Source organism: Aricia agestis, chromosome 17 (genome assembly GCF_905147365.1).
Source record: "Aricia agestis chromosome 17, ilAriAges1.1, whole genome shotgun sequence".
Lineage (NCBI taxonomy): Eukaryota > Metazoa > Arthropoda > Insecta > Lepidoptera > Lycaenidae > Aricia > Aricia agestis.
This window is the reverse complement of record NC_056422.1, coordinates 2,331,279-2,475,457: the sequence shown is the minus strand read 5'-3', so window position 1 is coordinate 2,475,457 and position 144,179 is coordinate 2,331,279. Positions and strand designations below refer to the sequence as shown.

Here is a 144,179-nt window from a genome sequence, read left to right as displayed (position 1 = left end):
AAATTTCAAGTGTCTATATCATCTATACTAATATAAATGCGAAGGTATCTCTGTCTGTCTCGCTTTCACGTCAAAACTACCGAACCGATTGTAATGAAATTTTGTATACAGATAGTCTAAAGCGATTGTGAGGGGGTGTTTACGCGTAAATTTGTTAGAATTATGTTAGTCCCAAAAATGCATAACAGATGGCGCTAAGAGACGCCTACATCGCGATATCGCTTACTCAAACGTTTTTCTATAAGAGGTGGTACCATATAGAATACAGTTCTTCGATTCTTTCGATTGATATACACGTTTTTAAATAACTCACTACTCAGTACTTTTTCTATGCAGTGACGTAACCCTAAACCTACCAATGATAAATAGTTTATGGGTAAAGCTAAAGTTGTGAAATGGAGGGCTAAATAAGCTTTAAAATTTGGCATACATAAAGTTTAATAAAAAAAATTAAATACACAGCTATTTTCGGGTATTTTGATTTAATATTATATATATTATATATAATTTAAGAGCTTTTAAAACCCTGGTACCCCACCAGGGTTTTAAAAGCTTTTAAATTTGACGCCAATTTTGTTGACACCGCGCGCTAACACTCCACGCGGATGAAGGCGCGGGCAACAGCTAGTTATGTATATAAAACAAATAATAATTGCATCATCTTATAAATTTCTTATGTGTGAAAAGCTATTATTCTTAGCCTATGCGAAAACCGCAATATAAAAAACTATTTTAGGTGTAATTTTTGACACTCCTCATATTGCACCTCACGTATAGGCACTCCCATTGTGCTTCTACCATTGGGTAAAGAAGGCAGTACTTAGTTAATTTTCGAAAAATTATTATTGGTAATAATAATATTATCAAATCAAATCATTTATTTCGAGCATCAAAGGTCCATAAAACAGATACCTAGTCAAACATACATATTAATTATATAATAAATACCTTAAAACTAACATATATATTTTTTATATATACTTAAAAAACTAACGTTTTGCCGGCGACGTGACTCGCTTGGTTCCGGAGTCTCCTCCGGAACCTCCGATAGACTACATCTATCGGCCAAGAACTCTGGCGCCTCGAAAGTCGACAGAAGATTCGTCGGTACTCTCACCAGCTAAAGTTAACCTTGTGGCGAGACTGCAGACGCTCGACCCTCAGAGTGTCCTCTTCTTCTGGATGTAGTCCACGACGTCCTCGACCTCCTTGGACCAGTGCAGGCGGGATATGTACAGGGGCGTCGCAGGGACCTCGCTCCGCAGACGCAGCTCAGGTACATATGGTGCGGTGCCGCGATGGTTGCGGGCGGCGGGCTTCTTCCTCCTCTCCACTAGTATGATACATTACACACTGTGATAATATTCACTCCTAAAGTACCAGCGATTGGTTTACCCTATACAAGAATTTATACAGAAACAAATTCAATATCTACCGATTTAGCAATAAAATAAAACCAAACCAATTTCAGCACTAAGCCAAATAAACTGTATTATAACTCTTTAACCGCTCATATACAACTTCAAGTAGAAACACAACAAGTGATAACAAACATCCAAACAACCAAAGGTAAAACGCTCCTCCCAACTGGACCAGCGTAATTTCACAGCCCTCAGTACAACTGTAGCTATTAGCGAGAATATTCTTGTTCGTAATCTTGGCTTTGTCCACCACGGTGATACCAATAGCTTCGTTGTACAGCTTGTCGCATATTCCAGCTTCGAATAACCTCGATACAATGTCCTGAAACTTCTGATCACGAAATGATCATGAAGAAAGAGCGAAATCTTTCTTCATGATCATTTCGTGCCATACCGTTAGCACGCTCTCCTGGAGGCCTAGGACTCTAGCCTCATCGTTAACAGCGGTCTCGGCTTGAAATGGCAACAGATAAGCACTTAGAATAAGCGTAGCACCAGAATTTGCAAGAATAGTGTTCTCACAATGCCTAAAATCTTTGCAATCGCCAGATGTGTTGGCGAACTCCTCGTAGTTTTTATCTTTAACGAAATACTTGGTGGATATCTGCAAGTAAGGCTTCTTATCAGATACCTTCAGCTCCTCCACAGTATTGTACGTTTGCGGTGGACCTTGTATAGTTAGGTAGGAATATATTTGGGCACCTATGTACGCCGATAGATGCAAGCTCATCACGAGATAAGCGATGTTCAGTATCTTCTGTTTCAAGCTCTTTGGATCCTGCAATGAAGTAGTCCCGAGCAGAGCGCCCCAGCCACTCACAATGGTTTCCACGAAAGATACACTGTTCTCGTCATATTTCCTCACGAGAGTCCAAATGACGGAGTAGATGAGATAAACTAGAAAGAAGTAGTAGACGTCTGTGACCTTGTGTCCCAAAGATTGCCAGGAGCGAATGGCACGGTCCACCGTATAGGCCCAAATAACAGATTGAGTGCTATATAACCCAGAATAAGCAACTACGTCCCCGTAAATGTGATAGGGACCCCCTGCACAGGCATCAAGTGTTTTATTGAAGAGATAATTTAAAAACTCAAAATGTAAATAAGGATTTTCTTCCTCTCTAAAAATATAAAATAAATTCAATGTGGCGTTGAAGTCTTGCGCTATTATTTTTAACATTTCTATATCAGAACCGTTGCCTTCCGTGATTCTGTCTAAATCCTTCATCTTCTCTTTATTAGGAATCATAGAATATGGAAACAGGGTGGCCATCCCAACGTTGAAAGGGCAAAGTTTATAATTCTTAGGTATTTTGGAGGGAAATACTGCTGCCATATTTTTCTTTTCCAATTCGCCGTTCCTGCAGGAATTGATTTGACGTAGCGGCGATTCTTTCAGGCCACATGTATCTGCTTTAATACTTGGAACACAACTTAAGAATTTGTGCTCTCCTTTCACATAATCTGCCAAAATGAACGTGACATCATAAGTTTGTATATCGAATGGTATATTTTGTAGACGTCCCATGCTTACAGTACTTTCAATAACAATAAGGTACTTTATCGAGTAATCCAATGCTAAATCCACTTTTTCTATAAACTCTATATTTTCAAAAAATCCAACCACCAGTTTGCTGCTTTCAAGAATTTCGACAGTACCGTTTATGCTATTCAAATCGTTTAATACAATAACAGGTATATTGTATTCAGAAAAGTAATTTAAAGTAGACTCCAATTGTGTTTGATCATTACCCAAAATTACAGAAGTATCATTTTCTTCTACTGGTTGGTAATAAAATAATACTGTGGGTTTGTTGTAAAGACATTTTTGGGAGATCTCAAACAAACATTTCGATATGGTATCCTTGTTTTTCTTTGGATTGTAGAATGGATCACAATATATGTAGGTTGCTGCACAGACCACCAACAGTACGATGTACATGTTGTTTTTGACCACAATATTATGAAAAGCGATGAAAATATACCCATTATTTTCTGAGAAATGGAATAGACTATAGAGTTTAAAACTTGTAGATCCGTAGAGTAAATAATTAAAAGTACTGGTTAACACTGATTTATTGATAGAACTTAGATAGACTCTCAAAGTGGGCAGTTGGCAAAATAAGTTTGTGAACTCCTGCTGTAGAGCATTTCAGGCCTATTTTTTTGCAGCCACACATGCTTCTACAGTTTCATTTGCATCTGCAGAAAATATATTTCATGAGATCTGGGGGGGTCGTGGAATCTTTTTCTCGAAAGATTATCCACAAGATTGGTTTGAGGTATTTTATTTTGTAAAATGTATTGAACCCCCCTAACATATACAAAAATAAAATTGCGTCCTCTAATAAATGCAATATTGAATATTACCGAATATTGCATTTATTAGAGGACGCAATTTTAATTATATTTCATAATCTTAAATTGTAATATTTCAATGGACTACCTCCCCTTTTGTAATCTGTCACTAGATAGACAGTTATTGCGAACATAGTTCATAAAACTTGTGAATTGTGACACTCATGAAGTCATGACTCATGACTCACGCCTGCCGCCCGCGCGCCCCAAGACAAGTAGACAACACCATTCAAGTGCCACAAGATAATTCCATACTAATATTGTGGTAATATAAATATGCGAAAGTGTTTGTCTGTCTATCTAAAAGTATCCTATGTACCGGGATTCAAAGTATCTCCATACCAAATGCAAAAATCGGTTCAGCGATTTGGGCGTAAAGAGGCAGGCAGAAATGAGACAGACATACTTTCGCATTAAATATTATTCAATTCTATTGTTTTCCACGTGTGTGGCAAATTAAGGGAAAATAATTATAAGGGTTTGGAGTTACACTGAAAGCCTTTTAGAATATAATATTATAATTGATATCCGGTAATGTACCGGTAAAGGTTGCTACTTATTAAGAAATTTTAACGCATTTTGCTTTCTTTATCGGTACTCTACAGCTCATTATCTCGTCATCATCACCGTCTCCTACTATCCATTTGTCTTTGTCATATCCAAGAAGTTGATTCCTAGGCAGATAGCGGATGTAATTTGGTCGGTGGTTGTGGCTCTAACATTGGATTGAGATTAAGCCGGTGCTCGATATTTTAAGATTTCATGTACCATTATTATTGTAAGATCCATATCCATAGTAGTTAATACAATATATTGTAAGTGCGAAACTGCAGTGTCTGTCTGTTTGTCTGTTACCTCATCATGGTCAAACGGCTGATTAACGTATTGATTTTTAATCGAATCGTTGAGAAATATTTTAAGATGCTAACTGCCTTTCTATCTACATCAATGAGCTTCGTTTGGGAACGCAGCCCAAACGAAGCTCATTGATGTAGGCAGAAAGGCAGCTAGCCTAAAGTGGAGCTGGGCAGTGCACGTCTCCCGTATGCATGCACCCGGACAGGTGGGCGCGTTTAATTTCGGAGTGGCTACCGACTGGTCAGCGTAATAGAGACCGACCCACAAAAAGGTGGCGCGATGAATTGGATGCGTTCGACAAAGAGTGGCCAGTAACATCACAAGATCGCTAATTATGGAATAAAAGAGGGGAGGCCTTTGCCCAGCAGTGGGACAAAGTGGGCCAATAATAATAATAATAATGTATAGTATAAAAGTATTAAATAAATTTTCGGTGTTATATTGTATATACATAATATTGTGTTTAGAACCATAATGTATAAAGTCTTTGTTTTATACATAATATGTCGTAGGCAGATTGTATAATCCGCCGTATTACGTTACGGCTAGCTGTTTTGAAAAACTGGGGCCGTATCACGAATCTGTTTTGAGACTCAAACAAAACTTTATTGACTGTTTTATATTTATATATATATATATATATATATATATATATATATATATATATATATATATATATATATATATATATATATATATATATATATATATATATAAGGGGGCAAATGAGCAAACGGATCACTTGATGGAAAGCAACTTCCGTCGCCCATGGACACTCGCAGCATCAGAAGAGCTGCAGGTGCGTTGCCGGCCTTTTAAGAGGGAATAGGGTAATATAGGGGGGGTAAGGATGGGAAGGGAATGGAATAGGGGAGGGTAAGGAAGGGAATAGGGTAGGGGATTGGGCCTCCAGTAAACTCACTCACTCAGCGAAACACAGCGCAAGCGCTGTTTCACGCCGGTTTTCTGTGAGAACGTGGTATTTCTCCGGTCGAGCCGGCCCATTCGTGCTGAAGCATGGCTCTCTTACGTTTCAATATCGAGAATCATAGAAATTATTTAATTGCACCTGAAAGTTGTTCTTCAATTTATTGTTTTCTTTGTTTTATTCACTCAAAACTTCGCTATTTAACAACACACTTTTGGTATCCAACGCCATTGTAGTTGTTATGTCATAGGCAGCGCCAAGAGTATTTAATTATTAAGAATCGGAACTAAAAACTATCAAAGAGGCGACTTATCTTTCGCTTTATTACATTACGAGCTTTTGCCCGCGGTTTCGCTCGCATTAAGAAGTATTATATACAAACTTTCATCCCCTTTTTTAACCCCTTGGGGTTGGAATTTATCAAAATCCTTTCTTAGCGGATGCCTTCGTCATAACATCTACCTGCATGCAAAATTTCAGCCCGATCCGTCCAATGGTTTGGGCTGTGCGTTGATAGATCACCATGTCAGTCAGTCACATTGAGTTTTATATAATACGAGCTTTTGCCCGCGGCTTCGCTAGCGTTAAGAAGTATTATTATGTACAAACTTTCATCCCCTATTTGAACCCCTTGGGGTTGGAATTTATCAAAATCCTTTCTTAGCGGATGCCTACTCACAGCTCAAACGGTTATTAAGATATTAACGTCCGAAAATCTATTTTTTATCAGTGACTGACCGATAGATCTAACTAACCCAGTTCCAGATGACCTAGGTGGCCGAAATTTGGAATCCAGCTTGGTAATTGTGTGTAAGCGTAGGAAAAAAAACGTGCGAGTCAGACAGAGCGAAACTAGGCAAAAAATTGTGTTTTTTGTGTGGAGACCCTTAAATAATTAAATATTTATTTTATTTTACTTTTATTATAAACTAGATGTCCCGCGCGGCTTCGCCCGCGTAAATTAGAAATTTTACAGAATCCGTAGGTACATTTTCCCATAAAAAATATTTCCCCCCGTTTTTTCCACATTTTCCTGAGTTTCTTCTGTCGTATTAGTCTTAGAGTAATAATATAATATAACCTTCTCGATAAATGATGAGTCTTACTCGATAAATGATCTATCTAACATTGAGATAAGTTTTTAAATCGGACCTGTAGTTTCTGAGATTGACGCGTTCAAGCAAACATACTCTTCAGGTTTATAATATTAGGTAGATATAGATTTTTTTTAATTATCGCTTGACAAACTCGAGTCTCGATCTAAAAGACTATGATATGGTAGTGATGATGATGATGATGATGATGAAGAATGTAATTTGCATAGTAGCATATGCTTTCTGTTCTTAAAACAACGCCGAAACTCCCAAACTTGTATCTATAAAGAATCAGGAATTCTCTCAGCACCTTCCGAACCACAGTATACCAGGTATATCTCGGTGCAAAATCTTACTTGTTGGTAGCATATGCTTAGAATACTTCTCACGAAACCGAAGTCACCATATGTTTCCCTATAAGTTTTGAGGAGTTCCCTCGATTACTTATGGATCCTTCATCAGATCATCACTTTTCTGAATATAATACCAAATTGGGATGATACCCTATATACCAAAAGAAAAATTTTGAAAATCGGTTAACCAACGGCGGAGTAATCGTTGAATATAAGAAAACGAACATAACACCTCCCCCATTTTGAAAGTCGGTTAAAATTGTAGCCTATGTGTTATTTATTTAATATTTTAATCAGCACATGAATTGAATAACAAAATTTTTTTCAAATTAATCGTAGCACCATCTGTCAGGACAAACTAAAATTGAAATAGAATAATATTGAATGCGATGATAGCGCCGTCCGCCGGATCTAATGTAAAACATTCCAAAATCAACAACTCCTTATAAATAAGAAATTAATTGAAAAAACATTTTCCAGTAGACCAAACTGTAAATCTAAACCATTCTCGAATCTCCACGAACACACAAAAAATTTCATCAAAATTGGCCAAGATAAGATAAATCCGTTCAGCCGTTCTCGAGTTTTAGCGAGACTAACGAACAGCAATTGATTTTTATATATATAGATTTATCTTTCGATTTCTATATAGTCTTATTAAAAAAATAATCGGACAGAGTAACAACTTAAGTTAGCTAAAATAAAAAAATAATCGGACAGAGTAACAACTGAAGTTAGCTAAAATTGTGTTTATTTATGTACTATGTATTTTGAGACTATGCAATTTTGTCGCGTTCGCGATTCACTTTCACTTTTGTTGAGTTTCAGAACGCGATATTAGGTCCTCCAACGCGCACGCGAATTTGAACTTTATGCAGCGGTAATAAATTACAAATTGACTCTCCATTTTATTTAGAAAACGTTTGTATGGGAAATAGAAAAATGCTGTTTTGAGGATTTTCCCGGCAATTATTCGAATTTTTCTCACCTTTTAAACCTTCCCTAGACCTCCACGAATAATTCAAGACCAAGATAAGATAAATCCGTTCAGCCGTTCTCGAGTTTTAGCGAGACTAACGAACAGCAATTGATTTTTATATATATATAGATTATGAAAGTAAAAATATACCTAATTAAAGTTTTTGTGAATATTTCAAGTGCCTACCTACCGGCTGCCATTATTGATTTTGAGCAAAAATGGCAAAAGAAATCACGTGTATTGTGTGGGTAATGGGAGCTCTCCATAAATATTTATTTGTCTTCGTGAAGTGAAGAAAATTTATGAAATGAATAGGTTTATGAAGTGTGTCTGTCTGTCTGTGACCTCTCCACGCCCAAATTAATTGTACCGATTGTTCTTAAAGGTATGGAGATATAATTTGAGTCCCGGGAATAGACATAGATTTGTAAAACAATTCTATATCTATTCGCGGTCCCTGTATATCCCTATCTGTCCGTCTGTCCGTCCGTCCGTCCGTCTGCCCGTATGTCCGTCTGTCTGTCCGTCTGTCCGTCTTTTTATTTATTTATTTAATATTTATTATTACGGTTAACAACAGCATATGCATTTAAAAAATTACAGTTGCTAGTGTAGTACTAGAGTCTTCAATACCCGATGCACACACCTTTGTAGGCAACACAACATTTATTAGTATAGTGTTAACAACAACATGTCTTGTGTTATACGGTATTAATCCAATGCCTCCTGATGGTAGCTGCAATTTCCATTCGCTTGGATTTTCTTTGTTTCCCCACTTCCTGAGAAGTTTAAGATAGACTATCCACAACTTATCTGACAGATGAAGTATCTTCCAGATAAAGTGCGGACAGCATTTCCGACACTTGTCGGGCAATAGGGAAACAGCCCCTTCCTTAAGCTTGCGATTGAATATACTTAGTCGAATATGTATGTTTGAACTGGGAAGGTTAAGGTGTCTACCCTGCTCGGAAAGTTTTCTTTACAAAAAGTTATGATATCCCACCAAAAACATAAATGTAAAAATGGAGAGCCAAGTTCCATACAAACATTATTCTTGTCTATGGATTTCGCCGTAAAAAGGATGGAGATCAAAGTGAGTGCCAAGTTCTATGGAAAATTGAAATATGTATGTATAGGAACCAAGTAACATTATGAACAAATAATAGAGTCTATTTATTTGCTTTATTGAATAATTATAACAATTGATGTTAGTTAAGTTCGAAACAATTATTGGTAAATAATAATATTCACTCCTCGAGTATCAACGATTGGTTTACCCTTTACAAGAATTTATACAGAAACAGATTCAATATCTACCGATTAAAACGTAGTAATAAAATAAAACCAAACCAATTTCAGCACTAAGGGTGGGTTGCACCAACTTACTCTAAATATAATTGTAACTTTAACTACAACGCAAAATGTCAAATCTTTGGTTAAAGCCAATAGGCGCGATAACCATAACCGAATTTCTTTTCGTGAAAATTGACTATGGCTCACAGTGTTGTTATAACGTATATACGTGGGAGAGCCATGCTTCGGCACGAATGGGCCGGCTCGACCGGATAAATACCACGTTCTCACAGAAAACCGGCGTGAAACAGCGCTTGCGCTGTGTTTCGCCGAGTGAGTGAGTTTACCGGAGGCCCAATCCCCTACCCTATTCCCTTTCCTACCCTCCCCTATTCCCTTCCCTTCCCTACTCTCTCCTATTACCCTATTCCCTCCTAAAAGGCCGGCAACGCACATGCAGCTCTTCTGATGCTGCGAGTGTCCATGGGCGACGGAAGTTGCTTTCCATCAGGTGACCCGTTTGCTCGTTTGCCCCCTTATTACATAAAAAAAAAAAATAACACATATTTTATTCCCGACGATTTTTACGGATAATTCATTTTTTATACTTCCAACCCCAATAACTGTAGCTTTAACAAAAAAATAAACGCATCACACATCTGTCAAACTCTGTGGTCAAAGTTAAGGTTAAAGTTAGCCTTAACTATAACCATTACTTTGACCATAAATGTAACAATAACCACGCCTCTGGTGCAACCCACTCTAAGCCAAATAAACGGTATTACATTTCTTTAACCACTCATATACAACTTCAACTAGAAACACAACAAGTGATAACAAACATCCAAACAACCAAAGGTAAAACGCTCCTCCCATCTGGACCAGCGTAATTTCACAGCCCCCAGTACAACTGTAGCTATTAGCGAGAATATTCTTGTTCGTAATCTTGGCTTTGTCCACCACGGTGATACCAATAGCTTCGTTGTACAGCTTGTCGCATATTCCAGCTTCGAATAACCTCGATACAATGTCCTGAAACTTCTCCAGAGCGAAATCTTTCCTCATGATCATTTCGTGCCATACCGTTAGCACGCTCTCCTGGAGGCCTAGGACTCTAGCCTCGTCGTTAATAGCGGTCTCGGCTTGAAATGGCAACAGATAAGCACTTAGAAGAAGCGTAGCACCAGTATTTGCCAGAATAGTGTTCTCACAATGCCTAAAATCTTTGCAATCGCCAGATGTGTTGGCGAACTCCTCGTAGTTTTTATCTTTAACGAAATACTTGGTGAATTTCTGCAAGTAAGGCTTTTTACCGGATACCTTCAGTTCTTCCACAGTTTTGTACGTTTGCGGTGGACCTAGTATAGTTAGGTAGGAATATATTTGGGCGCCTATGTACGCTGATAGATGCAAGCTCATCACGAGATAAGCGATGTTCAGTATCTTCTGTTTCAAGCTCTTTGGATCTTGCAATGACGTAGTCCCGAGCAGAGCGCCCCAGCCACTCACAATGGTTTCCACGAAAGATACACTGTTCTTATCATATTTTCTCACGAGCGTCCAAATGACGGAGTAGATCAGATAAACTATGAAGAAGTAGTAGACGTCTGTGACCTTGTGTCCGAAAGATTGCCAGGAGTGAATGGCACGGTCCACCGTATAGACCCAAATAACAGATTGAATGCCATATAACCCAGAATAAGCAACTACGTCCCCATAAATGTGATACAGACCCCCTGCACAGGCATCAAGTGTTTTATTTAAGAGATAATTCAAAAACTCAAAATGTAAATAAGGATTTTTTTCATCTCTAAAAATATAAAATAAATTTAGTGTTGCATTGAAGTCTTTCGCTATTATTTTTACCATTTCTATATCAGAACCGTTGCCTTCCGTGATTCGGTCTAAATCCTTCATCTTCTCTTTATTAGGAATCATAGAATATGGAAACAGGGTGGCCATCCCAACGTTGAAAGGGCAAAGTTTATAATTCTTAGGTATTTTGGAGGGAAATACTGCTGCCATATTTTTCTTTTCCAATTCGCCGTTCCTGCAGGAATTGATTTGACGTAGCGGCGATTCTTTCAGGCCACATGTATCTTCTTTAATACTTGGAATACAACTTAAGAATTTGTGCTCTCCTTTCACATAATCTGCCAAAATGAACGTGACATCATAAGTTTGTATATCGAATGGTATATTTTGTAGACGTCTCATGCTTACAGTACTTTCAATAACAATAAGGTACTTTATCGAGTAATCCAATGCTAAATCCACTTTTTCTATAAACTCTATATTTTCAAAAAATCCAACCACCAGTTTGCTGCTTTCAAGAACGTCGACAGTACCGTTTATGCTATTCAAATCGTTTAAAACAATAACAGGTATATTGTTATCAGAAAAAGAATTCAAAGTAGACTCCAATTGTGTTTGATCATTACTCAAAATTACAGAAGTGTCATTTTCTTCTACTGGTCGATAATAAAATAATACTGTGGGTTTGTTGTAAAGACATTTTTGGGAGATTTCAAACAAACATTTCGATATGGTATCCTTATTTTCCTTTGGATTGTAGAATGGATCAGAATATACGTATGTTGCTGCAAAAACAACGATCAGTACGATGTACATGTTGTTTTTGACCACAATTTTATGAATAGCGATGATAATAATTTGCTGTAAACGGGCTGAGCGATGGTATAGACTATAGAGTTTAAAACTTGTAGATCCGTAAAGTAAATAATTAAAACTGCTAGTCACCTATGTAGGACATTTGATAGATTTTTTAAACTAATATCTTTGTTCGCATATTCACAATATTACAAACATAAATGTTATACTCTTCATATGAACCCGTTTAGAATAAGTTCCCTCCATAATTTGCAGTGAATATAAAAACGATCTGGCATGGCTATTATGCGTCGAACCAATAAAGTTTGAAAGCGCTCACGATATTATTTTATTTTTTAATCGCATACCGTGGCACTCCGACCGATTAGATTTTATCGTTTAACATGAAACCGATTGCTACTGCTCCGATTTGAAGGGACAATTAGTTTGAATAGGGGTTAGGTTATGAGTTATGATATTTTCAACTCTTTACATAATACTAGCTATTTGGCCGAGCTTTGTTCGGTATTCGATTAAACACGAATAAAATGACATTTTCTAAAAATTATTCCTAGCTATTTATCGCCCTCGAAACCCCTATATACTAAATTTCATGAAAATCTTTGCAGCTGATTTCGAGATTCCAATTAGATATATATGTTACGCTCAAAGACCGAAATCGCCCAATGAGCGAAAAAATAGCTCACAACGCGTTGTGGTCACAGTGAAACAGCTCCACAACGCGTAGTGAGCTTTTTTTTCGCTCATTGAGCGATTTCGGTCTTTGAGCGTAACATATATATACAAGAATTGCTCGTTTAAAGATATAAGATACTAGTCCAGCTATTCTCAAAGTGAGCAATTCCGCATTCCGTGGAGCCCTGCGGTTCAAAATGGTCGCTTTGGAGAATCATTCAAACTTTTTATCGCAAAATGGTCACTCTGCTTGCAATTCTTGTCTAGTAATTCGTACTAATTTGAGATTCGTCAGTTTGACAGTTTTGACAATTCATTTGCTGAATTCATTGAGAGGAATTGCTAAATGTGACCAATGTGACCATTGTGCCCCGCTGGGGCAAAGTTATTGTAGGGAGTTCCGCGAGCGATACTGAATTAAAACAGCAAGAATTAAAGAGCAAATAAAGATATTGAATTAAATTGATACATAAATATTAAAATAGTTTTTACAAACATCATCAGACGAGACATTATTTTACGTCAAATGCCACTTCTGTCTTCTTAAAAGGGTTTCGCCACCAAAAAGTTTGAGAGCCGCTAGTCCTATTTTTAACCGACTTCCAAAAAACGAGGAGGTTATATATTCGGCTGTGGATATTTTTTTTATTTTTTTGTGTGTTCGACCACTATTCCGCCGTTTGTGAACCGATTTTCAAAATTTTTATTTTGTTATATTAGGTTTCACTCCGATTTGGTCCCATTTTCACAAAAGTGGTGATCTGATGATAGGATCCATGAGTAATCGAGGGAACTCCTCAAAATTTATATCGAAACATATGGTGATTTTGGTTTTATGAGAAGCATCCTAAGCATATGCTACCGAAACGCAAGATTTTGCATCAAGGTATACTATGGTTCCGAAGTTACTAATAGAACTCCGGATTCCTTATAGATACAAGTTTGGGGGTTTAGGCGTTGTTTTAAGAACTGAAAGCATGTGCTACTATGCAAATTACATTCATCTGTACTTTGCATAGTAGCATATTTACTCAATCTTCATAATTTTGAAGTCGGTGCCAGTTCCAAAAGTTTCAAATATTCTGTCAGAGAACTAAAGATTCAGCTATCTGGTACCGACTTCAAAATGATGAAGATTGAGTACAGAAATAGTTGAGGTTTAGCCGAATTCGGAAAAAGGCACTATTAGATAGGAAAAATTATTTAATACTTTTTAGTTCATATTATAAGGATGTTATTATTGTTTTTACCTTGGAAGTCAGTTTTAATTTTTTGTTAAAAATAATAATTGTAATATGGGACGTGTGACTTTTCCAATATCACAACTATTACTGCGGGCTGCCCTCTTGCAAATTGTCACTAGATTGACAGTTATTGCAAACATACTTATGACAGTCACGCCCGCGAGCCCCATGACAATATCATTCAAGTGCCAAAATATCTATGTCAGTCTATCCATAGTAATATCATAAACTTTGACGAAATTTGGTATGGAGATAGATTGAGTGCCAGGAAAGGATATAGGATATTTTTTATCCTGGAAAAATGTACAGTTTCCACGCGATAAACGAGTTTTGGAGCATCGGAGTTGCCGGCGTCATCTAGCATTGAATATTTTGAATATTTTACTTAAATCAAAGTAACTTTTTATAATTAAGCTTCAAAAGTTATGGAAAAGAGATGAAAACATTTTTATTTAAAACTATAATATGACGCCCGAAACTCCGTGGCGCCAAAAATCTTTTGTCGCGCGGCAACCGTGCATAAATATCCTGTGTAGGGATTGCAATCCGGAAAACCGGGTCCGGTAGTTAATCCATCCCCCTTACAGTATCTTATTTTTTTTACAATTGGTTTAATTTTTAGCTCTGTTCTTTCGTTCTTCACATGATTCTTATAACTATTACATTTCAATTTTGGTGAGTGATTAAATAATGCCTACAATAAAATTAATAAAATCCATTAATGTCAATCAATAAATGTCAAGAGTGGTAAAACAACGGCACAAGTACAAAAGAACCTAACTAATAACACATAAAGTACTACAGTTTCGCTTATTAACCACCCCCACGATTGTCTTGCAAAAAGCCAGGACCCTTTCTTTGCCCCCCAGGATGAATGCAAAATTTTCACCCGTTATCGATATGTCCAATTTCTGTTGAATATCATATCGATTGCTGGCAAAAATTGAGCACTCTAGCAACAGGTGAGGAACCGTCTCCTCGACTCCCGGCTGACATAGACACGATGGATCCACATTCAACTTGAATCTGTTCAAGTAGAAGGTGAATCCACCGTGGCCGGTCAGAATCTGTGTGGTGTAGTGTGTGATGTCTGTTTTCTTTACTATTTTGTATGCAGCATCAGCACTTGGGAAAAAGAGCTTCGTGACTCCAGCCGTCCCGCCCACTTCATATTTTCTGTCCCATTACTCAATCGTATCCACTCTTGAGATACGTTTAACGAATGAAACAGGACACAGATCGTAGTCAAGCTTTCTTTTCAATCCCAGGGTGGCCTCCTTGGCTAATTTCTAAATTGGTCATCCCTCTCATACCCTCTCAACCCTGCGTGCACCTTAATCTAAAACAGGAAAACCTCCCGCCTCTGCGATGCAGCTTTTCGGAGGGCCGCCCTTGTTTGCACTGCCAGAGGATGAGGGGAACTAAGGCTGTCCCTGGAGAGCCGATCTGGAATCGCTAAGGATACCGACCTTAGCCATTACTTACTGCTCTTTGGAGCGCTAGAAGTTCGGCAAAGCAAAAATATAATGATTTCCGCTACTTAATATCAATCCGGCCGGATCCGACCGGACCCGGCCGGATTGATGGGAATCCGGTCAAATCCGGTCCGGATTGAAAATGACACCGGATTGCAATCCCTAATTCTGTGCCCTTTCCCGGGACTCAAAGTATCTCCATACCAAATTTCAGCAAAACCGGTTTAGCGGTTTGGGCGTAAAGGGGTAACAGCAGGACCCGATCTAGCCATTTAGCCGCTTCAGGCAAAGATCATTTTCGCCGCCCTTTACATATACAGGAAACATATTTGTTGGAGGAAAATGGGAGGAACATTTAAGTAAAATACTCAAATATGTCCACGAGCAAACTTAAGGTAGGTTAGCTCGTAAAATTCTCAAACTTAAGTGGTGGATGGCTAGGTTGGAAGATAGGAATAAGTTAATTTCGCCGCCCCTCATTTTTGCCGCTCTGGGCAAATGCCCGGCTCGCCCCCATTAGATCGGGCCCTGGGTAACAGACAGGCAGGAACACAGACATACACACTTTCGCATTAATAATATTATTCAACTCTATTGTTTTCTACGTCTGTGGAAAATTAAGGGAAAATAGTTATTAAGATTTGGAGTTACACTAAAAGCCTTTTAGAACACATAATTGATATCCGGTAATGTCCGGTACATTAAGGTACTTATTAAGAAATTTTAAACGCATTTTGCTTTCTTTATCAAGTCGATAATGTACAGCGCAGTATCTCATCATCATCGCTTTCCACTATGAATGAATGAAAATCCTTTATTGCACCATAGAACCATGACATACAGAACTTAGAATTCTATTGAGTAAAAAGTACAAAAGGCTATCTATCTATTTCTATTACTATCTACTATCCATTTCTGTTTGTGAAGAATTATTTTTAACCGACTTCCAAAAACGAGGAGGTTATACGTTCGGATGTGGATATGTTTTATTTTTATTTTTATGTATGTTCAACGATTACTCCGCCGTTTGCTAACTGATTTTCAAAATTTTTGTTTTGTTGTATAGGGTATTACTCCAATTTGGTACCATGTTCAGAAAAGTGGTGACCTGATGATGGGATCCATGAGTAATCGAGGGAACTCTTCAAAATTCAAATGGAAATATATGATTTTTTTGGTTTCATATGAAGTATTCCAGGCATATGTTACCAAAAAGTAAGATTTTGCACCAGGATATAGCATGGTTCGAAGGTGATGAACAGAACTCCTTACTCCTTATAGATACATGTTTGGGGGTTTCGGCGTTGTCTTAAGAACTGAAAGCATATACTACTATGCAAATTTCATTAATCCTCATCATTATCACTACCATTCCACCATACATCCATGAGTAATCGAGGGAACTCCTCAAAATTTATATGGAAACATATAGTGATTTAAATTTTTTAAGAAGTACCCTAAGCATATGCTACCAAAAAGCAAGATTTTGCAATAAGATATACCATGGTTCCGAAGGTGCTAAGAGAACTCCGGATTCCTTATAAATACAAGTTTGGGGGTTTCGGAGTTGGTTTAAGAACTGAAAGCATATGCTACTATGCATGATATATTCATCATCATCATTGTCAATACCACCAATCACTACACCATGAATTATCTAATTATAATAACCCTTATTATTGGTACTTTTAATCGTCTTTAAGAACGAAACCCGAATTTGTCGAACGATTTACAAAATTATAATGTTATTTCAATGTAAATGATTCGATCTTGGTATTTAGGTTACCAAGTTAGCAATTTGATCATAAGATCTATGAGGTATGTTATTTTCCTTAAAATTTATAAGGACGATTATAGTTATATTTGAGCATAATATTATATTATGTTGAGCTGATGAGTTTCCATGAGTGTAATGATAGAAATAAATTCACTGAACAGTACTTTAGAGCCTTTAAAGACAGGCGTATGAACATTAATTTTATCATTGCTTGATTAAGAGCGAGCTGGCGGATCCAGTCACTAAGCATAACACATTAGTGTGTACAAAAAACCAGCTTATTAAATATGACTAAAAAGAGTGAAATTATTATTTTTCACAAAAAATTAAAACCGACTTCCAGGGTAAAAACAATAATAATTTATAATGAACAAAAAAGTGTTAAATAATTATTACTCTTTAATGTGCCTTATGCATAACTCTCCTAAACCTCAACTATTTCTATGTACACAATCTTCATTATTTTGAAGACGGTACCAGCTAAGAATGCTGAGTTCTATGACAAAATATTTTTAATACACATTTAAGACTGGTACCGACTTCAAAATAATGAAGATTGTGTACATAGAAATAGTTGAGGTTTAGGAGAGTTATGCATAAGGCACATTAAAGAGCAAGAATTATTTAACACTTTTTTGTTCATTATAAATTATTATTGTTTTTACCCTGGAAGTCGGTTTTAATTTTTTGTGAAAAATAATTAATATAGAAACTTGAGGGAGCTTTCTTAAGAAAATACACCAGGGGCTAGAGAAATAAAATAAAAGTACGTGTAATATCTATAGCTGTCTCCCTTACCTCAAGCCTATACCGCAGAACGCGAGAGACAACTGCAGAAAATCAACGATTCATTGTCCCCTGATTCCTTCTCCAAAACTTAACCGATTTACTTAAGTACTTTTTTCATTAAAGATTAAAGAAAGGCTTGAGCTGTGTTCCTATTTTTTTTTATATATAATCTAGCCAGATCTGTTTTCTGGATGTTTGAACACAGCGGAAAATATGGCCATTTTTTGAGTCATCGAACGTTCATATCTTATTTACTAATTAAATTATGAAAAAAAGAAAACATAGGGACATTGTATTAGTGGCATTATATTCAGGAAAAAAATTATAACTCTACTAGCATTTTCCAGGGAGGAAACAGGGGACAACGTTTGTATGGAAAAAAGGGCGGTGTGGACTCCTCTTAATAATCTCTATTTGTAACCGACTTCAAAATTACATACATACGAATCTAATTTGTGGCCCCTTTTTTGATGTCGGTTAAAAATGAGGTTATCAATTCGACCCCGTATGTATGTACCAGAACTGCCCAGATTTCGTATATAATTATTTTAGTCTATCTGTCTTCACCCTGGCAACCCTAACTACAGACTATAGTTATTGTTGCCAGGTGCCCGCATAAAGCCTGACACAGATAGTCAGGCTTTTTGATTGCGTATCCGGCCAAAATTAAGAGGAATCTAGCTTTTGTAGAGCTTTGAATCAATAATTTTAAATTAATAACATACAATTTTACATTTTATTAGGTTTTACACCTAATAAAATGTAAAATTGTATGTGTATAAATAAAACAGAAAATACTGTATTCCTACAGACCTAAGAGTTCAGATTCTAAGTTTTCGATAGCAGGTCTTTTTTGTACGAATGTCCGGCCAAGCTGAATGCTCTGTCCGGCTTTTCGGTTTAGCGATCTGGCAACCCTATCTGTAGTTCTGTCTTCTGAACAAATGTGCCAAAAAAGACGTGTATGTATGTTTTTATGTTTGTGTTCGCATATCTCCGGGACTGTGAGCCCGATTCAAGTAATTCTTTTTTTGTTGTACGAAGTCAGAAAATCAGTAGTTTTTGAGATAAGGAATTTTAAAATTCAATTACGTACAATTTTGAAGTCGTTTTTATCTTTGAAAATACTATTATTGCCTCTATTTCTTTCTAATTAAGTCCTAATCAATACTATAAGACGTTATTTTTGCCATCGTCTAGCTCTAGCCCAAGGGTGGCCAACCTTTTCGACACTTGGGCTGAAATTCGGAAGTAGAATTTTACCCCAGGCCGCACTACCAAATTTTATGTATACTCGTAGTGGAATGAAAGTAACCTATTAGAACTTAGAGCTTTTATTTTAAAAGTAAAAGAAAAGAAGTGTTTGTTTCCTTTTTATAGTAGGTATGTTAAGGTAATTTTAGTATTAACTTTTTTTACTTTAAAAAAATGTGCTCGGCTCCGCGGGCCACGAGGTAACAGACGGCGGGTCGCATGTGGCCCGCGGGCCGCGTGTTGGCCACCCTTGCTCTAGCCTGTAATATTATGTCTAGCCTGGAGATGTGGGCGGAGCACTTAGATTTCAGTTCTTTATAGCTTTAAAACTGCAGACACGCCCTTAGCAGCGATGCTTTCATTGTTTTAATGTTAAAATTCGAAAGCAATGTATAGAATTCGACAAAGAATAAGAAAAACAAAGTCCTACGTAATTATTATGATCTAATCTACGAATAATAAAAACTATTTATTATTCGTAGGATCTAATTTAGGCAAAATAAGAGTAAAACCACCGGTGTTATGTTCGGAACTGCAAACATTAACGTATTGATTTTTACTCGAATAGTAGAGAAATATTTTGAGATGTGTTATTCTAATCATTCTTTTATAGCAGCCGAGTATTAAAAATACAGTTACAAACCATTAGCTCCGGTAGAAACTCTAAAATCGAGAAAATTCCTGCATCGCGCTATCGAAGTTTTTTCGTGCGGCGAGTATATATAGAGCCCGCCCGGAACGTTGAATCGGGAGTCCGTTTCTACACAGGATAGTAGTCGTAGCGGGGTACTACCCTGATCCCCGCCGCTCGAATCGCACATCGCTATTGGCTTCTGGGGCCGGCCATAAGCGAGCGCTCGAGAACAATTCGCCGTCTCCGAACGGAAATCCCTAATCAATATTCAGACGTAAGGTCTACTGGTAAAGGCAGGATTCAGTCCTCATTGAGGGCTCCTCAACCCTACTGCTGTAGAAAATTCGACTCTCATTTTTGCATCGACACCTTTTTAGTACTGATTCTAAAATATTGTTTAAGTTTGTTTTAAGAATAAAAAGAAATGACAATTACTTAGTTGATTATAATTATTTTTTCGATGTAGAGTTTACTGAGTCCTTTAATGTGAATATTTTAATATACGTTTATAAAGTTAAGTTAGCTTCTCCAGGACTACCACAAGCTGAATTTTAAAAAAGAGAACAGCACTAATTCTTTTATGTACCAGCGCCTTAATATTAAGTAAAAATAGAGAAACCATAAAACCATAATAAAATTATTCTGGATGTGTTTATGAGAGAACTTTTGAAATTACCACGATGAAAATGTAGAGTTCTGAAAGTAATTACTTACTTACTTAAAATTAAGTTGCAATAAAATAATTAAGTTTTGAATTGATTTTAAGTAATAAAAATCAATAAATGCCAAAAATCACAGAAGGAAATTTGGAATTTCCATTTTTTATCAAACATTTTAAAAAAACAGCACTAATATTTTATGTACTAGCGCCTTAAAATTGAGCAAAAATAGAGAAAACATATTAGAATATATTACTCAAAATGTGATTATAGAAACTAGAGAGATAATAATATTATTCTAGATGTGTTTATGAGAGGACTTACGAAATTACCAGGATGAAAATGTAGAGTTCTAACCAACACTTCTCTACGTAGCTCGGTGGGTAAGATGCTCGGTCGCTGTCTCTACATGATGCGCGTTCAAGTCTCAGTATTTTTTTTACCTTTTTATATTATATTTTTATATTTTATACAATTATTTTTACATTGCTTTGCTTTATTAAATATTCTATTTTAAAATTTAAAATTTAATGCATGTCTTTAAACTTGCACTTTAATTTATAAAACTGGAAGCTATAAAATACCGGTTGATAAGTTTTTTTAGGTAAACAATATTTATTTAATAAGCTTTGCAGTTATTACACATGACAATATTTTATACCCCTTCCCCTCTCCTCATCGTATTTATTGTATCGCTGGTTCGTAAATATTTTTGTTAAGAGCTCACCTGACTCTAAAAATCAAACATCGTCCTTCTCTCTTCACACTCACGCCCGTCTGTCATATGCCAGATGAAAAAGGACGGCGCGAAATCATCGCCGAGTTAGTTTTACTTGAATAAAAGACGAACTATAATGAATAATCATTATAGTTCGCTCAAAACAAAACACTTTTTTCATAGGAAAGAAGTGTTTTGAGCAAATTTAGGTTTTATCAATACCTTTTAAGATATTAAAAAATATTAAAGAAAAGACAGCAAACTTCGAAGATCCAAGCAAAAATGTGTCTAAAACAAGGTTTTTTGTAAAAAAGAAACTTTCGAGCATTTTTTGAGTAATCGTGTTTTCGTCTTGAGCATTTAATATTTATAAACTGAAGTTACTTGTGTCAAAAAATCAGTTTTCTAGGCCTTATAGATTTTGAGATCTAGGTTAATGTATGTAGTCAAGTTAGGGTCATATGGGCTCTTAAAAATTCGATATTAGATGAGCCAACTCACGCTTGACACTTGATTTTTTATTTTTGTTAAGGCCCTTCCCCAGCGGAGATTCCGTATTTTACCGTATTTAGAGCCTTATAAACTTATAATTTGAAAGCTACAAAGTTATAATAAAAATACAGCAATAATCTTCAGAAGGTACATCAACATTCCTTTCCCCGCTTTAAATTTTCTATTTTTGTTTATTATACTCATGATATTAGTTTCCAACTTATTAAAATTGAAGCATATTTGCAGCACCTCCCTAGTATTTACAAATTACGTTTATTTGAAAGTTGAAACACACGACAATCAGCCCCGGATCTAGGGGGGGCAAGCCGGGGTCTGTGCCCCGGGCGGCAAATTCAGGGGGCGGCCAAATTCATACTTCACGGACCAATGGACAACTCATCATTGACCACGTAATAAAATATATAATAGCACAAGTACAGCAACTTCATGGCCATATCAACTTGACCGATACCCTGAGCGCGGACTGCGGAGTGAGACGTGCTGCACGAACATTTATTATTCGCGAGGCGCGTAGGCATAGTTCAAAATACGCGTCCGGCTTTTGCACCCTACCCTGTTAATTATATTATATATGCTACATAATATTGGTAGCTGAAATTTACTGTTATAATATTATGTTAAAATATGTAATAAGATCTTTTAAAATAAGACGTAGTTACTTAAGGCACGTTGCATGTTAATTAGAATAAGATTTAAAGAAAATGTTTTTGAAATAATAATTAGACAATATTTCCACGCCAATGAGGCAGAAATTTGGATACCATACATAAATATTAAGAACCATTGTTAAACAAATTTCCTGGAAATAAATACTATTCTATTCTATTCTATTCTAAAAATTATATGGATGATAAAGGTGAAAATAAACATACGTAGGTAGGGGGGCGGCGGCATGGGCGTATATAAGGGGGGAGTCCTGGGGGTCCGGACCCCCCACTTTACTATCCATCTTACTTGTCCAATCGACAATATAATATTATTGTCATCGATTGTCATCGGCGAGGTACATATTGTTTTTTTTTTTCTATTTACAATATAATAAAAAATATTATACTGTGGAGCGTGTCCGTAGGCAGGTAGGTATTTAGACTGCTGCAGAACCCTTCATGGCCGCTCTTGGTCGCACTTATCAAAGCTATATATACGCCCGTGGGGGGTGGCATTTTTCAGTTTTTGCCCCGCCTGAAAAAAATTGAAGATCCGACGCTGACGACAATAGATAGACAATTAACAATTTCATTAACTACACATTCCGTTTTAAATTTTTTTAGATCAATTTTGAACTAAGATAAGTAAAAAAATAGGATTTTTGTGCGATCTCGGTAACGCGTCAAATGTATGGTCAAGGTCGTTTGCTCGGGGGATGGCCTTAATCTACATAACATATAATAATATATTACACATGACCCTTGTGCTAAATTTCATAACGCTAGGAGTTAGCTCAGTAGCTACCATAGACTAATGGTATGGTAAAATTAAATCGTTCGTTTAAATCTACGTTTAAATAGTGGACGTCATGCGCGCAGCCTTTTGCTGGAACTCGGCCTGCGAACTGTCAGAGAAGTAAAGAAACTGAGTTTTTATTATTCGTAGGAATTCGATAAATAATGACAAATAATATGAACATATCACTTGTCGATGCCTTGTTTTAAATCACACAATATAATTTCGACACCGAAAGCATATTAGCCAAGGGTATAAAAAGAAGACAAATATAAATAAAGTTTATTAAACAATTATAAACATTCGAAGGAAAAACATTTTGACTAGAAGTATACACATCGTATAAATAGGGTAAAATCAGTCCTCCTTGTCGGCCCAAATGCTGTCTCCGTTCACTTCGGTGGTGCCTTTGATGAATTTCTGGACGGCCTGGGAGTTGTAGATGTAGACGGAGACCAGGGAACCTGCGCAGGCGCCGAGCCAGTAAACCAGGGCGTGTTCTGACAGAGTGTGGCCGTCGCAACCGGCTTTTAATGACGTGGCCAGCACTGGGTTGAAGTAGCCGCCGGAGTAGTCGAATGCTGAAAGAAGATATGAATGAAAATACATGAATCGAAAGGCAATCGCTTGATGATAGTCGAGCAGAGAAGTGGGTCTATAGACAATGAAACTTTTGAAATGAAATAATCAATATTTATACAATAATACTCCTAAATAAGGGATTGAAGAGTTTGGTGCATGACGCGTGTCCGCATGCATTTTCTGATTGCTTAATTTGAAAACTTTCTTTATCAATTTTTTTTATGAAATAAGATGGCAAACGAGCAAACGGGTCACCTGATGGAAAGCAACTTCCGTCGCCCATGGACACTCGCAGCATCAGAAGAGCTGCGGGTGCGTTGCCGGCCTTTTAAGAGGGAATAGGGTAATAGGAGAGGGTAGGGATGGCAAGGGAAGGGAATAGGGGAGGGTAGGGAAGGAAATAGGATAGGGGATTGGGCCTCCAGTAAACTCACTCACTCGGCGAAACACAGCGCAAGCGCTGTTTCACGCCGGTTTTCTGTGAGAACGTGGTATTTCTCCGGTTGAGCAGGCCCATTCGTGCCGAAGCAGGCTCTCCCACGTATAAATTAAAATATAAAGCAATTGTTTTACAATTGATAAAGAAAGTTTTCAGTCGTACTCCTTTACTATATATAAACCATCCAGACAGTTTGTCCTTATAGTTAAGTGACTAGTGCTTTGTCCCTGTATGGTAGGTACGTTACCATACAGGGACAAAGCACTATCTGACTGTAATGTCTAAATCTGTGGGATGTTTCATTCGCAAAAGGATTTAACCCAAAATACAATAAAATAACTTAACGACAAGGAAGGAATAAAAATAAGTTACTCTCCTACGACAACATACAGGAAACAAATAATAAGATATGGAAGAAATGGAAATGCAATATGATAATGAAAGTACTAAAGATGCCGGACGACTTGCAATAGAATCTAGAATTACTAATATTGAGAGGAACGAGATGAAAATATTAAGTATTGATGGTGGTGCCAAGATTTCTGATACCGATCTACAAATTACTGAAAGAGATGCAACATGAAAAAGTACTATCAGAGATTTCATAGGCAGTTGACGGACCTGCATTGGACCTATATCATTTGGTCGAATTATGTCAATTAAATGTTAATCGTGATCTGTCGGCACTGACCTCCAACAAGTACACTGGACTTATGATACCCACCTGCTTTTTGTACCTATTTGAAGCGGAATCAGCGCCCCCAATGCGGAGAAAGAGAACTAAATCTGACGTAACTTGCAAATGGCCGCTTAGTCGCTATTGGTTGTAGAAACTAGTATTAGTTCCAAGTACTCCCACTACTGCTATCAGCGCCAATATGGCGACTTTCAAACGTCATTTTTACGTCAGATTTAGTTCTCTTCATGCGCATTGGGGGCGCTGATTCCGTTTCGAATAGACACAAAAACCAGCAGTCATTTCAAAGGGTTCATTAATCATAGGTCCAGCGTACTTGTATAATTATGGAGGTCAGTGTCTCTCGGCTAGGTTTGATATACCGCGACCAAATTACGTAGGTCCGCCATCTGCCTACGAATAAAGTATAGAGATGCAACTTATTATTCACTATCCATTCTTCTGTAGTCCATAATCCATTTTAATTTATTTGAAAATTAAAAAAAACGGAGTATACTAATATGCATCATGCATTTAGGTACACATTTTGTAAAATACGCCCGAATCGCGCTTGCCCTTAGTATATTTTGTTTATCATCACTGCACGAGTGCATTTACCCTATTGATTTCTAATATAAGTCTTAAATTTTAAAGTTCTTAAAGGTTAAAAAAGTTATTACAGCTTAAAGTAAATAAACAGATTCACTTTACAAGGGCCCAAAACTTTAGTCCGAAACTGCAAGCCGCAGCCGAGATTACAAGAAGTTTTTAAAACACTTTTTACACATTTATCACTTCTAGCAGAGTAGACAGAATTTCTTCTAGGTACCACTGCGAAGTAAAAATGTTTAAAAGAGCAGTCCCAATATAAAAATATTAAATGGTTGTTCTGTGAAAAACAATATTAGCAGTACGAATCGCTAGATTGACTTAAGGCGGGGATTAATCTCAATCCAAAACGATAACCTTGCACACAACCAAAGACCAAGCGTATACGCATCGCAATAAGATTCATTTTAGCTTAGCATAAAACTGTAGTAATTCGGGCGGATCTTCTCTATTTTTCATGTTTTTTAAATATCTTTGGAAGTAAACATTAAGAATCAAAATTGTTCGGTTAACGACATTTTAATATAGATTTACTAACAATTTATTTAAATAAAATGTATAATTATCCCAGTTAATACTTATATTTCGATGAAATAGATTTTTAACGGAGGTGAGTTTGTAAATTAATTACAGCCAAAGTATTATTTTATTAAAATGTTTATGGTTTAAGGTATTTTAAATATTGTGCTTTATATCTCATATTTTTTAACACTTCGTTATTATATTGGAACTAGGTAAACCGGGAGTCACGGAATAACAAATTGGGGTTTATCCTCGCCTTAAAGTAAAGTATTAAAATTAAAATAATCGATGTTGAATTAAAATCGTCAGAAAATGTGATAAGGATTGTGAAAATTTCCATAGCAGCGCGATTCGGTCGCAAGGTACCTTTTCCTAGGGGGATTTTGCACATGAAGAACACACTGTAGAGCGGAGAATCGTCTTTAAAGTGATACGTGTAAAATGTGTCCTTGTACAGGACCCCTGCAAAAGCGAATCCGTTTTTAATGCTAAAGCTCAAAACGTCAATTATTTTCTTAATCGATTGATCAAAACGGCAAAAATATTTTTCAAGAATTAGTAAAAGCCATCAATCAAAACTAGTAAGGCTAAAATCACACTCAAAATCTTTTACCGATGACTCAAGCAGATAGTGAGCAAAAGTTGACTTTAAGTCCATGAATTTTTTGACAAGGCCTTCAGTTCTTACCGGCAACAACAAGGGAAGTTCCGATGAAGGCGTCTATGGCAGTGGAAAATCGTGGGTTGAGGTCGCCCAGGGTTTTGGAGGCGAGGCGGCAGAGACACGTCGCCACACCCTCTACTATCGCTCCGTATAGTACAGGCACCTGGAAGTCAAGTTAGAACAATCAAAAAATATTTAAAATTAATTTGAAAGAGTCCTACTTGTTAATCTACTACCGGCTAAGGAAGTAACCGAGAGAAGATTTTACACGGAGCGACCTTATAGTAAAAAAGTGAAAAAAAAATATCTATTGAAAAGAAATATATAAAATGCAGTGGCGTAGCTACCGCCGTATATGCTCTTTATATTATATATCTGTATTATCTATGGTATATGCCGTATCAATTATACGAGGCCCCCAGGCCACGGGGGGCCCCAACGTGTGCAAAATTATTAATAACTCGCCATTTCTTAAAGTTAAAAAAGGCAACCATACCTTAGGGCCCCCTAATATTTTTTATACGGAGCCCCGCCAAGGTACGCTACGCTTCTGATAAAAGGGTAAATTCATTGACTTTAAGGCCCTCTCATAATATCACACTTGCACTAATTTAATTACGAATGTAAAAGTTTGTAAGTCTGTTGTTACGTCTTCAGGCAAAAATTACTAAACAGATTTTTGTCCTTTGGCATTGTAGTAGTTTAGGCCCCGAGCTAACACATAGGCTACTTTTTATTCCGAAATAATTTAGTTTTTACTATGGGATAACTTCACAGACTAAGGCTAATAATAATTTTTTATTATTAATTAGGCTAGTAAGTGATTAATCATGACGTGGGAGAGCCATGCTTCGGCACGAATGGGCCGGCTCGACCGCAGAAATACCACGGGCTCACAGAAAACCAGCGCGAAACAGCGCTTGCGCTGTGTTTCGCCGGGTGATTAAGTTTACGGGAGGCCCAATCCCCTACCCTTTTCCCTTCCCTACCCTCTCCTATTTCCTTCCCTACCCTCTCCTGTTCCCTTCCCTACCTTATTCCCTCTTAAAAGGCCGGCAACCCACCTGCAGCTCTTCTGATGCTGCGAGTGTCCATGGGCGACGGAAGTTGCTTTCCTATTTCATTTAAAAAAATGTTTCTTGTCTGACTCTAGTGCTCGCATCTAGTGGAATGGACACTTGTCTGGACAGGACGGTGATCTGGCACCCTTGCTGATCGAAGGCCATTTATTGTCCATTCGATCTTTGTTTAGGTGCTGGCTAATTAAGCCTGAATTTTAACTTAGCATCAATAATGAACATGGTACCTTTCTACTTTGTAAGACTTAATATTCTTAAAAACAAAAACATTACATTACTTAAATACAAAGTTTTGAAATTAAAGAAAATATTACAATAGTATTTAGACATTTAACATTTAAAGAGAATGATGAAAAATATTTTGTCCAGCGACCATGTATATTATTAATTACTTACACGTGCGCGTATAAGATTTAGACCTTAAACATTTAAATATGTCCACTCAATATGACCTGGGACTTTAAAGATTTTGTCCAGCGAGCATGTATATCGTATATTTTACTTACACGTGCGCGTATAAGATTTACGCGCGAGTAAATACACGCTTTGGAGTCAACAACTGTCAAGGTCCTTAGCTTCGTTTCCGCCGAGATATAATTCGCTTCATCTTGTGCTTTATCTGCATCTCTATACTTTTGCTATATAATTACGCTTCAGCAATACCGTGACTTCTCACTAGACCAGGCAGACAATGATAATTTGGGTCGAATTACTCCCGAAATCCAAAATTCGAGCCACCACAGTGCCCTAAATAAGAATCCCCGAATACATCGAGGTGTAATACCGAGTGCAGTGCAGCCCCCAATCAGCATATGGGACCATCCATAAATATATATAATAATAAATATATATCACATGATTTTCATTTAATTTAGACCGCTCCCCGCCTTATCATAGATGGTCACATTAGGGTGACGTCATAAATTTGCAATTTCACGTCTAAAAGTTTAAAGCACCTCAATATTTAAAATGTATAAAATTAAAAACCTGATGTTACAAAACTTAGGGCCCCTTCCCCCTCCTTGTCACACCATGTCACACTTCGTCGACCCCTTCCCTACCTTTTAGGTGTGACACACTTAATGGGCTAGTAATAATAATTATATTAGCAACCTACCTGTAAATCCGCCTGACAGTCCTCATAAGCTCTGTTCTTATGCGTGTCAGCGATCTCGAGCGCCCAGTAGGTCTGCACATACTTGAACACCGCAACGCCCCCCACCAGCTCCGCCCACGTCCGCAGCACGGCCTTCCGCACGTCACCTTTACCTGGAACACGAGGATATCTATTACTACTGTTACCTTATAGTTTTACAATAAAGGTTGTCTGGAAGAAATCGCTTGTAGCGATAAGGCCGCCTTTTGTACTTTTTACTCTTACTAAGTTTTATGTTACGAGTAGTATGTCATGTTTGTTTTGGTGCAATAAAGTGTTTTCATTCATTCATTCATACCTTATTGGCAATATATTATTATTTATTACCTACTACATGACGCCCGCAACTCCGCTGCGCCAAAATTATCTCGCGGGAACCGTACATTTTTACATGATAAAAAGTATCCTATGTCCTTTCCCGGGTTTCAAAGTATTTCCATACCAAATTTTATGAAAATCGGTTAAGCAGTTTGGGCGTAAAGAAGTAACAGACAGACACACTTTCGAATTTAAATATTAGTATAGATATAGAAGTATGAAAGTATGGACGAACCACAGACATCGATCAAAATCTTGATCTTGATCTATGTCTGTGGGATGAACGCTTTACACAACGTCAGTCGTCGGCGGGATTCGAACTCCCGCAGCTTGAGCGCTGACCACGCGCTCAACCACTGAGACACAAAGGTCATAAAAGAAATGATTGTCGAAATAGAACCCTTGAGGTTCTAGCTACTTCAGAGACTCTGTTGCCGCTAAAATTACAGCGCAGGTGGAATTCCTCCTCACTAAAACCTCAGTGATACTTACTGCTTAGAGACTACGCGTGAGGCCTACTGATCTTGCAAGTGGCAGGGGACATAATTATAACTCCTAGGTCTTCAAACCTACCCTCTATAATGTCCTCGAGGTGTGTGTAGGGGCAGGCGGTGGCGTCGCCCCAGTTCAGCGACCACCACACCGTCAGCGCGAACAGGAACACCGCGTATGTCGCCACGCCGAAGTTGTCCGCAACTGGAAACATTGGTTAATTGATTAGTCTTAAGAGACTGGCAGCCCATTTCTTGGGCCTTTTCCCTTATGTCTTTTCTAGGCAACTCAAACAAAGGAAAACGTTTGATGTCTTAGATCGGAGAAGTTTCTTCTCCACTTTCTTTCATAATAAAGCAAGTATTTTCAGGCCATGCCCTTGCCGAATTATGTATGATAATATAAACGATTAAAAAGTATCACTCCGATCTTTGTGTACCAAAACTTTGACAATTTCTTAGGTTCAGGAACATCAAGATAACTTCACTTCAATATCAGAGTAGACAGAATTATATCCTATCTACTATTTAGGGCTGGTTTACACGTATTAAGTTTTAACTTAATTTTAAGTTTTTTATTGCATGTAAACACAAAATTTAGTAGCAAGTAGCAAATCAAAATTTAGTTAAGTACTAAACAAGGAAATTAGAAATTTCACAATTTTCTATTATGTTGGCAGGCGGGGCTTGTCACTTGACACATTTCGGGCAGGCACTTCAAATTAAGTTAAAATTTAGTTATTACTTATCCACTTAATACGTGTAAACCAGCCATAAGTTTGAACTTAAAACGCCTTAATTCCTATTAGGATCATTGTTAAAACTCACCAATAATCAGCTCGAAGCAGCACCCGCATAGCTCGGCAGCAGCAATAGCCTCCTCCAGCAGTAGCTTGACCAGGGGCTCCTTGACCAGGCTGTTCACCAGCCTGCGGAGACAGTGGGCTAGGATGGATGTGAGGAGGATGAACAGGGTCGATACCAGCAGGGGGGCGAAGGTCTCCTTGTTTATCTGTAACCAGGGAGACAGTTTAAATTAAGAATGTTTCAGCGCCATCTATTGATTAAATTTGGAAGCAAGATGTTATTAGTAGAAATATTTGGTTTGGTGAATTAGGGGTCAGTTCACACCTAAGCAATGATTCTGGAAATGCAAAAGTAAAGTTTTATAAGTGCCTAATTTTTAAACTTTGTACATCGCTTCGGTAGGTTCTCAATAAATTATACTTTTAGGTTGGGTTGCACCAACTAACTTTAACTATAACTGTAACTTTAACTATAACTTTAACTACAATGCAATGTCAAATATTTGGTTAAAGTTAAAAATGTACGCCATCAAGACGCCATATTTAAACATAACCATAGAGCTCGACAAGGTTTTAAATGTACGTCGCGAGGAGCTAACGCTGTCATCATACAATAACGCCATTTTTGACAGTTTTCCTTTACCAGCAGCGCCCCCGCCCTTACGTTAATTTATAACCTTGTTGGACCAGCTGTCATCTGTCAATTTTTCCGGTCAAAGTTAAGGTTAAAGTTAAAGCTAAATTTGGCCTTAAGAGGAGTCTACACCGCCCTTTTTTCCACACAAACGTTGTCCCCTGTTTCCTCCCTGGATAATGCTAGTAGAGTTATAATTTTTTTTCTCAATATCTACGGCCACTAACACAATGTGTTTTCTTTTTTTTTCATAATTTAATTATTAAATAAGATATGAACGTTCAAAAACCCAAAAAAATGGCCAGATTTTCCACTGTGTTCAAATATCCAGGAAACAGATTTGGCTAGATTATACAAAAAAATAAAACATAGGAACACAGCTCAAGCCTTTCTTTAATCTTTAATGAAAAAAGTACTTAATAAGAGGATTCCACACCGCCGTTTTTCCATACAAACGCTGTCCCCTGTTTCCTCCCTGGATAATGCATTTCATAATTTAATTATTAAAAAAGATAAGAACGTCCAAAAACCCAAAAAAATGGCCAGGAAACAAAACTGGCTAGAATATACAAAAAAAATAAAACATAGGAACACAGCTCAAGCCTTGCTTTAATTCTTAATGAAAAAATTACTTAAATCGGTTAAGTTTTGGAGAAGGAACCAGGGGACAACGAATCGTTGATTTTCTGCAGTTGTCTCTATCGCGTTCTGCGGTATAGGCTTGAGGTAAGGAAGACAGCTATAGATATTACACGTACTTTTTTTTCATTTCTCTAGCCCCTGGTGTATCCTCTTAACCATAACCATAACGTTAACCTTAACTTTAACTTTAACCACGCACCCACCCTTAATTTATATTGTCTATTTCAATTGAAACTATTAAACAGAATAAAAATAATTATTATATAAATATAATAATATTTTATAAACATCATATTTTTTTTTTCACGAACACAATATTCGATTAAATTTAAAAACGTTCATTAGAATACTAGGAAAATGTGGAATTCTAGAATTGGCTTCCGAGAAAATGAGCTGAAACTGAAGGCTGAAACGGGGCAATAACAATATTTTAAATTATATTTAATTTCAACGGAGAATTCTTAGTATTCTACACAAGAAAACTTCGGTGAATCTTAGAAACATAATTGTACAGTATTGAAATTAATTTCTTGGAAATTCAATTAGCTGTGGCCTGTGTCTTATTTCTTCATGTACATAAGTAGTTAAACACTGCTTTTAGCGGCAGTTTGTAATACTTAAGAGGGCGACTAACTCAAAAAATCAAACATCGTCCTTCTCTTTTCACACTCACGCCCGTCTTTCATATGCCAGGTGAAAAAGGACGACGCGGATTCATCGCCAAGTTAGTTTTTTCTTAATAACTCGATAAATATACAAAATTTAAAAAATACGAGACGGTCAGTGTCTCAATGATAGAATTTTATACAATGTGTTAAAATATTAACTTAGTTAAATGCACTGTTATGGCAATATATAAAAATTCGTGAAAATTAGATGCATCTTTGTGATTTCTTTCTATCGAGAAAATTTTAAGATATCGTGTTTTTGCTGAAATCAAATTCTTGGAAATATAATGTAGTATATTTCCAAGAAATTTATTTAGAAATATATTTAGAAAATGAAACAATTCGGGGCTTATTTTCAAGTATGAAAATTAATTATAAAATCAACAATTTTGGGTTAGTCGCCACCTTAAAACAGTATACTGCATAACAAACATTTTTAACGCTAAGCATCCATCCTCTCGTTCAAAGGTATTCTGTAAAAAATTTCTTCTTAGTTATTACTAAGAAGAAATTTTTTATGAAATGGCCTTATTAGGCCATCCTTTCTTTTATTTCTTATTAGACATTATTCATATTATTACTTTGTCTTTGTAATTAATTGTGCACAGTAAAGTATATTTTCATTTAATTTCAATTTAAAGCTAGAAATGATCGCAATGGAATTTTAAACGATTGTGATAATTTTTAGTGTGACTTGTTTTTAATCACTATTTGAATAAAATAAGCGAGAGATAAAATATACGTGAGAGAGCCATGTTTCGGCACGAATGGGCCGGCTCGACCGGAGAAATACCACGTTCTCACAGAAAACCGACGTGAAACAGCGCTTGCGCTGTGTTTCGCCGAATGAGTGAGTTTACCGGAGGCCCAATCCCCTACTCTATTCCCTTCCCTTCCCTTCCCTACCATCCCCTATTACCCTATTCCCTCTTAAAAGGCCGGCAACGCACCTGCAGCTCTTCTGATGCTGCGAGTGTCCATGGGCGACGGAAGTTGATTTCCATCAAGTGCCCGTTTGCTCGTTTGCCCCCTTATTTCATAAAAAAGCCATTTTGAATAGAATCAAGTTTCGTAGCTCGTCGTAGACCGTCTACGAGGCCTTTGAGTTTTGTTCTGTCTACGACGAGCTACGCCGTAGCATGTAGCATGAAGCTATTATTTCTGCTTGCATTTATTCGCTGGAACTGTGTATTTTCTGCCAAAAAATATATTTTTTGTCGTTTTCTGAGACTGAAACTGCCGTACTCAGAGTGGAACATTAATTAGTTAAATGTAATTAATTTAAACCGGGGATTTTCAACCTGTGGGTGCGATCCCCTGGGGGGTCGCAATACAACTGCAAGGGGGTCGCCGGAGGTCGATAGAACTATTTCAGTCAAAAAAAACCATAAAGTAGGAGAATTTTAACAAAAGTAAAATTTATTAACATAATATATATGCATGAAAAAAAGCAAAAGTTGGGGTGTCGCGAATTTTTTTTATACTAGGGGGGGTCGCGTCAAGAAAAAGGTTGAAAAACCCTGATTTAAACATTTGACATAGCCCCATACATTATCTGTCAAACTCTTCATTAAATTGAAGATTAATTATATTGAAATGTCTCTGAGTACGGCGGAAAGAATCATAAGTACGTACATACACCCATCCTTACCCATTAAACGGTTTAGGCGTAATGAAATAAAAGACAAAAAGACACTTCACCACAATATTTTTATTTGTAACTTTATATTCTTTAAAGATACTTATACTTATACGTGAGAGAGCCATGCTTCGGCACGAATAGGCCGGCTCGACCGGAGAAATACCACGTTCTCACAGAAAACCGGCGTGAAACAGCGCTTGCGCTGTGTTTCGCCGAGTGAGTGAGTTTACCGGAGGCCCAATCCCCTACCCTATTCCCTTCCCTTCCCTTCCCTACCATCCCCTATTACCCTATTCCCTCTTAAAAGGCCGGCAACGCACCTGCAGCTCTTCTGATGCTGCGAGTGTCCATGGGCGACGGAAGTTTATTTCCATCAGGTGCCCGTTTGCTCGTATGCCCCCTTATTTCATAAAAAAAATACTTTTCATGCAGACATTTATTAATATTATTATTTATTTTGCTGATTGAAAAAGCTCTCTTTTCAATATACATAAAAATCTCAAATACGAGTATTTGTTTTTAATTTCAATACATCAAAAGCAATTAATCAAACTGAAAAATACCGTTCATTAAAAGCATGTATTTTTATTTCCAAAACTATGGGTTAGAGATGGACCAGAGTATTTTCTGCCAGGCCTGCCGCGGGCAACATCTAGTTTATTGTTTGTTGTGTGCCGATGTCGATATGAAACTTACAGCATCCGAGTTGAGAGTGTACAAACCGGATGCACAATATATAATAAAGAGTGAGTATAACATCCACTTTAATATTTTTTAATATCTATGGACGCTTCACACCATAATCAGTCAGTCTGGCCCCGTGCTAAGTACCTGTAGGACTTGTGTTACAGGTACCAGACAACGGAAATATATTTAATACTTTCATACATATATTTAAGATTTTTATTATATTACTTATACACAATAATACACATATTTAATATACATTCATGACCCAGGAACTTTGAAAACTTTTTGTTTCGTCGGCGGATTCGAACCCGCGACCCCCGGCTAGAGCTACCAACGGCCCACCAACTGAGAGTTGTCGTGAGAGTAGAGGTCGTCAAAATATAATATTATAATAATATAAAATTATAATATAATATTATAAATGCGTCAGTGTGTCAGTTACGTTTACGCCCAAACCGCTGAACCGATTTTGCTAAAATTTGGCATTGGGATACTATGAGTCCCGGGAAAGAATATATAATAGTTTTTATCCCGGAAAAGTGTAAGGTTCCCGAGCAATACACGAATTTTGGCGCCACGGAATTGCGGGCATTATTTTTTTTTTAATTTTTTTTATGAAATAAGGGGGCAAACGAGCAAACGGGTCACCTGATGGAAATCAACTTCCGTCGCCACTGGACACTCGCAGCATCAGAAGAGCTGCAAGTGCGTTGCCGGCCTTTTAAGAGGGAATAGGGTAATAGGGGAGGGTAGGGAAGGGAAGGGAAGGGAATAGTTGAGGGTAGGGAAGGGAATAGGGTAGGGGTTAGGGGATTGGGCCTCCGGTAAACTTACTCACTCGGCGAAACACAGCGCAAGCGCTGTTTCACGCCGGTTTTCTGTGAGAACGTGGTATTTATCCGGTCGAGCCGGCCCATTCGTGCCGAAGCATGGCTCTCCCACGTATAAATTTATAAAAAATATCTAGTAAGTACTATGTAAGGTGGACTATCTTCGTAATAAGACCATTCATATTGTGCATCCGGTTTGTACACTCTCAACTCGGATGCTGTAAGTTTCATATCGACATCGGCACACAACAAACAATAAACTAGATGTTGCCCGCGGCAGGCCTGGCAGAAAATACTCTGGTCCATCTCTAACCCATAGTTTTGGAAATAAAAATACATGCTTTTAATGAACGGTATTTTTCAGTTTGATTAATTGCTTTTGATGTATTGAAATTAAAAACAAATACTCGTATTTGAGATTTTTATGTATATTGAAAAGAGAGCTTTTTCAATCAGCAAAATAAATAATAATATTAATAAATGTCTGCATGAAAAGTATTTTTTTTATGAAATAAGGGGGCATACGAGCAAACGGGCACCTGATGGAAATAAACTTCCGTCGCCCATGGACACTCGCAGCATCAGAAGAGCTGCAGGTGCGTTGCCGGCCTTTTAAGAGGGAATAGGGTAATAGGGGATGGTAGGGAAGGGAAGGGAAGGGAATAGGGTAGGGGATTGGGCCTCCGGTAAACTTACTCACTCGGCGAAACACAGCGCAAGCGCTGTTTCACGCCGGTTTTCTGTGAGAACGTGGTATTTATCCGGTCGAGCCGGCCCATTCGTGCCGAAGCATGGCTCTCCCACGTATAAATTTATAAAAAATATCTAGTAAGTACTATGTAAGGTGGACTATCTTCGTAATAAGACCTCTCGAATCTCAAAAAAGCATTTTGGATCACTGTAGAGCTGCTCTCTACAATGGTGTATACCGTGTATGTAAGGGTGAAGCCAAACGAGCATAATTTGTGAGTCGTGAGTCGCAGAATTTCGGCTGGCAGAAATTCTGCTGCGTTCAGTTTCATACAAAAGTCCCGTTTGATTCACACGAGCGTGTACGTGTGAGTCATGATTTGTATGAAAAGATATTTACGCGACCGAAATTCTGCGACTCACAACTAACAAATAACGCTCGTTTGGCTTCACCCGAAAACTTGTCACTGTTTTGCATACATAATATTTAAATACTAGATACATAATACCCTACAAAAAAATACTAACGCATTAACTTTTAAGTTCATATTGTGCTGCTTACTTGAGCATCAAATTCTTATAATCCAAAAACTTGTCTTGAAAATTGTAGGATCTTCTGATATTTAATACGTAACAAACATCGTCACACATTACCTAAGCTGCACTCAATATCTAAGGCAATACATTAGTTTCAAGTACAAAAGTATAAAACGGGGTTGTACTCTGAACTCTCAAAACTGACTCGATTCCGATTCACCAATCACCGAGATCCAAAGTCGATTTTGATTCAACTTCTTTCGTCATCTGACTACAGTGCAAATTCAATTTTAAATCGACATCGCCATAAAGTTTGGTTCACGTCAACACTTTGATTTGGGTTATAAGAGCCAGTCTGGATCATTAGATGTATTGATGTTGAAATAACCCTCCTGGCAGTCGGGTAACAAAACAGCAAAATTGATATCGCATCATCGGATGTACCATCGAGGAAGTTGATTCCTATGCAATTGACAGACCAACGTTATTTGGTCGAATATGTCAATTCAATGTTAATTGTGATCTGGTAGCTGGGTTTGACGTAACGCGACCAAACTACTTAGGTCCCCGATTTGCATAGGAATCAAATTCTCTGATAGTACCAAAATCTATTCAGAATGAGTTGAATCACTTTTCGATTGTGTTTGTGGTAAGGGCCAAGCGTTCGCATTGGAGTAAAAGCAGTGATGTACGGGCGTGTTTTCTGTAATACATCGTAAACAAGTGTCTTTATATCCGCACTTAGGTAGATCGCAAATGGGAGCAAACATTGAAATCTTTCTACCTCTAGAACCCCCATGAAAACATAGAATAACTAAAACATTTTGAATATCATTGAGAGTTTTGTATAGGAACTTGAAACATTACTATTTTGCTTGTGTTTTTAGTTTTTCTCGTGTAGAGAGGTGTTTTTGATCCCTTTTTGAACCCTCTAGGAAGCTAAAAATCCTTTTTAGTGAATGCGTACAACATTGGGTTGAAATTGTTTTGTAACTTGTAAAAAATTTAAAACTACACTTTTACTTTAAATTCTCGTTCTAGTTTTTAATTGAATTTAGAAGAAAATTATTTTAGTAATAATTTTCTTCTGAGTCCGAATAAAAACTAAACCTAAAAAAAAATACATGAAGCTAAATACACAATTGACGAAGAGAGACGTCGAGGTGTATTTGCTTAAGTCTATAGAGCTGTTTCAATGAGTAAATGCTGCTTTGTCGACGCCATTGTAGGCATGACGAAAAATTTCTTTTCTTGTTGGTAAGTCAAGGACCATTCAAAAATAGAAATATCGGTGAAAAAATTACTCTGATAGCTTAAAAACTCTCCAAGATATCACAATTTAAAACTCACATAAAATAGACCTTCCCTAAACGCGCCATACAAAATATCAGCTAACTGTGACGTCACGCCTAGCTAGTTTGTTCTACAGCTATGTTAAATATTGCGTTTATGAAAGTGGTTTCATAAGAAAAAAATTTATAAATTGCATAACTTATTGAATGGTATACAAAAGTTAAGGAATTTTATAAAAAAAATTCGACTTGACTATCCAACTTTGAAGGTTCACAAAAAAAATAGTACATAATTAAGTTATGAAGCTGAAATATTGGGAATACTTATTTTTTAACGCTATGTCTTCATTTTACTCGTATTTAAAAAATCAGCTAATCTTTGTTATCCCTATTGTGCTAGGACTCGGACGTTATCGAAGCAATATCGACGTGGCGACATGTTATTCTCCAACATTCTAAATTTCAGTAAACTTTTGACAAGCCCCTATATTAAGTATTCATACCGGAAAAGTACAATGTTACTTAAGGGCTCCATGAAGTCGTTTTGATATAGGTCGTTTGACTGACACCTGGGTTGGGGTTCCCTCGTTTATTTCTGACTTCTGAGCACAATATTATGGCATTGACAGATTTTTAGGGTACCGTATCCAAAGGGTAAAAACGGGATCCTATTACTAAGAGTTCTATGTCTGTCCGTCTGTCTATCTGTCTGTCTCCAGGCTGTAACTCAAGAACGGTAATAGCTAGAGAGTTAAAATTTTCACAGATTATGTATTTCTGTTGCGGCTATAACTAAAAACAAAATAAATTTAATATTTAATGTTAAATCCCATACAACAAACGTAATTTTTTTTTACATATTTATAATAATGAAAACAGGTAGCCACCTGAAATATTCACAAATTACTCAGTTTTATTTAAACTTTAATATTAAAATCCTCCTACGCCCATACAAAAACACAATTTATGGCCTAATTTTGTACTCAATAATGGTACGAAACCCTTCGTGCGCGAGTCCGACTCGCACTTGGCCGATTATTTGGAGACGAGACAACTATAACGACGACTCATACACCTAAAGTAATATAACTTTGTTTAGTTACACTCTGTATATTATATTATATCTCTTTCACACAATATACATTGTAAAACGAGGGGTACAAGTTACAACATATATCAACATTCATTTAAACCCGGCATATGGTAATAAATTTGCATGCACAGAACCCTTTTTACCAAAATCGCTTGGCACTTCCCATGAAAGTATATGATAGACCGCTACCCCGTAAAAGGGCCGGCAGAACCTTTTTTATGAGCTATGACAGCCATAACCCTTGAGGGCTTTCGATAAGATTAAATCGAAACGGTATAAAAAGTGTAACATCCTGTGACTTCGGATAAAAGAGTAGCTATTGTTGAAAATGTTGGTATATTGGAAAACTATTATATAGAGTGCACATATTTTTAGGGTTTCGTACCCAAAGGGTAAAAACGGGACCCTATTACTGAGACTTCGATGTCTGTCCGTGTGTCTGTCTGTCTCCAGACTGTAACTCAAGAACCGATATAGCTAGACTTTTGAAATTTTCACAGATTTAAATGTATTTCTGGTGCCGCTATAACAACAAATACAAAAAACAAAATATAGCTTTAATATTTAAGGGGGACTGACTCCCATACAACAAACGTTATTTTTTTGGCTCGTAATCCATAATGGCAACTTAGACACTTAAATTTTCACAAAATCCTCAATTTTACGTGTACTTTAATATCTATATAAGTATATTATAAAACTCAAAGGTGACTGACTGACATGGTGATCTATCAACGCACAGTCCAAACCACTGGACCGATCGGGCTGAAATTTGGCATGCAGGTAGATATTATGACGTAGTCATCCGCTAAAAAAGGATTTTGATCAATTTCACCTCCAAGGGGTTAAAATAGGGGATGAAAGTTTGTATACTTCTTAACGCGAGCGAGGCCGCGGGCAAGAGCTCGTTAAATAATAAAATAAATAATTAAGGGAGGCTCCCATACAAAAAACACATTTTTTTCCTTATTTTCGCTCTATAACGGTATGGAACTCTTCGTTCGCGAGTCCGACTCGCACTTGGGTGATTATATTTTATATTTAATAATTTAAAAAATAAAGAAAGAAAAGCCGTCAAACTACCGCTTGCCAACGTTTCTGTAAATATTCTGATATGACGTGTGCAACAAGTCAGATTTTGGTCAGATTATTTACTGTATGTTCTAGTGGCGCCCCTGCTCCGACCTTTGCTTACTCCCTTATCCCTATTATGGTGGCACAATTCAGTACAATATGGCATCTGTTTCAAAAATTCAAGACGTCATGACATGCTGGCCAAGTACACTAGTTTAAATTTCAGAACGCACCTAACATTCAACAGTCCGACATATTGGAATTAAACATTACAAACATGCAAAGCCCAAGAGCATAATAATTTGAACATCCATAAATAAAGTCGATAAACGCCGGGTAAAAATATACTCGTCCGGGAATAGCCAGCTATGTACACATCAATCAGACACTTGCCAACAGCTGATTCGTCTGCTCTACTTTTACATTAACCGATTAGGTGTAATCGTAATTAGTATTTGAAAAAAAAATATATTTATTTATTTTTATTTAAAAAAAAAACTGGGGATTTCAAGTTGCTTTCGATAGTTTTAATAGCAAAAAAGTAGGTAATTCACATATAGAAGCGCATCACAGCGAATATTTTGTTATTGTTAAAAAAAATTATTTCTAACGTTGCTGTCAAAATTATCGAATGCAAGTTGTTTTAATATTAAGGCTGACCTCACACAGCCGGAATGTTACTCTGAATTCATAATCTGAATTCATAATATTATTAATTCAGAAAGACCGGAATACCATACAATATCAGTATACTCCACACACATTTTTTCTGATTATGAATTTCTCAGATCGATCTGTAAGAATGATACTGACGATACCGACGACGCGACGGCAAAGGATGAGCCCTGTATTTGCGTTAGTATTAAAATTTCTTCCATGAAGACGTTTATATGTGCGGGGATTTTTTTTTAATGAAATAAGGGCGCAAACGAGCAAACGGGTCACCTGATGGAAAGCAACTTCCGTCGCCCATGGACACTCGCAGCATCAGAAGAGCTGCATGTGCGTTGCCGGCCTTTTAAGAGGGAATAGGGGAATAGGGTAATAGGGGAGGGTAGGGAAGGGAAGGGATAGGGGAGGGTAGGAAAGGGAATAGGGTAGGGGATTGGGCCTCCGGTAAACTCACTCACTCGGCGTGAAACAAACTGTTTCACGCCGGTTTTCTGTGAGAACGTGGTATTTATCCGGTCGAGCGGGCCCATTCGTGCCGAAGCATGGCTCTGCCACGTATGTTAATCACGAATCACGAGACTACTGATCAATCTGAATTTTTAAGATAATATGTGTGAGGCAAGGAAATTCAGATTGTGAATTTCCGATTATTAATTCAGAGAGACATTCCGGCTGTTTGAGGCCAGCCTATAACTGCTTTGACCTACCATTACTTTCGCAACAAACTATAGGTAAAAAGGCTAGAGAGCTATGTTAATCCATCAATAAGTAAACACTAAACAGCTTCTTATGCCGTAGCCGGGTAAAATTGTTCAATAAGTAATAACCAACATAACAGTAGTAACTAATAAAAGCTTATAATAATTTCCAAATTATTTAAAACAGGTAGGAAAATAAGTGTACTGTATTTATGTTAATTTAGTTAAACGAAGTGTTTTTGACTAGGAGCGAGTTGCAATTCTCATACAAACGTAATAGTTACTTTATTACGCTGTGGTAATACCAAGATCATTTCCCATACGAGAATATTTAAGATATTTAAGTTAATATTCAGCTTAAGATAGTAATTAACTAGGTTCCTGTACAAAGATTCACTGCAAAATATTTACATACCAAAAATATGAACGATAACAATATTTACATACTAAATTGTAATCGTTCATATTTTTTGGTATGTAAATATTTTGCAGTGAATCTTTATACAGGAACCTAGGTAATAACTATCTTAAGCTGAATAATAACTCAAATATCCTAAATATTCTCGTATGGGAAATGATCTTGGTATTACGTTTGTATGAGAATTGCGATGGCACCCGGACTCTTAATCCTTATTCTGAGGTCCAAAGTACCTCTATACCCGAAACGTAATCAGACTTCATGTAATGTTTTGAGCGTGAAGTACCAACAGACAGACAGACACAGTTTTACATAATCTTAGTGAGGATATCTTAGTTAAATGATAGTTTTAAATAGAATTATCTTAATTAACTGTCGTCTGGCGGACAGGAATTTGAAGCAAGTATGCGAAGTCCTTTGTCAGCTTGACTATGCCGGCGGGTACGAATTGAAACACAATTTCTTAACTTTTACTTTAATCTTATAAGAATTCCAAGCGTTCAGTCTTAATACTATCAAATGGGTATAGCTAGTATAATATCCTCTATATAAGTTTACCTTTTAACAGTCTTCATAAAAGGCGGATAATATGTTGCATACATTTTTTTATAATTCACAAAGTTTCTCTATATATTTATTGATCACGACAGAAAACAGAAGCGTGAATCTTAGAATAATATGTACATAAGATACAGAAGTTAGCTATATGCACCTCATCCTATATACGTACATGCGGTAGCAGGTGAATAGCGTTGTATGTATGTTTTTTTACACACTCTTTAATAAAGAAACTGCCCTAATTCGTAAATGATTTGCAATAAGATTCTAGTTCTTCGTCGATTGTGCATGCCATAGAGTCATAGACATAATATCTTATATCTTTAAACGAACAATTCTTGTATATATATAAAATTGGAATCTAGGAATCGGCTCCAACGATTTTCATTAAATTTAGTATATAGGGGGTTTCGGGGGCGATAAATCTAGATAGGAATCATTTTTAGAAAATGTAATTTTATTCGTGTTTTATCGAATACCGAGCAAAGCTCGGTCAAATAGCTAGTATTTATTATTTAAACAGTTTCCCAATCATGTTTGCAATCGTGGTTACCAATCATGGTTCAACATACCTACTTTTGATTTTATCCTACTTTAAGTGTAACAAATTACAAAATTCTATATAAGTACTTAGATTTATCATAATGCTTTCATTCCTTTCATAAAATGGCACGAAATATTATTTACCAACACACAAAATATTATGTGTGTGTGTAAATATCACACAGCACTATACTTACTATTAATCTAAAACCAGACCAAGGTTACCTGGAACACAGAGCTTTCAGTACTCAAATCAAAAACCCTCACGTGCAGGATTGGAAACGCCAAACACGGTGTTCTGGGAAACTCTAAGGAGAGGCTAAATCAATTAGTCCGCTTCACATTGTGCGGAGTTCCATCGCCCGGGGGCCAGCCGCGTGTAGTCTCAGTGATAATATTGACACAAGCTCACCGACAGACTGCCACTTCGTTGGAAACACACGGGACGAAATTCGCGGAATAATAATATACTCCCCCATTAGGGGGCAAACGAGCAAACGGGTCACCTGATGGAAAGCAACTTCCGTTACCCATGGACATCTGCACCAGAAGATCTGCAGGTGCGTTGCCGGCCTTTTAAGAGGGAATAGGGTAATAGGGGAGGGTAGGGATGGGAAGGGAAGGGAATAGGGGCGGGTAGGGAAGGGAATAGGGTAGGGGATTGGGCCTCTGGTAAACTCACTCACTCGGCGAAACACAGCGCAAGCGCTGCTCACGCCGGTTTTCTGTGAGTCCGGTGCGTCCGTCGCCGGTTCCGGAGACGGTGGCCAGTTTCATTTAAATCAGGCTTGTTACGATTTACGCAGGAGTAATTTTATAGTGCCCAAGTGTGTGCGCAGTGCACAAGAGCTCTCTCTATTCCTTTCACTCTCATTACCCAGTGGGACGGACAACCGACACGACTGGCGAGAGATCAAGCGCAGGACCGACTTTTTACATGCCCATCCGACACATGGATCAACTTACTTGTCAGACAATCAGGTGATCAGCTTGCATTGTCCTAACCAAACTTGGAAATAACATATTTCCAACGCGGGGATCGAACCTACGACCTCCGAGTCAAGAGCCGCGCTCTATACCACTAGACCATAGAGGCGTTTCGCGGAACAATAGTCGACAGATTTTTTAATGTTACTAGTTAATGCCCGCAACTCGAACCGTACATTCTTCCGAGATGAAAAGTATCCTAAGGCCTGTCCTGGGACTCGGGACTTTAAATGAGGTAACATACACTTTCAGATTAGTATAGATTATAATATTCAGGATGACTACTTTTTCGTACGGTTAGCGAAACTCTAGAAATAATACGTCTGCCATCGATAAAACAAATTAAGATTATTTTAATAGTTTGAATAATTTTATAATGATTATTAATATTGCAAGAACTTACATGTTGTTTGAGTGTGGCTCATCCTTACTCTCAAAATGACCAAAACATTTCGGAAAATTAACCTGTCATCGTCCATCGTGGCCTAATCTATTTATGTCGCTATTAATTCGCCATTTTAGTAGATTTATAGAAATGTTGTCCACCGCCGCCGCCGTCACCGACAACGACATTATTTTGGGACGATAAAATGCTATTGTATGACAAGGGATTTCATTTTCTACCGACATTGCGAGGACCATGGGCGACGGTAGTTGGTTTCCATCAGGTGACCCGTTTGCTAGTTTGCCCCTTATTTTATATAAAAAAAACATTGGTCTAGCGACCCATGCCGCCGCTGCTTTGTTGTGGTGTAAAGCAAAGTGAAGCCTAGCCATTAGCCAACGACACGATGACCGCAACTCCGTTGCGCCATAATTCGTTTATTACAATTCGTTTAAAATGTATCCTATTTTCTTTCCCGGGACTCAAAGTAATTTCATACCAAATGTCAACAAAATCGGTTAAGCGCACGTTAAGCGGTTTGGGCGTGTAGAGGTAACAGACAGACAGACAGACACACTTTCGTATTGATATTATTCGTAGAGAAGTTTGGAAGTCATATGACATTTTATCGGCCGAAAATAATCTCGTTCTCAGTGTACCGGCGACGGCGACAGTGTACAAGGGACATTGTAATTCAACAAGACAAACGAGAGACAATGACAAACAATGACAAGATAATGTAAAATGCCTATTTGCCCCCGTAATGGCCAATAACGGATAAAAACTACAATAAATATTTACATATGGCTCATAAACATAATTATAGTGGGTGTTGGTACGCGGAAGGTAATGAGATGATCGTACAATTTCGACGTTTTTATTCTGTGATGATTGTTGAGTGCTGATTAATGATCTACAATGTTGGTATATTAATAATAATCACAATCTCAAAGTTGTGTTTTGCTAGGTGCAGTTATAACATCCCGATTATGAAGATGTGAAAATGACAGAAGATGACATGGATTGCCGAAGACTTCCGCTCACTGACCTCCATTAATACAAGTACGTGGTAATACAGGTACTCCATTTATACATGGGAGAGCCATGCTTCGGCATGAATGGGCCGGCTCGACCGGAGAAATACCACGTTCTCACAGAAAACCGGCGTGAAACAGCGCTTGCGCTGTGTTTCGCCGAGTGAGTGAGTTTACCGGAGGCCCAATCCCCTACCCTATTCCCTTCCCTTCCCTTAACTCCCCTATTAGCCTATTCCCTCTTAAAAGGCCGGCAACGCACCTGCAGCTCTTCTGATGCTGCGAGTGTCCATGGGCGACGGAAGTTGCTTTCCATCAGGTGACCCGTTTGCTCGTTTGCCCCCTTTTTTCATTAAAAAAAAGTACGCTGGACTTATGATAACCCTTTGAAATGACAGTGCCTATTTGAAGCGGAATCAGCGTCCCTAATGCGGGGGAAAAGAACTAAATCTGACGTAAAAATGACGTTTGAAAGTCGCCATATTGGCGCTGATAGCAGTAGTGGGAGAACTTGGAACTAATACTAGTGATGACAACCAATAATGATTAAGCGGCTATTTGCAATTTACGTCAGTTCTCTTCCCCCGCATTGAGGGCGCTGATTCCGCTTCAAATAGGCACAAAAAGCAGGTGGGTACCTCAAGTCCAGCGTACTTGTATATTGGAGGTCAGTGCTTCTGCTGGTAGAATGCTTAAATTGCAAATCAAATGAATTGGAAATTATAAGAGACTATAAACTAGATTAATGTAGCCCACAACTTTGTCACGCTCGTGTTGTTACTTGTGATACATATTTATTATGCAGGAACCGTACCCTTTACCACGATAAAAACTATGTCCATTCTTGCGATTGCAATTTGCAGTTGTATCTTAATAGCTATGTCCACACTATGCGCTTCTGTCTTCAATTTGCGTCATCTTCTTTCATTCAACTTTCGTTTTGGCGCATTCAATAATTGAATGCGTCAAAAAACGCAACGCCAACTGTCATTTTTAATAACAAAGCGAAAGTTTTGGATACGGTCAGAGGGCATGCGTCGCGGGCATGCCTCACGTTCACGGGTTCGCTGTTGACTGCGCTATAACGCATGCCCTTGACGAACAGAAAAAGGAACAGTGTGGACATAGCTAATCGTACTCACCTGCTTAAGTGTAGTAAAGAGGTTAAAATTTTGAAACTGACTAACTCAATATAAACTTTTGTATAATTTATAACATTACTACTATAGTAATTACTTATAATATGTGTGTAAATATTTCTTAAGAATATACCCTGATCTTAATAAAAAATATTATGAGCCCCTAAAGGAAAACGCAGTAAAATATAACCCCGTGTGTTTTTCCGTCAGTCGTTTCCGCAGGTCAGCTGCAGGGACCTCAGTATATTCAACATTTTCCACCAAACCATGTATGTATCTCGGTGTAGAGTTTTCGTGGAAAATTCAGGATGTATTTTCAAGTGTATTTTGTTAGACTTTTTGAAGATATACAACGTGTACATTTTTAACTGGATGATGCATGTCCCTATGTTTTCTTTTTTTTTTTATAATTTTATTATTAAAAAAAATAGGAACGTCTAATAACTCAAAATAATGGCCAGATTTTCCTCTGTGTTCAAACACCCAGAAAACAAGACTGGCTACAATATACAAAAAAAATAAAACATAGGAACACAGTTCAAGCCTTGCTTTAATTCTTAATGAAAAAAGTACTTAAATCGGTTCAGTTTTGGAGAAGGAATTAGCGGACAACGAATCGAAGATTTTCTGTTCTTTTATTAGAACTTTTGTCGTATTGTCTCTATCGCGCTCTGCGGTGGGAGACTTGAAATTGGTGAGACAGCAGTACATTTTCAAATACCTATTTTCAATTTCTCTCGCCCCTGGTGTATCCCTTTTAATACAGTTAGCATTTCTCATTAGTATGGAATATGGAATATGGATACATAGCAGTCATCGCTAGTTATATTCTATTGGCCTCTTATACCTGACACGTTCAATCGGCCATTCCTAATCGTCATGTTAAGATCAATATTCATTACACATCAAGTCAGCCACACGGAAAGATATTGTCTACCACGCTAGTCAAATTAGATGACCTTAAAATTAAGGATTTGTCATGCTTTGTTTGAAAATATCAAAGGTACGCCATTTTTACGGTATTTTTGAAGGCGAAAACCCGTAAGCATTTAATATTATTATGCTGTGTTTTAAAATAAAAGTACGGCATTTTTACGGTATTTTTTGAGGCGAAAACCCGCAAGTGTAAAAGAAAAAGATGTTTGCCCCTTCGCCTTTTTCTAAGGTCGTCCCAGTCGAAAATTTAATATAAAACAATAAAGTCGGAAAAATTGACTTCACATTCATACTAATTAATATTATATAAGTATTCGAAAGTGTGTCTGTCTATTACCTCTTCACACCCAAACCACTGAACAGATTTTGCTGAAATTTGGTATAAAGATACTTTGAGTTCCGGGGAAGGACATAGAATATTTTTTATCCCGGAAAAGAGTACGGTTCCTGCACGATAAGTTAATTTTGGCACAACGGAGTTCGGGGCGTCATCTAGTATTATTCATATCTATTTTGATATTACCTCTCTAAACAGTATTTCATTACTCTGAGGATATAGGATATCCTCTATCCTATATCCTGAACATGAATGCTAATGTACTTTAGATCTTATAATTATGCGGCTAAGGTGCACATTTCACTGTATCTATACTGTAATTCTCATAATTTAACCTGCAATTATCCTAACCTAATCACGATAATTATTAATTAACGTTAGTTACGCGTTCACAGGTAACCTCCCTTTTGACGTCGGTTAAAAGGACATCTTATGCGCGGTGCCCCTTTTTATGTTGGTCAATGATGTTCGGGCCACACTAACGAGAAACGCCGTTAATTATCGCGTTAATTCTAAAACATGTTATAGCATTATCGCCTTTAAATGCCACTAATTAAAGGCGATAATGCTATAACATGTTTTAGAATTAACGCGATAATTAACGGCGTTTCTCGTTAGTGTGGCCCGAACATAAGAGACAAATAAGAATAAGCAGACAGCTTTTTTTGATTTTTGCAGCAGAAAAACTGATTTTCACATTGTAAAAATATTTATTTACCTACTGAATGATGCCCAAATGTTCACAATAAATAAAATAAAAACCTTTTTTTTTAATGAAATTAGGGGGCAAACGAGCAAACGGGTCACCTGATGGAAAGCAACTTCCGTCGCCCATGGACACTCGCAGCATCAGAAGAGCTGCAGGTGCGTTGCCGACCTTTTAAGAGGCAATAGGGTAATAGGGGAGAGTAGGGATGGGAAGGGAATAGGGAGGGTAGGGAAGGGAATAGGGTAGGGGATTGGGCCCCCGGTAAACTCACTCACTCGGCGAAACACAGCGCAAGCGCTGTTTCACGCCGGTTTTCTGTGAGAACGTGGTATTTCTCCGGTCGAGCCGGCCCATTCGTGCCGAAGCATGGCTCTCCCACGTAAACCTAGATGGGTGTTGCTATTTCTAAATGAATGTAAAATAAACTTTTGTAATTATCTGCAGAACCAATATCTTAAAATAATAATATGTTCTCTACAAAAGTTAAACGGAATAGAGAAAATAGCTAAATAAGAAAAACATTTATACTTACACAGTATTATAAGTAGATCATAAATTAATAAACGTACAGACTTTTTTTTTTTTTTTTTTTAAGGAAATGCATTACGCATCCCCGGCCCTCTCGGGGGAAAGGGCAGGGGTAATAAACGTACAGACTAGTGATTTTTTTAATCTTTATTATTTACATAAAAATGTTTAGTTTTGGATATCTACGTAATTTTGTCGAGAATCGAGATGTATACCCAGCCCAGTGGGCAGTGAATATAGGTACGGAACGTCACGTCTAACATTGGGAATTGGGATATAATATAACCCGACCAAAATGTCGTGAGTCCTCAATCTGTTTATATTGTAGGATGCTGTAGGATAAGACGGTTCGGTGTGCATCCGTTGTCTGATTGCCATAACAATAATAATAGCTACTTGTACTAATTATGTATTCTGTCTTAGCATGGGATTAGACGACGTGATGTGCACAGTCTACTTATGCTATTGTGTATTATCGTAATATAGAATTTGTATTATCATTTTTCTGGAGGTTTTCTCATCATTGACCTTGGCAACGAATCGTTCGTGACAATAACGTGACTCGTCCTACGCCGACGTTCCTACTATTATAAATAAGATTTTTTATAACATTATGGCTCTGAACTCATTGAGTTGGATTTTATAAATATTTTCATAAACAAACGTTCCATTGCAGTGGACAGTTGCCAGGTCATAATAAGCTCCAGTCGTCTATGTACACAACAAAAGTTCTAAGGATATTTACTTTTTAATGGAAAATATTGTTAATTATGTATTTTTAATTATAGTTTATTCCGCTATTTTTAACCTTAAAATCCATATTAATATTATAAATGCGAAAGTGTGTCTGTCTGTCTGTCTGTCTGTTACCTCTTCACGCCTAAACGGCTGAACCGATTGGGCTGAAATTTGGTACAGAGATAATTTGAGTCCCGGGAAAGGATATAGGATACTTTTTATCCCGAAAAAATGTACGATTCCCGCGCGATAAACTAATTTTGGCGCAATGGAGTTGCGGGCGTTATCTAGTACAATATAATGCCGTTAAAACATTTGTTGGGTTGTAAGGCAGTAAAATAAAGAAAAAACGTCCCAATGGGACGAGATTGCGGCAGAGTAGACAGAATGATAGAGTATGCCGACTTAGAACTGATGTTGAAATTTTTAAATTTGACGTATTATGACGAAAATCGTCGCTAGGGTTGTTAAATTGTTACCTACGAATTTAAAACTATGACGTGTTCCTCTTTGGTCGTATTGTTGTTTGTGTTTTGGCACATGCGATTAAAATTGACAGAATCCAATTTTGAAATCTTTATTGTAAATATTTAAAAATTAATTATATCAGCCAGCGCGAGGCACAATCCGTTCATAATCCTAGTGAAACCCGACGAATTTGACAGATATTGAAACCTGTTCGTTTCTTTGCAGTCGAACTACTGGTAGTTATGTCTATTGTGATTGCGGTTATCGAATAAACGAACTACTCTTCCAAATATGCATAATTGACACAATTTAACAATTAATGCAGAAACTCTTTGCGAATTGTGATATCATATTTTCCAAGTAATTTATAAAATGCAAGTGATAATTTTAATACGATAAGATATTATTTAGTATCTAAATTTACGAACACAAGAAAGGTAGAAAGAGAAAGGTAATCCGTAATCGAAACTAAGATTGTAGAGTGCACTTTTAGTGAAGATGGCGCTAGCGCAGATTCGCTAGTAATACACGAACGATTTGCGAAAATATTAAATCAGTGGTTAAGAAAAGCATATAACATATTGCTTACAATAATATCACATAATATATTATATAAACTAGTGACCGACCGAACTTTCGGTTTCGGCCAGTTTCGGCCAAAAAATCTAGTTTCGGCCTTAGTTTCGGTTTCGGCCAAAATATAGCGGAATCTTTCGGCCCCGCCGAAACTCATGCGTCATTCGGTAAACATCGCAGTTAACTCGTGCTTGCTTGCCAGCGAGGCCCCGGTTCAGTTCGCCACCATCTATTTAATCGTGATTTGAGATTATGTTTTCTAGATTAGTCCCAAATCAAAAATTAGTACTTCGTTTTATTTTTATTAAATTGTCTAAACTTAATGTTATCGAAATTATATTATTGAATTTTATTTCTACGACAAACGCAGGTTAATTTAATATACATAACTATTGGCAAATTACGTGCTATTTTAACAATGTTTCCCAAACAAACGATTTAGTAATTATTTTTTTATTTAAATATTTAAAATTAACCTTTAGGTATGGACACGCAATCTTTTAGACCGTTCCTACCCTGCTAGAATCTTCCCGCCCAACTTCCCAGTAAGCTTCACTCTTGCGGCCCTCAGTATATTTTTCAGATTTAGTGGCAAAACGCCTTCTGGAGCAAAAAAATTGTGACGCCAACTGCAAGTTTGCTTAGTAATTTCGTTTTGAACTTCGACCGCGGTCGTGCCTATGTTTCCCATAAAAATAATATACTGCAATTGATTGTGTTTTCAGTAGTACGTCGTTAATGTCTAAGGGAGGATTTCACCAATTACTTACAACTTCGTTTTATAAAACTTAGTTCTCATAAAACGCGTTCCTACGGGGATGTAAATCTCGTTTTGTTTCAAATGGATTTCATAATCTTCTTTCACATTTTTTTTGTTTATTTTACATGGTTTTATCATTTTGGATTCTAGTTACGTTAAGTTATCGACAACAAAGCAAGAAACGATACATAAGCTACCCAAATGCATCTATCAAAACTTTTATTTTCGTTTATGATTTTTGATTCGCCATGTCACTACACTGATAGCACTTCAACGGCTTTTATGAAGTTTAACCGTACAACATTAGACGTACTGAAGATAGAACTCGGATTTGCTGTGAACGTTGTTGGTGAAATGCAATTCGGTACTATAAACGCGTTTAAATACGTTTAGAACCGATTTAGTGTACACTAAGCACGTTTTATTACTTAGGTGAAATTGCTTAACAAAATAGAAAGAAAACGATAAACAAGTAACCGAAACACATCTGTGAAAACTGTCACCTTAACAAGTTTTTCGTACTTATATGTTTTTTGATCTGTCATGACACTACACTAACAGGACTTAAATGTGTTTAATAAAACTCGAATATTGAGCGTTCAGAAGATAAAAATCAGATTTGCTGTGAACGAGTTTAGGTCATGTTGGTGAAATGCAATTGGGTGTTACAAACGTGTTTATACGTTTGTAACACACAATTATTGCATTGCTTACACCGGTTTAGTGTACACTAATCCCGGTATTTGCGGGACTAAACCATCACAATCCCGCTGGATCCCGGTATTTGCGGGATCCCGCAGGGTGGACTTAAACTTTTAAAATAAATCGTTATAATGAATTTACTTGATAGAACTCCGTTTATTTTTAGAAACATAAATAAAACAAACATTGTCGGACACTTTTTTTTACAAGGGTTTATTAATACTTCAGACTTTAGATATAAAAATATTAAATAATAAATAACTAAACTTTTCTTGAAAATGGCTACGTAAAACAAATGTTAAAAAAAAACTAAAAAAAAATTTTAACCAACTTATAATGAAAGTATGTTAAAAATGTTAAGGTATTAATTGTGTCGTCTGCCAAACAGCTCCTGATATTACATACACAAGGCATACACAAGGTAACCAGCAGCTGAAAAGTTTGCTCAGCTTCCACGCTGGTTGGTACAATGTCATTTAAAGTGAATCATAGGTGAATTGATGGTAAATTGCTTAGTAGGCTGCATGTAGCCAGTTCCCGCGCGCAGCGTTACACATATTGATTACGGTTTTTTGTAATCCCGCCAGTCCCGCGGGATCCCGCTAAATTTTCGACCGGGATTAGTCCCGCAAAATGCATGCGGGATCCCGGTATTTCGGGATCCCGGTATCCCGGTATTGCATTCCCTAGTGTACGCGTTCAATGTCTTTGGTGAAATCGCACGTACTTGGAATCGTATAAAAATGGAATATGGCTTAAAAAAATCAAGGAAACATAATATTCGAATCCAAGATTAGATAATAATATTCATTTTAAGAAATGTCGCAAAAAAGTAAAAAAAATCAATATGGTACTTTTTCTTAAGTTTAAAAAGTTGTAATTTATGTTAAAGATCAATAAATTTCAGTACATAATCGTAATTTTAAATGTTTTACCAAGTTTCGGTTTCGGTTTCGGCTGAAAAACCAGTTTCGGTCGGACACTAATATAAACAAAACACGTTTAAGCAAATTAAGAATAACTAAAAAACCTTAACACTCAGCAACATAAGTACATTGACTACAACTAATTACTAAAATTATCACTGATAAAATTACCCAATTGAAAAATGAAGCACATACAAACAGTTTAGTTATAAATTTAACAGCACATTTGCTCTAGCTGCGTTCTAAATCGCGCACGGTTATTTATAATTTTGCTAATTTAGCTCGTGCAAAATTCCACTTACCCTGACCACCACTTTCAAGAACACCCCCAAAACGTCTATAGAAAACTTCATGGTGGCTTCCTTCACATCACAAGTCCACGTTACGACACCATCGCGATTTCAGCACTGGCACAGAGAGAAAATTTCAAGAGCACATCTATTTCCGTCGCAAGGTAATTCTTACCATGTTCCAAAACGTCGGGACGAGTTTTGAATGGTGCGCGTACGCAGCCGACAAGCGACTAATACTCAATTTAATCGCAGGATGTACGTGTGGTCGCACATGTGACTCTGCGTGTGAGAAGCATATTTAGAATTGCATTTTATTTGTTTTGCATAAAGATGTTTCCCTTGGGAAAGGATAAAGTTAAGAAAGAAAAAATCCACACTAGATATAAGTAGTCCTCTAATGTCTGATTATATAGGTAAGGTCAATGTGTCGAAGTCCGGCATACTTTTCTAAAATTAAAGTTTAACATAATTTTTTGACTTGAGATTCGCTTTTTAAAGTTACTTGTGTTATCGGAAATTATAGGCTATATATTAATTAGACCTATAATGATCTAAAAATAATATTAGCTGCCGTATTTTTTTACTTACGTGGTATTTTTTAAAAACTCGGCGTGTAGACGGACTTCCCTTACAGTTTGAGGTAAGTCCGTCTAGCAGCAGTATAGCCCTAACTTGTGAAGTAAAATGCATGGCAACGGTTTCTAGCAAAGCCGCAAAACGGCCATTCAAATATGTGTTTAAGGTGTCGATAATAAGGTTCGCATTCCAGAGAAAATTAATTTTATATCATTTTAAGGCATATCGTAAGTCTAAGTGGTTGCAAACATTTTTATTAAAATTATAGTGAAAAATTAAACACTAAGTATTTATACATAATAAATGTTTATTACAACAAAATTATATTAATTAGTGCCGGTAAAATCTACAACTTTGCTTCATCATCATTTATGGGATGAGACATTTTTCAACATTTTTTTATTCCGTAATATTAATATTTAGTTAGTTAAAATAACTTTTTAGTTTACGTGGCAGATTGAGGCCATGCACGCGAAAGTTACGCGTTTTTACCATTATTTTCGCCGCTCAATTAAAATTATAAGGTTTGTTGGTCCGGGAGGAAGGATTTTTTAAGGAAATTTCCTGCTCTTTAAGGATTCTTTTTTCAAAATTTGATTATCTCAAATAATTGTTGGTTTTGGGAATATTGAAAAAACCAAACCAATCTTTTTTTAATTTGTTGTTTATAACTTTTGCCATTTTTATCAGCCCCTCTTGTATGCTCTTTTCGTGCAGTAAAATTTGGGCAATGCTATGATTTAGTAGTCCTAAGTTTAAATGGAAATTAACAATAAATACATGTATATTTGAAAATGTTGACAATATCTGATTCGAGGCAAGACCGGCATATGACGGCCTTTCCTTATGAAAACTAGACGGACTTCCCAATTATTGCAATTTTAGGTAAGACACATGTTGCAGGTGATAATCACGAAATTAAAGCGATATTAACAAATCGAACACCAGTAATAAGTAAAAGGATCACTAAATTACTTATGTAATCCCAGAAACTCCAAAAACTCCTTCGTATTTCCACTTTTTTTAATTTTTTTGGCAGAGACTTACACTCCGACTGCGAGTACAAAGCGGAAAAAAAATTGAGTTCGTTTTTTTCGTAACAGGTAGTTAGTAGCGACATGTCTGTTTCTTAGGTCAAACTAACTTTGCAATATTGTTTTATCCACTGAGCCATATGAAACTAGTCGTTCAAATATGGAAGTTATTGCCGCTTTATTAGTAAGGGGGATAGTATTTATTGATACTCGATACCGACTACGTAAATATTTAGTATGGCGATTTTAGTTTCGCAAGTGACCGCTAGAGGCGCTGTAAGATTTGCCATACTAAAAATTTACGTAGTCGGTATCGAGTATCGATAAATATTATAGCTTTAAACTCATGGTAGAGCTACTGGTATGTAGTTGGAGTTAGGAAAACTCGACGTGCTCCGAAAAACTGGCGAAGTGTCAGAGAAATTGAAATACAAACTGAGCGACCGACAAATAAACGAATATCCTACTTGCATATTTACACACATTAAGTTTATTTCACACAAGTGTTCAAAGGGCCTGCATTGCATGGAGGCTAATAAATGTTTCAGCTGATGTGGAGGTTGTTATTATAATCAACCGAATTCTCTGTATTCAAAACTCGAAGAAATAACAAATAGAACCCAAAACCCAACTCCATTTATCATTTTTTAGTACACTGTTCAACAAGGAACTAACACTGAGAGAAGAATATAAATTACTTACTTAACTCTTGCGGGCCCTTAGACGAGCAATTTTATTGCGCATTATCACGTTTTGCATAATAATTGTTATTGACAGTCTAGGGTTGGTATTGAACATCGCGCGCCTTCAATCCAGTTGTCAAATAAATTGTTCAATAAAATTTAAGCATGATATTGCATAATACAATTGATCGTCTAGGGGCCGGCTAATTGAAGATCACAGCACCATACATTATCTGTCAAACTCCCTATTTTACACTAATGTAGGCAATTATTATTATTCGTCTCTGAGTGCGACAGAACGTGAGTGCATAATTGAACTGCACCTTAGATACGAAGTATATTAAAATATTGTGTAATTATTATGTTAATAATGTTATCAACAGTTTATGTAGATTCTCACGTTAGACTTACATTATTCTATGGGCACGATTCTATGGTAATCGTAACTGTACAGACAGTATGACAACCTATTTGTCCACATATTGATTTCTTAGTACCTATTTATTATGCTAATACTGGTATAGTATGTACCAATGATATTCTATGTTACTAACGTAACTAGATTGGAAGTTTACGGTAGCAACGCGTTGCCACTTCGAAGATGCCTGCAGGCATATCTCACATACATAATGACATAACGAATATATGACTTGACATTGTCTTTTGAACAAAAAAGTGGTTACGCATTTCTGAGAATCTTTTGTAAGACATTGCTACTCTAGTATTTTAGAAACTTATTGGTATGTACTATGTATATTAGTTACCACGGCATTAACAAGTAAAACACAGCTATATGCGACAATCGAGAAGATATGAAAATGCCATTTTAACCGACTTACATGAAAAGGAAGATGTTATTTTTTCGGCTGTGGATTTTGTGGATTTTTGCCTGGATATGCCAATTTTTTTCCCTCCCTCTTGCCAAAGTACCCAAACTATGTCCATAATTTTACAAAATATGAACATTCGTCTACTACCAACGAATCAAATTCACTTAAATCTTTTAATAAAACTGAAAAACGAATCAAAATGCATTTACTTAAGTAGTGGCACAGTGTAATGAAGTCGGACACGTCTAGCACAGAGTACTCGCTGCAATCTGCAGAGCATTCATGCCATTACACTAATCACTTTACAGCTGCGACTCGAAAATACAGGTGCATCATCAGCTGCAGTAGAGGTTTCTTTAGATTATTTTTTTAATAAGGGGGCATACGCGCAAACGGGTCACCTGATGGAAAGCAACTTCCGTCGCCCATGGACACTCGCAACATCAAAAGAGCTGCAGGTGCATTGCCGGCCTTTTAAGAGGGAATAGGGAAGGCTAAGGAAGGGAATAGAGAAGGGTAGGGAAAGAAATAGGGTAGGGCATTGGGCCTCCGGTAAACTCACTCACTCGGCGAAACACAGCGCAAGCGCTGTTTCACGCCGGTTTTCTGTGAGCCCGTGGTATTTCTCCGGTCGAGCCGGCCCATTCGTGCCGAAGCATGGCTCTCCCACGTTAAAATTCTACAGAAATCGCGGGCTTTGAGTGCTGCGACGGAAATTCCGGCTAAAGTTTATGTGATAATGATAACGAAAAAACCTAACACGGATTTTTTATTTTAAAAGAAAACCACATTTCAACAATCTATTTTTTTTTTGTAATCGACACTTTAAAATTGTTTATACCTATTGTGTTTGTTAATCGCTACCATTATTATCTCAATTATTGTTTTGAAGCTTGTTGTTTTATTCGCCTTTTTTGTTTCTGTTAATAATGACTCTTACTGGTGTCGAATATCTAGATTTGTTAGTCGCTGTTGACGGCTTGGTTGTTGTTGTCGATGGTTTGCTTGCTGTCGTCGGTTTTTTAGTCGTTGTTGACGGTTTTTTTGTCGCCGTAGACGGTTTTTTTGTTACTGTTGTTGGGTTTTTTGTCGTTGCTGTCGACGGTTTGCTTGTTGTCGTTGGTTTTTTTGTTGTTGTCGACTGCTTTCTTGTCGTCGTAGTCGGTTTTTTTGTTGTTGTTGACGGTTTGCTTGTTGTTGTCAGTGTTCTTGTCGTCGTGGACGGTTCTGTTGTTGTAGTTTTTTCGTTTGGGGCTATCGTTGTTGGTTTTCCATATAATTTCCACTTTAATAAGAAAAGTTTCTTAAGGTTGTCAACTGCTTGTTTCTTATCGAAAGGCTTTCCGTCCATCTTGGAAAACCCTGGGCCATACTCTACAAGCGGTCGCATTATTCTTCTACCTATTCCTGTCCTTGGGGTCGACTGAAAATACGAAAATAATATTATTTTATCAATTCCTGCTTTTTACTAGATAAAAATACCAAGGCTTTACTAGCCGGTAAGCAAAGACCTATCCTATTTCTTATGTCAATGAGTTAAACTTAGCCTAGGTTAAATGAAATAATAAAATTATATAATGTTATTTCTTTCGTTCCTCGTTTTATGAAGGAAAATTGATGTTATTTATCAGGATTATACCTAATTATAATTGGGATTGGTGGAAATTAAAACCGGAAAGTTTTTTTTACGATTAAACTAATTTACTTGCACACATTTAGTTTAATTATATACTTAATATTATCTAGATTAATAATAAGTACGTAATAAAAATATTATGATGATTTTCGTAATTTCTTTACAGAGCGAAAAGGACGGACCTGTCATCTCTCTCGCTCTCTCATTTACATGATACAAGAAAGGCGTACCTGCAATTTATCGTCCATTCCTAAATTTCCCCCGGGAATCCCCTCGAGGGAGCCATCACCATCAGAAACGCACCCGCCGTTTGTAATGGACAGTACTATGATTGACGCTGTAGTGGCTAAAATTCAAATATTCCAAATTCAAATTGTTTTAAATACAATGAAGCAGCCCCCGTACCTAGACAAGTGGCAAAACGCTTACGCTAACGTTAACGCTAGCGTTACAAAATGTATGGATTTGACATTAGTATTCGCTAGCGAAGCGATGACTTATGTCAAATCGCATACATTTTGTAGCGCTAGCGTTAGCGTTAGCATTAGCGCTTTGCCACTTGTCTATAGGCCCTGATAAGACCCGTTGCGCCAAAATTAATTTATCGCGTGGAAGCCATACATTTTTCCGAAACGAAAAGTATGCTATGTCCTTTCCCAGGGCCCAAAGTGTCTCCATATTTTGGGGTATGAAGATTTTGGCCGACATACTTTCGCTAAATATGTTTTTCCGCGTTCACGAATATTTTTTCAAAAATGGGTAGCTAACATCAATACAAACAAAAAATAATCTTAGACAAAACCACGTAAGGTGTCACATATCCACTATCCATTTTTGAAAAAAATATTCGTGAACGCGAAAAAACATTTAACGGACAGTAGGTCGGCCAGGCTCCATACAAAAATCTTCATACCCCTTTCAGCACGATTTACTAACTATAAACTTAATCATAAATTGCAATAATACTTAATAACCCTGAAGGCATAATAATACTTAAGTATGTAATATGACTTTGCGTAATAATATCATAAATCTCACCGAAAACAACATCAATCCTGCAACGCATTTTACCTTGTTATACGCCTAAGTCCCATTTTACTTTTAAATTACAGCCGTAATACACGTCTTATAATTTTATGACTCTTTTCCATGATGTACCAGTTCAATTTCAAGCTAAATTAAGTCGTTATATTATGATTTTTGCGGTATTTCATGCTACAAGCTACGTAATTAAAATTGCAGTCTGAAAATGTTTGATAACATTGCTAACTGTGATTTGTAAAATAGATATTTGCACATTATATCTGTAAATTTTCCGATCTACGGATTAGAAGCATCATTGGCTATAGTATGCATTTTAGTAAAAAAAAACTTTTGATGAAAAGAAAAATATTAATAATATTATACTTAGTCATTTTTATTACTATCAAGCTAATTTTTTGTGAGTAAGTAGCTTTATTTTGATAAGACAAACAACATTTTTATCTGCGAAAAATCTTGAAAGTGGTAATTATCTAAGTAAGTAGAAAGGATTTCATACTTTGGTTTGATGGTCCTAAAATCAACGATAAAATATGGATTGTTCTATTTGTAGGACAATGTTACTCTTAAATTATAAAACTATTAACCAACCAATATACAAAAAATCATCTGGTTAGGGTCCCGTTTTAGGCTGCTGTAATGAGTAATCAACAAAACTTAGTTGACTACCGCGGTACCCTAAAACGGAACCAGCTGACTTATTGTAAGTATATTGGTAGGTTAATCATCACTACATATTTATTATAAAACCAACTAGTCGCTTTTTTTCTCTCATGTCCCTTTGTTCCCTTTCTTTCTTTAAAACTACGCAACGGATTTTGATGTGGTTTCCTTTAAGGACGCTATCACATTTTATCACAAATATCAGCGATTTTCAGGTAAGTACCTGAAAATCGCTGATATTTGTGAAAAAAACCAAAATATTCTCGTAGTGTGACTCCTGGTAAGTACCAGGAGTCACACTACGAGAATATTTTGGTTTCAAATGAAAGATAAGTAATACCTATATTCATCTCCACGTCAAAAAAAATTTCACATAAATACGTTTTAAGGAGTGAGCACACTGAGACGGACCGCGCCGGGGCTCAGCGTGCCGGGGCCATGAAGCTAATGCCGGGGCATCATCGCAAAAATCCGCCTCCATACAATTTGTACGGAAGCGGATGCGCGTATCGCACACAGTGTCGGGGCGCAGCGGATTTCCGCTTCCATACAAATTGTATGGAGGCGGATTTTTGCGATGAGCCCCGGCACGCTGAGCCCCGGCACGGCCCGTCTCAGTGTGCTCACTCCTTTAACCATCACAATAATCGCAAAAGATTAAAAAAAATGGGGGTTGATTAAGTACCATTATAGCTAAATACACTGAACTAAGGAAAATAAATGTACTAAAAAATTGTTACTTAATTAGTCCCCTGTACGAATAGCTAAATTTTCCATATAAATATAAATAACATTTCCATTTATAAGAAAAATAAGAAACGCTCTCTTTCTTCATACATTTTCGCCCTACAAAGAACGCGGCGAGAGGCGTAAGTTACGGGGAAAATCGTGACGCACGGCCCCGCACGGGTGCCCATACAAAAGTGAAAAGAAATTTTCGTCCTTCAGAGCTGCTACTTTCAAAGTGAACTCTCTACAAGGAACACGTACACACCCTAAAGTATTACCACTTATTTTTGTTACACACTGTTTATCTAAGGATTTTGTGATAATTTCAAGTGTCTACATGTTGCCATTATGGATCACGAACAGAAAAGGCCAAAAAAATCACGTTTGTTATAAAACAAACGTGATTTTTTTAAATATTAATATTTAATTTTATTATGTTTTTAGTATTTGTTGTTATATCGGCATTCGGCAACATAATAATAATAATAATAATACTCCCCACACCGGTTTCGGTGACGGTGGCCGGTTTCATTGAAACCAGACCAGGTACGCAGGAGTGATTTTATAGTGCCCAAGTGTGTGCGCAGTACACAAGAGCACTCTCTATTCCTTTACTCTCATAACCCAGTGGGACGGAAGACCGACACGACTGGCGAGAGATCAGGCGCAGGACCGACTTTTTACATGCCCATCCGACGCATGGATCATCTTACTTGTCAGACAATCAGGTGATCAGCCTGCATTGTCCTAACCAAACTTGGAAATGACATGTTTCCAATGCGGGATTCGAACCCACGACCTCCGGAGTCGAGAGCGACGCTCTAACCACTAGACCACGGAGGCGTTACGGCAACATAATATTAGGTATATAATTTATATACTTACATAATCTGTGAAAATTTCAACTCTCTAGCTATTACCGTTCTTGAGCTGTTACAGCCTGGAGAGTGGAGACAGAAAGACAGACGGACAGATAGACGGACAGACATCGAAGTCTCAGTAATAGGGTCCGGTTTTTATTCTTTGGGTAGGTACGGTCTACGGAACCCTTAAATTACCAAATATTATATTTTAAAAAAAATCTAGCGACTGCCGTCGACTGCCAAATACCTTTGATGTATTATGTACAAAACTGTCGTGCAATGTAGCCTGTACACTGACCTCTGATAGAGGTCAGTGAGCCTGCAGTAGGTCTGCTCATTGTTAAGTCCAAAGTTGGAAAAAAAAGTCAAATGCCAAAAGTCAGCTGTAAAATGTCAATGTCTAGTGCCAACTGCCAACTGTCAAGTTGTCAACACTCAACAGATAATTTTCAAAAGTGTTTGCCGGTAAACGAAAAGATCCTAGTTTTACAACAAAAAAATGAGTATTTTTAATAATTTCCCTGATTTACCGCCCCCAAATGAGACCGCATTTTGTAAAATAAATGAGGTGTACTGCTGTGGTAATTCCCGTTATGGCGACATTGGAACGTTTACGAACTCGGTAAGGTTATAAGTACTTTGAAGAAAATGATAATGTAATTTACATATATTCTACAACACTAGTTTATTCTTTCAGATTAAAAATCATCCTAAGATTAACGTGACAAAAGACACACATCATCATCACAGGTTATCCGACGAAAATGTCTCCATGTATGTCGACGTGCAAGACAACTTGTTAAAGAAAATCACAAGTGTATGGTACAAACAAGGATTCATTGAAGCGCTGAACGTAGCCGCCGATCCCACAGTCAATAAAGACAACAAAGTACTATCAGTGACGGCATCATATGCATTGAAAATTGCAAACATATTCACAACACTACGCTACTTCATGCAACCACATTTAAAGGATATTGGGCCTAAAATAGTGTCAAATTACTCAAATACAAGAAACTGGAGTACAGCCCCAGTGAAATGCTTAGCCTGGCATCCGCATACCACTAAAATAGCTGTAGCATTATCAGATGACAGTGTAAGAGTTTACTGTTCCGAAGTTGCCTTCGTATCAACACTGAAGTGTAAGTCACAGGCTCATGTGTCTTCACTAAGTTGGAGACCATATTCTGCTTCTGAGTTGGCGGTGGGGTGTGAGCAGGGCGTTATATTGTGGACTATTGACCCTAATTCTATGTTCACAAAACCCTCTTCAAGTAATGCTGTACTATTGAGAAGGTAAACTAGAAATGCTTGAACTAAATAATGCTATAATATTCTTTGTTTATTATTTAAAATAATCAATAAAATTTGAAAAATATATTTTTTTTAACTTTTTAAAGTTGTATTTTATGTAATTTGATAACATAACATTGCTGTTCTAAAATATAATTATCTACATAAACAATCCAAAAGTTTATAAAAATCCTCATTTAATCCCTCGATTGTGGATTCCTGGAAATCTATTGTTTTTGCGGTCAAAAACAACCACTTGGGAGTTAAAGCATTAACCGCTGAATATTTTTTTCAGATCGGGTCACAGTCCAGTGACTGATGTGAGTTGGTCACCAAACGGTGACTTGCTGGTCAGCTGCTCTGGTGCAGACACCTCCATGCTGGTATGGGACGTGTCCATGGAAATCCCCATTCCACTCCGCAGAGTCGCAGGGGGAGGAGTTGTCTTCTCCAAATGGTCTCCTGATGCCAGCAAAATATTTGCAGCCTCATCGTCAATTATATTTAGGTATTGCCTAAGTTTATCATAAGATTAGGCTTTATTTATTTATTTATTGGCACATCAACAGTTTATAGGAACATTCATTTATACTTAAACTAATTACAATAAAATATCACATTCTGTCCTATTTACTAATAAAAGATGTGAAACATTGTTATCAAGTGAAACAAGTTAAGGCTTTGTGAGAATATCAGCAAAAATTGTTTGTGTTGAAGGCAGGTCAAGTACTGACTCCTTCGCATTAGAGTACTGTCCGCAACCCCATGCTGCTCATAAATTGAATGATGTGGTTGGGGTTGGTGCCACGAATTTCCTCTGTGGATGAGTAGCAACCAAGGTGCCTGTTTCTGCTCTGTAGTAGAGCAGGACAGTCAAGGAGAAGGCGTATAGGTGTCTTGTCCTCCTCCTTGCAGAATCTGCAAGTCGTTATCTACTAACACCTATTCTGTTAAGGTGCTTATTGAGCTTGCAGTGCCCAGTTAGGCTTCTGGTATTTTTTGTTGAAGCGACAATAGGGATGATGACAAGGTCAAAGATTAGCGAATTTTGTTAATAAAATAAAGAAATCACGGTAAAAAATAAGTGTTCCCAAAATTTCAGCTTGATAGCATTTGTATTTTTTTTGTTATGCGCCTTCAAAGTTGGATATTCAAGTCGAATTTTTTTTCAATTTAATTTCTTAATATTTGTATGCAATTCGATAACTTATGCAATTAAAAGCAACTTTTGTTATGTAACCACTTTCATAAACGCAATATTTAATATACCTGTCGAACAAAGTTGTCTCCCGATGCGTACAAACTACGAAAGACCGACGTCATACTTTCGTAGCACTTTGTATGGAGTGTTTCAGGCAGGTCTTTTTTATGAGATATTTGAATTGTCATATCTTGGTGAATTTTTAAGCTATCAGAGTCATTCTTTCAACAATGTTTCTATTTTTGAAGTGTCTTTCAATTACCGATAAGAAAAAAAAATAGTCATCATGCCTATTATTGCTAAAGTTAGTTTTGTTAAATGTCATGACTCATCACATGAGCTACCTTTGTTATTTCCTTGTTCTTTCTTACATTGAAATTGTAATATTTTGGCAAATATGTTACACAAAATATATGCATTGAAGATGTTTTTGACCACATTTTTTCTGAATATTATGTAGTTCTAATACTGGTCAGTGGCGTAACTATAGGGTGGCAGGGCTGGCAAATTGCCACGGGCCTCCGACCCAAAATAGCCCCGGTGCAAGAAGCCATGAGGTCAGGAATTTTTTATACTTACATTATTTTATTATTAACGTGACGATTTTTACTGATAGGGCTCCATCAATTTGCCACGGGCCCCGGATGTTATAGTTACGCCACTGCTATTGGCATACGAAATTTTTATGAAACATAGGTATTTTATTGTTTCCAGAGTATGGGAGACGCAGTCATGGAGCGCGGAGCGGTGGTGCGCGCGCGGTAGCCGCGTGGTGGCGGCGTGCTGGGGCCCCCACAATACGGTGTTGTTTGCCGCCAGCCCGGAGCCCGTTGTGTTCGCGTTATGTAATTCTGGATTGTTGAACGGTCAGTATTATGAATGCAAAATTATGTATTTTTCTCTGTTTATTTTTGGCACTGCTTTCAAACCACTGAACCAATTTGTGCAAAAATTTATTCAGCTTATGTTTAGTAAATTCATAAATTAGTAGGTATGAAGTTACTTAGAGGCTAGAGCCTTGGGAAATTGTAATATTATGATACACTAGAAAATTAATGTTCAGTCCCCGCGCGTCGCGCGATAAGGCGCTTTGCAGACGAAGGGGCGGGGCGGGCCGGTCAGCCGGTTCGCCGCGAACGATAGTACAAAGGGAATCCTATATTACCAACGCACACGGTGGGCAAAAAGACCGCGTCGCTGGTGCCCGGCGAGCACTGGCGGCGCATGTCTGCGGCTGCTGCTACACAAACCAGTTTACATGCAGTAACGCAGACGGCGTGTGCTTTGTGTACGTGACGCGGAGCCGCAAAGATCGACGGGCGTACGTAGAGAAGTTGACCGGCCCACCCCGCCCCGTCGTCTGCAAAGCGCCTTAACGAATTTCTGTGCAATGAGGTTTGGAGAAGCATCTAGTAAATTACTAGTACTACTACTTTAAGACCATTTTATAAATTATTGACATCACCTTCATTAAAATCTGCATAATATGTATTAAATTAGTCAATTCCATTTTCTCCCTCTTTCTAAATCTCTATTTTTTAAATATATTTTTACACCCTAACTTATAAGTAAAATATATGTAATACTTTTTATACAATCAGTTGTATAAGTGTATCAAAAAATCAAAAATTACTAATTCCTTTACATAATTCCAGGCACAAAAACCACAAAAGCACAGCCAGTGCTAGACGTGAGCAAAGTTCAGTTGGCATCTGGGGAGGTGGTCGGAGGACCCATCCTGGACATGTGCTGGGATCCCACGGGCCGCTACCTGGCCATACTATTTGAAGAGTCAGCAGTGGTGGCTGTCTTCTGCACAACGATGATGATGATGCAGCTCAGTGTTACACCATGGTGAGTTGATAAGATTTATTGCTTATCCTGAGTAGCTATTTTCAATTTTGATCCAACATCTTTGTTGCTTATTTGATGTTTCTTATCAAATTAGGTACAGAATGGTCTTCTCAAGAAGTATAAGTTTCATTGGTTTAAGATTAAATAAGTTTTAAGTTTTAAATCATCCAATTAAATGCGAAAGTGTGTATGTCTGTCTATTGCCTGAATTTCATATAAGTCTGGAATAACTTTGATATCATAGATCTTTGACCAAAAATTGATTTTGAATCGGACACTAATTAATTCTAATCCATTTCAATTCTAGCTGCTTCGTAAACGGCATGGCCAACGAGTTACCAATCACGATGGCATTCCAACAGAACTTCATGGACGGTGCCTGCCTCACCGTGGCCTGGTCCAGTGGTAGAATACAACACTTTCCCATCATTTATACTGATGCATACTGAGTTTTATGGACTGTTCTAAATGCTCAGGGTAATTCTTGCGACAGGAACAGAAATATCTGCTGTCAGATACCTGTTGCATTGCTGTCAAAATATGAATGTTGTGATGCTGTTGCAAGATAAATAATTACATCTTACTGTGCCCTATGTATTTGGGTCGGACTGATAATTAAGACATCTTTTTTTAGTTTTTCACATAAGACTCATTGTAATAGGATGTATCAAAATGGTATTTACTTTTCTAATGACACAAAATTATAATTAAAGACAACCTAGGCTGGATCCTAGCTTGTATCTCGAGTCTAGGCATTCCGTTTATGATACGAAAATCGAGATGGTGTATAAATTCAAGAAAAAGATTGAACTGATTGTTATCTGATTATGAATGATTTTTGCATATTGAAATATATATTTTTATAACAGCATGTGCATGTAAAGCGACTATTTTAATTTCGATAGAATTAAAGTTCTTTTGCACAAACAATTTTTTTTCATTGACCAACGTGGCTTTAAAAGCGACTCGATTTCCTTTAATATGAACACATCTGCCTCTTCGCTGTCGCATAAAAGTAGGCAATGGAAGGAACTAGAAAAAGACAAAGTAAGCAACATATTTTTATTAACAAATGTAAAAACTTGCACAAAGACAAAGCAGTTAGTAATTAATACTAATATTGCAACTATCATCACTAGCATAATAGTCAGGGTCTGGTTTATAACCTAATATAATATAATATTATTACAAATCACCGAACTACATAATAATAAAATAGTAGTGGCTCTCATATACAAGAAATAAACGCCTAAATACAAAATGTACTCGCAAATTATTTCCTGGCAAGGAAAAATACATTTTATAAAAGGCGAAAATATCAAATGACAGGTTATTATCCCTGACTTACATTTATAATTGTATACCATTTTTACTTATTTATTATATTTAGTTCCATGCTTATTCTTAAAATTTAAAATACAATTTCATTAAATAACTACAAAATTATGCCTCTGTGGCTTTTAAAAAACTACACAAAAAAATAAACCACAAAGCTAGTGACGCCATCTTGTTTTCAAATTTCTAATTCTAATTTAAAATCGTAGAACCGACCCTGGATATAATAAAATATGTTAGTGTGATACATTCCTGAAAATAAATACTCGACTTTACTTAAAAATAACAAAACTTTTATCTTACAGCTTTTTACATGGAGATAATAAAATACTTTCACCTGTAAGACCGTGAGCATTATTTCGACTAAACTACAAAATAATGAACTTATTATACTTCTGAGAATTGGCAGTTTGGCAAGTTCTAAATGTGTTCCATACTTAAATTTAGAAAATAATTTTTACACTTTAGCTCGTCTAAGGTGTAAAAATTATAGTAACCTAAGAATAATATAAACCGTAGCCTATTCGATTATTGTAATCTTACAACTATTTTTACACCAGTTACTCGAGTAGGTTGAGTTTGCTGTTGGTCTTGCGCAGCTGCGCCCGCCACGGTATTATTTTGGCGGTTTCTTCTTCTACTTCTTCGTGTTTACCGTTCGTTGTGGCGTGCCCTGGAAATAAAAAAAATATGTTAGGTAATAAATTGGTCAATTTCAGGTTGAAAAGATTGGCCAACATAAATAAGTAAATAATTACATTATACTATAGGACACATTTACAGCCTAAATATTGTCACTGGCTATGTGGCCAGTGGCGGCGCAAGACCGGATGTGGGCAATTTATATTAGGGTGGAGCGAAAAATGTTTTTTTTTATATTCGTTTCGGCATACCTATAAAAAGTTGTAACAGCAACTTTGTTCACAAATATACGTACAAAATTTTATTTAGATCATAATAAATTTAGAGGTGCCCCCAACGTCATGAACTTTAGAGAAATTCGAAAAACTTTGTCAAAAACCACCAACTTCTAATATTGCCAAATTAACGCTGAATTATACTCTGAGTATTCCGTTATGTTCGTAACTGTTTAAGCTTGAATATTGCTCAGATGGATGGGGAGATTGAGGCAGGAGAGGTGATTTCATTGCACTTTTCAATCGTTGTCTGAACGCCATAAAGTGCGCGCTATTATTGTAATTCTGCTTGTGAGAAACAGTGATTTTAAGCACTACCCGCAAGAAAATAAACTCCTGTAAGTAATATTTTAAAATTCCTGTTCACTTATTGTTGATAAAATACTATTTTCGATATAATTTATACCTAGTATTTCTCTTTATTACAGTCATAATATGTCGTCAAAACACGAAAAGAGACATGTTATCCCGTTTTTGGTTTATCGGAGAAGTTACCAGTTTCCCAACTACTAACTCATATTTCTGTTATAAAAATTACATAATTATTAATTAATATGAATCAAAGCTGGACAAAACAAAAGAGCCGACAGTTCATGATGTATCCCAAAGACTGGCTACGGAAATTTTACATATCTGGCGAAAAGCGTCGCTTCCCAAAAAAAGAAGTATATTAGGTAAGTATTTACTTGATTAAAGCACTGCAAGAAAAATGATGATAGGCCGTTTAGATATAAATGCGACTACAAATATGAAGAAAATAAAAATACAAGACAAAGAATGACTTCGTAACAAAGAGATAATGGATCCTAACCAGACGTCTTGTTCTCGTTCTTTGCATGATGACTTAACAACCGAAAGAACGAGTTCCAGTAATTGTAGCTTCTACAAGCTAGTCAATCGCCAAAATAAGTAGCTGCTCAGCCACCCAAGAAAAAGAGATTCAATTTTCCATTACCTATGTCTCGCTCTCTGACAGAGCAGCTGCTATTATAGCTTTATCTGCTTCTTTATCTGTGTTAAAAGATGTTGATTGTTGGTATTATTATATCAAAGGATTCTAGTGCTGTCATTAATCGTTAAAAATGCGATGAGAAATAATGAAAATCAGATCAGCACACACGATGCAGATCGCAAATATAATACGCAGAATTTATTTTGATGGCAGAAAAGGTGGCTGTGATGGTACAGTTGTGAATATAGTTTTCAAAGGAGATGTTATTCGTTTTATGGAATAAGTAATTAACAAACTATTATAGCAGTTTTTTGTTTGAAATGCCTAATTGTGAAATAAAAAAACAATTTAATACCAAACAATCTCCTTTTTTCTGATGATCATTCCTTGATAATATATCATAAATATTTAATTGTTCTCGATAAAAACATTGATACCACTAACCAGAGCCTGTAGTCAAGTCTTTTCTTTATCGATTCTTTATAGAATCGTTGATCAAAATGTATAGAATTGACATTAGACGAGTCGAACGTCAACGTCATATTCGCGAATTTTTAAGTCAATTCCATACATTTTGATCGGCGATTCTATAGAAAAGCGATAAAGAAAAGGTCTTGGCTTAGGCTTTTATTTAACGTATTACAATGTAGTTTTTTTTACAAGGAACAGCAAATATAGAAAAATACTATTTGTCAAAACTAAACCAATGTTTTCAAAAAATTCGTATTTTTCGAATTTTCAATTGGGTTGGGGCACCTCATAACATCAAGACAAGTAAACTATATTTTGTATCAGAATTTATACATAGAATCCACATTTTTATGATATAATAACATACTCACTTAGTTACCCACTTCATCGATTTACGTCTTAAGTGCTCCATAGACTGTAATTCAGCATGACATGCGTCTACGTGACAGTATTAACTGTTGCATGACATGCCGATCGCGAAACGATCATGCGTGAATGTAATGCACATATTACAGGACGAAAAATTAAAGAACTTGTCAATCAATGTACAGCACGTAGTTTGCATGTCATTCACATCAATCAATACAATAAACGATCATGCGCGAATGGCAGCACGTAACGCATTGCTTAATTGTAGTCTATTTTGTGCTTTGAATATTATAGACGGTACATACCGTTGCACGATTCAGTGTTCAACTTGAGCTCCGAGGGTGCGCGGTGCGCGGGGGCCGCGGGGGGATCGTAGCAGCTGGTGATGTTGTCGATGGAGACGGCGCGGCCGAACGACCGCCACTCCCCTCCCTCCTCCACCTTGGGCGTGTAGAGTGAGTGCCTGGAATACCGTCATCGTTAATACTAGCCATATTATACTTGTAGGGTGTAAGTGCGACTTTATTAAAAAAACACAGAGCACAAAAATAAATATACTGCGTGAAATTTTAATGGTTGTTTTCCCGCAGTAAAATTATTATATCTTAGTAGTACAATAGATTTGTGAAGTTTTTTTTTATTCAAATCTTAAAATAAAATTCGGCCGGGTCATAGCCGCTCGCGTCTATCGGCATTATCATTTTCAAAAACGAACATGCATGATACTATAGGTAAATCGTTCTGCTGCGGGAAAACAACCACTAAAATGTCACGTTGTATGATTTTGCGATATTGGGCTAAAGTTGTAACTCTTTCAGCGCCGCTACTTTCACAGCAAACTCTGTATACACACCCTATTATCACTTCTATTTTTGTTCAGTAATAATTGTTATTTTGGTTGTTTGGTAAGTAAGCTGCTTTTACAAAGACTCAAATCTTAACGTGAAGTAAGTAAGTAAATAAGAAACAAAATAATAAACGAATTAAACTTTCTCTTTCTTTTGGAAGTAACTAGATTAAAATCGTCTGTTGTTGCCAAGACTAGTCTTGTTTATAGTATTTCATTACACATCTGTTTCTAGATGTGTTATGAAATAAATATTGCGATTTTTTTTAAGCTTTTACATTAAATTTAGTAAATCTAATTATTAAAATTTAATTTAATCAACAACATGTAGCATTAGTATATTATTTTACTTAAAATAGCATGCATTTTGTTACGAAGAATATATCTAGGTTAAAGTAGGTAGTTAGCTACAGATGATATTAAAAAACAATGTGAACGCCAGCCTTACTATTTTCTTGACATGTTTAATTATTATTATTAGGAATGACTTCAATGTTTACAGTATAAATTTGATTTGATTATTGTTAACGTAAAAGATATTTTGTATGATGTATTTATATATTTGCATGCTATTTCATACATAGCTAAAAGTGTTAGTTCTTAAAAAATGATCATTACCACCTATTGTATTCACCACTTTTATAGCAAATAAACGATTTGAATTGAATTACTAAGCGTTTGAAAATTACAACAAAAAAAAAACACCAAAACTCACCTTAACCTATTCTCTGCTTCCTCCCGTCTGGCCAGCAGTTGCCTCTTCCACGCGGGAATGGACGCCGCTCGTCGTCTCTCCGCCTCTCCCGCTAGCTCCTTCTCCAAATCCTTCCTCGCCTTCTCAGCAGCTCTCCTGGCCAGCATCTGCCGTTTCCACGCCGGGATCACGTTGCCCGCGGCGTCCCGCTCCGGGATCTGAGCAAAACCCTTCCATCGGACCAACCGCCCCATGTATACTCGGAATCGACGTTCCGAATTATAAACGTAAATATATAGTGCAAATATAATTTGGAATAGTGCTGGGTATGTGGAAACTTCATATTTTTTTTAAGGAATTTTAGTTCAAAATGGCGTGGATAGATGGCGCTGTGCGGCTTTTAAATCACGCTATCTTTTTTATTGATGAAATCAAATTACGAGATATCTTGGAAGTTTTCACATTGATGGTAAATAATAAGTATTATAAAATAGGTATGCATGCAATATTTGTTAATACGAAGGTGCTCCCTCACCGGGAGTATTCGCTTGTAATGTAACATTACAGAGTCGAGCATTGCAATGATACAGTGTGTAATATCTTGATACAACTTGTAACATCAACTAGCTAGGCAATGCTCAAAGTCAAATGTTACATTACATGCGAATGCTCGCGGTGAGGGAGCAAAATAGAATATATTATTATGTTTCGGTTACAAAACTAATAGTAAGTACATAATATAATATGAAGAAAGTCTTTCCATCGATCATTACGTCATATTTATTGGCAGATTTATGGTACGATACGTGGTGGTTAAAGGTTCCATACCTTAACCTTGTTTTAACCGATTCTAAAAAAAATATATTATACGTGGGAGAGCCATGCTTCGGCACGAATGGGCCGGCTCGACCGGAGAAATACCACGTTCTCACAGAAAACCGGCGTGAAACAGCGCTAGTGCTTTGTTTCACCGAGTGAGTGAGTTTACCGGAGGCCCAATCCCCTACCCCATTCCCTTTCCTACCCTCCCCTTCCCTTCTCTACCCTCCCCTTCCCTTCCCTACCCTCCCCTATTACCCTATTCCCCCTTGAAAGGCCGGCAACGTACTTGCAGCTCTTATGATGCTGCGAGTGTCCATGGGCGACGGTAGTTGCTTTCCATCAGGTGACCTGCTTGCTCGTTTGCTCCCTTATTTCATAAAAAAAGAGGTTATCTATTGTTTGACCCGTGTATTTTTTCTATTTACTATAGGACTATTATAATACGTCCTCCTATACGAGTATGCAACACTCACCTAAATGGCTCTGAGTTATAGACCTACTAAAAATAAAATAAATTATAAGCCTGTTTTTCATGCGACACATCGAACACAGCCTTGACGAAAATCCTTCTTGCTTTTACCGTATATCACGGGTAAAAGGATTTAATTTTTCTCCATAAAATATTGCTCGTACATCGAGCAACAACAATTAGCAACATCAGCTCAGCGGGGCTAAAATGGCCACATTTATCAATTCAGCAAATGAATTGTCAAAACTGTCAAACTGACAAATGTCAAATTAGTACGAATTACTACAGTGCGACAAGGTTAAATATTAACGTGGGCAGTGGCGCTGCTCGTAAAGGAGAACTGTCAAAAATGACGTTTTTGTATGATGGCAGCGATAGTTGCTTTTTTCGACACGTCCATTTAAAGACTTGTCGAGTTGTAGACATTAATTCTCATGAATTGCAAGCTGACTTGCATTCTGCGATTTAAAAAAAATGAATCATATTATGATTCTTGGTGTGATTCTCCAAAGCGACCATTTTAGCCCCGCAGATCCCGTTAGATCCGCATTACATCACCACACGCGATCCCACACACCGTGACGCAACGGGAACTGAAGGGTACTTATTGCACGTTTTTGTTGTAAATAATATGGTTTAGTATTTTATCTAGATGATGTAGTAGTTAAATGGAAGATGTAGGTTGAAAATGATGACTTACTATTTTGATTTCGGTAAAAGTTACTTTGGCTTGATGATACCTTGTATGTTGTAACAACGTCCTTGTAACGTACTTACCTTACCTAATTCAGATATTTTGGAAGTTGGTTGGAAGAGTGAAATATTTTTTTTGACGACCTCTGTGGCTTAGTGGTGAGCGCGTCGGTAGCTCAAGCCGGAGGTCGCGGGTTCGAATCCCGCCGACGGAAGAAAAAGTTTTCAATGTTCCTGGGTCTGGATGTGTATTCAATATGTGTATGATATAATAAAAATCTTAAATATATGTATAGTATAAAAGCATTAAATATATTTCCGTTGTCTGGTACCTGTAACACAAGTCCTTTAGGTACTTAGCACGGGGCCATTCTGACGTGGTGTAAAGCGTCCATAGATATTATATTATTATTATTATAATATGCAAATATTTATTATTAGAAAAAAATATGCATTCACTTAGGAATGGAAAACCTATACATTACCGCAATATCCAAAATAGTTACCTAAAATAATTAAAGAAAGAAAGATCCTTCATTCTACTCAAAACAAAATATTAAGTTTTCATTTATTTTATATAGATGACCTACTTTCTTATTAAGTATTTTTAATTAAAATTAATTTGATTTATAGTTAAAATAACAAATATTTAATTACTCAATTAGCAGTAAAAGCTGTAGCCATTTTATGTACTTACCTAACTTCCTTTGTCTGCTTCCTTTTATTAATAAACAATTCGAGACTAACATTTAAACAACAATTAAATTTCTTAATTTTAAATTAATACGTTTCTGATTTAATTTCATCTTATTATAGTCCAAATCACAAATTTCATACAAATTAAGACATCTTTACCATTATAAAATCGAAAGATTGTCTGTCTGTTACCTCTTCACATCCAAACCGCTGAACCGATTTTGCTGTAATTTGGTATGGAGATACAGTTGAGTCCCGAGGATAAAAAGTAAGCTATGTCCTTTACATAGGATGCTTTTCAACCCGCAAAAATGTACGGTCACGCTCGTTAAATGAAGTTTGGCACAACCGAGATAAAGGCGTCATAGAAATGCAGTTTAGTGAATATATTTGTGGTTTAAGCCTCCGCGCGTGGTCTAGTGGTTAAGAGCGGGCTCTTGACTCGGAGGTCATGGGTTCGATTCCCGCGTTGAAAACATGTTATTACCAAGTTTGGTTAGGATAATGCAGGCTGATCACCTGATTGTCTGACAAGTAAGATGATCCATGCGTCGGATGGGCATGTAAAAAGTCGGTCCTGCGCCTGATCTCCCGCCAGTCGTGTCGGTCTTCCGTCCCACTGGGTTATGAGGGTAAAGGAATAGAGAGTGCTCTTGTGTACTGCACACACACTTTTTTTTTTACAATTTTGGCTTATTCACAGCTTATATTTATCATTTATGTAAATAATGCAAATATAAACACGTCTACCTACTATACCTATCACACTTTAAAATTATTAGCATATTTGGCGCTCAATAAACAAAACACATATTTTTTGTTTATTGAGCGCTAGTAATACGTTGAACTCTACAATCTACGTGCAAGGTAGAGAGATGCACAGATTGTGTATGTTTGTGCAAATGTTTATAACTCGACTGAGTTATAAACATTTGCACAAACATACACAATATGTGCATCTCTCTACCTGCACACACACTTGGACACTATAAAACGACTCCTGCGTACCTACCTGGCCTGGTTTCAATGAAACCAGCCACCGTCGCCGTAACCGGTGTGGGGGGTACTAAATTATTTGTGGTTTAAGCTACAGAATAATAACTTGTAATATTTGAATCCGATAACAAAGTGCAATAGGCTTTTAATTTGTATGCATATAAAAATGTAATGAAATGGAAACCTCGCTCGTTGCCGGCGAAAGAAAGCCACTCTCGCGTCAGTTTCTAAAGACGTAAATTACCACGTACAAATTTCAGTTAAATGTATATTTTGCGCCGCTGCGTTTTTCTATAACGCTATTTCTATAATAGCTATGTTTGAATCAGTTTAGTCGCCGTATCTTCTTAAAAGACTTGAAAGAGATAGAATTGTTGTAGGTACTTACTGATTTAAGTAAGTACTTACTTACATCTTAATTTATGAAGCATCTTAACACTGTGTAAGGAAACGCGAAGTTTTATGTCAAAAAATAGATAAGAACCGTCTTTTGAATTGAAAGAGCATCTTAATTCTTGTAGCGCTTTTCTGGGGATCGAAATTCGAAACCTTGCTAAAATTGTCGTTTTTCTAAAATCTGCCTAGGTATTAAATATAATGGGAATAGTTCTTTGCCAAAAAACTATTATAAACAAATACAAGACTCACATTTAAAGTAAGTACCTACTAGCTATTTGACCGAGGTTTGCTCGGTAATCGATAAAACACGAATAAAATGACATTTTCTAAAAATGATTCCTATCTAGATTCCGAGATACCAATTATTATAATATATAAAATATATTGTGAATTGCTCGTTTAAATATATAAGATAACATATTTATGTAATTTGATGTAGGACAAAACATTTAACACCGTATTCTACTAACCTGAACTTGATGTAACAATTATATCTGTGACATCACATGAACAATGGATTAAAACTAACTATTGTTACACAAGCTCTCATGACCTAAGCGCACTCATCAATCTTCATAGGCTCTTTAAACCACAAGGCAAGTCAATAGTCTAAAGTCTAAACTCTAAAGTTGTAATAAATGTTTTTTTAAATGAGTAAATTCAAACTAAAATTATAAACGCGAAAGTGTGTCTGTCTGTCCGTCTATCTGTTTCTATGTCTGTTACCTCTCCACGGCTTAACCGCATATCTCGATGCCGCAGGCCGCAACCAAAATTACTCATTAATTAAGGGGTAAAAAGATTACGTTGTTCAAAATTATCTATCAATTAACGCGGGCCACTGATAAAGTCCCAGTGGGCCGCAGGTTGAGTATAGATCTAGTGCTACATAATATTATATGGTATTTGTAAGTACAAAGATTTGTCACCATGTCTCTGCCTGAGACGTCTAGTATGTTGAGCTCTGATGGATACCCATGATTGCGAAGCTGTTCAAAATAATGCACAAACTACGTCGAACAATCATAGATATTCGCCTTTCTACACGTTTGTAATCGCCTGTATTTGTCCAACATGGCATAAGGTGGATAGGCCGCTTAATAAACCTTTAGATGAATTATCTCAAATAAAGATACGCAAATAACCAAATTACAATTAGACAGTAGTCGTTAAATCAGATTTCAGAATCGTGCAAGTTACAAGAACAGTGAAAGCGTGGAGAGGCCATCAAATCATAATTGTTATCAACAGCATTGTTAAGAAACACAATTTTGGATTCATCAGTAATCACGACACAATTTTAAGATAGCTTTTGTTGATGAGTAACTTGATAGAGATTATGCCCGAATTAAATAGTACTAGCTACCGTGAAAGGAATCTTTATTTGTTAGAATTTTATATTTTAAGTAAAGTTGAGGTCATCGGCATATAATCTTATACAGGGTGTAACAAAAATAAGTGATAATACTTTAGGGTGTGTACGTGTTCTTTGTAGAGAGTTCACTGTGAAAGTAGCAGCGCTGAAAGACCAAATTTTTTTTTTCACTTTTGTATGGGGAAACTCGTGACGCTCGGGCCCTTGCCCATACAAAAGTGAAAAAATTTTTTCGTCTTTCAGAGCTGCTACTTTCACAGTGAACTCTCTACAAGGAACACGTACACACCCTAAAGTATTATCACTTATTTTTGTTACACACTGTATATAAAATTCTCGTGTCACAATGTTCGTTCCCGTACTCCTCCGAAACGGCTTGACCGATTCTCATGAAATTTTGTGAGCATATTGAGTAGGTCTGAGAATCGGCCAACATTTATTTTTCATACCCCTAAGTAATAAAGGTTGTTCACCCTTAATTTTTTTTTTAATTTTTGGAATTATTTATATGGCAAAACAACATTTGCCGGGTCAGCTAGTATTATTATAATCTCGAAAAACTGCTTACGAGTTACGTTGTAACTTGTAACTATTTAATAATAAATAAGTTTATGGACATTTTAAGTTTTATGCGGATTTGATCAAGCGTGTTGGCAGGTGTTGGCATTATTTACAACCAGATAACGTCCGCAACTAAGTTGTGCCAAAATACAGATTCCATAATGATAACTCTTATTCAATGCAGATTGCAGACGTAAAAACTCAGACTGACCAAAAGTCATAACTCAAGGGACGCAAGCTTAAAACGATACTAATAATAATAATTAGTCATTCTATCAAATAAATATCATCGCAAAAACTAATTAAATTAATCGCCACTGTGTCACGTGTTTGGTCAAGCGTGAGCGCGTGCTATCGGACGATACGTTACACCTGTCCGCACCGGACGTGACAGGAGAGATCATGATGAATGAACTGCTGGTATTTCAGCATATTTATCATTGTTCATCTTGAGCCATTCTATACTTTGAAAGGAATTTTGGTATGATAACAAAATGTTTGGTTTCTAAGGGTGGGTTGCACCAACTAACTTTAACTATAACTTTATAACTATAGTACTAAATGTCAAATCTCTGGTTAAAGACGCCATATTTAACTTTAACCATAACCTACCTTTTTACTGTGTTATAAGAAATATTTTTCCTGTCGATTTTTACGGATAGTCAAATTTTTTGAATAAAAACATAAACGCAACAGACATCTGTCAATTTCTCCGGTCAAAGTTAAGGTTAAAGTTAAAGCTATTTAGCCTTAACTTTAACATTAACCACGCCTCAGGTGCAACCCACCCTAAGATGGTAAGGATGTTATGGTTGAATGATATTCACTAGAAGCTTATGAAGAATAGGCTAAACAAGGAATTAGTAAAATAGTTTGCAGAATTACGTGTTTGGACTACGTTGGCCTATGATGACTAATTCACAATCGTCGTCGATCATGGTCCATGGACTCACCAATATGCCTCTATACAAGTTCTTAATCCTGTATAATAACCAATAGCGGCCAACGAATCACTTATTAGATTATAGAAACTACTTAAGTCTAAAACTCTAGTCACTGCTAACTCATTTACCGTAACCACCAAAAGTTATTACAATTCTATACCTAGTTAGCCACAGTCTGCGATGTTATCATCGCAACATAAACGTGCTGAGGAAAGTAAGATGTGTGCCGCACTTGAACTAAAAACGGTTGATAATATCTCAGCGATTTCGATATCAGATCACTAAGGTGAAGACATAAAAAGAGTCTTCTTGCTTTGTCTACAAAATACCGAATAGATCTATTAATTTCTTTGCAACAATTAAAATCACTTTGAAACAGTGGTTTAGGCGTAAAGACTGACAAGCACTTTGAAATTGATCATATTAGTATGAATGGATCTCTGTTAATTAATAATGATAATATTATGGCGTCACCCTTGATCATGGTCATTATAATAAAATTAACAAAGATTATTATTAGAGACGTTTTGAAACATAATGACAATGATGATAACGATAGCCAATTAACCGATAAAAATTAATCCGCTTACATAAACAGAGTATAAGCACAGTCGTAATTAGTAATTAAAAAGTAACGCTTCAGATACACCAGAGGAACAGAAAGCTATCGCAAAAACTGATGTAAAAGTCTCGAAAAACAGTTTCACGGCCGCTAAATATGATGCGGAGACTGCAAGTAGGGCAGTGGCGCGATGCAGAACTGCAGCAATTGCAATGTGGAATTGGCCAAAGCGTTTGACAATGTTGATCTTCTTTAAGGTACAAAGATTTTTGGCATCTGTCGTTTAAAAACAACTGGTATTTATCTACGAGGTAGTTATTAAGAGTAAGGTAAAGGTTTGGGCAGTTTATGTATGTGTGTCTGTTCCCCTGTTCATTATAAACTTCCTGAACAATTCGTATTGGAATCAGAATCATCTTTTTAGGAAATTGGTACATAAGGTCTTACAATCCATTAACTTCATTTACGTTACAGTTTTTTATAAGTACTAGCATTTGCTTCTCCAAATCTGTATTTATCTCAACTTAACTTCAAGCTTCCTATGTAATGTTAAATAAGTACTATATATTTACATAATAACAGAGTCATTCGCGTAAAGCTTATGTCGTCACGTCTCAGTTCAATGACTTGAGATCGTTGATTTTGTTTTGTAAGTCGTTTAAAAAGACATAGGTATCTATCATTGCAGATCTGTTGCAATGGCCTTTTCAAATAAAATTGCTTTAAAGTACAGAGTATTAACTATACCACTAATTGTCGCACTCAGATATGAATATTCATTGCTTAATTGTAATTTAATGAAGAATTTGACATATCATGTATCTTAAATATATTATTAATTATATATAACTCAAAGGTGACGGACTGACTGACTGACTTAGTGATATATGTTGTGACTGACTGACATAGTAATCTATCAACGTACAGCCCAAACCAATGGACGGATCGGGCTGAAATTTGGCATGCAGGTAGATGTTATGACTTAGGCATCCGCTAAGAAAGGATTTTGATAAATTCCACCCCCAAGGAGATAAAATAGATGAAAGATTGTACATAATTAACGCGAGCGAAGCCGCGGGTAAAAGCTAGTAAGATAATAAGAAGAGAGGATATTAGTCAAAATCTTCGTTTAATTAATATTCGTCTCTTAGAATCAGAGTTAGAATCATAGTTCATCCAGGAATGTATTTTAAAAATGCGTCACCTCTTCACATTTGATCAGCTGGAATTTGGCATAGAGATAATTCGAGTCTTAAGAGGATATACCAAAGGCTAGAGAAATGAAAAACAAGTAGGTAAGTATTTGTAAAATCTATTGAGTATGCTGTCTCCCTAACCTCAAGCCCACAGAGCGCGATAGTGACAGCACGACAAAAATTCTAAAGAACAGAAAATCAACGATTCGTTGTCTACTGATTTCTTCTCCAAAACTTAACCGATTTAAGTAAGTATTTTCATTAGAAATTTAAGCAAGGCTTGAGCTGTGTCCCTACGAGTATGTTTTATTTTATTTTTTTGTACACTTAATCTATCCAATTTGTTGTTTGGATGATTGAACACACAGGAAAGTGATTTTTTGGTTTTTTTAACGTTCAAATCTTTTTTAATACTTAATTAAATTATGAAAAGAAATATTATAGTTATTATTTGCCAAAACATGTCATGTTTAAACCTCTGTTTGGCTTTGACTCCTGCAAAATTAATTTGGATAGTTTCACAAAAACAAACAATCCGCGCGAACGAAGTTTCGGGAAACATCTAGTAATGCAATAATACTTAAGTATTGGAACGGGCTTTGTTACTTCATACTGTTGCAGCATAAAAAGAACATAAACTTTCGCCTGTGCAATGATGGTCATAAAAGTGTTCTAAAGTTTGTACTTTCTTCAGAGGCTGTTGTCAACTAGTTATGCAATGGTAAACGCATCTTTCTATTGACTTTAAATCGGATCGATCAGATGATTGGACTTTTTAGATATGTCGGTTAATCTTTTAATTGCATACTTTTTAGTTTGTTCAAGTTAGGTTTAGTTTGAGCCTAGTAAACGAATGCCCGAAATGGGGGTCTGCTTGGAAAAGTCGAAAGCAGAAAATTTAACTTTGGTACTTTGTTTAGAGTAGTTAGGAGATAAACATACTAAAAGTCCTGACCCCTCCGAGATGAGCCCGAGGGAGGGGGGGGCAAAGAAGGTCCCGTTTTTTGGTTTTTTGCTTACTCATCAAAAACGTTGCTACGTACGAAATTCTCTTCTACTACATAATAAAAGCTAATTAAATTCTCTACAACTTCGTCCTTAACACTTTATATCTATCTCCAAACATTCCCTCGCTATGAGCTTCTAAAATTGGCCGATTTTCAAAAGTGTGTTTTTTAGGCTTTCGTACCCAAAGGGTAAAAACGGGACCCTATTACTGAGACTTTGATGTCTGTCCGTCTTCCTGACCGTCTGTCTGTCCATCTGTCTGTTCGCGTGTTTGTCCATCTGTCTGTCCTTCTGTATGACCATCTGTCTGTCTCCAGGCTGTAACTCAAGAACGATAATAGCTAGAGAGTTGAAATTTTCAGAGATTATGTATTTCTGTTGCCGCTATAACAATAAATACTTTATATAACTAGCAACCCGCCCCGGCTTCGCATGGGTATAAAATATAAATAGCCACTGAAAAAATGATTAAAATCGATTCAGCAGTTTTGATTTATACTCATTATAGCGGTCGCCCGCGGCTCCGCCCGGTGCAAAAAGCATACCCAGGATTAAGACTCGGTTAGCAAAATGATTGCCAGGTCAATTCACAGACTCCGACACAATAATTTATTTTGATAAGGATTAATAGCATGAGTAAAATAAATGCGTTTAAAATATGTAGTCCAAAAAAATTAAGATTTTTAAATAAAACAATCGTTGTTGTGCCTCACTTGATATAGATAGGTATAGTGTGTCGCGGACATTTTTGTAGATAATTATAAGATCTTCATTTACTTAGAACATTGTATGGTTCTATCTTTTATAGTTTAGGCAGCGTACGCAAAATAAGTAAATTTTCTGGTTATTTTTTACACCTTGCGTCCGAAAATCCCAAATATCTTACGAAACCCTCTTTTTTTTTCCAAAATAAAATTTAGCCTATGTTCAGCAGAATTAATGTAGGATATTCCAATGGTAAAATAATCTTTCAAATCGGTCCAGTGGTTTCGGAGCCTATTCAAGACAAACAAACAATCAAATCTTTCCTCTTTATAATAGTAGTGTAGATTAATAATTTCTATCTAGAGTGTTTTATGACTAACACGCGGTTTTTAAATCTTACATCGAGATGCGTTTCTTAATTAATGTTTTTAATTGATCGAGAAATGACGGAAGCAGACCACACAAGAAACGCATTTTTAAGTGATTTTCAATAACACATATTTTCTACAAAAAACGTCGCGTTCTGCTCGATTTGTGCGGTAAATTGCTACGACACCGGCGATGTTTCATCGGCATCCGCTATTGATGTCTAAGATTCTGCCGCAAATATGTTTTGTAATGAGACGACGGAAAGGCTTTCTCTGCACGAACGTTACGACCACTCACCTGATCGACGAAGTTTTCAGCCGTGAAGCGCTTCGTGAACTCCGTGAAGGTCTCCTTGTCCTGCAGGCTCTCGCGCCTCGCCCGCTCCACCTTCAGCTTCCTGATGCCCGTGATGTCCTTGGACATCTTGAGCTCCTCGATGAGGTCCGTCTTGGCGCTCTTGTAGTTCTCGGCGCTGGCCAGGCACTGCAGGCTGACGGAGCGCGCGGGCGCCGACAGCGTCTTGGTGGCGGTGGTCTTGAGGCGCACGGCGGTCAGCTCGGCGCTGCTGATGGCGGCCAGCGGCTGGTGCTGGTGCGGGGGCGGCGGCGGAGGCGGCGCGGGCGCGGGCGGCGGCGGGGGCGGCCGCTCCGCGCCGTCGTCTCGCTTGCAGGGCGCCGTGATGGTCTTGAGGTACTCGGAGGGCTTGATGAGGCGGTCGGAGGCGTGGTGCAGGAAGGCCGGCGGCACGAAGGGCAGGGCCGGCTGCTTGTTGACGAGGTTCGGCGCGCGCGGCCTCTCGTCGTCTGCGCTCGAGTCGCGCCGCCCCGCGGCCCCCGCGGCCCCCGCAGCCCCCGCGGCGCCCGCTGCAACACAGAGCGGGGGATAGAAAGTGTGCACGCGCACCAATTATGTTATATGCGTAAATGTGTAACATTTTAATTGTGCCGATATCGATATGAAAAATGTTATGATGAGAATTTCTCGAAGTTACAACTGGAAATTATATTTTTGTATAGTGAATATTGTGGTGAATATTGTGACGTAGTATTTATTACAATTCCTACTAGAACCATTAGTTTATTACCGGCAAAACTGTACTGAATATTTTTTTTTTTATAAATAAGGAAAATGACTCGTGGTCGTGGAATAAGGCTTAACGCTCTCAGCAAAATATATTGCTCTGTAATCTGTTGCAAAAGGATAGACCCAAATATTAGACAAGAGAAAGGAGAAGAAACTTAAGTATAAATAAAATAAATATGTAAGTACCATATCAATATAAATAGCAATACCAACACGATAAAATATAGTAGGTAAATACATTTTAAAAGAAACTAACGAAGACAACATAAAGGAAGAGTAATTAGGAAATTTCCACTACACAACAATAATAGATTAATTAACAGGTAATTCAATAAGAACTCTCAACTAAAAACCCATTAAGGAAGCTAACTGTTAAAATATTGCAACTATTAAAAACATCGTTTTGCACTTCGATATTAAAGAGCTTATTAGATAATCATTATTTTGCGTTTTTTTTTTTTTTTTTAATGAAAAAAGGGGGCAAACGAGCAAATGGGTCACCTGATGGAAAGCAACTTCCGTCGCCCATGGACACTCGCAGCGTCAGAAGAGCTGCAGGTGCGTTGCCGGCCTTTTAAGGGGTAACAGGGGAGGGTAGGGAAGGGAATTACAGGGGAGGGTGAGGAAGGAAATAGGGGAGGGTAGGGAAGGGAAGAGGGTAGGGGATTGGGCTTCCGGTAAACTCACTCACTCGGCGAAACACAGCGCAAGCGCTGTTTCACGCCGGTTTTCTGTGAGGACGTGGTATTTCTCCGGTCAAGCCGAACCATTCGTGCCGAAGCATGGCTCTCCCACGTCAAAACATGTTAACAATTAACACTACTTAATAAGTGTCGATGGCGTTACGGATACTTTTTTCCGGCACTAAAATACAATAAATGGTTTTTAAATGATGTAAAACCAATAAAATTTAAATAAGTCTTGATTAAATAAGTTATAGGTAGATTCCATTTAAATTTTGAAATATCGCTGCATGTCTAAATATACAAAAAATCTATTTAATATATTATTTTAAAATACAAACTTTCGGCCAAGGCTTCGGTCGCGGGAAAATTGTGTTTATTCAGTGCCGGTTTTAGCACTACCAGTATCTACCCGGGCGTAATTTCTTCGGCGCCCTAGAGCCGCTTGTCGCTACTGTGTACTATGTATAGTATTACAGGTTGTAACAAAAATAAGCGATAATACTTTAGGGTGTGTGTGTTCCTTGTAGAGAGTTCACAGTGAAAGTAGCAGCGCTGAAAAACCAAAAATTTTTTTCACTTTTGTATGGGGAAACTCGTGACGCTCGGGCACTTGCCCATACAAAATTAAAAAAAAAAAGATCTTTCAGCGCTGCTACTTTCACAGTGAACTCTCTACAAGGAACACGTACACACCCTAAAGTATTATCACTTATTTTTTATACACACTGTATATATACATGTTTTTAATTTTCTTAGCCTGTGTTAAGGAGGAGCTTTTATCTCATTATCCTTTTAATCATCCCTTCAAACATTTTGCGCGAAAGAGTAACAAACATCCTTACTCATATCAGTATAAGCGAACATAACAAGTTGTCATAACGTAGATACTAGATAGTAGATACGCAATGCGATCCGCTCCACCGACCGCTTGCATCTTACATTGTTCGCATTGCTATCATTACGGATTACCGCCTTCATCGAGTCAATGTACTATCGAAGATACAATATGCAGATGGATGGCGTTTTTGATCAAATTTAAGTTGACCAAACATAACCTGACCGAATTACATAGGTCCATCTGCCTATGAATTAATTTATTTGATGGTACTTTATCTTTAGCCGAAGTTTGATGATCATTGTCTTTTAATTAAAAACTTAGCAGTTGTAATACATAAAATCTGCATTTGTTAAGCTCATTAGGGTGCAAATTGCAATAAATAAAACCTCCTCTATTTAGAGAAGGCCTAAAAGTTTACTCTTAAACTTTGATAATATTGTTTATCCATAACTTTATCCAGAACATGGAAAATAATAAAAATAGAATATTTTTATTACATGGATGTGGCGTAAACTACGTATAACAATAATTCTTGAAAGTGTTTTCTAATCAAAAAATATTTCATAACTTAATATGTCTAGCTGCTTACAGCAATCATTATTCATATGGAAGAATAAATTAGTATTCAAATGTAAAGAAACTGCGCCCGCGCCAGTGACGCGGAAACGACCCAGCATTTGCGTAACAGACAACTGCAGAGAAATCATTACAAGGGCAAAGATTTGTTTCAGGCAAATGACCCACCGCCCATTTTCACCACTGCATCTTCTGTGTAGCCAGCATCTAAAGTGGTGTCCAGCTACAAAACCCCTTTGATATGATAAATATTTTCATCTGGTTCATATAAAACTAGATTTTCTGCTGACTATTTAGTTCTATTAACAAGGAGCACGCAAGGTTCCATAAAAAGACCGCACCTTTTTATTTTTTATACGAGTGAGAGAAAAAAACAATGTGTAATGTGTTTATTATAATAATACATAAAAAGTCTAGCTTTATTTTTACTTTTATTTATCCTTAACCTCTTAATTTCAAAGAAGGCAATTAATTAGCAATTACTTATACAAATCGCGATCTAGTTGGAAATGCACAAATATCTTAATTAGAAAAAGAAAGTAGTGTGTCAGAGATTGTACGAATCCTCCACATCTCCGCAGTAAAACTTAACAACCGTGATCAAATTAGTGCTGATTCTCAGAATTATAAGACTATTTAGAATTACTTACTATTATATTTTAGTTTATCTACATTTTAGATTAAAAGTAGATATATCGAAATCTGTTTACTTTATATGATGATGATATGAATATTGTAGTTAATGCTACCAAACCTCCTCCTAGCAAACCTAGCCCTCCCAAAGTGTTACGTAGTGATATTATGTAAGTTTTATGTTATGTAGCAAATAATATAATATTCATTAAGTATATTAGTTTATTTTCAGACAAAAGGATAAGGATTTTGATTATAGAAATAGATACTGATGTAAAATAAAATAAATGGACGTTTGTTCATTTTCATTTTACATTCATCGCACACATTCACGAATCACGCAAAAACAGTTAGATCACATTTGGTATTTGCTAAATTTTTTACATAACATTACATGTTTCTAAACAGACTGTAGACTGCAGAAACAGAATAGTAGATTAAATCTCACCAGTCTTACTAGCTCGATTCAGTAGTCAGTTGTACCTGGAAAAACTCATGTCTAATTTGCATTTTGCACTAAATACTGTATTTACACCTCGCGTTCCATTTGATGTTAAAAACGATCAAAACGCTCAAAATACCTACTCCTACTTTGAGAATTTTGATCGTTTTTAACATCAAATAGAACGCGGGGACAGTGTAAAGGCTAAAGTTTAAAATAATGAATTAAACCGTTTACAAAAGTCCAATTATTCAGTTAGTTGATTTTCGGGTAAAAGTAAAACTCTTAGCGATTAACATAAAATATGATTGCGCATAATACCGAAATAAGTGAAAAGTAGAAATGGAAAGTAAGAGATCTGTGCCAGTAATGTTTTGTGAGTTTGTTGATCGTAATGACTAATATGATTTCAATAACTCTTTTGAATGGGCTTGCGTAATATGGATCATAAATTAGGTAATGTCCGACTGAACCTCCGCTTTGGTAGCTACAGCAAAAATAATGTTTTTTTTGGCCAAACCGAAGAAAAGAAACCAAAGGGTCGCCGAAGGTGTTATAAGGTACTATACTAATATTATTAGCTTCTGTTCCAGCCGATTGTGGTAATAATCAAAAAAATAGGATAAATAAACTTAAGTCGGACACTACAATATATAAAAAATAAATAAGGTAAAAATATTATAAGGTAAAGCAACGGTCCATATTAGCTAATAGCCTAGCTACATAAGATAATACATAAACAAAAAACACAAACCCTGCTGAATATAAAATGACAAAAAAATGCAATATTCAGAATTAGGACAAGTATAAAATCCATTTTTTATTAACAATAATTATTGTTATACCTAAGCGTTAAAAATAAATACTAGAATATAAGGTTCCTATTATTTTCTGGATACGTTACGAAATACATCACTATTGGCTCTATATAATATATACAATTATACACGTCTCATATTAAATGTGGAAATGTTCTCCCAAGATCTAGAAACATTTGCTTCCAACCTTTTTTTCCATCCCTATCAAATGATTCACTATCAAAATATGATAGCTCCATTTATCTACATGTCTTATACTGAATGTGGAAACTCCTAAGATGTAAAAAATATTAAATATACTTCCAACCTACGAATAATAAAAACTAAGGAAATGTAACTCCCATACTTCAACAGTTTTGAATTTGGTTTATTTTCGCACACTAAAATATGACAATACGAGCTACGAAACACTAAACACTCAAATTTTCGATGTAAAGCCGTACTTCTATAATTACACAAAATTCTTGCATGTACTGGTGTCTTGTTGTAGTTCCCGGAACAATTTTTTTGACACAGTGACTCTTTCTTAGCTTTTATTATTCGTAGCTTCCAACGCATAAAACTCTTCTCTTAAACTTCTACCAAAAGCAAAATCCACTCACCAAGTCTGCACTTCAGCTCCGAAGGCTTCAGTGCTGGTTCCTCCAGCACCACCGGCGGTGGGGGTGGAGGTGGAGGCGGGGGGGCTTCGTCACCAGATGACCCCCCGGAGCTACCAGATGACACCCCCGATGACGCCGAAGCCTGAATGACGACGGCTTCCTCAGAGAGTGACGCGCGACGGCTCCCAGCGGCGGAGGATATGCGACTGGCCTGTGAGCAATGAGAGAAGATGCGTGTGATTATAAAGACCGTCTTTATATCAGTTTAAGACTTTAATTATATGTAGAACAACAATTTTATTTGCGAAAAATCTTGAAAGTGGTAGCTAACAGAGATAGAAAGGATTTAATACTTTGATTTGATGGTCCTAAAATATTGATTGTTCTATATGTAGGACAATGTTACTCTTAAATTATATAACTATTAACCTATCAATATAAAAAAAATTGCTGGTTAGGGTACCGTAGTCAACCAAGTTTTGTTGATTACAGAACCTTAAAAAATTGGCTTAATAGTAATCAAAAAAGTTCTAGGGCTCCCTGACTATTAGCTTTCGGAATTCGGTTAACCCTGATCATATCAAAGGGTTCGTGGTTTCCACTGCAGCTGATTCTAGAAAGTGGCTACAACACAACGCCTTTCCTTGGTAGCATGGTGGTAATCTAGATGATGGATTAATACTTAGTACTCACAAAGTTCTGAGCCTTATGCGTGAGCGCGGCGAGCTTGGTGGCCAGCGTGGACTTGGCAACCTCCTGAGGCGGAGACACCTCCTCGTAGGCCTTGCTCGACCTGGTGATAGGTTTATTAGTTGAAAATTTAAATATATTATCATGTGTGGAATAAAAAACCTTAAAATTACAGACACGCAAAGGTCTTATGGCACGAAGCCACGTTGTTTCATGCCCTTCTTATGACAGCCAAGTATAACAATTTTTCTTCTCACCAAAATCAGAACTAGTAACTCTATGTTATATTGTTAACTTGGCAATTGGCATCAATAGTTATTTCATTGTCATCCAAGTGCCAAAAGATCCTTGTGCCATCAGAGAAGTTGATTTACCCATTTTACATAACTCGACCAAATGATCTAGAACCGGCATTTGCCTATAAAGCAATTTCTTCGACAGTACCAATATAAAATTCTTCTTTCTTGCCTTATTCAATACTCACATATTGTCATTGTCCTTATAGTCGACGACCAGCGCACTCCCAGGGCGGCTGTGGCTGCCGGAGTCGCGAGAACTGCTTCTACTTGAGAGACACACCATGTTAATATAAATTGTCTAAAGAAGTGGTCCCAAACGTGATCCTTGAGGTACACCTAGTAATTTCGTAAATGTTTCTCACTAAAACTGAAGAGCAGTCAGAGAGCACGTAGAATGTACTAATTGCTATTTGTCTCCTTTACTCTTATTGCGTATTTGTTGAGGCGTCACGTCAAAGTGAAAAAGACACGTAGCGATTGTTCTGTGTGGGAAACTCTATTCCTTTTATACTAAAAAAGATATGCGTACTATTCGATGTCTGCTATCTTTGTAAGTCATAATATGAGTTTTCCAATGTGTAAGATAAAGACAAACAGACATTGAAATAATTCGCTATGTAAAATTTTTATTCTACAGTAACGACAATTTTTACACTTTGTCTGATACGTCAGATAGGTTAGCCAGTTTGAAAGACTAGGTATGAGAAATCTTCTGTCACGTCATGTCAAGTCAAAATGAAAATTTTAGTGTAAGTACCATCGTTGCCCACGTTATCTCTAGCATCAGGGAGATTCACGATTTCATCTCGATAAGGATTCGGAAACTTTAACGTGCTGTCATTGGTCAGTGCTAAGCGTGGCGAGCGTTTATTGGATGTCGCACGACGAAATTTCCGAATCCGAGTCGAATTGCGTATTGTGATTTGTGAATCAGGGCCCAGACCCTTTACCGACCTTTTCTTTATCGCTACTTAGTTAAAAAAGTTTAACTATGTACATTAATCACTACAGATGGAATTGACATCAGACGATTCGAACGTCAATGTTATATTATTGTCAAACGCTTAAGTCAATTCCATACATTTTTGATAGGTGATTCTATAAAGAAGCAATAAAGAAAACGTCTTGGCTTAAGAACATATTTAGCACCTTCATCGTGGGTATCGCAGACACAATAGATTTTCAATTGTTATGCGGCAGAAGCTCCCGCTTGGGAATTAAAGGGTTTAACACGTTACCTGCGGCGATGCTGATCGCGCGGCAGATAGATGTCCTCGTAGTGGTGGTCGCGGCGGGCGTCCGCGCCGCTATCGCTGTCAGACGGCTCGGGGGGCTCCGGCGGCTCCGGCGGCACCGAGCCCCGCTCCGACCGCTCCGACTTCTCCGGCTTCTCGATCCGCTCCGATCGGTCCGACTTCTCTGAGCGCTCCGACTTCTCCGATTTCTCGATCTCCGTCGAACCGTGGATCTCGGCTTTCACTGTTGGAAGAAGTCAATATAGGTTTCACTTATTAAATTATTAGGTGTAAAAATTGTGAAGTATACTTACTGGTAGATAAGAGATTGAATTTAAATTATTAAAAAAAAAACAATGTAGTTATAAAACGTGACTACTTTGACGTACGCTCAAACAAAAAATAATTCGAACAGTTGCCTAGGCTCTACGCTCTAGACTCTAGAAACGTGCCTAAAAACTTATTTCTGATACTAGATGACGCCCGCAACTCCGTTGCGCCAAAATTTATTTATCGCGCCGAAACCGTACATTTTTCCGCGATAAAATGTATCCTATGTCCTTTCCCGGGACTCAAAGTATCTCCATACCAAATTCCAACAAAATCTGTTCAGCGGTTTGGGTGTAAAGAGGTAACAGACAGACAGACAGACAGACAGACAGACAGAGAGAGAGAGACAGACTGGCGGACAAACGAGACACAATTTCGCATTTATAATATTAGGTATGGACATATAGGTATGCCACAATAACAGTATAATAGGCAATCAAACAAAAACACTAAATGGATGATATTATACGGAAACAAGTACACTGTACAAGGGAATTTACCCGTCATGGTGGGAGCTTCCTGACCTTCAGCCGGCACCCTGGGCCCGGGCGAGCGCGCATGGAACAGGTCCCGCACCCGCTGGTACAGCGCCGCGGGCGCGTTGTTGGTGTTGCCGTGCAGGAACCAACCGCCCGTCGTGTTGGACTCCGCCTCCGATGCTGAGCACGCTGCAAGAAGAGGAATGGTTATTAGGGGTCCACTTCAATTAAGCCGCCCTTCGTGTTGGACTCCACCTCTGATGCTGAGCACGCTGCAAGAGGAATGCGGTTATTAGGATAAACGGGTCGGTGTCACACTTTAGATTAAGCCACCCGTCGTGTTGGACTCCGCTTCCGATGCTGAGCATCATCATCATCAGCAGAATATCAAGGTAAGTACGGCCGGAGCCACGGGTAAAATATTAACTTATACTATAAAGAGGAAAGTTGTTTGTTCGCATTTAATGGCTCCAAAAGTACTGGAGTAATTCTAATAACGTTTCAGCTTTTTCTAATAACAGATGAACATTTCATAACAATTCAAAAATAGACACTTCCACAAGCACTAAAATTTCCATTTCAATTACATTTCACTAATCACCACACATTTTGCACCTGCCCGCCTGCAACTTCGGAAGCGACTGGCGCTGCCTCTGCTTCCTGTTCACACTTGACTACATTTCCGTTACATACTCTGTTATCATATAACCCATTATTGCCTAACATAAGGTAATCAAGTATTTTTTGTAATTTATTATCATTGTTATAAGCTATAATGTTATGTTTGGTCAGTGCGTTACGCATCGTTTTATTAAGGAATATTTTCTTTTAGTACTAAAAATCTGAGCTTTTTCATATTCCGCATTTCTATTTACGATATTTTGTATTGTGGTTCTGTCAATTTTTGGATGCATAATGCATATACCACAAAGTTTAATTTTCTGCAGTTTTTTGGTGTCAAGTATGTATTTAAGGAATGCAGGAGTCATACTTCCAACGTTGTCCTTACCATAAAGTTAATATATTTCGCTACGTATATTAAATTTATGGTCCTTACTCTGTCAAATTTAATTTTATAAGGTAGCCTGAATCCTTGGTCTGAAGAATAACATCTGATTATATTGACTCTCGTAATCTTGACTTTACAAAGAAACAATAACTTTACAGAGACATTTCTTTCGCCCAGGCCTAAAGCTCATTCTATACGATCGTAAAATACTTCAACAAACCTGAACTCTCCTCTCCCGAAGAGCTATGCCTGGTCGCAGTAACCGAAGTCCTCTGCATGGGGTTGACGTACAACCCGTCAGCTGGTCCGGTCCTGGAGCCAACTGAGGCGACAGTGGAGACGGAGTTGCGACGCTCCTGCACGGAGCCGCGACGCTCGGGCGCGTGGAGGTAGAACGGGGACCGCGGGCTGCTAATGTTGATGCAGTTGGAGAGGGCGCACTGGAATTAAACATAATAATATTGTAGATAAAAAGAATATTAGAGTAAACAATAAAAGTAACTCTCTGACGAACATAACCTTATTTTTTCGCACAAGAAGTATCACGATGATTATAATAATATACAAAGGTTGACGGATACTTTCTGAGGTTTGGCCACTATATACCAGTTCAATAATTAAGAATTAGTTTCTTAGAAAGGACTTGATCATAATTATATTAAAATATTAATAAAATATCAGAATAATCTACAATATTTACCAAAACCACAACTTTACATTTTTCCAACATTGTATATTTTTGAGCAGTCTTAATGCCATATTTAGATGGCAAACGTTTAAAACTACACACATTTTATTCTGGCTAATCACATGTCAACGCGCGTTGTTTCGAATAAAATGTGTGCAGTTGTAAATGAGCGTTGAGCGCTAGTCATCAGAACATACGGTACCCTTAGTTTGTAGTTCACTGGGCTACAACGGGCTAACATTATGATTATAGCACTATTTTATATCTCTCTTACCCTGGCCTCCCCGGGTGCGCAGGCGCAGGCGTGCGGCTTGTACGGCAGCTGCTTGTTCTCCTGGCCCGCCGCGCCCGCCGCCACCAACACGTTCAGACACTGGAATTGGAATATCAGAATTAACATCAGAATCATCATCATTGTTATTTTTTTTCCATCCACAGTCCCAGATAGCCCATGTTCCAGTTTAATCTTTTGAAGATTTATTTTATTTTCTCTTCTCGTTTAGCAGATGTTTTTGCGTTATCATTGTTTATATTGTCATCATCTACAAGACGTTGTCGTTACTAATTTAGAAGGGTTATCACTTATCAGAAAGAACATCTAATATATCGCGCTTTCAAGATTCATTTTTCAAATTTTTCATTTTACTTTTTTATCTGCCTTAACGCCCTAAGCATCATGCGTGCAAAGTTTGTACATGATTCAACCACTAGCTTACGTCAAGTATCACAAACATTATTACCTACTCTTGAATCGTGACTATACTATAGTTATTTGTGTCATAATAAAGACAATACTGTCTCTTGATTGAATCGTTAACAGAGAGCGTCAAATGGAGCATACAGAATATCATTGGCACCATTCCTCCGCAGCTCGACCGATACATTACCTCACTTGAAAGTCGGTGACTTCCATTAAACGCTGCCACTTAGGTGTCGCAAGTGTTTTATAGTCAGTTTTATTTAAATGAATCAAACATACTAAAGTGTTACAAATGATTAATAGGATAATATATTACTGCAACGTTTTCACGTTAGACTGCAGCACCAGCATAGGCGGTAAACAAAAAGTTCTGTTCAACGTTTGACAACGTTTCTGTCAATATTTTGTGCAACATATCGCATTTTGATTGGACTGTTTACAGTATGTAATAGTATTAACGCCTTCTGCTCTGACCATTGTGTAATATTTCATAATGCTATGCTATTAATAATATAATTCTTTAGCAAAAATCTGTCTTTCTTTATAAGTGCAGTTGTTTATTGCGTGGTAAGTGGTAACCACGTTAATTCCCCCCAAATATCACTATACTTACTGATTATCTAAGGGTGAAGCAGAATTTCGGCTGGCAGAAATTTTGCTGCGTTTAGTTTCATACAAAAGTCCTGTTTGATTCACACGAGCGTAATTTTGTGAGTAATGATTTGTATGAAAAGATATTTACCTACGCGACCGAAATTCTGCGACTCACAAATTACGCTCGTTAGTAACAGATACTTTCATATCTATAACATTAGTAATAATAATTGATAGAATGATTAACAGAATTTCCTCACTAACAAGCGGGCGAATCACCTGATGTTATGTCATTAGAATATTCGTCTCGTGGAAGAGAAATTGAGTATAATTACGCATCCGAATACGTCGGCGTGAAACTTGATACACTTTCCGCACACGCATTGTCTTGATACTTGTTGCTTGGCCGTGATAAGCGAATCACTGACAAGCACATCTAAAACACATCTAGACTGATATTGCAATTAGGAAAGTGTCTGTCTGCAGTCTGTCTATTAATCTCGGTCCGTTTGTTACCTTTTTAACAGACTTCCAAAAAGGAGGAGGTTATATGTTCGCCTGTATATTTTTTACGGGTATCTATTTGGATGAAATCAGAGTAGATAGAATGATAGAGTATGCCGACTTAGAACTGATGTTGAAATTTTTAAATTTGACGTATTACTCGTATGACGAAAATCGTCGCTAGGGTTGTTAACTTGTTACCTACGAATTTAAAACTATGACATATTCGCTGGACGTGTTCCTCTTTGGTCGTATTATTGTTTGTGTTTTGGCACATGCGATTAAAATTGTCAGAATCCAATTTTGAAATCTTTATTCTAAATATTTAAAAATTAATTATATCAGCCAGCGCGAGGCACATTCCGTTCATAATCCTAGAGAAACCCGACGAATTTGACAGATAATGAAACCTGTCCGTTTCTTTGCTGTCGAACTACTGGTCGTTATGTCTATTGTGATGAAATGGTATGGAGATATTTTAACACGCATTGTCTTCTTACTATATTAATTAATGATTATGATAAGCCAATCACTGGTCTTCATCTGATACGGGGTAATGCGCGAAGGAATCAGGAGTTTAGGGCATCATCCATACGAATATTAAAAATGTTAAATTGTGTATGTTTGTCTATTTAACTATTTCTCTGTCTGTCTACCTCTTCACGAGAATCGAAGGGGATGAAATTCTTCATTTGATACAGGGTTATATGGATAGCTCTGAGGAATTAGGGGTTCAGGGTAACCACCCTGAACCTTACACTGGGTAAAATACCAATGAACATCCAACTGACTAATATAATAGTAAATGCCTATCAATCTGTTTTGTCTGTCTGTTTGTTATCTCTTCACACGATTCAACTTGGTTGAATCCAGATTTTATAAAATAACTAAAGTCTGGCTTTCGCTGGCCCTTGGGTTATTAAGGGCCGGTTTCACCACTTCCCGATAAGTGCCGGATAGGCTATCCACAACTTATCTGACAGATACCACATAGCACATACTATATCTATATGGCACATATATAATATAAGTTAAGTTGTGGATGGCCTATCCGACACTTATCAGGAAGTGGTAAAACAGCCCATAAGACTCTTTCGTTAGATGTATACTAACCTCCAAATGGTGATTCTCAGCAGCATCATTGATGGGGCTCTTGCCGTGGCGGTCCAGATGCAGACGAGCCCCGTGTCGCAGCAGCCAGCGCACCGTGGACAGGTGACCCCGGGACGCCGCGAAGTGGAGTGGCGTAGCCCCATCCCCGTCCCGCGCGTTAGGATCCACCCCGCGCTCTAGTATCTAGAAAACGGAAGAGGATTATTAAAATCGGCTTATGCGTGGTAATACATATAAAAGCGTTGATTTGAGATCTAGCTACCAGTGACTGAGATGTAGAGAAGTATTGGAATGGTTTTTATAAATATTTAGACAAATTCTCATTATTATAAGAAAATGTTAAGAAATGTCTGCAAATTTCATACCCAATCAACACCAAAGTCGCTTCATGTTTTTGGTCACGCCTTATTTCCTGTATGCCATGTCACAATAGCGGTAACAGAAATAAGTATACTCTACCGATATTTAAAATACCAACACGATATTTAAAATACCAACATGATATTATTGCCACAAGTAGGATAATTTAAGTAAGTACACCAAAATTGCATAAAATCGGGGGTTTTGAGATAAAACGGTTTTCTTTCATTTCTGGCTGGAAACTGGTACGACCCAGCCCACAGCCACCTCCTAAACAGGTTTGCGTGTGGCTGAATGAAGTAAATGGCGTATTTTTTATGCTTAAGGGATCAATGGTATTTTGTAGAATCAACGTTTCGTAAATGATACCAAAATTGGTAAAATGTCCGCGACAGACCTAAACTGTGTCATAAAAACTCAACTACTGAACTTAGCACAATAAAATTCATATATTATCAAGAGTCAACTATATCAAACGACTACATCTAAAGATAAAAAGTCAATCCAGTATCAAATAATTACGGGGCCAAATAATAAGCATTATGTTTTACTTTTAAAATCAAAAATTAATTTTGAGGAGTTCCCTCGATTACTCATGGATCCCATCATCAGATCACCACTTTTGTGAACATGGTACCAAATTGGAGTGAAACCTAATATCACAAAACAAAAATTTTTAAAATCAGTTCACAAACGAGTAATCGTCGAACATACAAAAATAAAAAAAAAATATCCACAGCCGAACATATACCCTCCTAGTTTTTTGGAAGTCGGTTAAAAATAGGATAGTTTTCAGCCTTACCGCGCAAAAAAGCGGTTTGGGAAATCCAGTTAAATACTAGTACTAATCAGGCGCTAGAAAATTTAAATTATGCTACTACATTTGTTATATTAACTGACAAGGACTGAGAGTTTACTGCCTGCAATTATTATAGTATTAACTGCGATTATAAGACTAGTTAATACTTATTTACTACATTATGATATTGTCGTAATTTACTGACCATAACATTAGTATTAGCAGCAATACTTTTACCACAAATTGTTACAATTATCGACACTCGCGTTAGAAAGGAGGAAGCCTCGTTTCGCCGATTGTCATGGCTCGACTTATGATGTTATTGATTGATTGGTCTTCAACTTAAATACTATTTTAATCCGAGTTTAATGCAGTTTTGATCTATAACATTTTAAACTTTCGCGTTGCATTATAATGAAACTTTTTAATCGGGACTTAACGCGACTTATTTAAGTAGGAATGCTACTACGAGTACATACTTCCAATCGAGCGCGTTTTTTACGAAGGAATTCTAGATGTTTTATTTTTCTAATAATATCCGGCCCGTATCGGTTATTAAGATAACATTTTAAACTTTCGCGTTGCATTATAATGAAACTTTTTAATCGGGACTTAACGCGACTTATTTAAGTAGTAATGCTACTACGAGTACATAATGCTACTACGAGTACATACAGTATGTACTCGTAGTAGCATTACTACTTTTATAAGTCGCGTTAAGTCCCGATTAAAACAGTTTCAGTTTTGATCTAGTTCTGATCCTACCAATCATCAAAATAGTACTCCTATTTATTTATTTGATAGGTACGAGGCAGATTTTTAACCGACTTCGAAAAAGTAGGTTATCAATTCGACGCGTGTGTATGTAATATTTCCAGAACTGCATAGTTTTCGTATATGTTAGTCTACATCAGCGTCTCAACAAAATATGTGCCAAATTTGAAATTTCAAAATCTCCGGAACTACAAGTCCTATTTAATAATTTTTTTTTGTTGTACTAGGACGTATAGTTCAACTTCTGAAATACTGCATGTTTCATCTAAATTGGTTCAGTAGTTTTTGACATAGGGAAATTTCAATTACGTACAATTTTGAAGTCGGTTTAATCTTTTGAATTAAAATACTATTTGGTATAGGAATTTTGAGTTTGGTTGTTTAGACATTTCAGTACTGAATTGAAACTATTTTGTATCGTGATAGGAAACGGACTGGATTTAAGAAGGAAAAAGCGGATGGAATAAAGTTGGATTAAATCAGTACTATGTTTTTTTTATGAAATAAGGGGGCAAACGAGCAAACGGGTCACCTGATGGAAAGCAACTTCCGTCGCCCATTGACTCTCGCAGCATCAGAAGATCTGCATGTGCGTTGCCGGCCTTTTAAGAGGGAATAGGGGAATAAGGGAGGGTAGGGAAGGGAAGGGAATAGGGGAGGGTAGGGGAGCGTAGGAAAGGGAATCGCGTAGGGGATTTTCTGTGAGAACGTGGTATTTATCCGGTCGAGCCGGCCCATTCGTGCATGGCTCTCCCACGTATCTGGGTACTCATTAAATGTGTAACATTTTCTTCTTGGATTATTTTATTCGAAGTATTCAAAATCCATACTAATATTATAAATGCGAAAGTGTGTCTGTCTGTCCGTCTGTCTGTTACCTCTTCACGCTTTTAAGCGGTTTACCGCTGAACCGATTTTGCTGAAATTTGGTATGGAGATACTTTGTGTCCCGAGAAAGGACATAGGATACTTTTTATCCCAGAAAAATGTACGGTTCCCGCGCGATAAACGAATTTTGGCGCAACGGAGTTGCGGGCGACATCTAGTGCTCTATAATTGTTTAGGAGATTCAACGTTAGGGTTTAAGAAAGTAGTACATAAGTTTAATAGTTCATAAAAAGCGAACATAAACAAACAAAGTTACCATAATTATATCATAAATCTCTATCAAGTTACTCTGATATAACACCACTTCTATCCTCATTAATCATCACCTCATATTATGAGGTTTTTATAACAATGATCTATCAACAGCTGAGCCTATCTATATATTACATGGAAATCTTTTATATAATCCGGAAGACTTTGCAATATATAATGAAAGAAAATAACTAAGTTACAAAATATCTGACCCTTTTTTGCCTTAAAAGATTAATTGGTTCTATGTTACGTGTTTTGGTGATTATTCAAAGCCATTATAGATAATTAAATAATTCGGTCAAATCCATACTAATGTAATAAATATGAATGTGTGTCTGTCTGTATATCTGTATAATTGTTACCTCTTCTTTGAGTGCCAGAAATAAAGGATAGTTTTTCGTCGAGGCAAAAATAGTATTCAAAGTCTGCTTGGGATTTTTAGGCGATTTTGAGGGTTCCGTACCCAAAGGGTAAAAACGAGACCCTATTACTGAGAGGCGAGAGGCTGTATCTAAAGAACCGCTATAGTGACGGCCTGTTTCACCACTTCCTAATAAGTGATGAATAGGCTATCCACCAATTACTTTACAGATCAGATTACTTTACAGATTAAAAAAGTTGTGAATAGCCTATTCGGCACTTTATCAGAAAGTGGTAAAATAGGCCCTTAGACTTCTGAAATTTTCACTGATTGTGTAAGTATATCCGTTGCCGCTATAACAACAAATACTAAAAAACAAAATGATGTTAATATTTAATTATCCCATACAAAAACACTATTTTTCGCTCTATGACGGTACGGAACCCTTCCCGCTTACGTATTCCGACTCGCACTTGGCCGATTATTACAACATGACGGTGACCTGTGTAGTGCAACTTTTGACCGACTTTAAAAAAGGTGGAGATATTTTTCTTGCAAGAAAGACTTTTTCCTAAGTATCATTTTACACAATAATGATTTTAATTTTAAACATACATACACACAAACCATTTTACATAACATTCTCCACAGTTTTCCCCCGCACAATTACTGTCAGCGAGATAACTTCCTGCGATGGCGGAAAGATATTAAAATATAATCATTTTGCTCTCGTGTGTTACGTAAGTATTTTCACTTTTTATCGACTAGAGCCTGTGTGCCGCCTGTGACCGACTTGTCCAGACGGCTTCCTATGTTTAACCCATCAATTCCCAAGCGGCAGCTAGTTGTCAGCTGAAGTCATACTGAAGCTGACTTGTCCAGACGGCTTCCTATGTTTAACCCATCGATTCCCAAGCGGCAGCTAGTTGTCGCATAACAATTGAAAATCTATTGTATCTGTTATTCCCACGATCGCTTTTGGCTGTGCAGATACAATAGTATACAGTGTGTAACAAAAATAAGTGATAATACTTTAGGGTGTGTACGTGTTCCTTGTAGAGAGTTCACTGTGAAAGTAGCAGCTCTGAAAGACGAAAAAATTTTTTCACTTTTGTATGGGCAAAGGCCCGAGCGTCACGAGTTTCCCCATACAAAAGTGAAAAAAATGTGGTCTTTCAGCGCTGCTACTTTCACAGTGAACTCTCTACAAGGAACACGTACACACCCTAAAGTATTATCACTTAGTTTTGTTACACTCCGTATATTCTGTGGTGCAAACGAGACGCTAATTATCCCAACCGATCATCCGAATATAGTGTATCGCGACACAAATCTTCAAATAAAATGTAATTTGTGTAAAATTGCATAATATTATAAATGTAAATGTGTTTTAGTGACCCGAAAAGTGTTAACTAATAACGTATTTGTCGAAAAAATATTACTATTGTTATTATTTCAAATGAACAAACTGCGCACAAACCAAGATCACTTAGCAAAATTGGAGGAGACAATATAGACGTATTTGTACAGTATACTATGCTATAGCTTAGTAGCTGTATGCATGGGCGTACTCAGGTTCTGGGCCAGGGGGGGGGTACTATGCGGCTTTTAGGACCGAGGGCTGAGCCTGCAGCTAAGACTTTTCTTTATCGCTTCTTTATAGAATCGTCGATCAAAATGTATGGAATTGATATTAGACGAGTTGAACGTCAACGTCATATTAACGGACTCGTATGTCAATTCCATACATTTTGATCGGCGATTCTATAAAGAAGCAATAAAGAAAAGGTCTTGGCTAAGGGGTCTGATTACGCCTGCCGAGTAGATAGTGGCTAGACAGTGTCCTCAGCCGAGAATATCCATAATAAACACACCGAGTGCTCGGCCGAGAGCACTGCATCTCCTCACTCTTAGTTACTCGCGTGGCTTTTTATTTTAAACATATATTTTACCGTATTGCATAAATATTTAGTATTAATTAAACTTATTAATGCATCAAGGCTACAATCTCTATTTTGCAAGAGACATTTCTGTTGCTGCGGACATAGAAATAAAATGACCGTCACTAAGATCTGGTAACAAAAGTCTAGATTTTTAATCTGATAGCACTTTAGGTTTCGAGTCACGATTCTATCCAATTCAAGACAATAGTATTGTTGTAATATTGGTGTTCAATATTGTAAAAATATGTTTAATTTTTTCCTGTTCTTTTTTTAAACCACCAAAAAAGTGTAATGCAACCGTACCTTGAGTGACATTTTAAATGGCAGCGTTAGTTCTGATTTTGGCCGCAAAAACATCCATATAATATCCCAAAGTACATGCGTACTATGAGATTATATATATATATATATATATATATATATATATATATATATATATATATATATATATATATATATATATATATATAACGCACACGACGCGCAGCGCGGACGTGTGCGATACTGCATATATAATTGCATACGTTCTATTTCCACGGACTAAAAAGTACGTCACGAATAGTCTGTCGTCTGCGATGCGCCTAAGTACAAGAGGTATCCGATAGGATCCAGCCTTTCAAATAAGAGCTTTCGAATTCCAGATTAGTATAGGGCATTGCTATGTTTTGGCCATGGATAGGTTCATTTGGTGATTTTGTGGAACAAGCCTTGCATCTCCAACAAGGCATCTCGTTTGCACGTGCTCCTCACAATCCAGTTAACGCAGTCCAAACAGCCGGTCTGGGCAGCAGCATGCACAGGTAGCATGCCGTCTCTCGCCCTCGCATCCAGCCGCCCACCCACTTCCACAACTAGGTGTTTCAGCACATTCTTGTAGCTCTGTACCTCAGACTGCTACTCAAAAACATCATTGTAGATCTGTACCTATAACTGTTGCTGCTGTTGCTGCTTCTGCTGTTGTTGCTGGTGCTGCTGTTCCCTCTACTACCCACCATCCACTTAACGCAGTCCAGACAGCCGGTCTGGGCAGCAGCATGCACGGGTAGCATGCCGTCTCTCGCCCTAGCGTTTAGCCACCCGCCCGCCTCTACCACCAGATACTTCAGCACATTCTTATAGCTCTGTACCTGAGACTGCTGTTCAAGAACAGCCGTGTAGGTCTATGCCTATAACTACAAAGGCAGCCGGTATGACCGCCCGCCACCAGCACCGCTGCCCCAAAAACAGCCTTGCAACTCTGACTGCTGTTCAAAAACAGCCTTATAGGTTGTACCTATAACTGCTGCTGCTGTTATTGCTCCTGAAACTAGTGCTGCTGCTGTTGCTCCTGTTGCTGCTACTGTTACTCATCATTCACTTAACACAGTCCAAACAAGGGGTCTGACCTCCCGCCTCCAGCACCGTTTAAAAAAACAGCCTTGTAGGTCTGCTCTACTCACCATCCACTTAACGCAGTCTAAGCAGCCGGTCTGGGCGGCTGCATGTACAGGCAGCATGCCGTCTCTCGCCCTCGCGTCCAACCGCCCGCCCGCCTCCACCACCAAATACTTCAGAACCGCCAGGTGACCCTCCTGCGCGGCCAGGTAGACTGGTGTCACGTCGTTGTCCATCGCCGTGTTCGCACTGGAAAGAAAGTTAAATAGGTTATAAATCATAATCTAGAATAGTGTTATTATGATAAGTACTAAGAAGATGTAAAAAACATTTGTTTGACTAAATTATTAAACAATGTAATTGGGGTGGACGCAAAGAACATTGAAAGTAGGGATGAAGAATATTTTTGGAAAATTTGAATTTGAATTGTCATATTGACAACAATATTAAATCAGAATTGAAAAAAACAATATGCCTACTAGGCATGCATAGGTAACAAAAATGCATAGGCAGTCAAAATTCGTATTGTAACCATAAAGTTAATATACCTAGCGGAATAGAGAAACAAAGGCCTGAGCAAGAGAGATGTCACTATCAGTAACACTGCGTGGTAAAAAGTGACGTGACATTACAGCAGCACTCATTTTTTGACGTCCAGTCGGCATGTGCCGCACGTTGACAATTTAATCTCATAGAATTCATGTTCAATCATGCTTGTGTAAGTGTATACGTTCACATATTTTTCACACAGATGAAAACCAATTTTGGTTACGTTTGACAGCTCGAGATTGTTGCTCTATTCCGCTAGGTATATTAACTTTATGATTGTAACTATATAAAGCGCTCCCAGGATTTGCTTTGCGCGTTTATGTCTTTTGTACTACGCGCGCGTTTAAGTCTTTTGTACTCAGGTGACTAATGGCGTAGATTTTTTAACGAATTTGACGGATTAAATATTAATTTAATCACTTGCAATTGCTCGGTTACTGTGGTATTTTGACAGGGATTTATTTATGCAAATGCGCTCAAAATGGTAAACGTTTTGACCGTCGTCGTCGACGACGAGTGACGACCATCTTTAAAATGTAAGACTATAACTAAAATCGTACGGCTTTAGTCACTTGTGTAAGCCCTCTTTTAGCCGAAATTTAAGGCATTGGCCAACCACATATTCCCACCATTACATCCCCTGTGTTAAACTCAAAAATACTCTAAATTAATAACAATATGTCTAAGTCAGGTTCTGTTTGAATCGAGTAGGATTAAGATAAATATAGAGTCATTAAATAAATATTATGTCATACGCACACCAAAATATATACCGGCCATGGCGAACGCCTTTCAACTTGAATATAGCAGCGAGAACTTTCTGGGCTTTTTCGCTTCAAAAACTTCTTAAGTTTGTACCACATATCAGATTAAAAACTAAGTACACATACATACAGTCTGAATAATACACATACAAAGTTGTAAATAAACACACTATTGTAATATAAGTTCTACCTAACTCCTAAGATCTTAATTCTACAGTATTTAACGCTAATATCACTATCAAAGTTGTTCAAAGTTCTATTTGTAACATCACCATGTGACACTGTTGCTTTGTTATAGATAACATCTACTGATGTTACACTATCATTTTTGATTACATTATTTTCCAACCAAGACCACAGTTTCTACACTAAAACTTTGGTGTTAAATGCGACTTTTGTTTTCTAAATAGATAACTAATTAAGCACTCCAAGTGAACTCGTCTTTTTAAATCTACTGCTAAAACGACACTAATGCTAACTTTGTTACACACTAGTCACTATACACAAAATATAAGTTACTGTTACACTCTCACTTAGCTTTTAAGGACTAAAACAACTGTTTTACTGATTTAAAATGCAATATTAGTTAACTAAATTGAATTATAAAGTGATACGTGGTTAGCGATTAACCGACAAATCGTTTTAACCTTCGCAACGCGAGTTCACAGGACACGAACGATATTTAACATTGAAATTGCAACGCAAAATGGATTTTTAAGAAAATAATTTTACATCATGCCATAATAATATATGTGTTAATTTAAAAACAAATTTAAAAGCAAAGTATGCACAAAATTTTGAGTTTCACACTTAGTTAAAAACAGGTATTTTTGTTAGTTACTAGTAGTGTTAGTAGCAATATAAGTAGGTAGCATTTTCAGATGCTCTCATCCATGCGCTGCCAGCTACTTTCTTCAAATCTTCGATCTAATTTCGTTCAAATAAAATCTATACATACTTTATACTTACTTAATATTTTAAATGCGAATGTGTTTGCTGTCTGTCTGTCTTACGTCTGTATGTTACCTACAATACATATAGAGGACATTGAACGTGTCCAGAGAAAATTTTCCCGGTCGATCCAATTTAAATTACCATGATAGGCTTATGATTTTCAAAATAGAGACCCTTGAAAATAGACGCATATTTTTTGACTTATTGTTCTTCTATAAAATTGTACATAATATTTTTGATTCATCGGAATTACTATCTAAAATTAGCTTAAAATATACTAAGTTTAGTGCACGTAGAGCTCATCGTACAAATTTATTTGCTTTATAGGTCTACAAGAATTATATTTCTTACTTTAACCCTTTAACACGCATGGCTAGAAAATATAATGAATTAGCTAAAGACAGCTTAAAGTTGGACATTTTTGAACACAACCGTAATAAATATATTAAAATCGTCAAAGACATGCTCCATAGCATATTAACCTCTGCAACTTATGAGTGAAATAAGTAACGTCCAAATGTACTGCGTTAAATTGTGCTAGTTTTATGTTAATATTTTAATTTTAATGTGTGCACATATTTGTTACGTTGCGATCTAGATCTTACATTTAAATGTATATTAAATTTGTTTAGTTGGGATTGTAATGTGTTTTGTGCATTTAAATAAATAAATGTTACCTCTTCACGCCCAAACCGCTGAACCGATTTGGCTGAAATTTGGTATGGAGTAACTTTCAATCCCGAAAAAGGACATAGGATACTTTTGATCCTGCAAAAATGTACGGTTCTCGCGCGATAAACGAATTTTGACGTGACGGAGTTGCGGGCGTCATCTAGTACGTTTTATCTCGGTAGCACTATTCTACAAAATTACGAATTCTTCCTGCTAGGTTCTAGATTAAGCAAAATCTAGAAAACTAATACCAGTTCCTAAAACGATCACTTTCACTATTACTAAAGACGAGTGTTCACGAGAGACTTGCATCTCGCATTCGACCTTCCTTTTGTTTTTGGATTTGTTTTTGGATATCATTTATTGATTATAATAATTATATGTTAAATTATATCATTATTCTATTTTGTATTGTCCTTAAGAATCACAGTAATTACAATGGACAAAATATGTATAGCCTTAGGGTCAGTTTATATTGCAACATCACGACGAGATGCATTTTTAATGGGCCATTCAAAGGTCAACTTTGTTTACTACGTAAGAAGACACACATTGAATTGACTGATTGCAGCCAGCAGCGTTGCGTTGACCGATATTATAGCTAATAGCTATACAGTGTTTGTGTAAACACCATTATCCTTGAAACCATCAAATGAGACTGTCAAAATGAACAACTTTTTCTATGAGAACAATGCTGGGAACACAAAAAAATCCGTCTTCATACCCATACGAGTACAAATTGCCGATTCGGGCATCCGTATGGGTATGAAGACGGCATTTTTTTTTTGAGTTCCCAGCATTGTTCTCATAGAAAAAGTTGTTCATTTTAACGGTCTCATTTGATGATTTCAAGGAAAACGGTGTTAACACAAACACACTGTATGGGAGAGCCATGCTTCGGCACGAATGGGCCGGCTCGACCGGAGAAATACCACGTTCTCACAGAAAACCGGCGTGAAACAGCACTTGCGCTGTGTTTCGCCGAGTGAGTGAGTTTACCGGAGGCCCAATTCCCTACCATATTCCCTTCCCTTTCCATCCCTACCCTCCCCTATTACCCTATTCCCCCTTTAAAAGGCCGGCAACGCACCTGCAGCTCTTCTGAAGCTGCGAGTGTCCATGGGCGACGGAAGTTGCTTTCCATCAGGTGACCCGTTAGCTCGTTTGCCCGCTTATTTCATTAAAAAAAAAAATTAAAACTTTATTTTATTATCATAATTATAAATGATCATTACAAGAGCAAAAAGGTAACAAAATATAGGAAATCTTCGTCGTTTCTTCGTCTTAAAATAGTTTCGAACAATTTCATAATACAGTATACTTTCTATCATTAAAGAAGTTGATAGTCCACAATCTTGGATCACGATTTCTAAAGATGTTATTGATATTATGGATCTTAACTAATATTATAAGGTTGGTTATTATTTATCCATATCTATACTAAGATTATAAATGCGAAAGTGCGTCTATTTGTCTGTCTGTCTGTTACCTTTTCACGCTTGAACTATTGAACCGTTTTTTTTTTAAATCAAGACGTTTTTATCCCGTACGGTTCCCGCGCGATTGGCACAACAAACTTGCGGACGTAATCTAGTATTGAATAAGGTCGAAATTATTAATTCGATTGAATGAATTTAAGTGTGAGTATACATATAGTTGAGTTACAATACCGTTCAACTCGTAAAATAATGTTAGCAACAGTTTTTTTTTCTTATTTCAGTTATATATACTTCTTATTTCAGATATAATTCAGCGCCGGATTGATTACTATTAGATTACAATAATTTAAAACCGCTATTACATAGGGTAGGTGTGATATCGCGGTGTAGCGGCCAAACCGCACGCACAGGCGGATGCAAATAAATCGAGTCTTAAAGTATTCAGTCTATAAGCCAGCTAAAGAGCCATTACATAAGTAGGGCCACGGGTTAGCGGCTCAACCAGCAAGGTCACGTGATATAACTCCCACGTTTCACTTTCCTCTTCGCACGTCCGGACCGGTATTGAGTAATGTTCCATACTAATGTTATGCGAAAGTTCGTCTGTTTGTCATCGGTCGTCATGCTTAAACAGCTGATCCGAATTTGATGACAAGTATATACTTTTATTGTTGTACGACATAGTTGCGAACAACATCTAGTTAAAACATATATGTCTGTTTATCTGTCTGTCTTTCACTCTTTACGTCTTTAAGCTTAAACCTATAAACCCGTTTTGATAAGACTTGCCATGGAAGTTTCGGGTATGGACATAGTATTATTCGAGAAACGGCACTTCTATTACGGAAAAATGTGCATAATCTTTCATTATTCAAATTTAACAATATTAATTTGTAAAGCCTGTAGTCTGTACTAATAATGATGTTTGATAGATGTTTTGTTAATCGACTTCCAAACAGGAGGAGGTTATATGTTCGGCTGTGGATATTTTTTTATTGTCATAAATATTCGTTTAGCAGTCCTATAGACTAAATCTATATTAATATCTAAATCAAACAAACTTAATAAATTAATGTTTCAAAATTAATGTTTGGTGTGTTGGATGTTGGAACAAACTATTCGACTGTGTATGTCGGGTCTAAAGGTACAAGTTGGAAGCCGGCTACATGAAGCGGCAGCAGACGGAGTGTCGTCGCGACACTACTGGGGGGCTAAAATGGTCGCTTTGGAGAATCGTATTAGGAATCATAATATGATTTTTTTTTTTAATAACAAAATGGTCACTCTGCTTGCAATTCATGTCTAGTGATTCGTACTAATTTGACATTCGTCAGTTTCAGTGTTTTGACGATTCAATTGCAAAATATGCGACCATTTTAACCCCCCTAGTTTCTACGTATTTTCATGAATAAGTGTCGCTAGCTTCGGAAGGTATTTCGTAGAAATACATAGAAACCAGGGCATTTAGCCGAAACTTTTTCGTTTTCGCTTTGTTATAGAATCGCCGATCAAAATATGTATGGAATTGACATAAGACGAGCCGAACGTCAATGTCATATTAACGAACGCTTATGTCAATTCCATACATTTTCATCGGCGATTCTGTAACGAAGCGAAAACGAAAAGATTTTGGCTCACCCCCCTGTAGTGTTGGCGTCGCGACGACCAGTCGTCTGCAGTCAGGGCCCCCTTTGTGCAAAAAAGGATTTTGGGGGCATTTTGAATTATTAAGTATCTTTTTTTATGGTAGGTTTTTTAAAACAAATAAAGATCGGCCAAGCGCAAGTCGGACTCGCGCACGTAGCGTTTTATAGTATCACGAGCTTTTGCCCGCGGCTTCGCTCGTGTTAAGAAGTATTATGATATACAAACTTTCACCCCCTATTTTAACCCCTTGGGGTTGGAATTTATCAAAATCCTTTCTTAGCGGATGCCTACGTTATAACATCTACCTGCATGCCAAATTTCAGCCCGGTCCGTATATATATATATATATATATATATATATATATATATATATATATATATATATATATAAGCACTTAATTTTATTATAAAATTATTAAGTTTTTTTTTTTTTTGTAAAAAATTTTTGGGCCCTTGGTTTTGGCGCCCCTAAAAGATGGCGCATTGCACACATTGCAATATGGTAGCGGGGGCCTCTGTCTGCAGTTGTCGCGTATCGCTCGGTTCCAACTTGTACCTTAACACACGCAAGGTTACATAAGTAGTTACGAGTGCGTTAAAAATGCAAAGTAAGCTCTAAAACGGTTATAAAATTCGAAACAAAATTACCATAATATGAAAGTAAATATTTCGCAGTTAAATAATAAGTTCCGAGGTTTAGATAAATGATACGGATATAAGAGATAAATATGTTAATTGTTGTATCCTAAGATGAATAAATTGCTAGAAAGTGAATTCTATACATAAAATATAATGTATAATAAATCCCTAATTTACGAAGCAAATTTATAGTTGCTGTTAAGCATTTGTGTACCTAGTAAGTACTAACCCATATTGCAATTGCAATTCCTTTTTTTTTTTTTAAATTGACTGCATTCAATTTAAAAAAACACCAGTCGTGTTCTAAATATTATAAAATAATTGATCTTGTTTTCTTGATCTTATAGAACATAATTATTACTGTATTCATAACTCAATACGTATTTTTTTTTTGGGTTACTACACGAATCCTTAACAGCGTCCAGGTTTAGGTAGTAGACACAATATAATATGCTTCCAAAAACTTATTTTAGAGTTTCTTTGTAACCTAAATATATTTTGAAAAATGCGTTAACTATTGCACGATAAGGTAAACGAGAAAAGTTAGAATTTTTAGGCACACCAAAATGTATAGTAAATAGTTTATAAATTTTAATCATAGGGAATCATTTTCTCATTATCTATTCAATGTGTTATTTAAGTAAATGTTGGCCAATCTTATATTTATTGGTATTTTGTTTTTTAAATATTATCTGACTAAAACTATAAACACAATAAACGTATTTTCACTCACTTTTCCCGCCCGCCGTACGTTTCAGATTTAATTTTGACATATTTCTTGTTCTTCTTATTCTTCTTGCCGAAAAACTTGTATCCCCTATTCACTGGGGGATGCGAATTCAACGTCATCATACTTTAACACCAACTTCCGAGCATTTGCGTAACAAAACAGTTCCTTTTAACGCGCGTTTAAAATTGGAACAGTTTTTTTTTCACGCCCGCGATTCACGGCTTTGATTTTGTGTACAAAATGACAGACACGTTTTGCCCGACAAAATGATCGTCACTTTTGGAACACAACCGCGTAATGTAGTATCGATTATTTTGTAATCGAAACATGCGCTCGCGCCGCCCGCCTTGCTGTCACTGAGCTTAAGGCTGTTTCCACGAGAAAAGCGAAAGTTATTCTTTTAACTTTTCACACAGAATCAGTTGAATGACATATGTTTATTGCATTTTCTTTGTATATTATTGAATAAAAACGCGAACAATCAAATGGGTTCCCGTAGGAAACTGATAAACCGCTGAATATCATTAATAAACATTAAGATTTTTCTTTCGTTAAGTGCGAAATAAATAACCTAGACGAGAGAGAGTGAAATAAAAAATGTAGAATTAAATAAGTAAGTACTGAAATTATATTTACTATATTAATAAAGTGATTTAATTAAGCTCTAACTACTTATTTAGATAAGTAGGTGACTACTTAAAATAAAAATAAAAAGTTTTTTTATTTAGCACTTTTATGTCTGTTTAATTAAAGTTGCTAAAACAACAATTAACAAAGCAAAACAATTAGAATTATTTAACTAATTGCTAAAATAACGAAACGTTATTGTGTAACTACTCATATTGACATATTACATAAGTTATTCTTATGAAAATTGAAAGTAAATTGTAGGTAATACTTAACCTAATAAAGCTATATTTTAGGGTTCCGTACTCAACGATTGGGGCCATGTTACAAGTACTAAAGGCTCTACTCATTTAGGATTGAACTACGATTTAAAAATAAGGAGTTTAAAAGATAATTTACAGGGCTTATGTCAAAATCTTCATATAATTCAGATATGGCGCAGCGCAGACGACAGACTATCCGTGACGCAATTTTTAGTCCGTGGAAATAGAACCTATGCAATTATATGCAGTAACGCACACGTCTGCGCTCCGCGTCGTTTGCATAGGTTCTTTCGACGGACTAAAAAGTGCGTCGAGGATAGTCTGTCATCTGCGCTGCGCCTATAAGTTATAAATATTCGTCTCTGAGTGCCACAGTAAGGGCTATTTCGAAATAGACCTCAATAGTTGTAGCTGCAGTGCTGTAGATTATTATAACGTGTTATTGTGGCTTATTTTGGAACAGTCCGTAAGACTTACGCTTTCTTTCCGTCTATATGTCGTCAAATACAATATATTCAACTATGATAAGTGTCGATGGAATTTTTATAGATTTTATACAGTAGCCTGTATTGCGAATAATAAATATGCGATTTTATGCTGGTTTGTACGGAACGATTCGCGAGCGATTTCGATTCGAACTTGACTATTTTTTTTAGTTTTCGATCTTAAATTTATCTCACTTTTGTAATGCATTCTCTTCATTTTTTTACTGATTAAGATTAAAGATTTTTTTTTCTTTTCGTGACTTAATTTATTTTGACCGAATTTAAGGAACTCTTAAAACTATAGGTAAGTTTAGAGTATTTGGCTTACTTAAAACGAGATTGTCTTGGATATAATATATTATTATTTGTAACTAGATGAATTGCGGTAAGTCCTTAGATCGATATGACCCGCTGAACTTCATATCTCGTCCCCCCTAAAATAAACCTTACCTGTGCGCCTACGTGAAAATTTTGTCTACATGTTTTCTCGATGTTTAATGGTTTTTCTCTTCATCTCTATTGACCCTAACGTGACATACATTTTTTCTCGTGTAGATCTGTCGTCAAAATTAGCGATTCCTAACCATGACAACACATTTTTATCGATTTTTGTCGAGATTTTCACGAGTGAGATATCTCTTTGGACGCATGCTAGGCGCACTGGACTTCCACGAACATTTCAAGACTAAAATCAGCCAAATCGGTTCAGCCGTTTTAAGTTTTAGCTGTACTAACAAAACTGAAAATAATTTTAATTTGTAATATAGATTGATTTCTTGGTACGACTGTTTATGCAGAGAAAAGCCGCTAGCTAAGTCTCCTCTTTAAACCACTCATATTTGTTTTACTAATGTTTTTTCCTAGCTTAACTAGATCTCCCAGGTATTAATTTGCAGAGTCAGTTTCCATATAGCCGCTGCGTTTCTCTGATGACGTCACACTGACGCAGCTGTTTTTGAGAAACACTTTCGCTCGAACTTCACACAACAGTCTACACTTATCTTAATTACGAAAATTCACACCTGCATCTTCTAAATTTGAAAATACATTATTATATTAAAAATATTACTCATCAACATAAGCCGGCTTCTAGACGATAAATTGTATTGTGCTATACGCTTCAGGGTCATGAATGTGTATTAAATATTATGTGTATTATCTACAGGGTGTAACAAAAATAAGTGATAATACTTTAGGGTGTGTATGTGTTCCTTGTAGAGAGTTCACTGTGAAAGTAGCAGCGCTGAAAGACCAAAAATTTTTTTCACTTTTGTATGGGGAAACTCGTAACGCTCGGGCCCTTGCCCATACGAAAGTGAAAAAAAAATTTCGTCTTTCAGAGCTGCTACTTTCACAGTGAACTCTCTACAAGGAACACCCTAAAATATTATCACTTATTATTGTTACACCCTGTAGGTATACATCTATACTACATACTACATATAAATAAAATTGGAGTGTCTGTTTGTTATATTGAAAGAACCGTTTTTTACTACATGCATATGAATCTATATACGCTATATACACCAAAATAACATTTTTTACAATTTTTGTCTGTATGTCTGTCTGTCTGTCTGTTTGTTCCGGCTAATCTCTGAAACGGCTGGAGCTATTTTCCCGGGACTTTTTTTGGTAGATAGCTGATGTAGTAAGGTGTAACTTAGGCTGCTCTTTAACCGACTTCCAAAAAGGAGGAGGTTATATTTTACTTTTTTCATATTTGTTAGCGGACTATCCATCTTTGTTATTATATACATCGACATATAGTAATGTCGACGCGACGAAGTCGCGGGCAACAGCTAGTATTATAATAAAAATCTTAAATGTATGTATAGTATAAAAGAGTTAAATACATATATTTCCGTTGTCTGGTACCCGTAACACAAGTCCTTCAGGTACTTAGCACGGGGCCAGACTGACGTGGTGTGAAGCGTCCATAGATAGATAATAGATATAGATAGATAATACATATAAGTATGGATAAGACAGACAGACACCTGGGGACAGGAAGTTATTACTATGTAGTGATTATAATTTTATATTTCCGTTCACTAATGTCCATTGAAATGCGCGTTATTTATTACCCGCGTAAGAGAAAATGTGTACAATGTAGTTTTTTCAGTTTCCCACCATTTCTACTCGACAACAGAGGGCGCTGAAACCCATTGTTGCCATCGGAAAAACTCCATATTCAATAGACATTTGTTATTGTAATGCATACCAAATTGTCGCATTGATAGGCGATGAAAAGTGTTTTTATGTTATCAATTTTAAATGGTTACTAGTTAATAAGTAATTGTATGAAGACAAAAAAAGCGTTTTCTTTTCAAACCTTATTCATAGGACGTAGGTATAATAACTCATCAAGAGCCCTATAAATAGGTATTAGGCATTACTTTACGTGGTAGAGCCATCCTTCGGTACAAATGGGCTGGCTCGACCGGAGAAATACCACGGGCTCACAGAAAACAGGCATGAAACAGCGCTTGCGCCGAGTGAGTGAGTTTACCGGAAGCCCAATCCTCTACCCTATTCCCTTCCCTACCCTTCCCGCCCCTCCTCCCCTATTCCCTCTTAAAAGGCCGGCAACGCACCTGCAGCTCTTCTGATGTTGCTAGTGTGAATGGACGAAGTTGCTTTCCATCAGATGACCCGTTTGCTCGTTTGCCCCCCTTATTTCATTAAAAAAAAATGCGAAAGTGTATCCATCTGTCTATCTATTATATTACCTTCCGCCCGATTTCAGTAAACTTTGCGTCCTGGGAACATAATATTATAATAATTAGTTTTTATCCAAGAAAATATACGGTTTTATCGAGCGAAGCTGCAGGCTACATCTAGTACTAATGAAATGACTCTTTGCATGGCCGCAAAAAAAAAATGGTTAAGTGCGAGTCGGTAGTCCGACTCGCATGAAGGGTTCCGTACCGTTATAGAGCAAAAATAGGCCAAAAATTTAGTTTTTTTGTAGATAAGTACATAAATTATTGTTTTTACAAAATATGTCATCAGATACCTGCAGCATGGCAACAATTATTTTTTATTGTTATTATATTTCAAAGACGTAGACCTTTTTGGGGGTCCGTCAAAACTGTCACTTCTTAAAAGAGCCACCAAAAAAGTTTGGGAACCGCTTACGTAACATAAGAGCTATTAACAACGTATTAACAAATACAATGACTACCGTATTATATTTCACTAGCTAAAATGTAAACCATTTTAAAAAGCACTCAAAGTGAAATTATGATATTTATTATCTACACGATAAAAATGTAAGTGAAATTTTATTTTATAGTTGTGCATTAACCGAAAAATGTTAAATGTATTATAATTCATTTGTGGTAAAAAATAATATTTATTTTATTTAAAAGGGCCTCGATTTCGTTTAGAATATTAATTTATTAAAACTTTTGCATTGATGATATTAGTATAATATCATCAATGCAAAAGTGTCTGTATGTCTGTTACCTCTTCACAGCCAAACCGCTGAGTGGATTATGCTATGGTATGGAGATATTTCCAGTCCCGGGACTCCCGGTAAAGGACAGAAAAGGAAGAAAAGTATCCTATACTCTTTATCCCGGAAAGATGTACTGTTCCCGCTAGATGATCGCATTTTGACGCAACAGTTCCCGACTGCGCGGCGGCGCGTCTAGTCTCCTAATATATTATAAGTCTTCTAATATTTAGGTCGATCGGCAAATAGGATTTATTCTTTGGATTTATGGGATATTACTTATGTAATTTGCCAGCGCCTTCATTTACATTGGTATGCAATCAAATATTTAAATAATCGGCCAAGTGCCAGTCGGACTCGCGCACGAAGGGTTCCGTACCGTTCCGTTCCGTACCGTAGGCCAAAAATTGTGTTTTTTGTATGGGAGCTCCCCTTAATATTTTATTTTATTTAAATATTATTACTAATTATTAAAGTACAATTATTTTATTTAAGATCTTTGTGAAAATTTCAAGTGTCTGCCTCTTATCATTATTGATTTCGAGTAAAAGAGGTCAAAAAATCACGTTTGTTGTATGTGAGCCCCTCTTAAATATTAATATTATTTTGTTTTTAGTATTTGTTGTTATATCGGCAATAGATATACACAATCTGTGAAAATTTCAGAAGTACAGCTATAGCGGTTCTTGAGATACAGCCTGGCGACAGACAGACAGACAGACGGACAGACAACGAAGTCTTAGTAATGGGGTCCCGTTTTTACCCGTTGGGTACAGAATCCTAAAAATGTATGTATCTGTGCAATATATTACATAAGTTTGCTAAATAAGTAACATTTTAGGGTAGTGATGAGCAAAATTGGTGATAGTCTTGCTTTTCTGCAATATGTTGGTATTGCAGAAAAGCAAGACTATCACCAAGCAAGACTAAGAATCCAAGACCAAGACCAATTTTGTTCCTCACTGTTTTAGAGGTGTGACAATAAGAAATTGCATGAGATTTAAGGCCAGCCATAGACGGACCGCATCTTGAGGTAGAAATCGACTGCAAAATGCGGTCGCCGCACGGCGATCTGCAGTTTTCATACTGAATTCATAATATCCGCAACTAGCGACCCGCCTCGACGTCGCACGGGTATAAAATATATAGCCATAGAAAAAACGACTAAAATCGATAGCCTATATCCTTCACGTGGTCTACTTCTTATCTGTGCCAAATAACATAAAAATTGCTCCAGTAGTTCGCGCGATAAGCCCTTTCAAATAATTTCCCCCGTTTTTTCCACATTCTCCTATTATTCTTAGCGTGATAAAATATAGCCTTAATAGCCTTCCTCAATAATTGGGCTATCTAACACTGAAAGCATTTTTCAAATCGGACCAGAAGTTCCTGAGATTAGCGCGTTCAAGTTAGCCTTTTCAAATAATTTTCCCCGTTTTTTCCACATTTTCTTCTATTTCTTCGCTCCTCTTAGTCTTAGCGTGATAAAATACAGCCTATAGCCTTCCTCGGTAAATGGGCTATCTAACAGTATCATCAAAATCCGTTGCGTAGTTTTAAAGATTAAAGGGAACAAAGGGACATGACGGAAAAAAACGACTTTTTTATAATATGTATAGATATAGATACACGCAAGGCCGCTCGAGCAGTTCTCGAGCGGTCGGTGCCAATTTCAAAGCGTCTCTAGAGCATTCAGAGCTCACCTGACTCTAAAAATCAAACATCGTCCTTCTCTCTTCACACTCACACCCGTCTTCATATGCCAGGTGAAAAAGGACGGCGCGGAATCATCGCCGAGTTAGGTTTACTTGAATAAAAGATGAACTATAATGATTATGAAAAAAGTGTTTTGAGCAAATTTAGATTTTATCAATACCTTTTTAGATATTAAAAAATATTAAAGAAAAGACAGCAAACTTCGAAGATCCAAGCAAAAATGTGTCTAAGACAAGGTTTTTTGTAAAAAAGAAACTATCGAGCATTTTTTGAGTAATCGTGTTTTCGTCTTGAGCATTTAATCTTTATGAACTGAAGTTACTTGTGTCAAAAAATCAGTTTTCTAGACCTTACAGATTTTGAGATCTAGGTTAAAGTATGTAGCCAAGTTAGGGTCATATGAGCTCTTCACTCCCGACTGCAACTTGCGTCACGTCTGTGGCCAGTCTTAGGTAGCGTTTTTTGTCGGTTTATTTTTTGTATTAAGATGTAAATACCTATTTGCTTATTTTAATATTTTACTAAATGTTTGGTACTCCACTCTAAATATAGACGATATGAATTACGAATTTGGCTTTGTTCATGCTACCGATGATTTTTTGTTTCCGTTATGGAATAACTTTATACCAGTGATAATTTAAAAGCCTATTGACTGCTATTGACATAATAGAATGCAAGGCATGCGTCTAAAAACATCAACACGCGATGACCGACCCAGAACAGGCACAATCGTATAATTATTATTAGTGAAAGCAATAATAATGTCCATATATTAAGTTAGTCAACTAGCCACTATTGCCAAACGAAGGTTTACGAAAACTGGACCTTTGCTTCAAACACGTTGCGTAAAAAAAATGTCAAATTCAAATTTTAGAACGGGTTCGAATGAAGTTAACATTTTAAGAGCCTGTTTCACCAATTCCTGACAAGTGCCGAATAGGCTATCCAGTATCCACCACTTAACTCGACAGATGAAGTATGGAGAATCTGTCAAAAAAGTTTGTGACTTGTGAATAGCCTATTCTGAACTTTATCAGAAAGTGGTGAAACAGGCCCTAAATGTTTTAAAATCTTTGCCTTTCTTTGCAGACGTTAATTTTGAATTAAGGTTGGGTTGAACCAATTAACTTTAACTATTACTGTAACTTTAACTATAACTACAGTGTAAAATGTCAAATCTTTGGTAAAAGTTAAATATGGCGTCCAACCTCCGCTCATACGTATATCTGAAAATTTACTATGTTTTACAGTGTTATAATTTTCCTGTCGGTTTTTACGGATAATTCAATTTTTTATGTACCCTCAATCCCGTTGCCTGTAGCTTCAATAAAAAAATAAACGCAACAGACATCTGTGAATTTTTCCGGTTAAAGTTAAAGCTAAAGGACGCCATATTTAACTATAACCATAACTTTAACTTTAACCACGCCTCTGGTGCAACCCAACCTATAATGTTACTTTCCAGGAAATAATAATTTTAGGTATATGAGATCATAATAAATATATTTCCCGGGCATAATATTATATGATTTTAGTTACGTTTGAAGTTTGAACGTTGCGTGTCAATTGGCTCTAAATTGTTCGTACATTCGCATGTTTATCACACAGATAATAAAACCAGTTTAAGTGCAGGTGAAAATTAGGCAAGTGGTTTATAGAACAGAGCAAATTGACACTCTTAAATCCGTTCAGAATTTGTATTTACATTCTTGAGTCACAGGGGCACTTAACCCTGGGTTATGTAACATGTTGATTCTTCACTAAGGGAATGTTTCACCACTTGCTGGTAAAGTGCCTAATAGGGTATTCACAACTTTTTTGACAGATTCTCCATACTTGATCAGTCAAGTTAATTGGTAGATAGCCTTACCAGGAAGTGATGAAACAGGCCCTAAATATTAAAAACAGGGATATACTTAACATAAAAGAGATTTAGCCCAAGGTTTACTTAACACATACCTGTGCAATAAGGGCTAACGGCCGCACACAGATATGTTTAATAATAATTAAACTTTAATTTAATGAACTCTACAATGTAGAGTCTATACAAAGCCACTCTGACATTGGCAGTGGCATTAAAGAAGAAGAAAGCAACAGCTGACGTGGGAGAGCCATGCTGCGGCACGAATGGGCCGGCTCGTTCGGCGAAATACCACGGGCTCACAGAAAACCGGCGTGAAACAGCGCAAGCGCTGTTTCGCCTAGTAAGTGCGTTTATCGGAGGCCCAATCCCCTATCCTTTTCCGTTCCCTACCCTCCCATATTTCCTTCCCTACTCTGCCATATTCCCTTCCCTACCCTCCCCTATTACCCTATTCCCTCTTAAAAGGCCGGCAACGCACCTGCAGCTCATCTGATGCTGCGAGTGTCCATGGGCGACAGAAGTTGCTTTCCATAAGGTGACCCGTTTGCTCGTTTGCCCCCTTATTTCATTTAAAAAAAAGCTCCAAAATAGTAAAAGAAAAGTATCATCTATACTTCCATACTTCTATAGTGTCAACAGTCACTATAGTTAAGCTGGCTCATTTGTGCCGAAGCATGGTTAAGTAATATTTACCTGATAGTGCTAGCTGTCATCGTCTTCGAATACTTCAATCTGGTTGAAGAGGCTCGGAGAGGACGCTCACGTCGCGGACAGGTCGCCATTTTGTGTATTCCAAATTTAAATTTTCACAAAAAAGTTTTTATTGCGGGTAGGTTTCACTTCATTTCTCGATTAGTTCGAGAAAAGAGTCTGTAATGTTTATTTGTGGTTACTTGTGTGGTTTCAAAATGAATGATTTTAAGTTCCAAATGAACCAAGTGCAATGACTGCTATCTATCAGTATACGACAGTCGACAATAAGATAATCACAACAATTATCTGCAAAACTTAGATAAAAAGCATGGCTGAAACACACTGAACTGAACCTCTGAAGAGAGATTCGTCTATTAGATTTATTTATTTATTTAAAACTTTTGCACGTTTCTGTACAAAGGCGGGCTTAATGCCTCGTAGCATTATCTTTTCAGATTTCCCATTGGCTATGATCGATTGTCCATTCTTTAAGTAGCAATAATAATATTATAGTACAGATCATGCCTTTTGAAGTAACTTATTTTAAGTATCGTTTCGCATATTTTCAGGTTGCCATGCGTGAATTCGGCTTATCCAGTGAAAATTTAATTCGATTGTTGACATGACGTTTTTGTTTGGCGATAACTCGAATGCCTGGGGGTAAGTGAAGCGAGGCGACACGCGCTGCTGGACATCAGGTGTTAGACTAGGTTCAGTTCTGACAACTATATTATTTTATAGATAGTCTTTTATGTTGGATGTTTGGGTAGTTTTTGTTTACAAAGGGACAAGATATTATAATTTAAATTAACTAATAATAAAATCTGTAGTCTCATTACACGTAGGACAAATAAAAATTATAAGTACTAAAATTCATGATGCTATGAATTTTAGTACTTACAATTTTTATTTGTCTTAATTATATGCAAGAAGAAGCTAGATTATGTTTATAGCAGAAATACTTTTATTACAAATAAACGGAGAAAGGACGATTAGAGATCAGATTGAAAGAAATATAATAATAAAGCTATTATGAAGTACTTATCTAAATCGTAAAAAATACACAAGTGATAGGGCTACCGACACGTTAGGAATTTCTGTTACGATATTTTCTTATGAGACAGATGGCAAATAAGCAGACGTGGATCACTTGATCGAAAGCGATTGTCGTCGCCAATGGGTTTTCGCAAGAATTCGCAACAACATTTTTGAATGTGTAATAGGGATGATGACAAGGTCAAAGATTAGCGAATTTTGTTAATAAAATAAAAAAGTCACGGTAAAAAATGAGCAAATTTCAGTTTGATAGCATTTGTATTTTTTTTGTTATGCGCCTTCAAAATTGGATATTCAAGTCGATTTTTTTTTTTCAATTAAATTTCTTAATATTTGTATATAATTCGATAACTTATGCAATTAAAAGCAACTTTTGTTATGAAACAACTTTCATAAACGCAATATTTAATATAAAGTTGTCTCCCGATGCGTACAAACTACGAAAGACTGACGTCATACTTTCGTAGCACTTTGTATGGAGCGTTTCGGGCAGGTCTTTTTTATGAGATATTTGAATAGTCATATCTTGGTGAATTTTTAAGCTATCAGAGTCATTCTTTCAACGATGTTTCTATTTTTTAAGTATCTTTCAATTACTGATAAGAAAAAAAATAGTCATCATGCCTATTACTCTTTTCTGAAAAGCGATAAAGAAAATACCACTAGTTGCTAGTGGTATTTACTTTAATACTATAGTCTTAATATCTGTTGAAACAGATGATGATTGCTACTAATTAAATTGCACCAGCGAGATAAATGATCAGTTAGGACGTGGTCCGGCGCACGCGCAGCTAACAGTAACAGCAACCGTTAAACCGATCAATAATACGAGAAATCACAGATAATATACTCGCAATATTATCTGGGTTAGTTTTTCTCGCCATTGGAAATTTTCCATTAAATAGTTCTAAATTTGAAAAGATGGGTAATTTGCGCGTGTTTGCGTGTTCGGCGCGTTAGCCCGAGGAACCGCATATTTCGCGGTTTTTTTTTTAAATCTTAGATCCTATGTCCTTCCCCTGGACTTAAATTCATAGCTATTATCGAAATGGACAGCTGTTAAAGCGTAGCATGAAATAATTACTGTTGCTTTATCGACCTGATGATTCTTGTCATTTTTACTTGGTTTCTTGATAAAGGCGAAAAACTGGAAAGGCGCTTTTCCATAAAGTATTAGATGCGATTACAGCTCCTGTGTCTATTAATTCTCTTATACAGTTTTTTTTAATAAATAAAATGTGTAGCGGTTTTGAATTTGGAAATCCAAAACATTTATCAACTTTTAAATTTGTTTATGGCTAGGATCTTATTAAAATTCTCTAGATAGATACTAAGTAGGTATGTCTTGCACAACAATTTTGAGCATAATCATTATAATTATAACATTACTTGAACAATTTGCATACAACTTTTACTAACTTGTTATACGGCAAACCGGAAGTAGATTTTTTTCGTAAACAAAGATGCAACAATGATGTAATTCTAGTCAGAAAAAATATTATTTCGTATTATTTTACTTTAAAGATACTAGAGAAAACTTAATAATAGAGACTCTATTTAAAAACCAGTGCTGAAAATATTAAAACTTGTCCATAAATCAACAGCCCCCCTAGACAAGTGGCAAAACGCTAACGCTAACGCTACAAAATGTATGGATTTGACATTAGTATTCGCTAGCGAAGCGATGACTTATGTCAAATCGCATACATTTTGTAGCGTTAACGCTAGCATTAGCGTTAGCGTTTTGCCACTTGTCTAGGGGGGCTGTAATCGGTGACATATCAACGAATGATATGAAATTTGGTATTGAGAAACTTCGAGCACCAGGAAAGGATGTGTTACTAGTTACTACTTACTATCCGGAAAAAATGTACGGTTACCCGCGAGTTTCTGTGCAACAAGTTGCATCTAGTAAATAAATATTCGTCAAATAATCTACATGGTTTATTTTCTAAACCAAGAACTGCTTCAATCGTTTACACATATATTAATATTTAACAGAAATGAAATCGGGACTTTCGCATACATTATATTATATTGGATACATTTATAACGTTACTAGCTGTCCCGGCGAACTTAGTGGCTCTTGTCCTTCCCTGGACTTCAAGGATTATTTTAAGGCTAAAATTAGCAGAATCGGTTAAGCCGTTATCGAGTTATAGCGTTACTAACACAATTGGAAATTCATTTTTATATATAGATTACTTATATTTTAACATAATATGAAAGTTTTTACGTTACCGCTAAACTACATACAGCAATATGTTTTGCCAGAAAACCGACGCCGAAATGCTAGTTCTTAGATTTTCTAGTAATTATAGGGGCGAACGAAGAGATGGGTGTTTGTATCATGTATGTAGCAGTTTTTCTATAAACCTATTAGAAGGAGTAGTCCATGAAAAGGCATAATTGGAAATAAAGAAACAAAATATGAAGCCGAAATCTGAAAATTTGAGAAGTATACTTTAGTATACTATATGGGTAAGTTACGAATCCGGAAAAACAGAAGCTAAATTTTATATTGTTATAATTTACATTTATTCTTGAACATTCTTGTTTAGCCTAGAATTGCAAAAATACGAAATGGCATACTTTCATATCCGTTAAAACATTAACTGTCTAAAAGTATAACAAAACTGGTACCACAGTGTAATGGTACTATAACAAAACCTGCTGTATAAAATGTAGAGCAAAGTACGATGATGATATTATATTATTCTTAAGTTGAATAAGTACTTTATAAAATAATAACAAAATAACAGTTGCACCTCACAATCGTCCATTGTTCGCAAAGTCATTGTCGCTCGCACTTGGCCCCATTCGGAATTCAAATCGCGATGACAGATGCTAAATAATGTCAACGTCAAACCGAAACGTCAAATTCAAATTTAATTTTTTAATTGCCGCAGGACCGCACAGAATTCTCGTCCTTACCAAACACAAGTAACCACAGATAAACATACAAAATTGTATTTCCGTATGTCCGTTTAGCTCACACACGTTGCACCCGATACGAGCACACGCAGAGTAACATTTCACTCGACTAAGTGCATTTCTAGGTGCCACTAAATGAGTTCTGATTAAACCTCACACCACGCTAGCGAGCGCGGCGGGACGGTTCAAATTTAAAAAATCTGATAACATAATTAAAAAATTACATGTCAATTTACATGTTAATGTTATTAATCAAAGAGAATATAAACTATATTATTATTTAAAAATGTTAATTGTACAATATAGTAATCATTAACTTTTGACTCGTAACTGTTTTATATTTAAATTGCAAATTACATATTATATGCAACAAAAGGAAGAAAACACGAAAAGCGGAATAAAATTTTCATAATTACTAAAAATTTTGTTCTAACATTTCAACATTTTAACATCACGGTGTTCACAACAAATCGTTTCGAATATTTTTTTTATCAACAATTATGTTGTTTGTTCCAAAATTAACTAATCATTTCGCACAAGATAGTGATACAAAGGGACTGTTTATTACTAAAGCAGCCCTCCAAAGAGAGACGGGATATAACTTCTTTACATTTAGTCATATTTTACTTGTAGCAGAAGAACTTCTACTAGGTAGTAGATGAATTTCTAAATTTATCAGTACAACGCTTTCCGCTACCGTTCCCGCTCCGCTACGCTCAGACCGCAGCCTAACCTGATCTTTATGAATTCACCTACTTACCCACAGCGCTTCACGTATTACGACTCTTGTAATTGTCCGCTTAACATATGAAAGTTAAGCTCAGCGTGGCGGTGAGGCGCGAATTCCAAGATATCGTGTCCTTTGATATATTTTTTTTATGAAATAAGGGGGCAAACGTGCAAACGGGTCACCTGATGGTAAGCAACTTCCGTCGCCCATGGGCACTCGCAGCATCAGAAGAGCTGCAGGTGCGTTGTCAGCCTTTTAAGAGGGAATAGGGTAATAGGGGAGGGTAGGGATGAGAAGGAATTAGGGGAGGGTAGGGAAGGAAATTAAGTAGGGGATTGGGCCTCCGGTAAACTCACTCACTCGGCGAAACACAGCGCTAGCGCTGTTTCACGCCGGTTTTCTGTGAGAACGTGGTATTTCTCCGGTCGAGCCGGCCCATTCGTGCCGAAGCATGGCTCTCCCACGTATAAATTTTATTATAATTTAGACGTATTAGGTAATATAATAATGGTATTTGATCTCGTTATGATCAAGCACTTGTCAAAAGACTTCGGGCATGGAGCTGCCAAAGTTGAATACAAAGATTTGCTTGGGAAATAAAAAACCTAAGTAACTCAATAATAATATACAGTTTTCGAAAGACCTGCATTGATTTTCCTCCCGAAAAGACGCTACATACTGAATTTTAGCCACATACAGCCGTTGCTGAAACCCATGTATGTGAACATATATAATATGATTTCTTCGAAATATAAAGAAATGCTTTGAAGGATTAATGAAAATAGGTCTAAGGCACATATTAACATTCTTCTAACCATGACAATGTAAAAACAAGAGATCAACGCAAACCATCTCCCAAGCTTACATGCTTATGGTAATAAGGCATAGTAATGAAATGAAAATGATTTTATTTCCAAATTGGTTAAAAATTAACACTTTTTTAAAGTACAAGCTACTACACAAAACTTTTATTCCTAAATCTAATTAGGATCTTAATTATTCTTATAGTACTTGTGCACATTATGCATTAAAAATAATCCATGCTTCGCGATACGTATATTATAAATGTGAAAGCTGTGTCTGTCTGTTACCTCTTCACGTTCAAATCGCTGAACCGATTTTGCTAAAATTTGGTATAGAGATACTTTGGGTCCCGGGAAAGGGTAGAGTTCCCGCGCGATAAACGGATTTTGACTCAACGGAGTTGCGGGCGACATCTGGTTTACGATATTGGTGTCTAAACACACTAGGCTGAAGTTACGCGGCGTAAATTCCTCATGATTACATCCGCAATGTCAAACGCATACAATATACGGACAGAACGCGACGGAATAGTGTGTCATCGGTAATTTAAAAGGCCTGTACGAACTTAAAGCACGTGGGTTAAGGGTTTTAAGTTCGCGAACTTACTCGGCTCGACGTCGGTGACACACGAGAATCGCTCACACTGGATTAGCACGTCCCCAGGCTCGCGGCTCGCGGCTCTTTGCTGACACACAGGCGATTAAGATCGTCGAGCCATAATTCCGCGTACTTACTCGCACGTTTGTCACCCCCTTTATATGTATATCATCTATATAGTCTTACTTAAGTACTCTTAAGTTACTTTTCCACTGTGCACCTCTTAAGGTTTATTGTACAAGTGTCTTTATGTAAATTTGCATATTTTTACCTGAAGTGAGCAATCAGCATACGATTAGAATCCGTTAGGCGCAATTAAGCCGGCTTTCACCGGATCACTTTATTTAAGAGAGTAAGGTTATGTAATGTAAGTGATATACATACATACACTGACTACACTACTGCTGTTGTTGCGCCCGAAGAGGCTTTACCTCTTCTATACTGTACTCGGCGAAACATGGCGGTAGCGGTCATTGACTCCCTGTCAAAAACTTGTCATTTTCTATACAAAGCCGCGATTGACAACCTCTGACACTTCATTGTCAATCGCGGTTTATATAGAAAATGACAAGTTTTTGACAAGGGGAGTCAATGACCGCTACCGCCATGTTTCGCCGAGTACAGTATAATCCCGCTTGATTACGTCAGCAATGTCAAACGCATACAATATAACGCGAAGGGATTTCGGCACGGTGTGTCATTGGTAATTTAAAACATTTATTTTTTTAATTGTTTTCGAGAGTTTGATGTTGAAATATTCGTCAGCTGAGTTTGAACTCGGCCTACTGGTTCGTTTGGTCTATTGAGGATGATGAGTATATTTTGATGATGCTGATCATATTGTGATGATGCTGATCATATTGTGATGATGCTGATCATAATATTGTGATGATTATGAGCATATTGTGATGATGATGAGGGTGTAAGTAGGATGTTCGTGACGCGACTGTTAGCCGGCCGCTGCAAAAACATGCAGCGCTTCAATGCACCAGCGGACAGATGCTAGCGGTTCGTAATTGGTGCTTAAAAAATCTTAGAGCCTATTGGTAATAGTAAAGCTATATTTATAGCCTATTATTTATTACTTATACGTGGGAGAGCCATGCTTCGGCACGAATAGGCCGGCTCGACCGGAGAAATACCACGTTCTCACAGAAAACCGGCGTGAAACAGCGCTAGCGCTGTTTCACGCCGAGTGAGTGAGTTTACCGGAGGCCCAATCCCCTACCCTATTCCCTTCCCTACCCTCCCCTATTCCCTTCCCATCCCTACCCTCCCCTATTACCCTATTCCCTCTTAAAAGGCAGGCAACGCACCTGCAGCTCTTCTGATGCTGCGAGTGTCCATGGGCGACGGAAGTTGCTTTCCATCAGGTGACCCGTTTGCTCGTTTTCCCCCTTATTTCATAAAAAAATAAATAAGAGCGTCTTATAGAGGGAAAATTATTTTAGACCCTATTTTCCTGGAAAAGCATTACAATAAGTTAGAGATTTTTGACGTCATAGCGACAATTGAGAATCTATTGTAAATCTTTTTTTAAATCCTTTAAAATCCTTGTAAATCCTTTAAAAATTAGAGTACGCAATGTTGATCATAAATTGAACGAAGTGATTGGGCTCACGAATTTCCTCAGCAGAGTAGACCCTAGCTCATTTAGTTATTTTAATTTTTAATAATACATCTCAATGTAATCATAATTCTTCTATTAATTATTATACTGTCATACGCTGTACGTCCAAGTAGCATGTTTGTAATCCAAAACATTCAATCGTTTAGAGTGCGTGTGGTTTTAAAATTGTTTTACGACAAAACTGGTCCCTTTAGAACCCTGTAAACCCAGGCTTTTTTTAACGAAATAAGGGGGCAAACGAGCAAACGGGTCACCTGATGGAAAGCATTTTCCGTCGCCCATGAACACTCGCAGCATCAGAAGAGCTGCAGGTGCGTTGCCGGCCTTTTAAGAATAAAAGAAAAAAGAAAGGGAATAGGGTAATAGGGGAGGGTAGGGATGGAAAGGGAATAGGGGAGGATAGGGAAGGGAATTGGGCCTCCGGTAAACTCACTCACTCGGCGAAACACAGCGCTGTTTCACGCCGGTTTTCTGTGAGAACGTGGTATTTCTCCGGTCGAGCCGGCCCATTCGTGCCGAAGCATGGCTCTCCCACGTATAGGCTGCAAAAAAGCTAAACCCATAAACTACTCACGAGACATCAGGCGTGGTGTTCGCCAGCAGCCGCACGCAGTCGAGACACCCGCGAGCCGCCGCGTAGTGCAGCGCCAGCGCCCCGCCGCGCCCCCGCCCCCGCGTCCCCCCCATCCCGCACCACCACTCCGCCGACACGCGCCCGCTCCTGTGGGAAAAACAAAAAAAGAATCATCAAAATCGGCTCAAAAACAACGGAGTTATCTGCGAACTAAATCTTAAGACTCAAATGTTTTAAGCAAAAGACATCAACGCGCAAACTTTCTTTTATAGCGCCATCTATCGCAACGCTTTAGAACTATATTGTATGAGTTGTAAGTTAAGCAACTTCTCACCAATAGATGGCTCTAAAAGCTAGAGTCATTTTGTTATGCTTAAGAGTATCGCTGCTATACTATAGATGGCGTTTAAAGACGTTAAAAATAATTTTCCATGTTTCGTTTTTATTTTTAAAACAATTGTTACATGTACTCCGAATATTTATGGAAAACGATAATTTAATGAAACATTTTTAATTTCCCTATTGTTTTAATAAAAAGTATGTAAAAGTTTAATATAGTAAAACTTATGTTACAACTTAAAAGTAACAAAATTACACCTGGATACCGTGTAATATAATTAAATGTATGGTCTACTGATTGGTGGGTTTTCGCTTTTTATTTCCACAGACACAGTTTTGTTTAATAAAACCCTGACACGTTTTTCTTTGTTTTAGGTTGGGTAGCACCAGAGTCGTGGTTAAAGTTAAAGTTATGGTTATAGTTAAATATGGCGTCCTTTAGCTTTAACTTTAACCTTTAAGATGTCTGTTGCGGTTATTTTTTTATTGAAGCTACAGGTAACGGGATTGAGGGTAAAAAATTTAATTATCCATAAAAATCGACAGGAAAAATATAACACTGTAAAACATAGTAAATTTTCAGAATATACGTATGAGCGGAGGATATGGCGTCTATTTTACTTTAACCAAAGATTTGACATTTTGCACTTTAACTATAACAGTTAAAGTTATAGTTAAAATTAGTTGGTGCGACCCAACCAGTTGGGGTTCGATCGAGGTTCAAGATTTCTCGCAATTATAAAAATGTTATTTGTCTTATCAATTGAAGCTACTCACAACAAATTAGCTTGATAGTAGATAATAAAAAAAAATGTCCTAGGGAACCCTGACTATAAGGTTTTCATACGTTTAACTTGAAGAAATTATGTTCGGCGTCTACTCTTTTTGGGATTCTATAAGAATAAACTTCTTAGGTAGGATCAGAGCCCCTAGCCAAGACGTTTGCTGAGCTGGGGCCAATTTTTGGCATCATACAGCATTGTAATAATATTTATAGATCTTATACTGTTTGTGACTAGATCATAATAACTGTACCACTGAATACTGTTTAATTATTATGATGTTTCGTGTGATGCTGGAAATAAAAGTATTCTTATTCTTATTCTTTATAGAATCGCTTCTTTAATCTTTATAGAATCACCCATCATGTATGGAATTGACATTCGTCGAACGTCAACTTAAATTATCGAACGATTATGTTAGTTTCATATATTTTGTTTAGCGATTCTATTATGACTGGATCCTAGCTGTATTAATGTTGGATTAAATTTTGATTTTGTGAGACTAAAGTCATACAGGGCATCACCATCACACTAATACTTAGTGAACCAAAAACACAGTGTTTTAGCGTGAATCATGTGTCGTTTTAGAAATTATTCAGAGGTCGACAGGAAGCGTGCGCAGCCACCATAACTGTATTGTGCGAACCCCAACTAACTGCGTTTACATTTAGTGTTCTATTGACATGTCATACGAAAATATAGAAGCTGTATTTCGTTATGATTTTGATCCAAGCGTTTATTTAGATGTATCGCCCGATTGTAAAAGAGTTGAAGTAGGCATTCGCAGCACCAATGGTACCTGTATAGTTCTTAAAAACACCCTTTCTAACATGTAACGTCTTCGGAGTATAGAATAGTGTAGTATCTAATTCTAGGTTATACAATATACAGGTTACTTCTATCAATTTCTAGACATTGCAGATTTTACACACAACTAACCGACTTTTCAATGCCAGGACCTTCCTACTTGCCGTTAATTCTACGTTTCTTTTTTTATACAAAACAGCTGATTAATAATATAGATAATTTATAAGATTTTGTCTGGGATTTTGCGGCAAAAGTCTTTTGAATTTGGAATTTTCGAAAACCATCAAAGAATTTAAAAGAACCATCCATATTGAAGCTTAAAAACCTACTTTTGAATTTATGTTACTCTTTGAATAACTCAATTAAAAAGATAAGTTTTTACATTTTAAGAAGATTAGCGCTTCACGCAATGTTTTTTCTTATACGTTAATATGTAACAAGCGGAAATGGATCTAACCGATGTAATATGAAAAGCAGTATGTTACTTAAGCTCCAATGTAATATAAAGTTTGCAGAAATACGCACAATAACAGAAATGATTGTTACCAAACGGCTAGCGCTATCCTACACCAATACTCTTAAAACGAATGGTATTAGGTATATCTCTATATTTTCTCTTCACACCATAACTTCACTTGTTTCGATGGTAAGTGTATGGAAATATGTAAGTAGGTACATAAACTTTTTGTCAAGGGAAAGAAAAAATTATATCTAGTTTATTTCGTGACAATAGGTACATACTATATCATTTTCCATACGTTATGATAAATTTTTGATTCAAAATATCTGCACACCTGCGGGAAAATATTTATTTCGTGATAAATAAGATATTGGTCAATATTGAACTAGAAGGCACTAAAAATATCTAAAACATCAAGAAGTATGTAATAAACAAACATATTAAAGTGTTTTAGTAGGTATGTATAAAGCATTACATTGGAAGAAACCGCATAAAGCGGTGGTCGCCATTTTGCACCTCTTTATTATTTTGTATTTTTTTGTAGTTATTTCTTTTGTTTATGTCGTTTTTCTGTGGTTCTTGTGTTTTTTGTTTACGAGCAAATAAAGAATTTATTATTATTATATTCACACAAACATACCTAAAGTTCCCGGCGCGGAGAGCAATATCCAGCGTGTCCAGCTCCTCCTCGTAATCATGACAGAGCTCCAACATGGAGTTCCTCGCCTCATGAATATCGAACAACACTCTCCCATTCTCCACTCTTTCCTTCATTGTACTGCTGTAGGACGTGGTGCCGAAACTCGAATTCGTAGAGGTACCTCTAGGGAACTTCCGTGGAGGTACACTTGAATTTACAATCGGTAGGCGCTGCTTCTTTAATCTCTTTTTCGCGTATCTCCTCATTCTTAGTGATAGCATTACTCGGATTCGTATATGCCGCTTAATATTTCTCTCGTAACGCAGCTGTTCCTTATGCAGTCTATCCGTCTTCTTTTTAGGTATCTCGTCTATTCTTTCTAGAGCGAAAGGCCTGTCTAGTAATCTCTCTCCTCCTTTAAAGTATAGGTGGTTTCTCCAGGATTTGCTTAAAGACCAGTTCTCACCGTAGGACGAGTTGCTCACTTCAATAGGCGTCTCGTATATATCTTCTTCGTCTTCACACAATCTTCTAGAGTTTAGGAACGTGCCTATGTTCTTCTGGATATTACTATTTTGTGTCGGAGCATTCAAGAGATCAATTTTCAAAGATTTATTGCTATCAAACTTTGGCGGTTCAGTGATAACTTCCTTGTTTCTTCTCTTAGCTAATGTCAATATGCGCCTGCGCATGCCGGACATATTGGTTAGTTCGCTTTTCAAAAACGGTCCTTTCCTGTCAGCTGTCATGTCGGGAGACCATGCCGCGTTTTCGGAACAACTGCAGAAGTCTTTTAGTATTCTCGCTATAGCGTTACAGTTGTCTTCTTTAGTTCTAGCTTTTGACATTGTTGGTACGTCTTCTTCCTCATTTGTGTGTTTTGTACTTTATTTATCTTTCTTCAACGCATTTATTTTATCACTTAATAAGTAGTTCAGTATCGCTATCATCTTTATAAAAGTCGAATTATGCAACTGTTGCCGTCTTTGTTACTTTCATTGTTGTCAGATTTCACATATTGATAAGTCATAATCATAACTCATAACAATAAGTCAACGATGATCATCCGAGCACTATAAAAACGTTATGTTTGGATCTTCAGTTTATTAAAATAAACTCTATTATAAATAGTTGTAAGATGGTTATAATTTATGGAATAATTGTGTAGCAATAAATGTTTTATTTCTAAACCATATATTATTGGTGAAGCATATTATGGTTCATAAACAACACAATAAAAACATCGCTTTTTAATTCTTGTAAAAATTAAAAGCTTATAAGTTTTTAGTAAATTTATAAAATGTACGTGGGAGAGCCATGCTTCGGCACGAATGGGCCGGCTCGACCGGAGAAATACCACGTCCTCACAGAAAACCGGCGTGAAACAGCGCTTGCGCTGTGTTTCGCCGAGTGAGTGAGTTTACCGGAGGCCCAATCCCCTACCCTATTCCCTTCCATACCCTCCCCTATTCCCTTCCCTTCCCTACCCTCTCATATTTCCCTATTCCCTATTAAAAGGCCGGCAACGCACCTGCAGCTCTTCTGATGTTGCGAGTGTCTATGGGCGACGGAAGTTGCTTTCCATCAGGTGACCCGTTTGCTCGTTTGCCCCCTTATATCATAAAAAAAAAAAAAATATAAAAGAAACCTAAACTTCTGGCCCAATTTTTGTCTTCTACCGGGCGATCTTTTTTCTCGGTTATAAAATAGTAGAGATGGTTCAAAAGAATAGCTTAGAGGTTGTTTCGGACATATCGACGTAACTTTTTCAGAAGAAAATCTGCCACATACGTCGTCATCCATATCCAGTTTTCAAATCTTTTAACCGGAAGTTTTAGTTCATAATTATTCCTACATTTCTAAAGCACTTCGATCGCTGCCTTCTCGGAATTTCATCCGCTACATTTTGGTTCCTGATTCCTACATTTCTAATATTCGTTCGCTGCCTTATTCACAGTTATTTTAATGTCGCCAATGAATTTCAGGGCAATTATATGTCGACGTGTGGATCTCGCGTGCTTCGGCACACGCTCGATTTCGTCCGGCAAAAACGTTCGCGTGATTGACAAATAACGATATACGAAGATTAAATCTATAATATTCAAAGCGTATGACGTTGATATAATAACGGTGAAAACAACGTAACGATTAAACACCCTCTAATAATAGATTACTCTGTTAAAGTACAGTACCCTCTTATAATAATATCTTTGTGATCCACGCCATGTTGGCCAAGACACTATTCTAACGTAGGGGACAAGGACATAAAACGTGGAATTAAAATATCAGTGTACTCAGAATCAACTCGGAATGTCGATATTTTTCTTTTAAATTAAATCAGATATTTATTATTTAGAAGTAGTCGAGCTATACGGTACAGGAGGTAGAGACATAAACCTATATATATTAAGTCTATGGGTAGAGACGACAGAAAAAAAAGAAACAGGTAAGATGACACGACTACAGTTTTTAAGAACACAAGAAAGTAAACGTTTCATTGACATTACAATAATTTTGAGCGGCATAATTAGGTCACATACTAATTGATAATAAACAAATTATATTGACCGAATGTCTGGATTGAAATATTACCAGATACAATTACAAAAGTTTAAAATGACAATTCACAAGATATGCATCACCAATTTTATACTTCAAAAGGGAAGTCTTTCAAGTGGTAGAGCCATGCTTCGGCACGAATGGGCTGGCTCGACCGGAGAAATACCACGGGCTCACAGAAAACCGGCGTGAAACAGCGCTCGCACTGTGTTTCGCCGAGTGGGTGAGTTTGCCGGAGGCCCAATCCCCTACCCTATTCCCTTCCCATCCCTACCCTCCCCTATTACCCTATTCCCTCTTAAAAGGCCGGCAACGCATCTGCAGCTCTTCTGATGTTGCGAGTGTCCATGGGGGATGGAAGTTGCTTTCCATCAGGTGACCCGTTCGCTAGTTTGCCCCCTTATTTCATAAAAAAATGCTACGCAAAGGTCGGAGCAGAGGGCGCCACTAGCACATCCAGTAAATAATCCAACTAAAATCCAACATGTTGCACACTCAAATGTCAAAATACCCCCCAAATGTGGTATTTTAGGCGACACAGCCGTCGTGCTAGCCATAGGGCAAAAGTCCGTATTTTGATTCATCTAATCAAAACTTGAGAAGTTCTCTACAAATGATTGATTGCGGCAAAAACATGATTAGAATTAAGTGGGTACTTTCCTTCGCATTTTATAAACTTTCCATCTTGTTACATGCAAATAACTTCAAAACTGTACTCAAATATATCACATTCTTAAACAGAAAGTAATATTTTAACAAGATTTATAGTAATTTTATGTTTCAGATTTTCTGTTTAATGTTAAGCGATGTAAGAAAGTGATGATAGAGTTCCTATGTAGAGTCTGTTGTTAGGAACGTTACAGTGTAGCATCTAAAAGCTAAGAAGCTGTCTAATTAGGAATGGTCCCACTTGGATTCTTTAGGGCCATTTTGACATAATTTTACGTATGTATGGTAAGTATGAGTTATGATAGATAGATGGCGTTAAAAATGCAATCATCAAGCTTTCCCTAAACAAAGACCAAACTGGCCTTTGTTTAGGGAATACATTTTTCATAGCATACGCATGCAGATTTAAGTATTTTAAAAAGTTTTTAAATTTAAAGATTACTGTTCATATGTATTTGTTATCTACATTTTAAACAGGAGCTGTTTTATGATCCATTTTTTTGTGTTTGCCGGTTAATGCTACATGAGTCATAACCATGCATGATGAACCATTATTATGACCATGAAGATTGAAAATCTACACGAAACCTAATTATTTGAGTCCACTTTTTTTTATCTACCTTCCAACAAAAAATTTCTACATTATGGAGCTTTAGTTATAATTTAAAAATACAAAATAGTCGCATGGCTAGACAAGATATTAAAATCTTATGAATTATGCAAATTCAGCAAATTACGAGAGTGGAGACTACTCGTTGTTACCGCGGTTATGAAATAAAAGAAAGGCGATAATTAAGTGATGCCATTGACAACGACGCACGACGCTTCCTCGTTTCTTTGCATATTTTAAAATCGGAGTTTATTTTTCGTCTGTAGTCAGTACTATTTTTTTTTTAATATTGAATACTTAGCACACACAATCTGAAAGTAACTAGATAACTGTAAACATTTATTATTGCACTGCGCTAACTATATTTTCTGAAATCTCTACGTAAATAAACTAGTCATAAAACAATTAACAAGTCGAAAGAATGTTACGAATGTGTACAGTTAAATATATGCCGATTTATTATGTAAGATGTGCATATATTAGTAATTAAAATATTAAACATAAAGATCCAAACATCAAGTTCACGTTGCGTAACACACTCTCACAAATTCACTTTCATTCACGAAACTCGTTGGCTCGTTTTGCTCATCTCGAAAAAAAATATAATGTCAAAACGCGCGAGCGCGGGTACACGCGGTGGTCGAATATATTATACGTAATTATGTACAGTTGACCATGTCGAATTGCGCGCGTTGAGTGACTGAGCGGGCAGCGGCCTCGGTCTTTCTCCCATTCCTACATAATCGACAGACTCGTAATTAAATATAATTACATCATTTTCATTGTCACCATCATAAACATTTTCGCGGCGAAACCTTTGAACGTGGAAAATGTCTCGTATGTGATAATGTGACTACTGTATAACAAAGTTGCACCGTCAAGCCTGGTCAAGCCGTTGGTCGTTTGCTTACATAAGTATTTAAATACAAATTATTATAATGACGTCAAAGTATGTATAAGTTGTAGCTGGACTACTGACCAAAAGGCAATGGCCAATTCCCAAATACAGACTCCAACTTTTGATAAAGGAAAAAACATCAATATTATTTTGTTTTATACTACAGCTGTGTGTATGAATCACAATAGATAACAAATAATATTGCAATAGTCTTCTTTTCTTTCTTGAATTATATTATTTAGCATTTTGAGGATAAAAAACGTGGCCAAGAAAAAATGGTCCCGCTTTAGGGTTAAGGGTTGTTTACGATATGTAATGAAAATGTAATAAGGGGGCAAACAAGCAAACGGGTCACCTGATGGAAAGCAACTTCCGTCGCCCATAGGCACATGCAACATCAGAAGAGCTGCAGGTGCGTTGCCGGCCTTTAAAGAGGGAATAGGATTACAGGGTAGGGGAGGTAAGAAAAAGAATAGGGAAAGGTAGGGAAGGGAAGGGTAGGGAATTGGGCCTCCGGTAAACTCACTCACTCGGCGAAACACAGCGCAAGCGCTGTTTCACGCCTGTTTTCTGTGAGCCCGTGGCATATCTCCGGTCGAGCAGGCCCATTCGTGCCGAAGCATGGCTCTACCACGATGTCAAGCAACATAGCATAACTTTTCTGGAATTATTTTTTTCTGTCAAATACAGGTACTTCTGCCATATCCTGAGATTCGAAATCGTGTTGCTTATCCCATAAACCTTTTAATGTTTTTCTTTATCTCTCTCCACCCAGGTTTCTCTCTTCTCTCCTCTCATCAAAGTAGGTTACATATGAGCATGCAGTGAAAATGGCAATTATCACGGTGTATGGACATCAGGGAACCGATCTGTGCTGCAGGAAGCAGATTCTTGTCTCACCACTTTCTTTCAACACTTAATTATTTCGCGCTATAAACTAGAAGAGTTCCTGATATGTTACATAATAAACGTGTAAAGTGGGCTATAGAATCGTAATGGAAAATTATTCCTTAACGAGTTTAGACACAGATTTAGCCGTGGACTCGTAATAAAAAAAAAAACAATTATTAAGTAAAATGTAAAGTGGAAAGGATTAGTGGTTAAACTTGGTAATTCAAAATTCATATTAAAAAAGTCATAGTACTAATATTTTAAATGCGACAGACATTTTATTACTCATGATAATAAATTTGTCATACAGAATACTATAATATTATCATATTATGATAATATAATACGTATAAAATAAGAGAAAATGTATTATCAATGACATCGTAATGAATCATATTTTAATTGTCTTTTTTTTTTAAATGTAGGACCGTGGTAGGACCGCACTACACTAATAGTTGGGGAGGGGAAGAGGGGATTTCGGGAGTAGCTCGAGCGTGTCAGATTAAGCTTGCATAGGCTTCCGACATGTGTCTAGTTATCATGGTATAGAAATCAGATTTCTCACGTGGTGGGTAATTTTTTTTTATGAAATGTCGTCTAATCTGTCAGATTAAGATAGGGGATGTTTAGTATACCTCAAAGAAGCTTCCATAAAAAGCACTGACGATTCAAAGGTTAGGTAAGCCTGTAGGGACATTTTAAAATACAAAAAATAAAGCTTCATATTTATTATTTTCTTAACTAAGCTTCGCAGATATTTTATTTTGCTTTAAACTAAATGATTTAGTCCTTGTTGTCTAAAATATATTTATAATTTACCTAAATAAGCAATTTTCTGAATATTATATTTTCTTTTTCAAAACTTTAAAATGGCTGCAGTTTCTGAACCCACCGCTAAAATAAAAAAACGCTCTTATTATTTTTTTATCAGCTTTACCTAATGTACAAAACCTACTAGGTCTCCATGACGCTCGAGTGACTACAAAAATAGCACCCTCCCCTCCTCTACTACGCGGCAACACTATGCGGCAGCGACGCGACACCACACTTCACGTTTTTTTTTTTTTTATGAAATAAGGGGGCAAACGAGCAAACGGGTCACCTGATGGAAAGCAACTTCCGCCGCCCATGGACACTCGCAGCATCAGAAGAGCTGCAAGTGCGTTGCCGGCCTTTTAAGAGCGAATAGGGTAATAGGGGAGGGTAGGGAAGGGAAGGGAATAGTTGAGGGTAGGGAAGGGAATAGGGTTGGGGTTAGGGGATTGGGCCTCCGGTAAACTCACTCACTCGGCGAAACACAGCGTAAGCGCTGTTTCACGCCGGTTTTCTGTGAGAACGTGGTATTTATCCGGTGGAGCCGGCCCATTCGTGCCGAAGCATGGCTCTCCCACGTATACGTTCCATAGAACTGACGTTTTACAATTAACGCGAATCCGACGTTTGTAAAACGTCAGTTCTATGAACGTGAAGTGTCGCGTTGTGTCGTTGTGCTTTAGTGCGGTCTTGCCTTAATTAATTAAATTGCTTTCAGTCAAGAAGCTGACTTAAATAATGCCTCAAAGTTAGCATCAGTCAAAATATGATCACGAATACACACAATATACAGTGCTCCCAAAGTTATAATGCGCATAGGAATTTTCGTAATTTTTCGGCAACGGTTGTATTTCCCGAGCGTCTGAAGACGTCGCTACAAGCGCTGCAGCGACGCCTGATGTTGCTTTGACGTTACCATGGTAACACCGCGATGGCTTCCCGGTGAGTTGTAGCACTTATTGACGGACCGGCGACAGCGGACAGACACCGGCTATATTATGATAATTGATATTTACTTCTATTTCCTTTGAACAAGGTGCAAAATGCAAGTGCATTGTTTGGGGCTCTTACGTTTCATAGATTCGGGCGTTTTCGTGATTACGACAATCAGCGAAGATTTCCATTGCACATTATTAATTTGGGAGTACTGTACTAGATATTGTGTGTATTCGTATATGTAGATAAATAATAATATGTAGTTAAATACTCAACAATAAAGAGAGATTTGAATATTGCTATTAATATATTTATTCGCTTCATATTTTAACTAGATGATAATCATTAAAATAAATAGGTTTGTAGGTTAATATTTTTAAATAGAAATCCACCAAATATCATTTACCGAGTCCGACCGTGAAAGATAATTTTGAATATCGAATTTCATATCGCGCTGAAGTTTTACTTTTTTTAATGAATGCAACTCGACCAAGAACCCGCTACTGCCCGACTTACGTATTTAGACATTATGCAGACGGTTTTCCACCATCAAAAGTAATTTTTTACGCTCTGAAACATACACAACTAAACGAATTAACATTAATTTCGACATAAATACACGTTGCTCTTCCGCTTTTAGTGATTTAATAGATGAAAGATATTTTTTTATTGTTCAGTTTTATGCTTCCCTATCGGCTCTGTTATTAACTTATAACAATTATAACCACCGCAAAAGCATCAATCACTGGTTGTATAGGCTTTCCATTTACAGATTGTTATGAAACAGCAAATCGATAATAAATGGCTGAATCGTGAAGAGGCTTCTACACTAATAGGCAAGAAATTAAGCCAATGTAGAGTCATAATGCGGAGGCCGGAGCTGTAAGCTTAGGATTATTCGGAATTAAACAATATTATTATTTTATACTGAATATATTATTGACTAGATTGACCCCCGCAACTCCGTTGCGCCAGTTTATCAAGTGGGGACCGTACATTTTTACATTTTTTCGATATTAAAAGTATCCTATGTCCTTTACCGGGACTCAAAGTACTCTGCCTACCGGTTTGTTACCTCAAAACCCAATTAAGGTGGCAGACGGAGAGGCAGACACATTTTCGCATTTATAATTTTAGTATGGATTAAACCAGGGCTTCCCAAACTGTGCATCGCGACGCCCCGGGGCGTCGCATGTCAACACAACCAAATATTATGTCATTCTGAATACATCCCCGGTTTCAGAAGCTATTCTCAGAAAAGCAAGCGCATCCTTCACATTAGCCAGCCTTGCTGTCAATAGCTTTCATAGAATTATCTTTTTTATTTGTTATTATGCTTATGTTTTGATTTGGTCATTATTTCCTAATAAAAATATAAGTGTCCAAATAGTGTTTTTATGATAACCTATGTAGGCTGGTTCTGAAATTGAAAAGTATTTTTGGGGGTTGGGTTGAGGGGCTTCGTATAGAAATGGCAAAGTCTCAATGGCAAAATCACAGTGCAAATAAGTTTGGGAAGCCCTGGATTAAATAATATTTATTATTATATAATACTAAATCTTTCATATTAATTTTACATTATCAACGCAAAGTTACTAATAATATTAAAGAGTTGCGTGGCTCTATCATGCTCTAAGTTTCTTTGATTAAGCACCCGAATTTCGCTATGTAGGTATATACATATAATGTGGCATAAAAGTGAAGAAATTAAAAAGTGGCAACATCATAGTGTCATCCCTTTCAAATCAATCTAAGAAAAAAGGGATGACACTACGGTGTTGCTACTTTTTAATTTCTACACTTTTATGCCAGACTATACATAGAGCTTCAGCGGAGTTACAAGCACAGAAAATTGGAAAATCATAGTCCAATTAAATTAAAAATATACCTTTCACTGATCGTATTGTCGTAATGCAAATATGCCGTGCGCGTCACGGTAGCGCGCATGAGATAAAAAAAGATGGCTGTCGGTGAAACCACTTTGATTTTGGTCTCATCAAACATTTGAATGAGCTGCTGTAAGAAATTAGATGTGGTATCTAATATTACGGGAGCCCTAGATTTTTTTTTTTTATTACTATCAAGCTAATTTTTCGTGAGTAGCTTCATTTTGATAAGACGAACAACATTTTTATCTGCGAAAAATTTTGAAAGTGGTAGCTAACAGAAAAAGAAAGGATTGCGTACTTTGATTTGATGGTCCTAAAATATGGATTGTTCTATTTGTAGGAAAATGTTACTCTTAAACTATATAACTATTAACCTATCAATATACAAAAAACAGCTTGTTAAGGGTCCATTTTAGGATAGTACAGAAGTATGAAATCTTTTCTAACTCTACCACTTTCGAGATTTTTCGCAAATAAAAATGTTGTTCATCTTATCAAAATGAAGCTACTCATAAAAAATAGCTTGATATAAAAAAAAAGTTCTAGGGCTCTCGCTCTCGTACTATAAAGGCATTGGCATAAGACACAAGTGGATGAAGCCGGTAACTAATAATTGTCTTTTTTTGCATTAATGGAGGCTTTAGGACCGGAAAAATTATTTTAAATCAAAAAAATGTGGATTAGGTATCTAGATGATATTCAAGAAGGTAAGTTAGAAGGTTTTACTTTAATATTTGTCCTAACTAAACTAAACTAAGATTTAAATGGTCTATACAAGGGGTCACCAAATGGCGGACCGCGGTCCGCATCCGGATCGCCGCCGCGCTGACCCATTGTGTGCAGACCAAGCACTTTCGAAGATGAACTTCGTTAAGAATAAATTTCGGTCTCGACTTACTAATAACCATCTCCAGAGTCCAGGATCATCTGCACCAATTTTACTCCAAACATCAGAGAGATTTTTGACGTGGGAGAGCCATGCTTCGGCACGAATGGGCCGGCTCGACCGGAGAGATACCACGTCAGCACTTCCGCTGTGTTTCGCCGAGTAAGTGAGTTTACCGGAGGCCCAATCCCCTACCCTTTTCCTTTCCCTACCCTCCCCTATTTCCTTCCGTACCCTCCCCTATTCCCTTCCGTACCCACCCCTATTCGCTTCCCTACCCTCCCCTATTACCCCTTAGAAGGCCGGCAACGCACCTGCAGCTCTTCTGATGCTGCGAGTGTCCATGGGCGACGGAAGTTGCTTACCATCAAGTGACCCGTTTGCTCGTTTGCCCCCTTATTTCATATAAAAAAAAAAAAGATAACTTGGCGCCTTTGTCATTGATATGTAAATCTACCTTTGTTTAATATTTTTTTATTTAAATGTGTGGACCGCGAAGGTTATTTTATTTCTAAATATGGATCCCGAGGGAAACTTATTGGTGACCCCTGCTCTATACTCTATAACCTCCTCCTTTTAACTTCCAAGTCGTTTAAAAATGGATTTTATTTAAGTATTGTCACGGGCCTATCATAAATAAGTAGAGCCTAGGAGTTATTATCTTTTAATTCCTATTTTAAGTAAAAATAATTTCAAAATTAATTATTATGCATGTTGGAATGGAAGTGTCCATATATTATCTATATTATCCAGGATAAATTATTTCTATGTTGCCCTTTGTGGTATTAATATTTAAACTTAGGCTTAGATATATAGCTATATAATATTATATGTAATATTATATACCTATAACTGTTGGTATTACAGTACCATTGTACTGTTACTATTAAGCTATATAACTGTTGGTATTAAGTACCATCTGTTACATACTTGGTCCCGGGTCTGTAAAAACGCCATCTAGCGTTGAAGAGCAGAACTAATATTTTCTTAATTAGATAAGTGATCTAGCTAAGCACAGTACATGATAATTAAATTTTAATGTGAATTTCAAATTAAACATTTCGAGAATTGCAAATCACTTATTTAAAAAAGTTCGTTTATTTCTTAAGTACCGAAACGTTTTAAGATGGCGCCACTTCTTATCAGATCGAATATTTGATTCTTTAACTCTAAAATTCATATCTCAAAAATGATAATTTAAGATTTGCATTAAAATGAATCGGTTTATCTCTTGATATTAATTTGAGTATTGCCGTAGAATTATCATTTAATTTCTAAGAAAAGCTTTAATACACCACCTATTTTTATAACTCCAATAAAACCATAGAATTACTTACAAACAAAAAACATTATACAAACATTCGTATACATTGATGCGTGATAGTGCGCGGCATCTCTTTCCGGCGGAAGCAGTCCACTAGCCATATTAAAAACAATGTCACAATAATGTACCACATCACTTTACGGCCGAAGTTCATGCACCTATGTCATGCTCGCGAAAAAAAAACAAATGTCAAATTTGAATTTTCGAATTCCCGAACGGAATGGCGGCGCGCGCGGAAAGATCTAATGTAAACTAAACAATGAAAACATTGGCGATCGTTGTGAAAGCAAGATGTTATAAGATGACGCGTGTGCTGTGCAGTTCGATTGTAACTAAATATTCTTATAATTATGGCACTTGAAGCATTAGATCGTAGAGCAGTAGACGTGCGCTTGCACTTGGCACTTTTCTAGCCTCTATCTTGGTTGACTTTGGTTGCTCTAATTTTTTACATCAGTTTAAATGTACCTGAATGGCTATGATTACGGCTACAGCTAAGAACAAATAAATTGTGAACATATAATATTAAATTATTATTATTTGCTTAGTACATAGGTATTATAGAAGCTATTTAATTTTGACGATTTACATTGCCTTTTAATTATTTTAATGACATTGATACTAGATAACCCCTCCCACAACTCTGTTGCGCTAAAATTCGTCTATCGCGCGGGAACCGTACATTTTTCCGGAATAAAAAGTATGCTATGTGTATCAGAAAGTGTGTCTGTCTGTCTGTCCGTCTGTCTGTCTATCTGTCACCTCTTCACGCCCATACCGCTACACCGATTTTGCTGTTTGGTATGAAGATACCTTGAGTCCCGGGAATGGACATAGGATACTTTTTATCCCGGAGAAATGTACGCGATGAACGGATGTACCCCTGTTTTCTCTGTAGTCTACTTTGCGTGCGCAAGCGTGCCGCAGGCCGCAGCGCAACGGAATCAGCTAGTCAACGCACTTCGTAACCAGAGCCTGTAGCCAAGACGTTTTATTTATCGCTTCTTTATAGAATCGCTGATCATAGTGTATGGAATTGACATTAGACGAGTCAAACGTCGACTTCATATTAACGAACGCTTATGATAATTCCATACATTTTGATCGGCGATTCTATAAAAAAGCGATAAAGCAAAGGTCTTGGCTAAAAGGCCTGCGCTGCGCTTGCGCACGCACTTTCATTAGGTACTTGTTATAACTTCCTTTTCAGGAGTAATTAGTAATTACAAATAACGAGTTATAAACAGATAAGAACCACGAACATTGTTGTATTATATATGTGATATTATGTCTAATTATACAGATACGATATTATGATGCTTATTTTATGATGCGTCTATGAGTAAAGAAGAGTCAATGTGAACCACATTTGAACTATTAGTAAACAATAGCATACATTAACGGACTACAACAAAATATGCCTGGATACATTACGATTTACGAAATTATACAATTCCAAGAAATGCTAATATAATAAAAAAAAATTACTTACAAAATATTACAAGTTTAAAGCGGTTGAGGCATGAAGAAATTAGACACCGCAAACAGCACTTTGGATGCTTTAAATTTAGAAAAGAACATTCCTGCAAAGATACACATCGAGTTTCATAGCTTGAACAGTAATAAAAAAAACATTAAATTAATGGAATAGAGCCATCTATCGTCAAGTAGTCAAATGTATAATTCGTCTATGATCATGATAGTGATTAGTGATACTGATATTCCGTGAAATAATTTTTACATATTTTTTTTATCTAAGTACGACAACCTTTTTAAATATTTAATTGTAACACTTTTCAATGAAAACTCGGACAGTGGCCGATTTTCCGCAAAATGACGTCACTCATTGGGTCCATAACCTTTTGCTGGTTCAGTGCAACTCGCAAATCTTTTGTTTTTTATTGGGGTCGGCACACGATGCAAATTGCCATTGTTATTACAGCTCCTATGGCGCAGTGGTTGAAGTGACGGAATTCGATAACAAGTTTAAATTATTTAACGCGACTGAGACATCAAGCAACAGAGGAAACCTCAATGTTAGAAACGATTTTACACACGTATTCCTTAGTCCTTTTTCACGGTCATGATGGAGTACCATGATTGCGAATGTTTTTACACTCGATAGCATGCGCAATGGATGTCGACCAAGGGGAATTAGAGACAAATATGGTATCTTCGCGTTCGTTATTGTACGTAATTGTCCATCATTGGCCAACGTGGAGAAGCTGCATTATGAGATAGGGTCGATCTATTAAGAAATAACTTTTAAAATTTTCAGGAGGTCAAATAGGGGAATAGGAACTGTTTACTCTGAATATCAAATGCTTATTTTACACGTGTCAAACCGCGGGCAAAATTTACT

The 144,179-nt window shown here is 36.9% G+C and overlaps 4 protein-coding genes, 1 long non-coding RNA gene and 1 pseudogene across 6 annotated transcripts; 1 reads left to right on the top strand and 5 right to left on the bottom strand.

The window, feature by feature from the left end:
- Nucleotides 1-1,473: 1,473 nt before the first annotated feature.
- On the bottom strand, nt 1,474-2,949 carry LOC121735632 (annotated as a pseudogene).
- A 7,097-nt stretch (nt 2,950-10,046) lies between these two features.
- LOC121735630 lies at nt 10,047-11,501 on the bottom strand. Its single transcript, XM_042126526.1, has one exon. It carries the CDS (start codon nt 11,499-11,501, stop codon nt 10,047-10,049), a length of 1,455 nt encoding a protein of 484 aa, XP_041982460.1.
- Nucleotides 11,502-23,366: 11,865 nt separating this feature from the next.
- On the bottom strand, nt 23,367-53,853 carry LOC121735575 (aquaporin-11). 2 transcript variants are annotated; one of them, XM_042126430.1, is made up of 7 exons: nt 53,647-53,853; nt 30,461-30,644; nt 29,715-29,837; nt 28,785-28,936; nt 26,613-26,751; nt 26,291-26,386; nt 23,367-23,677 (listed from the first exon to the last, which is right to left on the bottom strand). In XM_042126430.1, the coding sequence occupies exons 1-7, from the start codon at nt 53,695-53,697 to the stop codon at nt 23,454-23,456; spliced, it is 969 nt and encodes a 322-aa protein (XP_041982364.1). In that variant the 5' UTR covers nt 53,698-53,853; the 3' UTR covers nt 23,367-23,453. The 2 variants fall into 2 exon arrangements, with proteins under 2 accessions (XP_041982364.1, XP_041982365.1); XM_042126431.1 differs by lacking the exon at nt 26,291-26,386 and having other exon boundaries at nt 53,647-53,849.
- A 3,893-nt stretch (nt 53,854-57,746) lies between these two features.
- LOC121735317 lies at nt 57,747-59,550 on the bottom strand. Its single transcript, XR_006036836.1, has 3 exons — nt 59,435-59,550; nt 58,627-58,742; nt 57,747-58,183 (listed from the first exon to the last, which is right to left on the bottom strand). It is a non-coding gene; the product is annotated as an uncharacterized LOC121735317 (long non-coding RNA).
- Nucleotides 59,551-62,141: 2,591 nt separating this feature from the next.
- LOC121735315 (aladin-like) lies at nt 62,142-66,954 on the top strand. Its single transcript, XM_042126097.1, has 6 exons — nt 62,142-62,314; nt 62,390-62,988; nt 63,281-63,493; nt 64,901-65,052; nt 65,842-66,040; nt 66,348-66,954. The coding sequence occupies exons 1-6, from the start codon at nt 62,192-62,194 to the stop codon at nt 66,487-66,489; spliced, it is 1,428 nt and encodes a 475-aa protein (XP_041982031.1). The 5' UTR covers nt 62,142-62,191; the 3' UTR covers nt 66,490-66,954.
- A 692-nt stretch (nt 66,955-67,646) lies between these two features.
- On the bottom strand, nt 67,647-131,190 carry LOC121735316 (espin). The gene is made up of 15 exons (XM_042126099.1): nt 130,343-131,190; nt 127,315-127,461; nt 102,556-102,739; nt 95,740-95,922; nt 93,103-93,201; nt 92,361-92,580; nt 91,153-91,320; nt 90,326-90,566; nt 89,273-89,353; nt 88,792-88,891; nt 88,099-88,309; nt 82,718-83,283; nt 71,647-71,843; nt 70,390-70,547; nt 67,647-68,048 (listed from the first exon to the last, which is right to left on the bottom strand). The coding sequence occupies exons 1-15, from the start codon at nt 131,188-131,190 to the stop codon at nt 67,936-67,938; spliced, it is 3,516 nt and encodes a 1,171-aa protein (XP_041982033.1). The 3' UTR covers nt 67,647-67,935.
- Between the last annotated feature and the right edge of the window lie 12,989 nt (nt 131,191-144,179).

Coding starts and splice junctions, on each gene's coding strand:
- LOC121735575 (XM_042126430.1), bottom strand. CDS start 53,697: ATGAAGTTTTCTATAGACGTTTTGGGGGTGTTCTTGAAAGTGGTGGTC. Junction 29,838..30,460: donor CTGCTTCGAGCTGATTATTG/GTGAGTTTTAAC, acceptor CAATGTTTCCAG/TTGCGGACAACTTCGGCGTG. Junction 26,387..26,612: donor AACTTCCCTTGTTGTTGCCG/GTAAGAACTGAA, acceptor TCGCTTTTGCAG/GGGTCCTGTACAAGGACACA.
- LOC121735630 (XM_042126526.1), bottom strand. CDS start 11,501: ATGAGACGTCTACAAAATATACCATTCGATATACAAACTTATGATGTC.
- LOC121735315 (XM_042126097.1), top strand. CDS start 62,192: ATGAGTATTTTTAATAATTTCCCTGATTTACCGCCCCCAAATGAGACC. Junction 62,315..62,389: donor TTGGAACGTTTACGAACTCG/GTAAGGTTATAA, acceptor TTATTCTTTCAG/ATTAAAAATCATCCTAAGAT. Junction 62,989..63,280: donor AATGCTGTACTATTGAGAAG/GTAAACTAGAAA, acceptor TATTTTTTTCAG/ATCGGGTCACAGTCCAGTGA.
- LOC121735316 (XM_042126099.1), bottom strand. CDS start 131,190: ATGTCAAAAGCTAGAACTAAAGAAGACAACTGTAACGCTATAGCGAGA. Junction 71,844..82,717: donor CTGAAAACTTCGTCGATCAG/GTGAGTGGTCGT, acceptor GGTTTTGCTCAG/ATCCCGGAGCGGGACGCCGC. Junction 70,548..71,646: donor GAAGCAGAGAATAGGTTAAG/GTGAGTTTTGGT, acceptor ACGGTATTCCAG/GCACTCACTCTACACGCCCA.